Here is a 143,787-nt window from a genome sequence, read left to right as displayed (position 1 = left end):
AAATTCCAACAACTAAAGCTATTCTGTATAAATGTATAAGCAGAGCAATTGATTTTTATTTTCATATTTGAAAAGACATTGTGGTAAATGCAGTAGGCATTTGGGCATCTATTTACATTTCATATCAATGAAATTCAATTACTTATTATATGTAGTAGTAACACACATTGCTGACTACACTACAATATAACTGGAAGAGCTGTTCGTCGCTGCTGAACGGCTGTCACAATGCCACCACCTGGTGGCACTATACCTTCACTTTGGTTTTGCAACTGTTAATGAAGTGTACTTGATCATATCAGTTTGCGAATGCAAAGTAAACACAATGATCAATCAGCTCTAAAAGCAAGTGTTTGGGTTAAAACTAATGGTTTTATTGCGTGAAAGTCATTTTAAAAAAAGAAGCTAGTTTATGTGCGTAGCAAGCCCTAATTTTGAAATTTTCCAGTTATGGGTTGCCAGAGCGACTTATATTCCTCTAATTTCCTCTCTCTCCAGCAGCCTCCTTCCTAACATCAGTGGACTTCCTTTTCTTTTTTTGTATACCAGCTCCATCCTCAGCATCCTCCTCCCTTCATCATTTTCCTCTACATATGACTAAACCAGCTCAACCATTTTCTGTCACATTCCTAATTCTTTTTTTAATGCGAAAAATTATACATTTTATATAAACCTACACGCATCACATATACTGTATAGCCATCCATATTGTATCTTCTATGGGTGGCTGGAGTCAGTCCCATCTGATATGGTCAAAAGCACGGTACCCCCTAGACTGGTTGCCATTCACATATGTGACTAACTCTGAATAATTTAGAATAATAAATTAACCATAAAGTGTCAAACATATTGCCCAGGAGCCAAAACGAGCCCAAAGGAAAAACTTACAACCTATAAATTACAAAGAAACTGCTGTTCATAATGTGTTTCAGTTGTTTTGTTGCAGCTAAACAGCATATGGAGTCAAAATACATAGTAATAGCATAAAAAAAATATAAGTAATATAATAATGTAATAAAAATAGTAGTGAAAGCAAGCTACTCCAATGGGAGCAAAGCAAGAGACTCGTTTGACTGTGAAAACATTCCAAAAAATTGACATTTGGATAACAGGGTGGGTAAAATCAGGCTTTGGATTAAAGATGAATTCAAAAATTTTCAGAACGAAACATTGAGTTTCCATTCCTCCACTGACCAAAAATGTTAATGCAACACTTTTGTTTTTGCTCCCACTTCCCATGAGCTGAACTCAAACATCTTTGACTTTTACTAAATACACAAAAGGCCTATTTCTCTCGAATTGTTTTCACAAATATGTATATGTCTGTGTTGGTGAGCACTTCTCCTTCGCCAAGAGAATCCATCCACTGGGTGTGTCTTGGGCCAGCCACAATAAAAGGAAGAACACTTTAAAATGTGCAGTTTTACTGTACTTGAGGGTGTGGTATCTGATGTGACCACCATGTGCCCCGCGCAGTGAAACCCATTTCGTTTGCATAGAGCCTGTGGAATGTTGGTGCACACCTCTTTAATGGTGGTGCCAACTTGATGGATATTGGGCAGAATCGGAAGACACCGTCATGTACGCCCATTCAGAGCATCCCAAACATGTCCGGTGAGTATGCTGGCCATGCAAGGACTGGTTTGTTGTCAGCTTCCAGGAATTGTGTCCAGATCCTTGCAACATGGGGCCGTGCAATGTCACGCTGTAACATGAGGTGATGAGCGTGGATGAATGCCACAACAATGGGACTTAAGATCTCGTCACAGTATCTCCGTGCATTTAAAATGCCGTCAATAATATTCACCCGTGTTCATTGTCCATAATGCACAGTACACCTGCCCATACAATAACCCCACTGCCACCATGTGGTCTGTGGTTGTGATGCTGGTTGGATGTAGTCAGATTCTCTGAAACACAACTGGAGATGGCTTGTGGCAGAGAAATGATCATTCAATTGAAGGGATAACAGCTCTTGTGGACATTCCGGCAGTGAGCGCGCCTCAAAACCGGTCACATCTCTGGCATTGTGCTGTGTGGCAAAACTGCATATTTTCGAGTACCCTTTGATTGTGGCTTGCCAAAGACTCACCTGTGCAACAATCCTGCTGTCTTATCAGCATCTTGAATGACCACCTGTGAGGTGGATGTATTATGTCAACAAAGGTAGAAGTGCTGAGATTTAGATAGATTTGTGAACAATACTTGAGAGAAATGTGCATAGATAGAAGAAAGTCCACCCAGGAAGCTTCTCAACTGGAAACACTGATCACGCCACTCTGCAACCCATATAGAGATCATTGAACCAATGAAAGTTCGGAAAGATAATTTTAATGATTCAATAAATATCCCCCCCCCAAAAAAAACAAAAAAAACCAACCAGAATTTGATTAGATAGGACAGAAATCTGTGACTTGTAAACACTTAATATTGCAATAAATCACTGACCAGGAGAAAATAATACTGCCTTTTCAAATGTGAACAGAGAGTGACAGAATAATTAGCCAACATGTTGGATTGAGTAATAGAACAAAAAGAACACATCCAGTCAGACTTCACGTCTGGTTTCAGAAGAGGCATAAGGTTTAAATAATTTAGTCAAGAGAATCAATCAAACATTTAAAATCAGTTACATGGCAGACTTCAAGGAATTAAAAAGAAAGTTAGCAACATGATTTCTGATGGGAGGACAAACGAACGTTTTTAGGATTTGGGTTACATTTTGCCACGTTTCCAAGTCACCTACTGAGGTTACATGTTCTAGTATAACAGGTATACAATGCAGCCATCCTGTACAAAAGGGAAAAACTCGTAAAGCATCCTGCTAGAACATTCAGTATGTGGATGCTTCTGCTGTCTTTTTATGGGTTTGAGAAATTAGACAGTTAAGATATCAAAGCAAAAACAGGAAATTACACAATGCACAAGTAGCTTTAAATGTGCAATTTTAAGACTGTGGGTAAGTGTGTTGTACGACATGTGGACCTGCATGTACAGTCACTGCGTGAACGTTTCTGGCCACCAACCAACCAGAGGGTTTATAGCAGCGAATAGCAGCAACGAATTCTCAGTACACAGGCAAAATATTCAAGCGGAGAAAGAGACGGGAAGCCTTTAACATCACAGGACATAATTAATCAGGCCATTCAAAACAACTCGAAGATCACAAACTTGCAACATAAATCAGGCATCATAAGATTTTTTTTTTTTTCCTTCTTTCCCCCCCTGGAGAAGAATGGAAGCAGTAAAAGCAAAGTAAGGCTCAGGCGCCTTACAGTTTGTTGGCAGTCATTGAGGGTACTGGAGTATCGTCCTATATATATATATATATATATATATATATAGACTTGAACACCAGTTTTTATAAAGGCATAGCAAACATCATGGAGCAGAGATGAACACGCGATCACAGTACACACATAGGGGTGCTTTATTATAAATACACCTCATTCAAAACTTAGAAGCCCCATATCAAACTTTTTTTTTTTTTTTTTTTTAATTCACAGAGCAGTTTTACCAACTTCCCTGATAGTAGCACATCTTCAACCCCACACAGACAAGACACACAGTTCAGTGCGTTTAGGAAATCTATATTCACTTTTTACTGCAAAACTGCCATTGGAAATGAGCAGTGCCTGGAGTGTGACACCCTGCCACCTGGATGACCCGTGAGGGAAATAGAACATTGTCTTTGTCCGATTTCTACAACGACTCGTAGAAAGGCGCTGCTTCAAGTGGACAAAGGATAAAAGAAAAAGGGCCATTGTGAGGGAGTGAATAGATGCAACTTTTGAGGAACGAAATGGGAATAGGCCCGTGATACTACAAAAGCTGGTCTTGCCAAGATCAGCTGGAACATTTTCATTAGGTCTCCCTCGTTCTTCCTCCCTGTGTTGCAGGACCGTGCGGCGAGATATACCTTTGAAGAAGTACAATCTCCTTTTTACAGTAGTCTGAGTTATTGCTGTGGTTATGGCTGACATCAGGTTCAACATGAATGCTAAAAATAAATAGTAAAAAGAGTGCGAGAGGTAAAGGTGCTACCATCTGGACGTAGTAATCGATATGTTGCTGACAAAGTTAATGTAACTGTTATTCCAGTACTTTAAAAGACAAGACAGAGGTTCACTGCTAAGTACACTGTTCAGGTCCTATCAGCACTTTTAAAAATGTTTCCTAAAAGTAGCACCTTTAATCGTCTGGCAAGAATCAAAACAATGAAAAGAAGCTTGAGTAAAACCAAGACAGACTTAATCTCTCCTATTTACATGATGTGCCAAAATTGACAACATGAAAGAAAAGGAAAAAACAACAAAAACAATTGCAGGCAGTGGCCAGTTCTACCGAACATCAGGTACAACCCACCACTGCATGCATTTTGTGGCCAGTGAGTGTTCGCTGTGTCAGCGCTCAGATTCCTCCAGCAGCAGCACAACCGCTGCCGCATCCAAGACCGAGGCAGATCCGCGCGAGTGACAGCGGCGCTTTCCTGAGCGGAGGTGGGGTATGGTGTTGGTGGTGGTGGTGGTGGGGGGGGGGGGGTGCGTGTTTGCTGTTCTACTCTAGTTTTTGCTGCAGCTTTTTCTGGAAGCAGACGGGCAAGATGGACAGTACAGCGAGCACTCCGAGCACAGCCAGCGAGTTCCAGGACACGGCCTCACCGGCTGTGGTCAGTTTGTACAGCGTCGTACCAGCGTTGATCGCTACAAAGGATGGCGGTGCCACTCCTGTTGATGAGCCAGGTTAAAGAGAAGGCGAGTCAGTGACGTCAAGTAAAGAAACAAATCAAGTGATAGGGGCAGAGAGGCTTACCGAGGAAAGTGCCAATGAAGAAAACCCCCAAAGGCACATTGATAACAGGTGAGGTGATGTTGATGAACCAGTTTGGAAGAAACGGCGTTATCCTCAAGAAGATGATGTAATTGATTAAATGATCTCTATGTTTGTCAACCTGTCAACAAGAATGTTTATCAAGTTACAAAAGTGCACCAAATGCTCATCTGGAGCAACTCTTTGATAAAAAAAAACAACATTTGTGGAGTTTCTAGTGATCGGTTTGGTTGACTGCACCAGAAGACTGTTCTATTAATCCAAAGTACTAAAAGCACTGCAACTGCAGCTTTGACATGGTATCAGATAATGGAACACAAACAATGGAGTCGTTTATGACTATAATTATATCCATTTTCATTTCAAGGCAATAGTATTATTTGAAAACGAGTCTGTGGTTTTCCTCCTTTTTCCAGTATGACCTCACCTTTTTATTACCCGACAGGTTGTTTATATTATGGGGTGTTTTTTGTAAAACTATATTGCAAATTTGTGACCCCTCTCTGAGTTTTCTGTGATTGGAGGGTCAAGTAGTACAGGAGTACGAAGCTCAACTTCTCTGCTACTTTGTAGCTTCTGGATTTTCTTGACAACAAAAGGAATCAATGAGTTGTAGTCACATATGCAGAAACAATCCTGTCAGTGGAATGCAAGTATTATAGGACGGGCATTCTGCGCTGAGGCACCTCGCCTATGAAACACTTTCTCTGTCCATTTGTCCAGAGCTTCAAAGGAGGACTGAAAACATTAATTTTTATTAAAGCCCGAGTTGTAAATATATTTGGGCTGGATAATGCATTCAGCTCATTGCTATTATATCATTTGTTTGTCACTGCTTTTAAGCCCTTTACAGAGAACAAAGATTTATTTTTACAAACTGTCCAAAGCAGCGTCATTATTATAAGTATTAACAGCTTGAAACAGTTAATTGGTTAAGCAAAAATGTATTTGCATTAATTTCTATGTTTATAATATGTTCATATATAATATTCTCTTTTCTTCGATATCTATAGATTTTTGTTTTACATCACATGCTTTATCTCTCTTTTTTTAAATAATCATTCAAGACAGCATTCTTTTAATGGAATAGCTCACCTGCTGAGACCACTTGTGCGCTCTCTCTGTGAGATACTTGTAGACCATGGGTCTGCCCACGAGGTATGACAGCATGTAGCAGAAAGAAGCTCCCAGACCAGAGCACTGCCAACAAACAAATCACAGAATGACTGACTCCAACATATCACACAGCTGCTATTTTATACCAGTAGTTGAAGAAAAGTGGGCTATTGCATAGTCACAAAAAGTAGCAACCTATTCCTGCAGTATATAGACGGGCACACAAACTCATGAATACAATACATTACATTGTTTTCAACAATTAGCATAATGTGCCATGTCAACCACTAATTTCTAAGATATTGGCAGGTCGTGTGAATTCACTTTAATCACTGCTCTTCTTGTCAGTTGCAGCAAGAACCTGCGCAAACAGGAACTGCGTATGCATGCAACATATTGTCACAGACATTAAGGAACAATGCCATTGCAGAATAAGGGAAACCCAACCCAACGTGGCCTCAGTTGACCATTTACAGCATGATGGAACATTGCAGGAATCACATGATGCAAGTTCACTAACTCAGGTCAGTCTGTAATTCTCTACTGATTTATCTGCAGTATGCAATAACAAAAGCACCGAAGATTGGAAAACGTTAGCTTGTGAATAAAATTCAACCCGACAAATTATCTCTGCACACAATCATAATCAGTTTTTAACACAGAGGTGACCTGTGTGTTAGAAGACGCACAAATGAGTATGATGGGAAACATCATAACGACCAGCACAACATTTGGTTTTAATCATGTACCATTCTTACTCACCAAGCAGACGAGGAAAAGTGCCAAGGGGAAAGGGTAAAGGTATCCAGACAGGATGCTCAGGAAGATCGATCCAGGGATTGCAAATGTCTGGAGGCTTAAAGAAAAGTCAAAGGAAACAACTTTGCAAAGTCATAGTTATGGCACAGATGTGTTTGATAATATGAATAAACAAAAGTATAAAATACAACACCCTCTACAGTCTGGCCCGATTAACTTTTTTTTCCTTCTAATTGTTGATCTAATACCATCAAGAAAACTACGTAGAACAGATGAACAAGGTATGCTAAGTACTTCTTCGACTACACCACATTTGTTTCCATTCCTGCCATTACTGAAAGGTCAGCCACACACAACAGACGATCGTTTGTCTTTGGATTTGAACAGCTACAGATGTGTTTGACGGCACACAGGAAATTTATGACTTTGAGCAGGAGATTCATTGACCTGGGATGAGTCAGAAGATTCAAAGCCGACACCCTGGATACGAGCAAAGAGTAACTCAAAATCATATATCAGGTTAAGCTGGATAAAGTGGAGTCGAAGACGTGCGGATGAATATGCTACTGAACCAGTCTTTGTGCTGTGTGTCAGCACTCTGAACTCCAGAAGATTAGTTGAGAGCTTAACTGAGATAAGTGTGTACTAAGCTTAGTAGCCTCCCAGCAAATAAATTAACAGGATCAAACCAACACAAACAAACTGGTCTTCCAAGGTTTGGATTTTGACAAAGCGTTTCTAAAAACATTCACAATAAAAACAATATGTTCATCTAAAATAATACATAAATAGGTGCATGTTCACTTCAAGGATACAAAATATATGTCGCAAAGTAGGCCACCAACACCTGCGTATAGTATGTGTCTTTATATTTGGACAACACAGTTCCCAAAGCTTTGGCGTCATCCATGTCTTTAGGGACCTTGATTTTTTCCATTTCATCACTGAAAAAAAAAAAGAAAAAAGTATAAGATCATAAACCATTTCAATAGCAAATGTAAATGTTCAGAATTGTGATAAAGTCAGCAGTTCAGTTTGACCTTAACTTACAAATAAACACCAAAAGTTTTGATTAAAATTCCATCCAAAGACATTTTGTCAGGTTTGGTGACTTTACTGGCAGAAAGTCAGTCTGATTTTAAATAAAACACAATGTTCCTAAGAATAGAAAAACATTACGTGGATGTAAACCTGTCCCACTGCCAGCATTTTGTTTGCTCAGCTGATGAATGTAGGATTGACATTTTTAGTGTCAAGCGAATACAATGAATCACTGAAAGACCAAATACCCTGCACCTTCAAAGTCTTGAGTTATTGATTCTTCTATTTGTTTGAACTTTTCTCATAAATATCATAAAAAGTCGTGATCTTCATCAACAGGTTTGTGGAACAAAGGTTTTAAGAGGGGAACAGTGTGTATCCTTCAATACAATGTTTAATTTTACTTATTCCTATTTTGATACAATTTGAGGGACTTTCACAGATGTTGTATGTGAAGAAGCGTCATGACTACATCTTGAAACAGACGATGCTAAAAGAAAATGCAAACACAGGCGTCAAAATAACTTGAATGTTTTCTATAAATATAACAACTGTGCAGTGCTGCGCTCTGTAAATAAATACAATTTTCTGTCATTTATTTGACATGCAGATTCGATTTTTTGACTATGAAGCCATTAGAAACAAACAGCAGAACCAATCCGAAACCTATTTGCAAAAAACCTATTTGCAAAAAACATCTATGCAAAATACTTGCGTCATCTCAAAGAATTGTTTTTATTTTTATTGAAAACAAATGATTGCAACATGTATTCCTCCACTTCACACTGAACCGCATACAAGTTTCACATTATTCAAACATGGCTAGAAATGCGGCTTGAAAATTACACTTTATTCCCCTTAAACATTCCTAAGTTAACTTACTCTGGAAGCTCGGGGAAGTTCCTGTAGACCAGATACATGACGGAGGCGGAGCAGGCAAAGATGGACACCAGGATGAGTAGAGACATGCGTGCCGAGCCCTCTGCCTTAGGTTGAGCCTCTGTGAGAGAAAAAATATATGTTGTTTATCTAATACATTAAAACTTTCACATGAAAACTGCCAGGTCCACTTCTGGGAAGCCTTGTGTAATTTGCTTCTCTGGTTTGTATCCCTTGTTAGTAAGCCCTCAAAGAGTTTAGGACACATCAAAAATTAGCTGAAAAGATTATAGTAAAATGGCATCCTTCTCTTATTTATATTTGACACATAGTCCCACAGGTTTTGGACTTTGTGTTGTAATCAAATCAAATGATTACTTGCTAGTGATTATTTACGTACTGAGGTAGAGATTTCTATCATATCTGATAGGACAATTTTCATTTACAGGAACAAGCAGTCAAAAGGTTTCGTAATGTTTATCAGTGCCAATAAATGGTTATGTTCTTCTTCTTAAGATCTATGTAAATTAATGTTCTTAAAATAGGTCTAAACTTTAAAAAGAGATTTTAAAAAATGGACTAAACCAACCAAATTACTCATTAAGCTTATATGTGTACGTACTAAAAGTTATCACATCTACGACTTTCAACAAATGCAATCAAATGAAAAAGGTTTATACTGATTCCTCAATTTAAAATCCCAGATATTTATCAGAACTTATATTTGGTCTGTTTCAGGGAAAAGAAGTGATGAGTGTTGTGAACTTATAATTGAATGCATCACTTTGTGTGCTTGTTTGACAAATTGGCAGCAGAGTGTTTCATCTTGTTACAGCAACAAAGAGTAGAGAAAAAGAGGAGACACATTTCAACACAAGGACAGTCTGAGCTGAGACTTTGGGCTGTGGATGAGCTATGGATGTGTAAAAACAATCTAAAGAGGAATTTGTGTGTAGATCCACAGGCGTGTTCTGTTTTTTGTTAATCATTTAGCCACAGAGTGAACTGGTGAATTCAAGTTGACTGTTGGACTTTTCACTGAAGTTACTCATCTTCAAGGTATCTTAGAATAAAAAAAGAAATGCCACTATTATCTGCTTTACTCACTTTAACAAGTCAGAGAAAGTAATGAAATGTCACTACTTTCAAGTTTTTTTCATGCCCCCAACATAAGTAAATTGTCACATTTTTACCATGTTTTCACAATGTACATATTTTATCAACTAGACATTGATATGTGATTACAATGCATGTATATGTATTAAAATCATGTGAACAGTTTATTGGATCCCAAATTTTTCTTGCCGAGTTTACACTCAGAAAATCATATTTACAAGAAAAATGAGAGGATACTTATAGACTTCATTGTATTGTTATAGATATCAAATTATAGACCAACAACCAAGCAATGGAAACATACTTAGAGCTACCAGATGAAAAGATTTGTCTTTTTATCGAATTGTACAGGATCTTTTATTTGCCTATTGATTGCTATTTCTGTTTTGTTTTGGAGTTGTGGTAATCCACTTTGTAGCTGAGCTTTGTTCTCTTCAGGAATGTATGCTTACTATCAATCAAAGCAATTTATTATTGATTGCGATTTGTTATAAGGAGCAAGTTTGTTGCTTATTTGTTAAGCATCAAGCAGAAACACTATATTGCGATTGAGATCCTATAGGCTGCAGCTGTATAAGAGTTTAAATGGAAACATTTTGGCAAAAGAAAATCATGTAAATTGTCTCCACATCGGCCAACAGAAGGGTTTAAGATGTAAATGTGTGACCATCATTTGGTTGTGATCATTTACAAGTGACAGAAATCAATCAAAATCAAATCTTAATGGGTGTTTTGTGGAGTTATGTTCAGTACTTCTATTGTTGGTCATTGCAAAACGATATGTCGCGTCTTTGTGAAATGCATCCTTATATAGCTGTTGGGACTATAAGAACATTGGATTCAGAGAACTTCAGTTAGATAAGCCCACTTTGATTTATGAAGTTTCAGGTGATTTATATCGTATTTTAGTTTATTTTCGCGTTGTTTATCTTTGGCTTTGTCGTCCGTTATCGGGCTAACTGTAGTTAGCTGATGGCTAACATTAGCGTCCGCTCCGCAAATCCCGACCGGCCTCAAATCACAAAGTGCACTAAAGTCCACCGTTTCACCGCTCAATGTCTCCGTATCGCTTCCAGGTGTGTTCCCCTCTCCGCTCGGGCTAACAGTTAACCATTAGCCCCCTCCGGTAGACTCACCTTTCACGACTGGAGGGTCGCTTGCGGTTGATTTCAGCTCGTCCTGAGCCGACGACAGACCGTCCGTCTCCCGTTGTTCTCTCCGCTTTTTGGCCATTCTGTCTGCGGTGCGGCGGAGGTCAGCTCGGGTACCGGGGCGTGTGAGCAGGAGCAGCCGGGTGGAGTGACACCGGTGCGGCGGGGACAGTCTGGTGACACGTTACGTTACAGAGGGTGAACTTTTACCTCCAGCAAAGCCCGCATAGTCCACAGCAGCGCCCCCAGCAGCTCCAGAGGACCCGCACTCTCCGCAGTTTCAACTCAAGAACGCGCACTGGGCCATATGCTGAGGCCGGTCGATGAGCTCTGACTTCCGGTAGTGGCATACAACATGCCGAGCTTGACAAGAAAGTGAGGTTTGATTGCACAAATCGCTTTAAAAAAATAAATAAATAAAGGCTTCATCCATCACATTTCCAGCGGAAGTACATGAAAATAATCAGTAAAACTTTCCTGCATGATAGCATTAGTTCATTTAGCCTAACCATTTTATATTGCAGTATATTGAGGCTACTGTCCGCACTATTGTCAGATCGTTGGCAAAATAAATACATGGGCTTTTGCATAAACTCTTCATTTAAGTTTTCCATATTTCCATGTTATTTATGTAAATTGTCTTTGATTGCCTCTGGTATTCTGTGTCTCATATCCCTACCAATCCCAAGGACAATATCACAAAGTCTGGGTCCATGGGTATTTGAAAATATAATTCCTTAAACTTCCTCTTACCAATAAGTGGCGCTATGGCTATGAATGGACATTTGCCTATGGATGTGTTCAAGGCAGTACTTGACACACAGACGGCAGCAAGTAGTGCAGAGTTACACATCACTTCCTGTTTCACAGCGAACCATCAGATACTGTTGAAACTATCGCTACAATTTAATAGTTTTCATGTAAAACGAGAAATGGCATACTTGCTGTTGGGTTTAGAGTATGAGTAGAGTAGAGTAACATTTTTGTGTGGCTTGATGTGCTGCATATGCCTAGCAAATTTCATTGACAGGTGAAATGTGTTAAACACGTTGCCCGTTTTAGATGTTACAAACATGAAAACAATGTAGGGGGGCACTATGAATCCATTTTGCCAGACACATGCGCAATGACCATAAAATGTATAATGGTTCACCACTTCTGATGTGTGTAAATTGTCACGACTGGCTCAAGGAAGTGACAGGTAAGCAGGGTGCTTGCAGTGAAGACGGTTTTATTTACAATTTATACAGTGTTTCAGGGAAAAGAAAGGCTTTGGTTGTAGAGGAGCCAGAACATAGGCAAGCAGGAAACAGTCAGCAGCAGCTCTCTATTGTTCTCTGGCCTTCATCAGCTTTACACAGCTGAATCCACTTGACCTTTAATCAGCCAGCCTGAGAGAGGCATGATGCGGGTCCCAACCACAGGTGTGACCTGCGCACAGGAGGAGAGGGAGGAGCAAACTAGAGGTACACACAAATCCCACCTAACCAGCCATGCACACAGGCCTGGTGAGCCAGGGCCATGACAACATTTTGACACATGAGCATGAGCGTGAGCATGTTTAGCCCATCCAAAATGCAGCAGTTCACACAGTAGCAGAAAGTAAAAAAAAAAAAAAACTATAATAATGATAATCTCTTGTCTTCCAATAGAATCTCACCCAGCTCTGCTGGACTTGGACCCACAGAAATCATTAATTATCCTGAACAGATGTAATTTAATGAGCATATATATATATATATATATATATGTGTGTGTGTGTGTGTGTGTGTATAAAACACCAAAATGAATCTGATTGGTATTCATATAGAGACTGCATCATATGAGAATGCTTACTTGATCTGTCACCTAGATGACACCTACAGTCGATGAACTAATTCAGTTCAATTATGTGTGGTTCAATTATCTTAGCCAATTTGATTATAATATAATTAATCATCAAAAATTTTAAAGAAGAAACCAAATAGCTGTTCCTTTCCACACTCCATATTCTATGATAGTTTATTATTTAGAGACTCCTGGAATTATACTTATTCGAATCAGTGTAAATGCCTGACGCTTACGTTTAGTGAACTACAACTCCCACGTGCCCGCGGTCGCAGCCGGATGTTCGTGTAGCACAAATTTGGCGCTGATCTATCCGGGTACTTCATTCACTGCTTCCTTTCGCGCCGGGTAACCGGAGAGCCGTGCGTCCATGTGCGCAGTGACTGGGAACTGATAGACCTCTGAAATATTAAAAAAATCCGAGCCGCAAACTGTTTTCGCGATGGATCCAGAGTCTTTGATCGAGGCCCTTCGGGGTACTATGGACCCCAACCTGCGGGAGGCCGCAGAGCGACAGCTGAATGAGGTAAAAGTTGCGATTAACCATCAATGGTGATGGGAGTTGTGGCGCGGTTTCAGCTCGGGCCTCGGCCCGTTCACAACATCAAGATGGTGCGATCACGCAGCCGTGGCTCCGCTGTTCTCACCGGGACGCGTTCGGAGCTCAATCCCGCTCCGCTCGTACCCTCTCTCATTGCCCTCATCCTCGTCGCCACTTTTTCCGAAATCTTCAATGTCATCTTTGCCGTTTCGATGACACACTCGCGTGCCAGTAACCAACGTCAACGTGAGCTTCACAAGCCAGCTGTGCGGCTAATGCTAAATAAGCTAACCGGATAATTGTTAGCTGGTCACACACTGATTCGGAACAATTGTGGACTCTTTACAGAGCTGACACGACACCCGAGTAACACGAACAGTGTGTTAATCCACAAATGTAGCGGCGTGAATGGGCGCCATGTGCTAATTTAGGTATTTTGAGGCGGTTCGTCGCTGTCTCGATGTCAGGCTAGCGTTAGCCAGAGGTACTTGTTGGAGCTATTGCTACATAGCTGCTGGTGCTCACGTGTCACCATGACAAGCCCCGAACTGCGTACAGTGCACAACAACAACCAAAGAAAAACGCACAATTTCCAATCCTTTCCCATTATCTCGTCTGCGCTGCGAATCACTTCACGGTATTTTCTTGGATGTGTTTTTTTCAAATAAAGGTTCACTTCATCCGGGAAGTCCATGAGCGCTATGGTTAACCGAGTTAGCTGCTCTGTTTCACGTGAAGTTAAAGCCAGCCGTGTCCTCATCCGCCATTTGTTTCTTCTGTGTGCATATATTTTTATGTATTTAATGTAATCGAAGCTAACGCACAATTATGATATATATTCTACACACCAACGGTTGTGTAGAGTTTAATAGCGATAACCGTTACTTACATAACCGTCGTCCATCATCTGATAACAGACCCTTTAAACTCAAAACAGTTCGGGTTTGGTGCTAATTTTATTTTCCATGTTTTGTTTTATTTCTATACATGTATTGACTTTAATTCTCCTAACATAAACGATAGCAATATATTGCATGTTTTTGTGATGTAAAGTTATTTATTGAAGAGTAAAACAAATCTAGCACTGCACGTAAGAATACACTATGCGCTCATATACAAGTGCACATATATGATATTGCTCGGGCATGTACATTAAATTGGAATCGACCTAGAGTTGTCATTTGGCTGATCAATACTGAAACTCTTAACCACTCAATAGAGTTGCTCCCTTTGGGTATTTCCTTTGTTCCGCCTGGAAAGAAAAGTCTCCAGCAAACTTAGAAGTATGTCTCTCACTGATGTTCACCACCAATCATATGATCAATCCCTGCAGCTCTGCCTTCAGTGGTTTGTTGTTCAAAATTATTATACATTATTATAATATTTTTTAACATGGCTCAACATTTGAATGAATCCCCTTAGAAGTGTTTGGGCTTCGTTTAGTTTAAGCTCCATTTGTCATGAAGAACAAAAGCCTTTATTTGATTTTAAAGTCAGGTTTCTGCATGAGGAAGAATACTGCTTTTGTTATGTACATGTGTCATGGACACCCCCACCCAAAAAAAAAAACAAAGGCTTGTTTATGTTCCATATAGAGATGATATTCGTCATTTTACCAATGTTTTAACATGTAATGTTCTAGTCAAGTTATTTTTAGTAATCCAAAGGGCTTAATATTTTTAACACCCACACATGCACTGAGAGTGACGGTTCACTTGAATGGCAAACCTCAGAGTATTCTCTCAGTGCTGGCCGAGGTCGAGTTTGGTGTGCATCATCGGAAAGCTGACTGCTGGAGGAGGATCGAGTAAATCTGTTCCCAAATGCAGTTCTTTACTACAGATTTTCTTTAGTTTGTTTTAAAGGGCAACTTTTACTATTTATGCTACCACTTGGTTATACTTTGAAAACAACAAGCGATGGACCATTATTTGGATGACTGCTGCTTGGCGTCTCTTAATAGGGCACATTTCAGGTTTTGAAACTTGTGCTTTAGGTTTTGTTTCCCTTACTCAGTTTTTCATGTGATTGATGCAACTCATGATTGCTTTAAGCATTTTGTATAAAAAAAATAAAGAAATCTTATAAAGCTCAACATTGTTCATCAACCTTGTATGGCATTGTCCATTTTTGTTGTCCGATGCGTAGCAACTGTCTTGATGTGCAGGTGACTTAAACCATCCAAATAGTGTTTATTGGAGGAACCATGTCAAAAAATCTGTTGTCCAAAGTATTAAATGGACCTTCAAATTGGATCTATGGAGAAATGGCATTTAATTGCTTGCACACCAATATTAAAAAAAGAAAAAAAAAAAATCCAAATGTTTGTGTTTGACATTCAGCTGTTCTCATTTACAGGGTCACGCCCAGGTAAACTTTGTGTCCGTTCTGCTGCGTGTTACCATGTCTGATCAGCTGGATTTGCCAGTCAGGCAAGCAGGTGAGCGAAACCTCGACATGTAAATAGTTCTACAGTCAGTTAGAATAGACTGCAGATGGAGCAACGGTTAAAAAGATTGAATGCAGTGTTTTCTTTTTACACTTTTAATGTATGATTGGGTTAAACTTTTGATCAGATTACAACTCAGAACATCAAATCAAGTCAAGTTTTCAGGAATCATCGTTTGTGGTGAGCCGTAGCTACGTTTATGTGTAAATGCGTGGCCAAAACGCAGAGAAATATCAGTTTTTTCAGATACCCAGGGACGTGTAAATGTGGCCTCAGATACTGAAGGGCCACAGCCCTGCATGTTTTTCATGTCTCCCTGCCAGCACACAGCTGATTGCAATAAGCGACTCGTTATCTGGCTTTGTGCTGAATGTGGTGATGGACCATGAGGACATTCGGGTGTGTTAAAGAAGGGAGAACATGGAAAACATGCAGGGATGTAGCCCTCCAGGATCTGAGTTTGACGCCTCTGCTCGAGGCTGTTAAAACACACAGCACTTTACCACAGTGTTTCAGCTGACTCTGCATTAGCTGAAAACAATGGTCGATATGCTTCATGAGCCAGAGTTAAGCATGTTGCTTACATAAGTTTTTAAAAGGTAGATTTTAGCAAAAGGGCATGATTCACACTGGTGTTTTTGTGAACCTCGAAGGCCATGCTGAAGTGCAGTGTACACGTGGAGTTGGTTAAATATAGCTTGTTTTGCTCCGGTCATGCTGCTCTGGGAGGAAGCCGTTCATGGGGGGGGTCTTGGTTCAAAGTTGGAATCTCAATCAAACTTGTTGGTGAGCATGCACAGACTGTATGCGAGTCATTGCGTGTTCATCTCTACAGTACTGCGCTGCACTTCAGTGCAATAAATTACTTTTGCAGCTGTCAAAAAATGTCTGACAGTGTTTAAGGCCGAGTGAAGCAGCAGAAGCTTTGTCGGATGCCACAGAAGCTGTTTAAATTGTATTACAAGTAAAAGTGATTATGGTCCTAATTTACCGTGCTGGCACCGGCTCACTCGGTCCAGCCAAATGATTTATGAGCTTGCCCAGCTTCATGATGGTCAGCAGTCAGAAACAGTCATTCTGCGTCTTTCTGGCTTGTTTTAGGTGATTGACAGCAGTTGCATAATTTTGCTCAATAGATCAATCAAATGCTTTCAAAGCAGTTGTTTCACAGCTGAACGTCTCTAGAAAGAATGACTGTGTGGGTTTGAGTTGTAGCTGAATTCATGTTGGCAGGATATGAAGTGATCGCCGTCTCCGAGATCCATTTTTTTGTCAAATTAATACAAAGGAAATAAATGTCTCATCGAGGGAGGTCACAGTGCTTTAAAATTGTTGCTGTCAAGTTAAAGCTGGATTATTCTTTTTTTAAAACCTTGCTTTAAATATGTGTACTTGTCATTACTAAGGTTAATTACATATGTTGGCACTTTAACATTACCTTTTTTGCATTGCTTCACTGTGGCAGCTCACTACTTCTAGTATGTGTAGTTACAATTAATTATGGAAAGGACAGGTTAATGCAGAGAAGTATCTTGAAAATCTCTTAGAAATTGGCCAATATTTAAAAGAAAGTTAAGATGAACTTTGTCATGGTATCTCACAACGAGTTCTCATTTTGTTGCAGTGCTTGTTTAATCCTGCCGTCAAAAAGTAATTCATCATCCTAATCTATTTTAAAGATCCGCAGCGATTTCACAGTGTCGAGCAGCATTGTCATAGATGACGAGGACGGCATTTATACGCTCCGTCAGCACTGATAGGCTGGATTATGATTGCCTCGCTGGTTGTGTAGACATTTGTGTCAGCAGTCTGCCTGCAAGCTCTCGCTCCTCCACGGCCTCAGATGCCTCTCCCTGCGCGCTGTGCCGCTCAGAGTGGGGCCTCGCGCTGCAGACGTGAACCCAGCTGACACCCCGGTGCAACATTCAAAACTACTGAACTCCAGATGGAAGAATTTATTTCAGTAGCTTGGGCTTAATGAGGTTCTGAATTTAAACTACTCTGTTGTGCAGAACAGTAAAACGGTATACATCATGCGAGTGAGTTTTGGAGTTGCGTCAGTTGTACATAAAAACCTACACGGAGAGTAAAATGTCTCTAATGGGCAAGCAGTGCCCATCACTCAGATTTGTTTTTAAATTGGGTGCCATTTTAAAATGCCTTCAGTGGCTCCTCCAATACCTGGAACAGCTGGACCACGTCATTAAGAAGTAATTTAAACAAGAGTCGTCAACAACAAAGCAATTAAACGTCATAGCATTTTTGTGTCATTTATCACCGTTCACACAACATGTAGTGTGTTGCGAGTTTGTTTTTTGGGTTGTAATTATCTAACATTTGTATTCTTTGTGTGTCAAGGTGTGATTTACCTTAAGAACATGATAACCCAGCACTGGAGTGCTGGAGACGGTTCAGGCACAGAAACGCCTGTTAACAACATCCCTGAGGCGGACAGGCATTTCATTCGAGACAACATAGTGGAGGCCATCATCCACTCCCCCGAGCGCATCAGGTAACCGCAGAATGTACTGGCTGTGAGCGGCTCTGTTCCTGCTAACACCCTTTATCAAGTATTTCGTCACTTGATAACTGGTTGATCACCCGGTGTAACACGGGCTCTTTCAAATTTCTCAGGGTCCAGCTTACAACATGTATCCACCACATGATCAAGCACGACTACCCTGGCAAGTGGACGACCATCGTGGACAAGATCGGCTTCTATCTGCAGTCAGACAACAGTGCGGGATGGCTGGGGATTCTGCTCTGTCTTTACCAGCTTGTCAAAAACTACGAGTAAGTTGGAGCTCTCAAAGCAGACTTTTAGTTTTGTATCAACGTGTAACTGGTATTGTGGAGTGGACAGTGTGATGCTGATGCAACTTGTTTTCCTACAGATACAAAAAACCAGATGAGCGTCAACCTCTCGTGGCCGCCATGCACATCTTCATGCCTATGCTGAAAGAGCGCTTCATCCAGCTCTTGCCGGACCACTCCAGCGACTCTGTCCTCATACAAAAGCAGATATTCAAAATCCTCTATGCCCTCTTCCAGGTATTACACCCTTAGAATTGCTCAACTAGGAAGAAGAAATAGTTGTTTGAAACCACATTTAAATATAGGCTTCCGATGGATACACGTTTATTGAAGAAAACCATCTTGTGTTCACAGTACAACCTTCCTCTGGAGCTCATCAACAGACAGAACCTGACGGAGTGGATGGAGATCCTGAAGACGGTTGTGGATAGAGATGTGCCTCCGGTAGAGACTGAATGAATTCACACCATTTTTTAACAGTGCAGATCCTAAAAGATGCTCTGTTTCCTAAATGAGCTCATTTGTCTTTCTTGTCTGTGCAGGAGACGATGCAGGTTGATGAAGACGAGCGGCCTGAGCTGCCATGGTGGAAATGTAAGAAGTGGGCCCTTCACATCTTGGCTCGGCTGTTTGAGAGGTAAAAAAAAAATAAAATCCATACCTTCATGGCTTAGAAGCTACTTTTATAAAATGATCTCTGTCCAAAACATTTTTTTTCTCTCAACGATTAACCTAATCAGCTCTAAACATTATAGCAACTTTGAGGACTTGCGTTTTTCTCATATTTAACATCTTTAACCAGTCACCATGGAAACCAGTAAAGCAAAAAAAAAAAACTTCAAATGCTTAGCCACACAGCTCATTTCACAATAACCTGTGTGTTGGAGATCTCACACACCTACTCTCTACTTCAGGTGATGGACACATCTTTAACATGAACCTTCTGTCTCACTCTTATGTTGTTTTTTTGTTTTTGTTTTATTAGGTATGGAAGTCCTGGCAACACAACCAAAGAGTATACCGAGTTTGCTGAGCTTTTCCTAAAGGAATATGCAGTTCCAGCACAGCAGGTGCGAACATCAAAAAGTGAAATGTAGGCTGCGGCAGCTCTCCAGTGAGGCCGCACGTTGTCTTTAAAGTGAATGAAACAAATGAAGTGCGTTTGTTTTTCTGTAGGTTCTGCTGAAAGTCTTATATCAGTATAAGGAGAAACAATACGTGGCACCAAGAGTACTCCAACAGACACTCAACTATATCAACCAGGGCATAGCGCACGCCCTGACGTGGAAGAACCTCAAACCACACATTCAGGTACAAATACAAAATGTTGCTGTCAAGGCAACATTGAATTCTGTTGTACTACAATCTGTTTTGATAATGACATTGTGAAGTCCTTTGTTGTGATTAAGTGAACATTGTAAATTATGTCAAATATCCAAGAGCTCAAAGCGGGAGTCTATTATGAATAGTTTATCCGTAACATTACCAAATACAAAAGTTGCAGTATATTGCACATAAACGTGAGCAATTCATGTCTTGACCACGAGTGCATGGGAGCCGGGTTCAATTCCAGTTGCAAGCAGGAATGGTGTCTGACATGGAAAAACCAGACATTGTCACATTTCGACTTGCATTTTACTTGAGGTGACTCCAAGAGGGAGCGGCCAAATAGACTTTAATACTTGTTATTAAGATTATTCATAGGTTTAAGCATTGCTTTTGGTCGAGTGTTTTTTTTTTTTTTTTTTTTTTTTTTTTTTTTTTGGTAATGAAGGCAATTATCTGTCCAATGTCTGACGACTGCCATGTTAACGTTTCCTTATGCATTTTGTTTTTCAGGGCATCATTCAGGATGTGGTGTTTCCCCTCATGTGCTACACAGACAGTGATGAGGAGTTGTGGCAGGAGGATCCATACGAGTACATCCGCATGAAGTTTGGTAAGCAGGGGGAATGTGCTATAATCCAAAAGGAATCCAGTCTGGAGCAGATGACTAACGTTGACTCAAATCTGCTCCGTCTCCACTAGATGTGTTTGAGGACTTCATCTCGCCAACAACCGCAGCGCAAACGCTTCTTTTCACCGCTTGCAACAAGAGGAAAGAGGTGAGCTGTTCTTACTTTGTCCTTCATCAATTTGATCCTTAATTTATATTTTATTTGTCACTAGTATTCCCACGATAATGGAAATAAAACTGTTTAATTGCCAAAATTCTTTATATAGAAGGTCTAAAAGGACAAATGAAATGTATTTGTACTCTTTAGGTGCTGCAAAAGTCGATGGGCTTCTGCTACCAGATTCTTACTGATCTCGGCTCTGACCCAAGGAAAAAAGATGGCGCCCTGCACATGATCGGTTCTCTGGCTGAAATCCTGCTGAAGGTATACTGATAATCGCTGATTCGTTTGGATTATGTTTTAAATGTACCTTTAGCTCCAGTTAGATTGAAAAGACTTGCAATCCCCCTGTCAGCTTTTCATCAGATACTTATTAATCATTTGTAGCGAAGGAGGCACAACTGTCCCGCAACCCATCTTCTGTCATGATCAAGTAATGATAAATGGTCACCTTACTGGGGATGGGCAATTAAAGATGTTAAAATCTGGCCAGTTATGTTTGGTTGTAATTCTTTTTAATATCTCATACTCGCAATATTTAAGAGGAGATTGTGGGTTCTTTATTGTCCATTTCAATGTTAAATGTACCAAATTTTCTGAATATGTCAATATGTAAACTATATACTGAATTTTAACTCCTGTAAAATCTAATGCTTTTATTCACAGAAAAAGATATACAAGGACCAGATGGAGTTCATGCTGCAGAATCACGTCTTCCCCCTGTTCCGCAGTGAACTCGGCTACATGAGAGCAAGAGTAAGTTCAAATCACCCTGCGACATGCAATATTTGGATGTAGTTTGAAAGTGGGTTATTTAATCTCCCTCATCGCCATCTTTTCACAGGCTTGCTGGGTGTTGCATTACTTCTGTGAGGTGAAGTTCAAAAGCGACCAGAACCTGCAGACGGCTCTTGAGCTAACCCGCCTCTGTCTCATCAATGACAACGAGATGCCAGTCAAGGTGGAGGCTGCTATTGCCCTGCAGGTCCTCATCAGCAACCAGGAGAAAGGTGAGTGCCTTGTTCAGCTCGTGTATTTATTAGATAATAGATAAAGGTGAATTCAGAGGGCGTTTTGAGGCTAAAGTCTGCTATTGTTTTCCAGCCAAAGAATACATCACTCCCTTCATCCGGCCAGTGATGCAGGCGCTCCTGCACATTGTCAGGGAGACGGAGAACGATGACCTCACCAATGTCATACAGAAGATGATCTGCGAATACAGTGAAGAGGTCACTCCAATCGCAGTGGAGATGACGCAGCATCTAGTGAGTTTGATGTGGCTGCATGTTGAAACCAAACGAACTAACAAAACTCAGTCAAGGCTTCAGCCTGGTGGCAATTTCTATTACCATTTTAACGTTAAACATTCAGCCGATGGACACAATCTTCAAAGCCCCTCTATTCAATCCCTTTCAGGCGATGACGTTCAACCAGGTGATTCAGACGGGGCCTGATGAAGAAGGAGGCGATGACAAAGCTGTGACTGCTATGGGCATCCTCAACACCATTGACACACTGCTAAGTGTGGTGGAGGACCACAAAGAGGTCAGCGGCATAAGCACTAAGTGCACTGCCCACACAAAACGATGTCATAAACACACACTCGCTCTTACTCTCTCCTGACTGATCGCTCATCTTGATGCCACTTCCTCTGGTGCAGCAGCTCTGGTCGACTGCAGTGTTCTTGCCAACACATTTGAGCCACCCACCAACTCCCGAGAACACACTCTGTTCTCGCCGTGTTTGAAATGACTCAGAGGCTGAGGCAGACGCTAGAAATAGTGCCGGGGCATGCTGCCACCATATCTGCTGAAACGTGGAGCTAATGTTGCTCGAAGCCATTAGCTTTGACCAAACATTGAGGAGCTTTAGATTGCTTAACACCTCAGTAGTATGGATTCGGTAGTTGCCAACCCACAATTAGCTGCTTGAAAATAAGATTTTTATTTTTTTTAATTGGACCATCAAATTTGGGTAACGATTAACTTGCTGAGTGTGTAGAAAGATGAGCGAACAGGAAGTCTGTTCTCACCAGCTGAATAGTAGATGACATATATGGAAGACTGCCAGTCTTTATTGGTCTTGTCGTGAAGACGAATCACTGACTTGGTTGATTTAATTCTTCTAAATGACCCTAAATGCCATTTTCATGTTGCAATATCTGGGATCAAATTTGCTTTGTCTGATTTATTTTGTTTATGTTCTACTAATAACGACTGTGGAGGAATTGGAACTTGAAATATATACTAAATTACCAGTGTTTGTATTTATTGAAACATTACTGCAGTTCTCTCCAAAGATGTTGAGACTAAATCATACACATTCCATTTTGACTTTTCATCATTTTTAAATTGATCGCATGTTGATTAAACTGCCGTTGTGCTGTTTTGCAGATCACACAGCAGCTGGAGGGCATCTGTCTCCAGGTCATTGGTACCGTGCTGCAGCAGCATGTGCTGGGTAAACGAAACCAGTTTCTTGTGCTTCCAGAATTCAGTAAAATATTCCACTGAAGTGGTTTCAGGCACCTACTTTGATAAATGGACCTCATTTACCCTTCATGACTCACTTGTGTCATTCTGTTCTCCCAGAATTCTACGAGGAGATCTTGTCCTTGGCTCACAGCCTGACCTGCCAGCAAGTGTCACCACAGATGTGGCAACTTCTTCCACTTGTCTATGAAGTCTTCCAGCAAGATGGGTTTGACTACTTTACAGGTGCGTATTTGCATTTGACGTTAGAAATCAATATATGAAATATAATGGTCTGGCAGGACCTTCAGTTATGTGTATTTATTGGTTCCCTTTCAGACATGATGCCTCTCCTTCACAACTACGTCACAGTTGACACAGACACCCTCCTATCTGACACCAAATACCTTGAGATTATTTATAGCATGTGCAAGAAGGTAAAGTCATGCAGTTGCGTATTCTGGGGCTTTATTGAAGTAAAATATGTTGTCGAGTGTGCATTTACTCTTGCTGGTCCTTTCACACAGGTCCTAACGGGGGATCCAGGCGAGGACCCAGAATGCCATGCAGCTAAGCTGTTAGAGGTTATCATCCTGCAGTGCAAAGGCAGAGGCATTGATCAGGTCCGTCTGGAGTGGAAAATTATATTTGTGTCCCCACATGTCAATGATGCATTCAGAAAACCTTAAACTTGCCACTTATAAGAATTTATTTGGCTTCTTATGACGTGTGTTTGACTGGCTCTTGTTTCAGGTTGTCCCCTTGTTTGTGGCTGCTGCATTGGAGCGTTTGACACGGGAGGTAAAGACCAGTGAGCTGAGGACTATGTGCCTGCAGGTGGCCATTGCTGCACTTTACTACAGCCCCCCTCTTCTCCTCAACACCCTGGAGAACCTCCGCTTTCCCAACAACACTGAGCCAATCACAAACCACTTCATTTCTCAGTGGCTGAAAGATGTGGACTGCTTCCTCGGGTAAGTTGTTGGTTCATTTAGCAGTTGGTGTAATTACTGAGATGTAAAGACGATTTTTAACCTGCATATCTTCTATGTTCCATCAGCTAATTCGATGTTTGTCCCCCTCGCTTTCTTCAGTCTCCACGATAGGAAGATGTGCGTTTTGGGCCTCTGCGCTCTTATCGATCTCGATCACAGGCCTCAGGCTGTCAACCAGGTAGCCGGCCAGCTCGTCCCAGCAGCCATCCTGCTGTTCAGTGGCCTCAAAAGGGCGTACGCCTGCCGAGCAGAGCACGAGAATGACGACGACGACGACGATGACAATGGAGAGGATGACGACGACAATGGTATGGCCAAGCTATGTTTTCTGTATTGCAACAATTGGATGCGCCGTTCCAACAATTTTAAAGCACAAGTAAATACTTGCCCGGTACAGAGTAACATTACTTTTGTCATTATTAATATTAAACTCCCCAAACTGCAGACATTGCTCATTCGCTCTTGTCTACCTGTTGCTGACGCATGTCGTCACGCAATTCTTTTTTATAAGGGTATTTTATGAGTAACAATGCTTGTACAGTAGCAGACCCGATACTTGCATTGGTGAATGCCTAGCAACCATCAAATTCATGCACTGTGATGCTAAATGATCCTCTGAATCTGAACTTAGCTGAGCTGGGCAGCGATGAGGATGACATCGATGAGGAAGGTCAGGAGTACTTGGAGATGCTGGCCAAGCATGCAGGAGAGGACGGAGATGATGAAGACTGGGAGGAGGACGACGCCGAGGAGACGGCATTGGAGGGCTACACTACAGCTGTAGATGATGAAGATAACCTGGTGGATGAGTATCAGATCTTCAAAGCCATACTACAGAGTAAGAGGAGGCTCCTGTGTTTATTACCGTCTTCGGGTGTGAACAGCTTCACTGACGTCACTCCACTGTCATGCAGACATCCAGAACCGTGACCCAGCATGGTACCAGGCACTAACACAAGCCCTCGACGAGGAACAGGGCAAACAGCTTCAGGACATTGCCACACTTGCAGACCAGAGACGGGCAGCACATGGTAAGCTGGAGCTCAGGATTAGAATGGCTGTGTAATGCTGATGCAGCATCTTGGTCTGACAATAAACCAGTTTTCTTTCTATATTTCATTCTCTCTTGTGATTAATACTTTGTACTGGAATAAAAATGTTCTAAAGCGTTCATAAATGTAATTTTAAAATGCGCACACACAGCAGTTGGGAAAATGTTTCAGGTTTGACTCGGGAGGGACTCTTAATGATAAAACTGGCCACATTTCAGTTGGTGGCATGTACTGTGTAGTGACACAATTATTCTCTTCACTTTTGGGGAATTTGTATTAAGCGCGGTTTCTCATTGTCCAATTACAGAATCAAAGATGATCGAGAAACACGGCGGCTACAAATTCACAGCGCCAGTGGTGCCATCTACTTTCAACTTTGGAGGCACTGCTCCTGGAATGAATTGAGTCATCTTGTTCTACTTTTTATTACTCTGTGACTGATTGTAGTGAAGTGAAAAAAAAGCTTGTGTTCTTCCCTTAAGTAGTGGTTCCAGAACTGGTTCTTCTCAGTCATTCTTCAATCTATCAAATGGGGAAACAGTACCAGAAGATGTGGGAAAGCAACCAAAATGTAACCAATGGCTGGGGAAAACAAACCAAGAACTTGAGCACGATGCGGGAGAAGAAGCTCTGAAACACGCTGTCTTCTGGAGTCCAGCGTGGAAGAGATACCATGACAGCAACTCTTTTTGTTTTTTTTCCCACTTACACAAAATTGGGGGATAAACAGAATTGATAATGGGACTAAATATTTCATTATCACTGTTGTGGCCAAACGGCCGTAATATCATACCTCTGGTAGTGATGAAATGTAATTTTCTGCATAAACAAACACTCCTGTTTATGTACATACAAGCCAGGGTTATTGATTTTTTCAAGTAGCCTTGACAAATAACCGGAGGCATTTGTAAGGTATCAACAGCTGTATTCATATGTAGCATATTGGATAATACATAGCACTATGTGATGCCTGATATCTGTAAATTAATGACTAGCACTTTCATATTGTTCAGGTCTCCTAAGCCTTCTGTATCAGACTGCAAATTTTTTAAATTGAAAACTATTTAAACTGAAAACAGCTGTAACTTTGTTACTTTGCAAGTGACTTCCGTCAACGGCTGGTAATGATGCATCTGTTACAGAGTGGATCAGTGGGCAACTGGGAAACATCGATTTCAGGAAGAGACTGCTCTTGGTGTTCAGTATGGCTGCAGGACAAGTGTTTGTGAGCACTGGAAGTGCAATTGGATACATCATTGAAGCATGTACAATTGGACTTGAATCGTGAAGGTCTCAAGCTTTTGGTTGGTGTATGGATGAACCATCTATATATACAACATATTAAAACAAAAAAACAAAAAAAAGCGAAGGGAGTTCATGGCCATGGGTGTTTTTATTTAACAGACACATGCATTTCCCAGCTTTTTGCTTGAATTTTTGTTTAAGAAACTGGTAAATGACTGAGCGCTCATCTTTTTAGAGAGCAGTGGGGGTTTTCACATGGATGTTCCTGTCTTTGGTTTGGGTGTAACTCCATCTCTGCAACATAACCTCGGAATTGGAAGAAAAGTAACTTCATTAACCCCGCAAAGAGGTCAACCGGCTTGTACTAATGAAATTGTGTGGGAATGAACACAGCAGTTGCCTTTTGAGGTGTCGGATCATTTTTTTGGGGGGTCATTTTTTCCTCCCGACAAAATGCAATTTCTGCATCATGAACTCATTCCTGTAAATCTGTAAAGGTTTATGTGTAATTAAACTAGAAAACAAAGTCTGGGTCCAGGTAATTTCTCCCAACGCACCTGATTGGAATAAATGCATTCACCAATTCATTCGGAGGAGGAAACGTAAGACATCAGCAAGTCGACTCTGCCAAACCTCGTCCGAGATCACTTGGTTTTGAAGGTATGTTTGTGGAACATTACTGAAATCCTTTGTTACATTTTGGTTGAAAACCTTAAGTGTGGGGGTCTCTGGTTCAAGGGCATAAGAACTGATATAACAACCTTTATCGATACGGACTATAATGCTGCACAGTAACTGAAAAGTGTTTTGTTTTTTTTGTTTTTTTTTACCGGATGGACGTGCGTAAAAAGCGCACCAATGTGTCTGGGCAAAACCGGACAAAGTGATAAAGATGGATGGATTTCATCTATTACGTTCATCATTACTTGGGACTCTATGTGGCGCCATCAGCGCATTAATATCTGCTGAGCCCTCAGCGTTGTTCCTGCTCGAGAGGCGAAAAGACGCAGCTTAACGCACAGACCGTTAAGACGCAGCAGTGAAACAAGATGTGGCTTCGGGAGGAGCTTTTAAAGTCTATATGGCACGCATTCACAGCCCTGGACCTGGACCATCAAGGAAAAGTTTCCAAGTCTCAGTTAAAGGTGTGTTTCACTTGGTTTTTTATTACAACTTCAGAGTTACTGGAAGTTGAACAGCTCGAGGTATCTCTTTCCTTTCCCTCCACAGATGTTTTACAGGAACACCAGCAAACTGCAAAATTTGGAGAGAGAAAAAAAAAAAAACTTTCCACCTGAAGTGTAAAATTGAATTGTGCTCGTGAGGGTGTTGTTATAAGAATTAGTTTTATTTGCATGCAAATTGATCTTACCCTCATGATATATCTAGACGTCCGTAAATTATTGTATAGCATTGGTTTGGACACAGCTGTTGATGCAAACCAGGAATTGTTTCACTAAAAAATAAACTTGGTGGTTACAAAAATACAAAATTAAATGTTTATTCAAAATATGTGTATTTCATAGTGACTTTGAGGTGTGTAGGGATTTCTTACCGCATTAGGATCACGTGGTACCATTTATGTTGGGTTGTGCGAGTTTGGCGAAATGAGTAATAGTATCGAAGATAGTTATTAATTATTTTATTGAAAATTTTATCTGATCTGTATCAGATGCCTCTGGAGCACCACTCGTTTAATAGGAAATGATAGCCAATTCAGTTATATCAGTATCATAAGACATACTAAATAATTTAGAATTTGAAATTGTAGTTAAATTAGTTACAATTACCAGAATTAACAGTACAATTTGAAGGATTTTGGAGTTCTTGACACAGAAGAGGTCGACATCTCATTCATCTGTGCACATTAACAAAACGGCAAGTATGATTCCAAAACAAATTCTATGAATTTTTTTTTTCATCTTGAACTTATTCAACATAATGTCACTGTTCATTTATGACATATATATATATATATATATTTTTTTTTAACTTTATTTGTAATATAGCTGTATTCTTCACATCTCTCTTCAACCAAGATCTGTTGTTGTCAGCACTTTGGAAAACTTGTGAGAGGCCATCTAAAGGTGTATGAGAGAGATGTGGTGCTTTATTGTGGGGCGATCTGGACCCAAGTTTGTTGGCATACGGACTCTGATGTCCCTGTGCCCAGATTTAAAAAAATAAAAGGTCTGATGTCAGACTCCTGTGAGGGTTTTTATCTCTCACATATGCTCACTGGTCACTGCTGCAAAAGTCACTATTTCTGGGGATTTATTTATATCATGGTCATGTCACTGTTGTTCAATCTACCCTTGATCCACGTTGGAGAGAAGCATCACTTTGAAAACAAATTTTTTTTTGATTAGCATCTTACTGAATCGTTCCTTTCACCTGGACTAACCAAGAAGGTCTAAATACGGAAACATGTTTTTCCCTGTGATGAAACTTAAAAAAACCAAACATGATTTACCCTTTAACTTTTATTTCACAAAATGTGCATATTGTGTGTAGGATGAATCAATTTCCACTCTATTTCCTCACTTGTCGTGTGTTTTGTTGTCACTGTGGTGATTCAGGTGCTGTCTTACAACTTGTGCACATTGATGAAGATCCCTCATGACCCTGTGGCCCTTGAAGCACATTTCAAAGATGGCAGTGAGGGGCCCCTCTCCAACCACGGCTACATGCCGTATCTCAACAAGTTCATTCTTGACAAAGTGAGGATTCAACTCAAACATAAAAAAAGGCTCATTCTCTTTCATCACATCCTTTAAATTCTCTATTGGCAATGCACCTGTCAGAAGAGTTACTTCCAATTTGGTTTGAAAACATGTTACACTGAAAAGAGCATTGAATAACAAATTCAATGTTACTCTGTACAACAATAATAATGAAAATAATGGTATAAATTGTATTTGTAGGTCATGTTACATTATGAAATCCTTAAGTGCTACAACCATAAACCAACCAGTATTCATAAAAACAATGATTACATTTTTAAAATTAACATCACAGAAACTATAAAATAGAAATGTTTAGAGTTTTTAGTTTTTTTTTTAAGTGTCAATAATCATTACTGTATCATAATATACTCCACTCATTCGAGTGAGTATTTCAAAGTGCCATTATGATTCAAGGCGCATGTCATAGTTCACATGGAAAGACTTCTAAAGCTTTTTCCTAATTTGGATCAATGTCAGTTATACAAACAATAATAATAGACTATGACTAATCATGATCTGCACTTTGTAGAAGAGGAAGTGTCCACAAGCACTTCTTGTACCCACACGAATGTGTGTTTTTGGCTTTGTGATCAAAGTTATTTAATTGTTTTGATAGCAATGGGATTCATCTTTGTAGACATTATGCTGGATTTGAGTCATGGTCCTGCTTCTAACTGAGTAGAATAAAATATAGCAAATGCAAATGTGGAGTTTCCTAAATGCGACGCTCATGTCAGTGGGTAAACTGCTGGAGTTTCACTCTTTGTTCTCAGAAGCTGTTTGCTCGGTCTGCTCTAGTGAGCTCTGACTTGAATGAAAATGAGGCGTTTAATTGCGACATGTTTGTACCCCACATCCTGCAGACTTGAAGTTTTTGAAAGGAGACAAACTTTGCTCTCCTGTTTAGCATTTGTAAACACATTGCTGCCTGGTGCTGAGCAGCCTGACTGTAACTGAGTGTTTCACTTTCCCTTCACAGGCACACCAGGATTTTGATGTACTGGAGTTCAATAAAATGTGCTGGACTGTGTCTTACAAGAAAAATATATACACTAAACATCTACTCATCTCAGACGAGGATGCTTTTAAAGTCTGGTGCATTTTCAACTTTCTATCGGAAGACACATACCCACTTATAATCGTCATTGAAGAGGTATCTGACAGGAAGCTTTGACCGTCCCCTTTACTGTTGGAATCACTTCAGAGCAAAAGTATTTAATATGTCCTGACCTCTTTAGATTGAGTACTTCTTGCGAAAGCTGACAGAGGCCATGGACAGTGGATGGAGCGAGCATCGGTTTGCAGAATACAAGCTGAAGCTGAGGACAAAGACGTGCCTGACTGCCTGGGAGCTCATCGAACTTGTGGGGATCGGATACTTCAGCCAGGGCATGAACCGCCAGACTCTGTCAATGGGCATCAACCAAGTTTTCGCCGAGCTCATACTGGATGTGTTCAAGCAGGTCAGATGCTGGGTCGATGTTTCTCACTGTTGTAATATTTTTCCCTCAAACGTTTTGCAGGTTCATTGAGCCTGTGAATTCTCTGAACATCGTGTATCCTTAAACATATTACCACAACCAACTGAAGGAAGAAGTAACACTTAATGCTAACACTTAGTCACACTGTTGTTAACTTCTGTAAACACAGTCACACAACACTGTTTACTTAAACAGGATAGTACTGTGAGCGGTAATGTAATCATGTTATTTATTGTGTTGGCTGTAAATCCCAATTGCAGTTTTCCAATGAACATAAAGGCTTCATGCTTTTTGTAAAGTTCAGTTTCTAATTCTCTCATGTTGACGAACTGTACGTTTAACAAGCACATACTTGTTATGTGAATCCTAATGGATAAGCTGTTGGCATGAATGCAGTTCAAATGGTAGAGTGGGTTGTGATTCGATCACAATATTGTTGGTTTGATCTCTCACATCACTCTATCCATGTGTCAGTGTCTATAAACACTAATAATTCTGGTGGAGCAATGGGAAGCGCTCAAGTGTTTGGATTTACCTCCATGCTGTGTTGTTAAAGGGATACATGATGAAAAAAGGCCACAAAAGGAAGAACTGGACAGAGAGATGGTTTGTCCTTCGAACCTCTTCGCTGTCGTACTACGTCTGTGAGGATCTGGTGGAGAAGAAGGGAGACATTATTTTGGATCAAGGCTGCTGTGTGGAGGTGAAACATCCAGCTGTTTTTTTTTTTAATACAATATTGAATCTGTGAGCATGCACAACATACATTGAACTTGGCATTTCTCAAAGGTTTTTTTTCTATGTATAGTTTTAGTTTGATACAAGTAAGATTGTTTTTTTTTTTCTCCTGCAGTCTCTCCCAGAGAAAGAAGGGAAGAAATATCTTTTTATCATCAAGTGTGCTGATAAAAGCTTTGAGATCAGTGTGTCTGACAGAAAGAAGAGGCAGGACTGGATTCAAAGTACTGGATATGTTACGTTACACTCCCTTGTCGCCCGGTCTCGTCATTACCTCACCAATATTGATTCTTTTGAATCAACAGCATGTTAACAGCCACTGTTTCTGTCCATGTCGTTTACTCTGGTGGCAGCCATTCAAACGTGCATCCAGCTGCTGAGTTTAGGGATGATGTCTCCTCGCCGGGAGGCTCGGCTGAGGCGCCGGGAGTTGAGGCGGCGGCAGCAGGTGGACGACCACGACCTGGCTGAGAGGATGAGGCGGCTGCAGGCCGCTAATGAGAGCAAACAGAGGCAGCTGGAAGACTTGAGGATGGTCTGTGCTTCACGCCACCAAAACATCAGCTCAGATATCTACACAAATAACACAAAACAGATGTCAAGCTATCTCAGGAATATAATATTGAGCAATGTTTATATTGAAAAGATTATTTTCGATGTGTGTAGTCCCGCCCCGCAGAAGAACTTCAGGGGAGCATAGCAAAGACATGTTCATCTGCGAGAAGAAATCAAAATGTAAATTATAACATAGACAGTAGAACCTGTATTTACTTCTACATTTATTGCATTTATTGGGATGGATGGATTTATTTTCATGGAGGTGAGTGATTCTCCAACACTCGAAGAAAATAGAAACACATTTTTTGTGTTGACAAGACTTTAGCATTGAAAGCAGCGCAGTGGCCCATCAGAATAAAAGGATGAGATGTGAAAAAGGACATCACAGGTTTTGAAAATGACAGTTTTCTAATTATGTTTGAAGAGCAAGGAGGGGGAAGTGATAAAAAAAAAAAGTTTCTCATTCATTTACTGGGGATTACGGTGTTTCAGTAAGTGCAGTGGACATGACACAACATTAAGACGTAAGCCGATTGATCAGAGCCGAAAGCGAACTCACTGAAAAAGTAGCATTCAGCATTAAGCCACACAGGGAGGGTGAACTTGTAACAATGTGGAGGCTAAATGCTTTAAACTAGTGCAAATAGAGAACATTTCAATGTATTTTATACAAGGAGGCTTTCTTTATGCTCTTTCGTTAAAACTGCAATTATTTTCTTTGAAATGTTCAGTTGGTTAATGTTCTATAAAACTATATGTAATTCAATTCAAACTATTAAGTTGCAATTTAATAACCAAAACAGATTTCGAGTTTTCTAAAGATTTGAATTTAAAGAGTGGTGAAAATGTGCTAATGTCTCAGCTCACATTCATCCTGGAGTGGGAACCTCCGGACACAGTGCAGTGTAACTCTGTTCTAATCTGCTGCTATTGTGGGAAAGAACAAGAAAGAGTGGCTTTCTGCTCACAATAAAAAAAGGGAAGCAAAAGTTTCCATGCAAATGACAGGCAAGTATCAGTAGGGGACACCTGCATCTAATCTACGAGAGTTGTTAAACATTATCTCTTACACCACACTTCTGCTTTCATTTGACCATTTTTCAAACGTGTAAAAATATTCTCTGTCGAAATGCATCATTACTAATTCCATGAAGGCACTTTACTTTGAGAAAACTCCGCCCTCTAAATGTGTCAAACAGTCGAAAAAGTTTGTTTCTTCTTTCACCACTCAGAAATGTACGTATGCAAAGAAATACTTTGCTGAAGTGACGTGAGATTACACTAAACGAGATCCTCTTTATCTTTAATTGTTGGTTGATGAATCTTCTTGCATGGTTATGTGTACTCACGCCTGGTCGACAATTAATAAGAATTTCCTCTTTTGTGCTTCACAGAAAATGGAAGAAGCTGCAGCCAAAGCAACACTGGAGGAGCTCAGGAGGAAAAAAACCCAGGAAGACCTGCAGGATCATTACAGAAAGGATCTGGAGAGAGAGAAAATGGTACCCTGACTCCCACAGCTCAGTTCCTTTTGTCCCTAAACATGTGTTGAGGCATGATGTTGTCATACTTACAGGAACAAAACTGAAGTGTTTCATTAGATCACCATCCCTTGTTGTCTGCAGGCCAGTGCGCTCAGAGGGAATTCCCCTCATGTCGAGTCGTCTGTTCTGTCAGATGAGCCAGCTTGTTACTGTTTAACATAATTCAATGATAATTTTCCTTCTGAAAGGAGATTGTGTCATTTCAGCCGTTATTTGCAGAAGTAGATGAAACTGCACGGAAACAAATGTCACAATACCAACACAAAATGCTGATTTATAGTTTATTGGTTGATAAATAAACCGTGTTGGCTCATCCAGGTCCGTCAGCAGATGGAGGAGCAGGTGGCCCAGAAGTCCAGTGAGCTGGAGCAGTACCTGCAGCGAGTCCGTGAGCTGGAGGACATGTACCACCGACTGGAGGAGGCCTTAGAGGACGAGCGGCAGGCCAAACGGGATGAGGAGGCCATGAGAAAGCTGCAGGCCAGGTCTCAGATACACGCCCACACACACACACACACACACACACACACACGCACACACACACACACACACACACACACACACACACACACACACACACACACACACACACACACACACACACACACACACACACACACACACACACACAGCATGCAAATGAATACATGCAGGAACTGCTTACCGAAATATCACCCACTGTTAGATAAGGAAGCCAGACGAGCAAACATATAAATAGCTATAGTCACATACTTTCAGCTGTTGATTTATTCCTCTTTTTTTCTTAAAAAAAAAAAAAAAAAAGCCTGGAGGGTTAATTTTGTTAGTCTTCCATCATTGTTATGCATGTATAAGTGCCCAACTTTGAGCAAAGCACACATTCCTTCAGAGGGGGAGCTAATGTGGTGCAAATACTATTGTATTTATGTAGTTTCCAGGTATCTGTAATTAACTTGAATAATGAAAAAAAAGAAAAACCCAGAGGACTGAGTGAGTGTCGGGGTCACTGAAGGGGTGGGTGAGGTGTATTTTGAAGTTCAAATTGATTAAAACACCAATATTTAGAACTGAATATACTGTAAATGTCATAAAGAAAATGGAAAATGATTCAGTGATTGGCAATAAATGTAACGGGTATGAGAGTTGCTGGCCTTTAGAGTAAGCCTGAAAAAGGAGATTGAAGACTTATGATTGTTGGCAGAAAGATGATAAACAGCATGTTTTTAGCTTAACTACTTTGAGCTGAATCAGTACTTCTAGTCAGAAATTGTCAAAATATTTTGACAAAAGAATCTGTGCCGAACTACTACTAAACCAATGTGTGTATTTATTTTACTTCTGCCTTTACGACTGAGGTTCTCTTTTTTTTTTTTTTTTTTTTTAACTGTGAGAACATGAAAATAGTGTAGAATAACAGAAAACATGCAAAAAATATGCCATTCACCTATTTTTGTGTTTCCTGACAGGCTGCTGGAGGAGGAAGCGGCAAAGAGAGCCGAGCTGGAGCAGCTCCACCTGCAGCAGCAGAGGGCGCTGTCTCAGACCGAGGCAGAGAAGCAGGAGCTGCTGGCCGAGCAGCTGACCAAGGAGAGAGACCTGCAGGCAGCCATGCAGCAGCTGGAGAGGCTGGAGAGCGAGCGTAGGGGGGCACTGGAGCAGTACCAGGTCGGAGCTGCCTCTGCATCAAATCCTTCATTGATCGGCCTCATGTTGTTTTTCTGCTTTTGATTAAGTTCATTTTGGGGAAAGCTTGTATTTAATTCACAGGAAAACAACACATTTTACCTCTCAAACTAGTAAACACATCAAGCATTACTGATCCAACCATACATGAGTATAAAATCTGGTTTATTGTAAATGTTATATGAAAATATTATGAACCTTAGCAGCTATTAACCCATCTCCATGTTCAGTGTTCACATCTGAAAGTTCACATGATCTGACCATATTTGTACCGCTGCTTCATATATTTCATTCACATATTCATTTAAAGAAATTCCCTCTTGGATCAATAATTTATTTGTACTGTATGTATGGTAGACGGTATCGAAAAAGCTTGAACGAGCGGCGAACAAGACGAAGACTTGGAAAGACAAAGTGGCCAAGCAAGAGGGGCTGCTGCGTCTCATCCAGCCAGGTACAACGACTCACTGATCAGCTCTTGATTCAAGAATTTACTGCCATTAACTGCAATTAACTGCAAATAATTTGGTGCAGGTATTTAACCATATGTAGGCACATTTATTCTCATAACAGATTTCTCATTATCTTCGTTATTAAAGTCAATTTCAAGTCACCAAATTCAACATTCTAATCTTTTATAAGATTAAAATGTTTTATTCTAGTTTCCACATAAGCAAGTAAAGGATATTTCACACTCTGGTTTTCACCTTTTACAGCCTTATTGACACTACATATGCATCCAATCAAGAAGCTGTTTAAAAGAATAACACCTCTAAACTCATGCGTACATGCAGTTTAAACCTTCAACATTATAGTCCTTCTCATTCACTCTGCAATATATTTCTCATTATTACTATGCATATTTCTCCTATCTTGTATGCTGTATTGTATAAAGGCAACAGAGGAATTCTGTTCTATTCTATTCGGTCACATGTGAGATGCACATGAAGCTCATCAGACTATGTTTCAAGTCAAACTTATGTCATGATGTGGCTGTGTTGATGCACACCAGAGTGTGAGCGTGGTGTTCACACACACTCCACCAAACTGTACACAGACCCAAGCTGCTCAGGTGCTCTTAGCTAAAAACAGCATGTGTTAACATAGTCTTAGCTTAACTGTCAGACTTATTTTGCACAAAACAAGATCTTGTTTTAAAAGCATCTTTCAAAAAAGAAAAACTCAATGAAACTGACAATAAAAAACAAAAAAACAAACTAGTTCATGTCAAAGTTCATGCTGCTGAAATACTTTCATCTATTTTCTTTTAGGAGACAAAGCACCACAGTTGATCACAAACTGGGGCCCTGCATCATTTACCAACTCTGAGCTGGAGCTGAGGAAGAAGACGTGGCAGGACAGTAAGATCCAGGGAGCTGAGGCCCAGTGAACGTCTGACCAGAGGACTCTGGATGCGTCAGAATCACTGGATCCTTCCTCTGTCAAAGAGACTATCGTATAGACCGGCTATAAAATAGATGACAAACAGCTTAATCTTCAAACTCTTACTCCTTTTTTCACCGATAACAACCCATAATAGCTTTGAAATTGATAGCAGCAACAACCTTTATTGGGCACCTCTTTGAATGTCACAGGCCAGTAAAACACCTTCGTTTTAATGCTCCATTAAATGTTTCTGATGGAAAGGTGCACTTGGACTTGTCATGTCTTTATGGAAGTATTATGTCTCCTACATTAAGCAAGAAAGAGGGTACAACATTATGTGAATGTATATATTGCTATACTTTTGCATCATCATTGACACATGTCATTTAAAAAGAATCTATTAAATGTTGTGTTGTGTCATTTCAATGTGGAATTATTTAACATGCAGTGTATGGAGTGAAAAGACTTGCATGGAACAGAACTCGAAGTATACAACATGAAGCACAAAGAATTAAGCCATTTCTGAAAACATACAAGAAATAAAGAACTAAATTCTCATTATGTACACTGTAAATCAAATGCAGTAAATAAACATTCACTGTAACATCCAATAATGTCCATATCAACACTTAATTATAAATACTGTTTAACTTGGCATTACAAAGCATTAAAATGTACATTGAGAGCATAGTTTTAGGCAGAAATTGGTGTTTTGGGAAGCAAAAAATGAGATAGATCATAGGTCCACATAATTAAGTGCATTCTGCAGATATAATTCCTCACCAATGTGGAAAGGAAAATCCTCCTCTCTGCTCTAGTATTTGAACCAGGGGTCTCCCACCTCAGTCCTCGAGGGCACCTGTCCTGCATGTTTTAGCTCTCTCCCAGTTGCAACACACCTGATTGCAATGAGGGGCTCGTTATTGGGCTTTTCCATAACCTACTTTACAGCTACTTTATCAACTTTGACCTTGAAGTTGACCTGCTGGTTGGGAGGAAATAGGGGGTCTCGATAGATTGTTGCTGGTTTATCTGGGCTCTGGTCCTAACAGACTGCAGTCATTCTGTGCATGTGAACAGTGTCCACCAGGTGTCACTATGTGAACAGGATGCTGCAGCAGATGGTAAATCCAAACTTCAGACCTCTTTTTCTGGTCTCCTTTATTTAAATCGTTCCAATGCTTTTTGTTTGAAACCACACAAGATTTCTTTTTGGAAAAGATATGGACCCCTCCTCTAAATTCTGATTGGAGGATTGATTCTTATTATAGTGAAGCCATCAACGCATTTACTTTCCTTGTTTGTCCACAAGGTCATCATCGCGGTGTGGAGACAGAGGAACTTCATAAACCCATATCATCTCCTCCAACGTCTTCCAGCTCCTCAAGTCGGATCCCAGTCCACTATTAGACCAACCAGGAATATAAAATCTTCTCATCCCACATGGACCTGTCTGGTTGATCTCAAATAAGAGACTATGAGGGGGCATCAAAATCAGACACCCGAACCACCTTACCCTACCCTTACATCTGTTGTCAATACCCCTTCATCCAGTTCAGGGTTGTGCAGCACTTGTGCCGCTGCCTACCCAAGCTAAGGAAGGCAGGATACACCCCAAGAGGTCACCAGGGCAATACAGAGACATGCTCACACTATCACCTACGAGCAATTTTAAAATCTGCTGAAGGAAACTGGAGTACCCAGAAAAAAAAAAAATCATGAAACGCACAAAACGACGCTTAGCTCTGAAAGGACAGGCTCAGACTTGAACCATGACCTTCTCTTTGTGAGCGCTATCCACTACACCACTGTGCAGTCCTCCACACCTCCTCAACGAGATCCTCTCAAAGACCGTAAAATAAACATTTCAAAGGCCTGCATGTTTATTGGCGAAAGTATGTTATTACAATTTTCAAATGTAATTTTGATCATTTTATTGCAAGTAAATACTCGTTCCCCTCCCTTCATCTCAAACGAAGGTCCTGGACTTCACCTGGAGGTCTGTGATTGTAAAGTCTTGTTACCTGTGATGTCGGTGATACAAAACCATTAATCTCATCCAACTCATTAAAACAGGTTGCATACACAAACATTATGATTTATCTAAACAGTCTGAAAAGCTGCAATAAATAATGATTTAGTCTTTGGAGAGAGTGGAAACACAGACTTCCCCATAGTGCCATGCAAACACCTTAGATTGCAGAAAACTGAGCCGGTTCTCCACTCTTCAGTGCAGACAGTGTTGGGCCAGTGCATGCTTCAGTTATCTGTCTGATTGTATGACAAGTCTGTCGGTGTTTTACAATATGACCTTATTGTTCCAGTCACCAGAAAGCAGGCTGAATCACACTTGATGCAGTCGATACGCAGCAGTGAGGTCTCCATTTTATTTGATGTGGGTGTCAAAACAAACAGTCCCGTGCAACAATGAAGGACTGTTCTCACACGTACACCTCACCTCCCTCTATCTCCCCTTCATGCTACAGGGAGAAAGAGGGACGGCGTTCCAGGAACATCCTCAGTGGGTGAAACTGTCAGCCGTGGGTTCATGTTTGTCTCGTACCTGCACAATAAGAGTCTCCATTTCAAAAACTATCAATGCACTTTTATTCATGTCTCTTAGAGAGACACGATTGCGGGACAGGAGTTCATGTTAGGTTCAGAGTTGTCAGAGAAGAAAATAAGACAAGAGCTTGCATTTACAGTCAGCATCTCTTGACACCAGCAGGTCCCCGAAGAAGGTTGGAGCCAGATTGCTGAAATCCCTGAGATAAGATTGCAGATAGAAAGAGGTTTTTATCTCTCAAAAGATAACACAAACCTCATTGGTTCTTTTTTTTTTTTTTTTTACAAAATTGTTTGGACTAATTAGAAAATATTATTGAAAATAAGAACACACCATTTGTTTTTGTTGCGTCAGGAATTGTGGTCCACTGCTCGATAAACAGATTTGCTGTTCACATTTCTTCTTGAGGAGGTATTTATATCTCAGAATCTGAGAAAAATGTGGTGCCTTTTTTTTATTATACGGACTATTCTCAGAATTGGGAGTTGGTGATCTCCGTAGCTAAATTGCACAAGCCTCGACATTCCACGTATAAGGATATCTCTAGCTGTCTCACCCTCCACCCAAGGGTCTGAAAAGCAGCATAATGCCCATAACCAATTCATCTGATTCCTGTCCAAAACATCCTCTTCGAAACTGATTTGAAACTGGAACATTTTATGGGATTGTCTACTGGTGGAAAAAATGCCTGGCAGATGCTTGGTTTCTGGTGTAGATGGCTTCCCACAGTGGCCTCACTGAGCAACTCACATCGCCTCCACTGTGCAACAAACAACGCTCGGATAAATCGCTGAAAGTGGGCTAAGAGAGCATACTTCAGAAACCCTCACATGTATCCTTTCAAACCACAAATCACATTAAATGAACCTTTTCTATTCATAGACGAGTGGGCTGTGTCTGGATAACATCATGTTGATTCATGCGTTTGATAATCCCACCAACAGACCCCCATGTTGCCGCCGGCATCTGACATCACCCTGATATCTCGGGCGGGACTCAATGGTGCGTGTCGAGCCGTTGAGGTCAGCGCTTGGGAGAGGTTAACGCTGAATTTCAAAGCAGGTGCCCGCCAAGAGCCAAATAGGTTGCAAGTCGGGAGAGCAGGGGCCCCCAGCAGCCCGTCACAGAGGCACCCAGGAAATGGAAACTGCTGCGTGCCTCATTCCCTGCACTCGGGGAATGAGGGCCGCAGGGATAATAGGATTTGTAGGACCAGTGAAATAAATCAGAATCATCTGTCACTGGAGTATTTTTGGGGCCTCCAGATGGGCCAATCAACATTTACTACAACTATGACTCCATTTGAAGATTAAGGATCCAAAAGCAACAGATACATGCAATCTTGAATTTATAGACTGATTTTGATTTGTCTTCTTTTGTGACAGCGTTATGTTTCAGGCCAGCTGAGACCAATCACACTGAACTCAGAAGAAATGCCGCCAAGTTATACAAGGTCATGATTACACAGCAGTGTATTTAAAACACTGTCCTTCTTAAGGATAATAAATGCTTTCATCAGTAATGTGCTCCAACTTTGCAGAAGAAATCAATGAGGGACACACTAATGTTTTCTAACTCACGTCATGGTTACACAACAAGTCTTTCATCTCCTTTAAACATTTACACTACAATAATTTGCCTGAATGTGGCTTCATGCAGTCAGGAGAAAACAGATACGTGAATCAGTAATTGAATAAAATGGCTCTCATGTAAAACAGCCGTTCCCCCCCCCCACCTCTTCATGAGAAAACGATTCCTGTCATGCCATTCCACGCAATCCTGCTGGATTACTTCCGCTGTGTCAGTCTGTTTGTAGGCAGACACCCAAATCTCCGTACCTAAAGCAACGGGCTAAATATGGAGGGAAGGTGCCAGGGTCTCGGCCCAGATGTTGGCCTGCTTCAGCTCTGCACCTGCTTGCTTGTGCGAGCCAGCTGCAGGACCGCGGAAGGGTCACGAACACCTCCAACACCCGCTCTTCCTCTGACCTCTGGTTCCTCTCTGACACCACGTTTTCGAAGGATTGCAGGAGTCCCGTCCTTCACCGCCAACCAGGCGCCACTCAGCCTGGGCTGGGGATCCTGCCCGGTAACATATTCATTGCTGTCAGGAGAGACGTCCTCTCCAGGCCCTGCTGGCGGCTCCAGACCCAAAAACAAAATGCGAGTTACGAAGGTGTCTGTTTACCTTCCGCTGAGATAAAATCCATGTTAAAGACAAGATGTTTGTGAGAGGCCAGAAAAGCGGGGCGATTACCAACGTTTTGAGTTTCTCTGTGATGCAAGTCTGCGGCTCTTCTTGAAATCTATCTATCCATCTATCCATGCATCCAATAGTATGATCAGAGTGTTAAGATCAGTTCACGTCATTTGGATAAATAACTTTCATCCTTGAATAACACAAGGAACTAAGACTGATTGATTTCACTAAATAAAAGCAAATAAACTACACAACCTTGGACAAACAATCCTCTTTTAAAAAATGTACTGGTGTTTAAATCAACATCTGGAGATATTCCTCTAAACTGGACCGTGAAGCTCGGTGTGATCTGCTTCGCTTTCAGTCATCTGACTTTGTTCCTCATTTCACCTCTTCATATTCAGTATCTGCTCTCAGTGTCTTCCTCTTCCACCCCAGTTTCCATTGCTGCTTGCTGGGACGTTGCAAATGCCTTAATTCTTCAGAAAAAAAGTATTTTTTTTTCTGATTAATGCATTTGCAGCATTTTAGTCAGTGATGGGCGTAACACAGCACTGTGACGTGCGTTTCTTTGTGATACTTGGTTTTACTAAGTAGTTTAGCTTCCAAACAGTTGATCTCTGCAATAAAACGATTGGACACAAGAAACTAGTTTCAAGTATGTTTGATTTATTTCCAAAAATTAGTGTCACCACAAAACAAGATACAAAGATACAGTAAACAAAGAAAAAAAAAAAGCCTCCGACATCTTTGAATAGTTTAATTTGTAATTTTGTTCCTCTATTAATCAAGCTGTGTAAACTGCACAAACAGGAAAACAGGAGAAGTGGATGATTTTTTTTTTTTAAAAAGCCCTTAAAAACACACAGAGCTTGCTGGACCTTACAAATGACAACAAGACAAATCTCCATTTCATTTTCTGGACAAAGTTTCACCACAAACAGAGAACAGGCCACTAAGGTTTTTGCACCAGTAACAACATATTTAAAAAAAGAAAAAAAAGAAGACTCATTGGTCACATTGAAGTTAGAAAAGTATACTTATGTTCAGTACATACAGTTTATAAAATGAAATGTCACGCAGGTATTTACAGAACAACATGACACCACCACACTGACAGTTACACTTTTAATAAAAAATAATAATTTACACGAGACAAACGTGTTAACCACAAGTCAATAGACATTCGACAAAATAGAGAGCACATCACTTATTTAAATAGAAAAATGTCAGGTAACTCTTTTGAACTCACTGTGCAAATTCTTTTCATTTCACCTGGAATGAGGAAAGGTCACATGTACGGCGTAACGCAACGCCGTTTGAGAAGGAGTGCATACTTTAGAGCTAAGTGCAAACAAATTGCTTTTTCATGTTGTGCATTAAAATCTCTGAGTATTTGGCAGTTCATATGTCTCTGTAAGCAGCAATCACCTTTCCTCGTAGTAAAATATCTAATAGAAACTTTTTGACAAAGTATTTCTATACTTTTTTTTTTTTTTAAGTCTAAAATTGAACCCACAGTTTTATTGGCCAGTGATATTGCTTTGAACTATCTACAGTTTAAGTGGGATGAGATCCCCCTAGGTAGTGCACAGTCCCCTCAGATGTCAGTCCTTCTTCACCTCCCCGTCGGAGGAGGCTGACAGCAGAGACCAGAATGTTCGATGGCGTGACGAGCAGCAGGGAGAGGAAGCGGACGGACGGAGGGACGGCATCCCTCCTTCCACTACCAGGCACTTGATTCACGGTGGTCCCTGAAGTTTTAAGACGTCAGTGCAGCGGTCACGTTTCTGCTCTCAGCCTCCTCATGGTGGCGTTAACCATAGATGTGAGCGTTCAGGCATCGGAGATGCAGTTCTGGATCTTGTCCATCCACACCTGAGCGCTTGGGGCATCTGAGGCGCAGAAGTTATAAACTCTCTTGCTGGTCTTCAGCTGGAGGGGGGCAGCAGATAGAGAGAGAAAAAAAAGAAGACATGAAGGCACCAGGGATAGAATATTTCAAGCTGATTTAAAAAACAAAACAAAATTGTATTTGAAAGTGTTGTGAATATTTGGAGCTGACTCGTGGGATCAACATTCCAGTAAGCATCAGCAAAAACTGCAGACAAACAATTACTGCATGTTAAATCAGAAAAAGCTCAAATCTAATGACAAACATGGAATAAATTCCATATTTCTGTTTTTGCAAGAACATCTTGTGAATGTCCTTTGAAATTAATCAGATGCTTTGATGTCTCTTTGGAGGAGTAATTCCAATACACCAGTAAACCATGTGACATTTCCTCCTTAAATTAGATGTTAGAAGCAAGTCAAATGGACATTTTTAAGGAGGGCAGAATTTTGACAGCTGAACAATTTGATCAGCGCATTTCTAAAACTGCAGCGATCAGCATCCTTTAAGGCAGGTCTCAGAGGAGGGTAAGACTGTGAATGCGACTTAAAAAAAAAGTACAAAAAAATTAATTCCCAGATGTGTAATGCTTTGTCTTGTTGTGTAAATCAAGTTGAAAATAAACATAAAAGACTGTTGCACGCATGCACATACACACATTTCCATGGTTTTGCAAGTCCAAAATAATTGAGTGTAATTAAATTATATTGATAAATGGGAGTAAACAATATCACAGTCAGATGTTCTGCAGCCAACCATGACTTTTCAGTTCAATTTATAACACTAAGACATGAAGGATTTTAACAGGACATGCCAGCATATCATTACTTTATTAATGTTGCTGGATTGGCTGGATTTACGGCTTGCATTGTGGTGAACTCTTTAGTTTAATCCACTCATATCCACGGTATTCAAACAAGTCATTGCGCAAGTATTTGATAAAAAAGAAACAAGAGTCAGCCCCACAGTTCTGTTGTAATACTACTGGGGTATTCGATTCAGACATTTAGTTTTGATTCTGTCGATCCTCCACCCCTGAGGAGAGGTATGCATTTCCTCAATCATGTTACAGTGACACGTGCGTGTCATGTTCTTAGCGCAAAGAAAAGAATCAAACCATGAAAAGAGTTTGGTTTCTTCAACTTTCACAGGAGGACAGAAAACTGCCTTAAAATATGACAATTTGAATGGAAACTTATTGCTTATTGGAGGAAAGAAACTCAAGGAAACTGTAGATTGAAGTAGAAGAATGAAATGTTTTTATAGTTGCTTGGCACAGAGAAAGGATGCTCGCAGGGCGAGACCCTGCAGCACTTACATCGAAAAAGGCCTTTTCGCTGATGTGTTTCGGGGCTCCTATTGTGGGCGCAGCGATCATCACGGACTCCACCTCGGCCAGGTCGATGTGGCCTCTGCAGTTCGTGTCCTCTCCGGTGTCGTAGTACCTCATCTGTGAAGACACCGGCGTTAACCCTGCAGACAGGATGAGGATGAAGCGTGAAGGCGCCACAGACTCACTCACCTGGTGCTTTGTGATGTCCAGTACAAACCAGCGAGGCTTCCAGCCTTTCAGCAACGCTCCACGTTTATACAGGATCCCCTCATAGGACCTGAGAAACACCAGAGTCTGAGTCCAAAAGCTACGTTTGTTCGACAGGCTTGTTGGCTGTAACGTGGTACAATTTTCCTCGCACACTCAAAAACATGACACTTTTAATGTTTTGGAGGAAATGATGCTGATCTGAGCTGAACTCGAGGTGAAAAATGATAAGCGTTACTTTCTTGCTTTTCGCCCTTGTGGAGTTTATGCTTTGATTTTTAAGTCAAAAATGGATCCAGAAGTCCAGGAATGCTTGAGTCCTCCATATGATCAGAGCACGGTGTGAATAAAAAAGGGAAAACCATCGTTTTTTTTGAATATGCCAAATAAAATAGACACGGTGAATAGACATTCAATCAAATACGTCCAGTACTGAACACCCCAACCTGGACTTTACGAACCTTTCAAAATAATTACCCGGGATTTTTGTCAGGAGTAAAAAAAAAACCAAACACAATAAAACACCTCCCCATACCGAGGTACGAGATTAAGCTTCGATTAACCCTGTCCATAAAAGAGCTGCTGCAGTAGGAGAGAGAAAAGTTAAAAATCAACCACATTAAAGTGAGCTCCAAGAGCATGATGACGAGATAATAAATGCTGAAGCAGCACAAGTCACCTGTTTCCTGAATCATGAGTAAGATGAATCGAGTTAGTTGCGGAGCGATGATCAAATTTCTCCATCTTTGAAACCAATCCTATCTCCTCTTTTAGACACGTTCCTTCAGAAGCAAAACTTGATACTTAGTTTGTAATTTTTGTGTATCAACAACATTTATTTGCCAGGAAAATCAGTTGAACGTGTTTAATGTAATGGTGATTCTTGGCAATCAATGTTAATGTTCATCAAATGTAATTACAAAAGGTGTTTATTTCCCTTCTGAACAGTGCCACGTTTATAAGGAAGAAGCATTTGAGGGATGACCATCCAGAGCTGAATACGTGTGTCCATGTAAAGAATTTGCCGATGTCAAACAGACATTTCCTCACTTTTTGTTCATAGTTTATTAATCAAAATCAATAAGTAATGATAATAATGAGTTCCGCATTACATTGTTGTCTCAGGCGACATTACAATGGCACCACCTGGAGAAAAACATGTGCTTAACATACAGGATTGATCAAAACTGCCAAATGAATGTGTTTATAATATCAGTTGACGTATATCTGGAGAAACGCGTCTTTATAGCCAGGGGTCTTTTTAACTTTGGGAAATCTCTGGACTCTGGGGTTGTACTTTTCTCCATATGTACAAATTCAACCTCAACACCGACTGTACATTGTGTTCTCATTGTGCAAGCTTGCTGGTTAAATGCACTTTAACCTCCCATACAGCTGCGTGACCCATTTATGTGTAAAAATGTTAAATTGATCTGGTCAACCCATTAATACTCAGATTTTACGTCTTCAAATGAGTGAAGCCTTGAAATAGATTATTAAGTATTTCAGAATGTACCTTACTAACTCATAGCACCACATGTGTTTAATGTGGATTTATCACTCAAATACATTAAAAGTACTTAGAAACTGTTAATTATTGTTAGATTTCTAACATATTTCATATGTTAACACTTTAGTGTGTCAGAACACTATTTGGCTGTTGAAATATGAGGAGCGCAAACAGCATAAGTACGTTTTTTTTTTTTTTAGATAAAGTAGTTTTTAATGACTGTTTGTCCATCTTGGAGAGAGATCTCCAGGAATAGGAGCCAAGAGAATGTACTTTGACCCCACAATAATTGTAAAATTACACACCCAGAATTTAACAGAGTACAGACAATCCTCACAAACATGACACATGGCATACCACAGGCCTGACTCAGCTTCCAAAACTGGACTGGCCCCTTGCTGAACGAACTGAGACGTGGACTTCCTATTTGTTCCGGCGCTCAGGAAGTTCACGACCCACCTGTTCTCCTCGCTCTTGGGGGTGAACTGGTTGTAAAGCGTTGCAGCGCGTCTGTTGATGCCGTTGGCTGTGGCGGTGCTGCGGTCCTCGCCCAGAGTGCTGTCTGGCAGGTGCAGCATGGAGCGCCGCTGGAAGGCCTGCAGGCTGGACGTGGGAATGAGGCCCGAGATGGACACCGACTGCTTACGGAGCTGCAATTGTATTTAAAAAAAAACAAAACAAAAAAAATACAAGTAAGATAACACACGACTGGTAAATGAAGCTCAAGACTGTCTCAGGCTTTTTCTTTTTTTTTTAATCAACATAACGTGTCCTCTTTACTCCTTTCATACGCACATTTCCTTCCTGGTTGAGGTCTTCCTGAATGCTGATCCGGACTCTCTCTAGAGTGGTGTGCCATTTTTCCGGGGCCTGGTTCAGCTGCCCCTCCAACTTCTCGATATCCTACAGCAAAAAGGACAACCAAGAAAATTGTCAAAACTGACACAAAGCAAAGATCAGGACGAAGCTCTTGACGAAAACTTTTGCCGAGTGAGCCTCACAGCGAGGAGTTTGGTGATGGCGTCCGGCTGGGCGCGGCTCACGCTGCTGTAACACGGCCAGACAATCCTCCTCTTGCTGTTGGAGAGATTGTCCGTCTCCTCAGAGCTATCCAGCCTCACCGCCATCATCCTCCAGTCGTAACACGGCCCGGTGGACAGAGTCTCGTCTGTGAAGAAGTCCCATTTGATCAGGCTGGGGATGCTGATCGAGGGCTTCAGGATCAACTGTGACACCAAAGCAGAGGAGTAGGATTAAAAATAAAAAGTATACCATCACTTCAAAAAAACCCCAGAAAAGATGTTTGAAGATGAACAAAGATCCCGTCCAGAAAGAAAACGTCCTTAATAATAAAATAAATATTGAATATTATGTATCTAATGTATGAAAACTTCAGTCATAGAGGTGCATTAAAAAAATTAATTATAACTGAAAAGTGAACTACTTCTACAGTCGGCACAAACCAAAAAGACAACTTTTTTAGTTTGTGTGTAACAAATCTAAATATAAGGTAATATAGCCTGTAAACCTGTAATGAGGCACAATACAAGATTATTTCTCCTTTTCCATATGTATCAATATAATTAATTATAATACATTAACTAAAATATCTATGATGTGTTGTTTCACTGAGATTATCAATAAGTCTCACAGAGAGTATCCGGTTGTGCATTGCCTCACAAAAAAGACAAAGAAGTGATAAACGTGTGACTGGAAAAGCATCTGCCGCCATTAAAGCCATCTGAGGTTTGAGTTGTTGCTCCAAAGAGAATCGAGTCAATAAATGAAAGAATCAGGGAGGGAAAAACATCAGAAAACAAATCAACTCAACTCGTGTGACAAAAACATGAACGCCAGAGAAGAGGCCTGATTTTTTTTTTTTTACGATATCAAATCATGGAGTTTATTTTTCATTAAAAATATGTTGAAGACTTCAGAAATCTGATTAGGTTTTTTTTCCATAACACTGAAAACCGCCAAATATACTAATATGTTTCATTGTGCTAGTTTAGAGTACACGATTGATGCCTCCTCCAGCTTCGACAGTAATCTGGACCCGACGCTTCACTCTGGTTGCCTTTTGACGTCAAAACCAGTTGTGCTCACATAGATACGCGTGTGCCTTGAACTCAGATTTTATGTGAGCACCAGGGAAATTTCCACTTTCAGTAAAAACCATTTCAAAATGGTTTTCTGGCGTCAGCCTCTGAACAAACATCATCGCTCTGAAAAGTGAAGCTCAAACATCCAAGAAAAGCATTTGTGAGTGCAAGGGGTGCAATAATAGAAAATACTTGAACAAATCATTCTAAACAGTAGTGATATTTATTCAGTACTCGGAGTACAAACTGCTGCACAACTGTTTCTTTCTTTTTTTTTTTTTTTGGACAAAATGCTCAGGACCTCAAATGCTCCTTTTAGTGTGCTCTATTTTTTTTTTTTTTGCTTTGTTTTGTTCTGAGGTTGTTGAATGTAGATATGCACATACCAAATAGCACGTTCAATTATTTCAGCTTAATCTGGTGTCAACCGATGAGTGACGTTACATAATCCCGCCCGCTTGTACACATCTAGAACCAGTACCATTAGTTATCCTGAACATTAACATTCAGACACGGTTGGCAGGTAATCTGTTTTGTAGTAGTTGAAGTACAGGAAATGATGTGGAGTGGAAAAACACAAGCTGGAAATATAATGCGAGTTGCTTGAATCCACATAAATGTCAAATATCAGATGTTGTGCAGCTCCTCGTGTCCAACAGCAGTTTTAACCTGTCGGTTGTAGCACACTATGACTGCATGTGTATTGACAAAGAGCTAACAATTTCATACATATTGTAATACTATGAGCAAGGCAAAAAAATGGTGATTTAAAAAATACTTACTAATAATACCACCATCGACGCATGTTTGTTTCTATATCCAAGCTATGCACATTTTGGGCAACTCACTCGAAATAAATAATTATTAGGATTAGCAAAACATCTTCATAAGCAGATAGAATTCTTTTGGTCAGATTTGGTTATGAAGATTAATCAAATACACATCATTTCTGTTTTTAGGTCATTCATAAATTATAGCCAGATGTAACACTGCAAGATATAAGCGTAATTTTAATAGACGTCTGCTGAAGGTGGACATCAACACTCACCTCACTCTCTGAAGGGTTGTACAGATAGTTGAAGAAGATGGGACTCCTCCGGTGCATGCGGTTGATGCACTCCCAGATACAGATGCCTCTCCGGGTCTGCTTATCACCTTTATCCTCGAACAACAAGCCTGTGGAAGCCCACAGAGGAGAAATTGTTGCACAGCATCATGAAAAGAAAAAGGGTCTCAATAGGACAAATAAGAAAAGGGTCGACTGGTGGTTTCAGCAACTATTGGATACAGGCACTCATTTTACAGTAGTTAAACGACAGGCAGAGTCTCACTGTAATAATGAACAATAAAAGACAAAAACAGTCCAATTCGTAAGCAAACAAATGTGCGACTAATTTATCTTCGGGGAGGCGCAGTGAATGACACTGATCATACTGCAGCAACACCACAGTGGTAGTACTCAGTCTGGACACAATTTATTTATGAAAGTGGGCTATTTCTTCATAATAAGGTAATTATTAGAAAGCTGTATACACGTGAGGGAGCATCAAACTAAAATGAGATCATATAATTCAACCCAGTTTACTCGGACTCAGTTGTCTTGTGCAACTCACGTGTATTTGTAGAAACCACGTGTTGTTTGTCTGATAAAACCTCACATTTCAGTAATACTGACATGACAAAGAGCAGTAAGAACAATACTCCTAATTCTTGTTGGTTGGTATCATAACCATCAGTTCTAATAACTAATCACCCCCTTGTGAGATGTAATGAAATTAGGAAAGCAATAAAGTGATCAAATGCTAATAAAGGAGAAAAGATAAAAAACATGTTGCCTATGACTACCAATGTAGGTGAGTGTATTAATGAATGGGACGAAGTAAGGTCATTGTTTTATCTTTTTCTTTTTTTTAAAGTAAAATTCTTTTGCATACTTTGGCGCAATGAAGCATTTGTGCAGCATCAAAAAGACGACGGAAACAAACAACCCCCCCATGCTTTAATCTGTGAAAGACACTGACCATGTTCCAGGCGCTCATAGTCCGAGTCCAACAGGAAGTTCTTGAAGCGATTAGAGATGTGATGATAGGCCAGGAATCTCAGATAATACTGATTAAACTCAAACTCCAGAGGATGTTGCTCCAATATCTGCGAGGATATGAAAAAGATGAATAAAGACTATTAGGAAGGGGAGAGGGAGGTCAGTGTGTGTGTGTGTGTGTGTGTGTGTGTGTGTGTGTGTGTGTGTGTGTGTGTGTGTGTGTGTGTGTTGCATAGCATCCTCGTGTTGGGGCTTCATGTCTCTCTGGCGTATACAACAACCAATTAGAGACAGGAAAGAACATCTCCTGTGCTGGTGGGGGTCAAGGGTCAGTGATATCGTCACCGGCAGACACAATCCAGACTGATCAGTCGTGCCATTGTTCCCATCCAGCGGTGTGAGGTGTCTAAGTGAAGAGCTAAATATTTGCGGCCACCTGGGTCCACTGGCAAAAACAACAGCTGTTTCGGAGATGAGGCACTTCTATTTTGAGCTCTTGTCCGAAACCCCCCCCCCCCCCCCCCCCCCCCCCCCCACCCCTTTATAGCTCTCCAGACCCAAGGACCCTCGCCAAACGTGTCTAAGCTGCCAAGCCTACAGTTTCAAAAGACAAATGCAAAAACTATGTGTTGATGTAAGTGTATGGGAGTGGGTCTGTGTGACCCCAGGAGACACACACACACACACACACACACACAGGAAAAATTTTTTTAAATCCCACAGCATTCTCTAAAGTTAGCACTTTGGAGACAGCACAGCACTCTAGACTTCAGCTGTGTCAGTTTCATTCTTAACTCGACTCACCCCGCCTCCATCTGAAACCCTGAAGCACACCCAAAGCCTTCCCAGAGACCCTCAATCCCCAAAACTGCAATTTTCCACATGTAACTCTAAACACGCACAGAAATGTGAAGAGATGCTGAAACACGCGAGCGCAGACAGCCCCAGCGCTGATCACTGGGTTCACGGACCATCTGTGCAGCAGCCTCCGCGCACACTCCCTTGTGCAATGTGCTGTTGTGATTACATATCCAGCGTTGGGGAAGCGAAAAAAACCCAAACCAATGTATAGTTCATGACAGCTGAATTTCTCGCATTCTTCACTGACCCCTCTGCTCGCTTTATGGGGAATGTGGTGAGATCATGACGAAGCTATGAATGATGGAGCGGCGAGGAGGAGGCCCAGCGTGCTGGAGCGTTCAGAGCGTCTGCGTCGCCAGCGGCGTGTGAAGCTCACCTGGTGCACGCAGTCCAGGAACTGCAGGAAAATGGGCGTGAAGCCGCTGCCCTGACTGCTGGGACTCAGGTTGCTCCGCTGGCTGAACTTGTAGCCGAAGGACAGCCACTCTTTCTCCAGCAGCACCTGAAAACCCTCCAGGGTCCGGTAGAACGGATCGCTGAGCAGCTGCACCAAAGACACCACCTGAAAACACCAGAGGAAGCAAGAAACTTACAGTCCTTCCTTTGGAATGTTGTGCTGAGTTGTATTTGTTCTTTCACATCTCTCATCCTGGTATCCATGTTTGTTTCTTAAAATATTTACTTTATTTTTTTTCTTTTTTGGTGGGGGTAGTGACGTCTTAAAAAAAGCAGCTGGTAACGACTTTGCTGCATCATCAGTTCATGGAACTACTTCGCCTTTTAAGCTTTAATGTGTTCCAGTCACCACGGTATTCGGAACTGCTTTTGGAGCAGAAGTAACAAAAGAGCAGGTTGAACTTGGGGCAGCTGGGAGGATCCTGAACCTTTGTTTTCGAGATGTTTTTACAGCCTGCAGAACTCTTGAAAACGCACACATAAACCGTTGCTTCATCAGTGCTGTCTGAGCGTAGTGAGTTATGCTGTTCAATGTTCATGTGAATGAAATTTGGCATAATGTAGCATCAAGAACTCACGCAAGACCAGCTTTACTGGAGGCGTCCTGCTTTTCTGACTTAGGATGCTAGAATAAACGGGAACACGACAACACGAGTTTTCCGAGAATATTGTAAGTTTGGAATTTCCAAGCAATGACGAAACTTGAAAGCAACAATACCGAATTCACTCATGCTTTTGCAACTTATTTGTTTGGACACTCGCTTTCAACCTGTAAATCCATCTGCTGGCAGTATTATCTGGGGGAGTTTGGGAGCTAAAAAAAAAACCCAAAGAAACTCAGCAGTGTGAGGTGGTTTTTAGTCTTCTGTTGACAGTCTGCATCATAAAAAGGAAAAAAAAAAACGACAATTGTTTGTCAGATGATGCAACTCCTGACTTCAACCATGCATCTTCTAAACCACGTTGTCCAGCGTTGTTGTTCATCTCAACTGGTTATGGCTGAAGGCAAGGTACAAGGTGGACCGATCACCAGTCCGTCACTGAGCAAACGCAGACAGACAGAAACCCACAACCTCAAACAAACGTTGAGCTGAACATGGAAACAACACAATGACAGGACCCCCAACATGATTCGAACTGAGGATTCTCACACCGAGGTGAGATCACTTCACCATGCAGCCCTAACTTCTGAGTTTCCCCTCAAAAATGCAAAGTACAGTCAAGGACTATGTGAAGTCAAACTTAAAATAAAACACACACTCTTCTGCCGCTGTAGGATATGTCAATACTGCAGTCCCAACTTTAAAGCATATACCTAAACTGATACATTTACTGACAAGTCACAAGTAATTAGCACACACACGCATGCACGCACACACGCACAGATAAGGTAGAACTTCAAAAATACTGTGTAAGAAATGGAGGGGGCAGAATATTTCCACATGAATAACTTGAACGTTAACATATGGAAAAGAATGCAGCATGTGTACTTCAATCTGGATGACGTATAAAAGTTATGTGTTTGTGTCACGTTGTCAGATTGACAGCTCATTAATATAATAAAGAATCAAAAAAGCACAACAGAGTGCACACGTTCTGACTGAGATGAATTACAGATTTCTTTGAGACAAAGACCAAATCTGATATTTTATAAACATTTTTTGGGACACAATTTAATTGAACCAACGTGTGTATTAGAAACAAGAAGTCAACTGTCTTCATTTATAGGGAAAACAACAGTAATACTGTTTCTAAATCGCTGTAAACAAACAATCCCCTCAAGAGCTAAACACCTTAAAAAGGACCCATGTTCTGATGACAAAATGTCAAATCCATCATCTGCGATTAATAACATTTATACAACAATGTAGAAGAGTCTTGAGGTGCACTTGAGCTCAGTCCACAAAACACCAGTGCAGAGCCACTTGTCTACACATGCAAAAAGGTTGGCCTGCTTCCCTGTCCGCATCTTTTTCAACATAACTAATGAGCCCTGACGCATGTGGAACACAGTGAGAAAAACAGATCCCGAACTCTCTTTGGGGTTTACAAGAACTCAGAGGTCTGACTGGTGGGGAGAAGCCTCCTGCACCTCGCAATGAAGTGTGCCACCCTGCAGCAGACTGGAGCGTGATTAGGAGCATGAAACGGGCCACGGGAGGTGACTGTGGATACCAGAGAAGTAAAGGACAGGAAGGAGGAACGGTAAATTGCAATGGCATTCAGACACAAAGCAAAGACAGCTCTGCTTCCTGTCTGCTGGGGGTCGATGGATTGTGGGCTGAGGCAGTAGAGTCGGAGCATATGGAGCCCATTTGCCTGTTTGCGGGTTGATCAGGACCTGACTGGATGGAGCCGGTGGCCCGTGGAGAAAGATGCTCAGGGCTGAACACGTGCCCTGCATAAGGAATCCACAAACTGTGCTTTTAAACAGCAGCCCAGGGCCCTACAAACCCACATAAACACAGTTGCAAGGACACACTTTATGCAGTTTAGCAGGTCAGGGTGGAAAATATGAGCTCAGTGTGCAAACATGCGATGAAATGCTGAGTTTTGCAGCAATTGGATACTGACAACTGATTAGGATTGATGCTGGGCTGTTGTTTACACGACTACAACCACAAACGTACACTTTCATGATTGAAATCGGGTCATACGCCTTCACCACTACAGATCTTTTCAATATATTTGCACATCTGGCTCAATGGCGACAAGGCTGTTGAGAAGATGAGCGGGAAAAGCAGGTGTGGCAGATTTATGATTCACACATGGTCCATTCACAAGTGCAGGCTGAATGGATGCCAATGGGTTTCTGTGGAAATCTCTAAAAATGTTGTCAACAGTTGAGAAAATAGGATTATACTTAAGTAGACACTTGTTTCTACTTTCGGTCTCAATGTGTTGCAGAGGGATAAAACGAGTCACAGCCTAACACTGTTTCACACAGCCTGATAATTCATGTTTGGAATGGCGAGTGTCAAACTCATTTCAGTGCAGGAAAAACATACCATTCAACTTGATCTCAAGTGGAGGAAAAGGAAAACTATATAACAACTGCCAAGTTTCCATTTATTTGAATGAAAAGTGGTACAGATACCTTCTGGCAAAAGTCTACATTGAATAAAAAGTGGCATTGTCTTTTTTGTTAATGTGATGCCTCCTGGTGAGTGAAATGTCTTGTAATTTTCAAAAAGGAATCATGGTGAATAAGTTTTGATCTTGTTTTGATTATTTTAACCCATCTAATTGAAGGTCATCTTTCATACTGGATTGGAATCACTGGCAGACCTGTTCCGGCGAGCAGGCCGCATGTTTGAAATGAAGTGAAGCGCTATTTATTGCTTGAGCTTTCCACTCAGCAGTCGCTGCTTGGTTGAGTAGTGACACCGGCTGGTAGACCGCAGGATTAGAGTGCACCGCGTTGATGGGATTCTCTGAGTTGTGAGCCTTTTAGTGGGACAATTTACAAAAAGTTGCTCATTAGGAGGCAAGTGGTGAAGTGTTGTACTCATTCTCATGAATTTACAGAGTGGAAAATTACAAAATAGTTTCTTCACTTGAAAATAATAACAAAAACTTTATTGTGGTAACGCAGATGAAAGGAAAAGTAAAAATGTGTGTGGTCATCTGCCTTGAAATGTTTTACACTCTGCGGATTAAAAGACTTCATATTTTGAACCAAAGAGAAGTAGTGTAATTTCACAATTCCTTGACAATGCTGTAACAATGTTAACTCAAGTTTATTTTGCAAAACTCAAAAACCCAGACAACGTGGACTTGGACGATGTGACATTCTTTCTATGAGGTGTCAGTGCTAACCACTTGGCCACTGTGCTCCTGGTACCCTGCAAAGGCTTCAAACTAGACTATTACCAACAGGTTGCAGCAAGTAACCAGTAATTGACGCCAGAACCATCTGCAGTCTGGCTCTCGATGCTCGTGTTCACGCTAGACACAGAAGCATAAAACACGAATTTGGATCTTCTATCGGCAAAAATATGTGAGAGGTTTCAGGACGCTGTGAAGGACTTTCATGACAGAGTTCCAGTAAACTCTTACACACTGCAGCTTCTAATCGCTGCTTCCCACATGCAACCATGCCCATTATTGGACCGGTTCCAGAAAACTCCCCCTCTCCTGTCTGCTGAATGGACACTCAGGTACACGAGAAGCTGGATGATATCAATGATTTGTCTCCACAGTTCTTAGAGAAGCAATGCTTCTTTTTTACAACACCAGTTTTCCCATCTGTTTAAGTTCATTTAGTCTGTAACTTCTCTTCATTATGAACTCATGTATCCCTCTTGCAAAGTTTTGTTCAATACATAAAACCAACATTAGTCAAAAAAAAAAAGGGTGGCCCACGCACATGTTCACATCTGTCTCCACTGCATGTGTTTTTTTTTTTTTTTTTATACCCGACGGTATTTGAGCAGTTCTCTCACCTGTGTGGTGATGTCCCAGCCATCCTCCAGGCTGAGAAGCACAGATGAGCCGCTGTCCAGAAGCTCGACCAAAAACAACGCCAGCTGCAGGATCTTGTGAAGCTATGAGAGGTCAACATATGTGCATGTGAATAAATATAAATACACACACACACACACACAGACACACACTTAATCCGGTAAATTACTGCTCTTTTCCCACAGATAGTATTTTTCGACAGTGCATGATATGCTCAATGTAAGGCTGCAGGGGGTCAATCAGATAACCAGCATGATAAGTGCTCCTCGACGTGGTTCCCTTGGGAAAACGGCTTCAGAGTGGATTTATTCACATAATTTATCCATGATGTGAATCTCATGCGCTTGACTGCCGGGTCGTTCTCAGACAAATTTTATTGTCAGACTCTGCTTGGCTTCAGCAATGAAAAACTGTTGTTTGTGTGTTTTTGCCACCTGCAGGATCCATTCAGAGTCCTCCAGGGCTTTGAGGAAGGAGTCCTCGGAGTCGGAAGAAGTGGCGCTGGGGGCGCAGGCCCTCAGCAGCTTTTTGAAGGCGGCCTTCACCTGCCGCGTGTCGGCAAAGTCCACCGGCACCAGTTCACAGTTCAGGGACGAGTCCACCCTGAGACCCTGTCAGACATATTGGAATATAATTACTCATAGTCCAATGCAGAAAAGCACAACAGAGATCAAATTACCCACATTCATATTATATTACATCGTTGATAATCATCTCAGTTAGACTTTAAATATACAATTGATGTGGTAATTGCAATATTAGATTTTTGGCATTATTCATGAAATGCTTCATAAAAAGTTTGTATACATTTTGTACAAGCTTTCACAATGTCACCTTAACAATCGGTTATCCTTCAGTATTCAATTAAAATGTTATAGTTTGAATTTGCTCATGTATGCCTTTCTAGAGATTCAATTTAACTTGAAAAGGAGCATCTGTTTTACTCAGAACATCTTTTATTGCTTTTCTCCTCTATGCATACATTTGCCACCTGCAGTAACACTATTATTTAACTAGTTAAAAAAAACAAGTTAAAAAATATATGCAAACTGGTGTAATTATTGAAAGGATTTCATAGAGCACACAATTAGTTGCTTTCATGATTAAAATAGAAATTCACAATTTTTCTGCTATAGCACACAAAATAACTTTGAACAAATCTTCAGCAAGGGTTAACAAGAAACAACACAGCAGACAAAAACAAAAGGAATCCATCATCTCGGGGCTCAGAGAGCCTCTTTCTTCCCAGCCTCACCCTGAGATGGGATTTTTCTCCAAAGACGTAAAGAGCAGCTTGCTGTTTGAGGAGTTGCGCCTGCAGACTGTTGCTTCCTGCAGGAGGCGCCAGATCTTTCCCTGCCAGTCTGGCGCCCACATCGCCTCCTGATGAATGTTGACTGAGTCTGCTGCTGGAGCGCAAACTGGCCCACATGCCTGCAACCGCACAGATACACACACTCAAATACTCGGGAGCAGGCCTGTTTGAAAGCTGTCGAACAATACGAGGCTAAATGATGAACAAACACACGGGATGCAGACTTTGTTCACATGCACGGCGGCGCGACAAGGATTACGTAAACGCCTCATTCTTTCAGTTCACAAACAATGCAGATGCCTTTGAGAATCGGGTGTGTTGACAATTCAGAAAGCAGAGGTTGCTGAAATTATGTTTTTTTAGCCATTCTCTAGAAAAATATGCATGCAATACCTTCTATACAGTGTGAATCACTAGCAGGAAGAACATGATTTTTCACATTTTTTTCACATTTTTGGGCCATTTCGAATGCATCTAAATGACTATTGAAGAGTCACTCCGATGCAACTGATCAGTTAATGAGCAACATTCAAGCTCAAGCTAATGAAACTATTGCGCATTGACATTTTGATCTATACAGGAAGCAAAAAGGCCTTATTTAGATAAATGGTTCGATATAAAAAAAAAAAAACAACAACTTTGAGCTATAAAGGTTTTTTTCCCCCATATTAGCAAATGAGAACAATAACTTGGAAAGTTATATAATTTATTTTTATTGACATTGTGTGCTGTAGATCAGAATAAAACAAGAAACTTTAGGCTTGCCAAATAGTAAAATAATCAAGTGGTCAACCTCTCTTAACTGACTCCAATCCATTTTGTGTTGCATTTAAAGTTTATTATGAACGACTTTGTTATGCTGCATGATCATAGCAGCCTCATTTAGGATGATTCATGACTGGAGTGCCATGACTAACAGCCCCCCCCCCACAGTCTGGACCCGGCTCTGAACTGACCACAGCCTCGCTGAGCCAACACATTAACAATAGAGAAGACCACATTAGAGCAGCAACTTTGGTTTGTGAAAAACCACAGCTCCCAGAGGAGCGCCCGCAAAGTCAGCAGAGATTAGTACGGTGTCTCACAAGGTCTTTGTGAGGAGGTTCGCAGCAAGTTTTGCTGTCACTTTGACCTGGTTAGTAAATGCGTGTGTGTGTTTGTTAGAGGAAGCAGGGAGGATGAGGCTTGGCTGATGTGTCAGAAAAAGACGACGTGCTGAAGGAGGGCCAGCAGCGAACGTGACCGTTTCACTATACCTTGACTGTGGACTCTCTCCTTAATGGCACGTTTTGGGTTTGAGTGAGTAAAAAGTTTATCTCTGTACTCAAGCACTGGGTGGTGGTTTTGTTGAGCAAAGAGGATGGGGGTAGAGAGAGGGGCATGAAAAAAAAATAATGAATCACGTCAACGTCAACTCTACTATGGAATAAAATAGAGTTTTATGACAGAAACCGTCATGCAAATGACAAATAACAGCTGATGGTAAAAGTTGGGACTCTTCATTGTAAATGATGATGATTATGAACGCATGCATGAGTAGGACTGAACTTGGTTATGAGTGATGTTGGAATGAAAGATTAATGCTTCTTATGCAGCGTTCTGAAGTTACAGTCTGCATTTCATCTCGCAGCATCGGGAGATGGGCTGTGTGCAGTTAATGCACTTTATGTAAAGCTTTCCTTTCACTGAGTTGTGACAACTTGTGATGAGATAGAGACTCGGAATTAAAAAAAAAAAAAAAAAGCCAAATTAGTGGCAATTTTTGAAATCACATTGAATTGGTACCTGGTGGATGCTCTAAGAATGTTGCATAAAACTTAAGATTCACTTTATTCACCATAGAAATTCACACTTTTTGCAACTGTCTTGCAACAGACTTACAAAAGTCATGCAGCAGGAGTGCAGTCGCTATCAAAGAAAATTAAGAAATCTTGACCTCATTTTACGATGATTTTGTTTATTTCAGTTAAACGTTTGCAAAACCCTGTAAAAGGTTTTGAGACATTATGGAATCTCCATTGTGAATTCTCTTTCTGATTTGTAGCAGCTCGATGCGGTAGAGATTTTACAGGAGGCACAAATATGTAAAGTCCATAATGGGGAAGACGGGATATTTTCTCTGTATTTGACAAAAGTGACATATTTTGATAATGACAATCTGACTTCTTACATCTATGATAGTTTTATGCACTATTAACAGCATCTCAGCTTCCACCCGATGTCTTCTGTTTCTATGAAACATGCTTCCGATGCATCTCCTCATTTTTAACGGAGTACTGGTAATATCTTTGACTGTAACATTATTAAATTAACATATTATATTAGCAGCAGGATTTCCACATTACAAAACATTTAGTGACCTTAGTAATCTTAGATGAGTAATGACTGCTTCACTTTGTGGCATTTCTATTATAAATCTGTATGAAATTGGAACTCCAAGCTCCATAGTAGCAAAAATGTGTCAATAATCCCAATAATGTGCAGTGTCACCCTCTAGTGTACTTGAAATATGCTGAGTCAGTAGAGAAACATTCTGACCAGTCATCTTCATGACGCCGTGACTAAGGCTTCAGTCATGCAAACATCTGGCTGAATTAAAATGTTTCTTTTCAAGACTTCCCATTCCAACTTACACGATCATTGTGCCGAGTTAAATAACCAGCATGATAAATTCTAATCCGGAATACTGCCATGACCATCATAAATATACAGAAGAGTACTAGGGACATTGAAGAAAAAACTATTTCAGAGGTTAAAAAAACAACACAAAAAAACAACAAATTTCACTTCATAAAAAGTCAAAAATCAAAGTCGAGAAATGTATTTATTTTTTTTAAAACAAAGTGGAAACGTCTGTCCATCCACATGCCAGCACATGTGACTGGAAGGTGGAACGATGCTTCAGCACAGGCTTTAGCTCATAAAAAGTGCAGACATCCTCAGTATTTGGACTTTGCAGACAGTGCAGCCTGCAGCTCTCCATCGCGTACATTTGCCAAGTGCTAAGGACAAAGGCACGGATCCCGGTGGTGCTTATAAGATGTATTATTATTAAACAAGGAAATCCTGTGTCAAATCAGATGTCTATCAGCAGTAAGCAATCCTATATAGTCAGAATTAGGGGATTTAATGTGATTTCACATCCATGGGCAAATCATGAGGGATGGACAGACATCGCCACTTTGTACTAAAAAAAACAAAAAATCACGAACATAACTATATTCTTACATATGATACTATTGCAGTTTATCATAATTCCCAATGCAGAAATAAACTAAACAAATGACATGTTGAGTCAAAAACACTCACCTCCTCTGGTAAAGCTGTTTGAAAAAGGGAGGTCTAAATGGACAGGAGCCATCTTTGGTATTCTGGACGTTCTCCTTTCACTGCCTGTGATCAAAACAGTTGTACAGCAACCGAAGGACGTTAAAACAAGTGTGGGCAAAACAAGCTGACAAATTTGTACTTTACACACAAGAAACAAAACCACAACAATGAGATGAGAGCTTTGGCTCAGCTCTGCAGCAGAATTGGGCTAAATGATATTTTCCTATTCAGATAGTTTGATCTGATATTAGTGCTTTAAAGAGAAGACAAATTGAACGAGAACATGAATGGCCAGGACTTGTTTGCATGTGTGTATGAGAATCAGTGAGTACCCTTGTCACAGTTTTAGGATCCAGGTAACAGACGAAGAGGACTGAAAAGATGGACGGGCTGAGCTGTGACCCTTGAGATGAATTGTTGTGTTGCATAACTTTTGGTTGTACAGATTTCCTTTTAAATGTCAACAAATATTTGTGATACTCGGATGCACGGATGCACGCACGCACACACGCACACACACACACACACAGGATGAAAGAAAAAATACTGCTAAGAAGAGCAAACACAAAAAGGAAGAGAATGATTACCTGATGCCAGAGAGAAAACAAAGCTGTAATGGACAAAAATAACTCTTGGAGTGCAGCGCTGCAGTTTTTCGCTTTATCTGAACAAATGAACTTTAAAGTGGCCTTGTGTCCCTTTGCAAACAAGCTCAGATTTTTTTTCCCACGGCACGGCCAAGGCCATCGCCGCAGCCAATTCAGGTCAGGTAGAAGCATGGAAGTCAGGTGACATAGATTTGTTTTAAGGGAAATGAGACCCAGATTTTCACAGGCACCGACCTCTGTCCGTCTGCCAGTTACGTTGAAATTACAGTTTGTGTTATGCTGCTTCCTATGTGAACTTATTGTATTCAATAGCTGCTTTAATCTGAAAGCAAACTGAGGTCAGATGATTTATTGGGAGTTTAACTCAAGGCAAACTTTCAAATGACATGGACACACACAGTCTCCTGGTCTGTTTGGATTGAACAGCCCTTTCTCATGCCCCACACTTTAACAAACAGACATCAATGTTAGCTGATAACACCGACAGCAGTATTTCAATTAGGTATCACAGTTCGAGTGGCTCTAGACGCGAGTTCAGCGGCAAGAGCGGGGCAACTATTGCTATGCTCACATCTTAGATTTAAAAATACAGCAGAACTTATAATCTCTTGCTTGGCTGGCAGAACTATAGCATTTTCTTATATAAGAGACCTCTGGTTTCAGGAATATATAACAAGTATGCTCACTGTTTTGGCCTTTTTCATTAATCATGAAAACAGAACTATGGAAATTTTTATTTGAGTTATTATTATGCAATTGATGGTAAACTATTTTGAATCCAAACCTCATTCATAGATGCTTCATATACAACACCTAGCCTCTGAATCATTGCTCTCAAAAGATGACAAAGTCTCTGCATGTGTCAATATGAATCAGTGTTGGTGTTAATCAAGTATGAAAGTTAATCTTTATCTGTCGCGTTGTACCTGGGGAGAGGCCTATGAGAGAGCGGTTTGACAGAGTGTTGTTTCCATTCATTTTGAAGTAGATGGGGATGGAGTCGAGGATCGCTTGCAGGTACTTCTCCTGCTCGAGACTACTGGACGAGTCCGAGGACGAGGCAGGCACTAGGGAAACAGAATAATTACCATGAAGCAGCACAGGGAAGTTTAGCCAGACAGCAGAGATGAGAAAATGTATTGGAACCTGTTATTCATAAACAATTTTCAACTTGTTTATTCCGTGTGCTTCGCGATCACCAGCCACTTTCACGAACTCACCAAACACACAAACTCAAGTGTAAGCACACCTGCTGAGGATGGGTTCTGCGACTTGAATAGTCCCACCACGCTCTTGCCGTGAAAACCTCCTGAGCGGAGCAATACAGCTTTGGTGCGGGGATGTTTCCAACACACAGCAGGCAGACGGTTGTGTCTGTAGCAGCGAGCTACTTTGTGTAAACTGCTGTCCTGCACAGACTGAGGGACCACCAACAGGCCTGGGTAGCTGACGGGGAGAGACAGCACAGACATGTTTGTCATCAATAGTGCACTAGTTACATTTCTTGCATGACTAAGGGACGCATATGAATAAATAGTGGTTTCTCAAGGTTTTGACATTACGCGAGGTAACAAACAATGTATTCGTCAATGATTTGAAAGACCTTCCACACGGTTACAAATTCTTGCAAACAACATCAATTCAGGCCGCCCGTGCTTCATGACAACAACACAGATCAGCTGTTTGCTGTCGTGATTCACGAGGCACATAAAGCCGTGCCACAGCAGAAAAAGAGGTTTAACTGGCAGCAGGTGGTGTACCTGCGGCAGAGCGAGTAGAGTCTGTTCACAGCTGTGATCCTGAACTGCTCGCCTGACTTGGAGCGCGACGAGCTGGCGGTGATGGTGCCAAGGCCCAAGCGCTGGTAGTCACGGAAGCAGGACTGCTCCACCAGCTGCTCCATGGTGGACTTCTCTGACGCTCGCAAAGTGCTGCTGGGGGGTGGATCGCCATCATCTGAGACTGAAGCACGCATGAGAAGCTAAGTTATACAAAAGCCTTGCCTCTAGCTGTTTTTCTTCCTCTTGACACACATTTGTGCGTGATTAACTGTGATTTATCTCACTTGAAATGTCATCGTCCTCATTCCAGGTCAGTCTGCTGCTTCTTTCGCTCTTCTTCAATGAGCTCTGGCTGCCACGGCCCATTGTGATCTTTCCAGCCCTCTTTGCTCCTTTGACGATGGTTTTCGAGAGTGTTCTGTGAAGAGCACAAAGGAGACAAGATTTATTGTCTGCAGGTTGTGCATAAAAACTGCTAAAGCATGTGTTCACAGTGGTATTTCACACACAACGACCTCAGTTAGTGAGGCTTGTATGACTGATTTTACAAGATTAAATCAGTTCAGAAACCATTCCTATGGGGCTGTATGACGAACCTGAAGCCAGTGTTTCGTTCTTTTTGCTTTGGAAGGATTAGCTGAGGTGTCGTCTGTCCTGCAGCGAAGGCAAAGGAACTGTAGATGGACTGTGGATAGCGGATTCTCTGGAGGTGTTTTCTGAAGATCTCCACCATCTCTGAGCTCACCTCCTCATCGAAAGCCACTTTTATCAACTGCAAAGGAACAATCATCCAGCTCTTGTTTCAACCCCAGAAGCAACATTTCAGACGGACTGTGGAACACAACTGGAAGTAAACATTGCACTACACTTGCATCATCTCATTGTTTGGGTATCACTGCTAAGATCCCCTGTTGTAATTATACAAGCCATCATACATGTTACCACAACACAAACGCGGCGGTCGCACAGTAACAACTGACCTATACTCACTTTGAACATCCCCGTTAGTAAAAAGATAGGAATGAACTATAAAAGGTTTTACAGCAGAACATCAACAGAGTGAAAACACATGCCTGACTGAAAATTGTTTTTCTCTTTGATACTGTGAGCCTCAAATTATGACAACAGCAGGGTGCTTGAAAAATGTGCCAAACTGAATATCAATTATAATTTTACTGCTTGTATGTCATTTTGATTGCTTGTAGTTCTCTGGCTGTTCAGAGAATTAAATAATTACACAATGCTATGAAGCTCAAATAATATTACAACACTTGTCATTTCTCGGTCGTCCTCCCATCAGCTAAGATCAATAGCAAGAAACATCTTGTGGTCAAATTTAGCAAAGAGGCACGTGTGTTTCAGTTTTTACCTGAAACGATGCAGAGCGCAGCTGCAGGCCTTCCTGCATGTTCTGCTGCAGCTGGTTCTGGATGCTGATCTTCTTCTCTTTGGTCAGAGTTGACACGGGAAAAGCTCTGATCACAGCCTGCTCCCCCACTAAGACACAGACAGGAGCCAAGAGCAACATCACATCACTGACAGGAGAAGCTACAGCATCTTAGTGATAGAACAGAGCGGACTCTTGTTTTTTGTGAGCGCTGGAGAGGTGGCAGGAAAAGTAATTAAAGACGGACGGGTGGGATTGTGATCATCACAAATTTGACTGGGAAGGAAAATATTTAAAAACTTTCACATTTATTAAAACAAAAGATGACCTGAATCATCAGTTAAAAGTCTACTTCTTTTTCCTTTTCTACACAATTGTTAAAATACTAATAGAAAAAAATTTAGAGTGTAGATACAGTAGAACTAGGCCAGTATGGTATCTGGCCACTTTAGACCAAACTGCATAAAGGGAAACTGTTGATTAGATAACCTGACCAACAAGTGCAACTCTGAAAACCCTGAAAGACATTGCAAAATCAGCTAACAAACAACAAAAGCATTGTTTCTCTTTTGCTGCGATGCAAAGTATTTACCGAGCGGATCGTGAGGGATGCCTTTGAAGATGATGCGGTATGTGGTGAGGAAAAGGGCTCCCTCTGCTGGGAGGATGTGCGGGCCCCCCAGCAGCCCCCCAGTGGCCTCCTCCCGGCCGTCGGGATCCAGAAGCACACGCAGCCCTTCCGACACCAACTCTTCTCCGGGAAGCATTGCTGGACGCAGAATCTTAGGCTGAGGGGAGAAACATAAAACCACAGATATTACAAGAGGGAGAGAGGAGAATGCACAAACTGTACCTTTCAGTGACAAGCATGGGATATTAATAAGATATTTTTCATCTCAGATGGGAGCCTTAAAATGAGAGACTGCCAAAAAAACAAAGAAAAAAATACCAGCTTGCGTCAGGGACTCAGACTTAAAACGGTCAGGAAATTAATTCATCACTATAATGTCAAATCAGAGCGGTGCATGGCCTGGTTGGACAAATTTCAGGCTTAACGTGCACGTCATCATCAAAATAAACACACTAACTTATAGTTACCCAACAATCTGAACATTGAACTTTCCAGCAAAAACAAATTCCTGCTCACTATAGAGAAAAATTCCCCACCTGAAAAAGCACAACCTGCTTTTCAACTAAACATCATTCTGTTTATCCAGTTGATTGTACTTAATAATTACTTGTTTTTATTTCATTTCGAATTGTAAAAGAGATAATATGTTCTGTAACACTTCTGTAATATTATTTAAAGGTTGTGGACTTGCAACCTATATTCTTCTCACTCAGGGTATCATTACACTGCAGAGTGGTGGCGAACAATACTCAATTGTTCGGTTTCTTGTGCTTTTTAATTTGTTAAGCCGATGAAAGTTTATATGCATGTTTGAGTTTGAATCCATTCTCTAAGAAGGAAATAATAGAAGGAAGGAAAACAAAAGAACATGTATGTGCACATTATACAGTTGACTGAACCTGTGTGATTTTGAAAATACAATTGTTTATTAACCCACAGACCAAAAGCTGAAACTTCCTGCAGTTCAGTCTGCATCTGATGTCACTTCAGCTCCTTCTGGCCTTCAGCAAGTATATCAAGGCTCAGTTATTCCACTGTCACAAATATAAAATGAAGAGGGACATCACTACAGTCACAGTATTTCTCATTAAGGACATAGTTGACCAGAGGGAGATGAGATCTGGCCAGGAAATAATATTAGCTGCTTGACGTCTTTCCTGACTGAGCACTGAGAGCAAAAAGAGAATCCCTCTACACATCAGTGCTACTGCAAGGTCGGCTACCTAATGAGCTGTATCTTAAAACCACATTCTTCTTTTTTTTTTGTCTTATTGCTTTCATTATTTCAACTATTCAGGCTTGTCATGAATCCAGAGGTGGTGTAGTTTGCACAATTTGTTGGCAGGGTGTTCCCAGCTATTTGTCCAGGATGGAAGATTATCACTGAGTAGAGAAGGCAGTCAAGCTCACTGAGCTTTCCAGGTTGCTCCCAAGGCAGTACTGGCATGATATTTGTCTGCGTGCATGACTAGCTGGCAGATACACAGCACAGCGGGGTCCAAAAGACCAACTGGAAAAATATGAAAATGCCAGAATGGCTGGATAACACTGGATGATTCTGGCTCTCTTGACCGAACTGAGATTTAGGAATCATAATGTCAGTGACAACCTTTAATAATTGAAGGAAAAATTATTCATTGATTTGTGCTGTATTTGACTGTGTGAAAAGCGCTCTACAATTGATTACATGAATATTCAGATAACATGTTAAAGTGAGATTTAATTTTCATGGTTTCCAAGAAGCAAATATAAGCAGAGTACTTATATTGTATCAAATTCCCCAAAAAATTGTTTTCACTCAGATGCACAATAACCAGTCCTCTCATCTATTGGTGCTAATTGGTACTAATTGGTGCTATGAAAGAATCAATACATTCAATACATTTTATGATGCAGAGGTTTGGGTTAAAAAAAATAATGGCGCAGACTCGACTTAAGGTATTCTGATCTCCAAGAGCATTTAAAAAAAAGTTTACCATTTAAAGGTATGTAGTTTTTTCAGGTATTGACACAACCATAACATATAAATAAAGGTCCCAAGCATTAAAACTCAAGGGTATGAAAAAAGAAAAACAAACCATTTGACCTTTTGAAATAATCTCTTTTATATCTTTTATCTATTTTACAGAGTTTTCAAAGCAGATAATAACTAAATTTGCCCTTGAAACAGAAAATGTTACTTCTTGCAGTCACCGTCTTTACAAATAACACCAAATCTTTGTAATCTGCTGAGGTGCATTTTCAACTTCTGAAGTAATTGACCCTGGTACACAATTTCATAAATGCTGAACGGACAGCATAACAACACTCACCTTCTGGATGGGAGGTAACCTCCTGCTCTCTCTGTGAACAGCCTCCAGTGCCTCCATCTGCATCGCTACGATACCTGTGGGTCAGATGCTGGGGTCACTTACCATATGCACACAGACACTCATGCACATGTGCAGATTTTACCAGTGTATTAGCATGCTACATGCACACCTCTGAGGGTGGCTGCGTATAAAGCTGAGGGGCTCGGCTACGAGCGCTGTACCTGGGATCATGCTGTGTAGGCTCTTGATGTGCTCCTGGGTCACTCCGCTCTCAGTGCACACCTTGTCGATGAAGCGAGCAACAAACCTGACCACAGAGTTGGCCAAATCGCTGTTCTCAGAGTCTTCGAAGCCGCTTTCTGTGTCAAAGCTCTCTGCCACACTGCCGGCAATGCTGTGACATACACACAGTAGTAACAGACACAGTGAAGAAGAAGTAGAGGGTCAACATGCTTCATTGAGAGCTCTCTGAGAGCTGCATGCTGACAGACATGGATTCAAAAATGCTTTTGATACAAAGTAGTGACAGTGATTTGCAGTCTGGCACCAGTCGGATGTCTGAATCGATCGTTCCAACAATTAAGCAAATAGTACATTTCACGTCATGCAAACATCACGTGATGAAAACCAAATGTCCTCTCCAGGAATCAAGTCTGGGATAATATTCAAAGTCCAACGCACAAGAAAATTTCCACATAAATAACTTAGTGGCTGCAGTATTTTTGTGACGTGAGGGGATTAGAAAAAAAAAAAAAGTATACAGAAATAACAAAATGTTCTAATGAAAAAATTAGAAAAAAGGAACAAAATGTCCAAAACTACAATGACAATATGTTGCTGTTATTATTGACAACAAGAGAAATTGGGTTGAATGTCATCCTATTTTAAGGAAAGACAATGTGGGGGGTCTCTGTGTTTTCATGCTACAGTAAGAGCAGAACATGGTCAATCATTTGCAACTGCAATTGTGTTTAGTTTGGGTGAGTGCAGTAAAGCCCCATTAAAGACACCTTGAAGGCTTTAAATTCCCCAGCAGAAGTAAATGAGCCACACTCTGTTTTGTTCAGTAGCAATGTCAGCCCACGGGATGGATGTGGGTCGGAAAAAGAAGAGGAGCTGCGGCCCATTTGGCTGAATAAGGGGGGGTATCATGTAGACTGTGGGGTACGCCACATCCACCCGTGTCCTGGTCATCACCTTATTAACAGAGGTACAAGTACTCCCAAATCATGAAACCATACCTTGAGGTTTTCCTGTGGATAAAACTGATTACTCTACCTTAAACACTCTAAACAAGCCAAAAATATGTTTTACTTGGTCCATAAAAAAAAAAAAAAAAGATAGATAAAAACAGAGGAGAGAGAGGATGTGTAAACGTCATTTATAGCGTGCCGTTGGCCTTCTGACCTGTTGGTGACGATACTGTTGCTGCCACTCTCCCAGTCCGTAGCGGGGGTGCTGCGCAGCAACTTGTTCTTGCTGGTGTCCAAAGGCACCAGCAGGTAAACCATGAGGCTGGCGTAGTGGATTGCCTGGCTGAACACTGTGCTCTCCTCGTTCTTCACCAGTTCCTGCTGCTTCTCCTTGTCCAGGCCGGGCCACGAACGCAGCTGCTCTGCTGCCAAGTCCATGGCTGTCTGGTCCTCGTCTCTGATCACCACTGGGACCCCGCTGTCCTGGAGTCGTCAATGCAAGCAGGCAGAGGGTCTACTATTTAAACTCAAAAATGTTGTGATGATGATCATCAATGCTTGACTAATTTCCACAAATTTAGATTAAAAACAACAACCTGTGGTTAGGCTGATCTCGATAAATCTATATCTATCACTCAATTAGCAATAATCATAGGTAGAGTTTCGTGATTCAAACCGCGTCCTTAAAACAGCTGCTTCATATTTTTTTCAATTATTTGCAACATTAGCCTATAACAAATCAAGTTTTATAGGGTGTGCAGCAGAATGTTGTTTGTGTATCTATTGACATTGGAATATATGTGATTCATCATTTCCATCCACCCATGCGTCCTTTACCTTTAGCTTGGCTGTGACACTGCTCTTATCCCCCGGGGTGTTTAGATAAAGGGCTCGGATTTGACCCTGCACTTCACTGTAGAAAGTGGCTTCCCAGAACTGCTGGTTGGTCCAGATGGGATGGTCCTGTATGCAGCTGTAGGCAAATTGGTTGACCCCTGCAGCCAGTTTCTGTAAGAACACGCGTTACATCACAGAGTCATGTTAAAAGAAGTGAATCTTTGCTGTGGTTTGATGACGGATTTCTCACAGTCACAGGATGTCTGACAGAAAATGTATGCAAAGCACACAATGTGAACACTGTTTTCAGGAGAAAATGCAGCTCGAATAACTCTTAACCCTGCAGAAACTGACTGTCAAGTTAAGATAATCAAGTGACAAGCGGGCTTGTTGAGGATTAAAGAGGAAAAAAGTGAGGAGCTCCTGCAGCAAAAAATTCAAACTACATTTGATTGTCAGGTTTATACGGCAATGATGTTTTTTACTGTTTAGAATTAGATTAGAATGACAATTATCTGTAGTGATATCAATGTGATTGTAAGTTGTCACGTATTTAAAAACACAAAATGAGATCTTTATTAGAACGCAATAATGACTCTCAGTCAGTACAAACCCATGCTGCTCAGCTGACCTTTATCGGAAATCCATTGACATTCATTTTGAAAAGACATGAAAGCCACAGAGTGTCCTATCGCACAAAATATCTCAAAGATTTAATTTGGATTAGAGGGTGAAACAGTCAGGCTGTGTTTTCAAACCGTGTCCAGGCGTCACAATGTGACCAAGAATATTTGCAGCTGTGAGTCAAAAAGAACTAAACATAACACATAAGATAAAACATAATCATCTTACATGTATTATTATACTTAAAAGAATGAAAAACAACACACAAAGTAAGTAATCCTTTAAAGAACAAATCATTTGTTTAATTATATTTTTAGATTTGGGGTCAAAGAGTAAGCGCCTACATCTCACTGCAATCATATTTGTGGGGTGATTCTGTGTGCTTGTGACTTTGACAAGATACTTTGGCATGAATTTAGACAAACTATCTTTTTCCATTCAACTATTCTATATTTTCCCCACGTAGACGGTGCAGGCAGCTGCTCCCACCCAGACTTAGAATCGACTCAGTGGATGGACCGGATCCCGAATGTGCTGAATGTGAACACCACTGTGTCGGTGTACATGTGGGCTGTAAGTGTTAGTGCAGGTTTATTTCTCAATGTGTTTTTGCATCAGGGGAATTCAGTAAGTGTGCCTTGAAAATGAGTTTGCCAAAATGTTATTGAGAAGGAAAAACAAAACAAAAAGAAGAAAAAAAACAAAACATGCCCGTCATGGAGGTTTACAGTGAAATCCATCATTTGGTGCGAGTTGTAACTTTTTAAACAGATAACAAACCCTATTGGATACCGAGAAGCCCCCCCCCCCCCTCTAGTGTTTTCAGTCAGGATGTCTTTGGGAACAGAGCTGCTGTTTTGTGATAGCGTGGACAGAAGAGTAAATCTCATGCTGCTTGCAAAAACAGCATCTCTCTGGAACATACAGTCCTCAGCTGAAGGCATTATAACTCTCCCCATACATTGAACAACATGGGCAGATAAACTCAGGCCAAAGAAAAAAACCCCCAAAAAACCCCCAACACGATCTCTGAACAAGCACCGTGCGCCGACAGACCGCGAATTAAACGCTCACCAAATGTCTATCTGAAGTCTGAAGGCTGCATGTAGAAGCTCAAACCTGTTATTAGATTAGCTTCTGATTTCTCTTCGCTGGGCCTGACACAGCACCACGGCTTCTATTATCACTTCATGTTTTGCCTTCGATGGATGTGAACTGGGGGGGGGGGGGGGGGGCTTACTGTAATTATAATGGACAGAACCAAAACAGCTCTATTCCCAGCTTAATGGGCCAAATGCCAAAAAGAAACGAGCTAATGCCCATACAGCAGCAAAAGCACAGCACTGCGAACATGAGAGTCACATTCCCAGCTTGTGGGTGTTAATATGTCAACCATTTTTCCTTACGATACAGATGTATTTTGTTTTCCACATTTGCCACAGAATTACTTCACGCTGTCAAACGGCAGGTCAAGAATGGGAAAGCATTCCCTTATATAGTAAAAAAAAAAAAAAAAAAAAAAAAAGTAAAAAGAAAAATGTGGGTGAAACATCACGAAAAACTGAAACAGGTTCTGACATGTTACACAACTGAAGCAGGGTCTCCTGCTGCTCTTCTGCTCATATTAGATTACCAACGTGAAACCTCTACTTTGTGGAAATATGACACTGCGCAGTTCAGCAGCTTTTTTTTTTTTTTTTTAAAGGTTTTTAAAAGAAAGAGCTGAAGATACAACAAGAAACAGACTCCAGTGATCTCTCTTAAAGACAGGAATGTGGAGCTGTTGTTTGAGGCATTTTGAGATATAAACACAAAGAGAGCTCACTTTTTTCACTTTCCACTTCAAATTTCATTTTATGTCATCAGAAGATAATTCTTCCTGGAAATAAAATAAAAATGAACTCTGCTGTGTGGTTTCCATACAACTTATATTTGCATGGGGCTGAATGTGATCAGGTCTGACTTTAGGTGAAGGTAGGGCACACCAGGGACAATAGCCACTCCACCACAGTGCAACAATCAAGACAGGCAATTTTAGAGTCACCAATTAACTATTAAACCGGAGCACCCAGAGAACACCCATACACTCATGGGGAGAACATGCAACCTCAACATAGAGCTCCCCCCCCAGGCAATCAGACTTGAACTTGAGACCTTGGTGCTGTGAGGCCAGAGCACAGCTCCACCACTGTGCATCGATCACACAGTCATTCTCATTGACATACTTTTTGAAGATATTTTCGCTGTTCTATTCATAATGATGAGTCAACACATTTTCATTGGCTATTCAGTGGGTAATTGAATTCCTTTAGTTTTCTAGATGACAGAACTCTTGCTCCGATGACCGATAACACAATTTTTAGGGTCATTATTATTCCGGTGGTATGCTGCCTTAATCCTTTTATGATTAGATTGACTGGATTGATTTTCATTTTATGGGTGTAAAAATGTCAACGAGTGTCCAATCAACGAGCACTTCTGTACTAGTGAAAGATAACTTTCACTATCTGGCTTCAATGTTACTGTTTTTTGAAGAACTGAGAGGTTCACGTTAAGAATGTGTCATGTGAATGAACTGCTGGGCGCCACAATATCGATTACTATATGGTCACAAATCTCACCTTTTCTCCGTTCAATTAAATCTGGAGTTTTCCAGTGACAAAACCTTTCAGCGAATAAAACAGTAGCTTTGTGAAATACAAGTGACAAGATATGAAACAAGCGGTTAAAATGCACATGAGACATAGTCCAGAGAAGGACTGCATAAAATGATGAGGACTAATATGAAGTATCCGGAAATGAATTGAAGAGAAGTTGTAACGCAACCAAACCTGCCACTGCTCAAAGTAACAGATATGCTAACTATGGCATATTCGGCACAAGGAGGTTGGATGTGTAGGAGAGGGCTAATGAAGAAGTTGAAATGCAGCTAAAAATAAACTCTTACAAATATGATAACAAGTAAAGTTATCTGGAAAGCATTAAATCACCTTTCTGTCCAATGAATGTTGTGGGTCTTGCAACAGATGCTGCGTGGGTGTGTGTGTTTGTATGGGGGGGGGTCCGTCTGTGGGATCTGTCAGTGTTGTCTATACTCAGCTTGGCTGTACTTTTCTGGCTTGTCAGATATGTGCGGGTCATTTTGACCGAGGTCGGCTCTTCCTAAAATTATAATACACAAAGCTTACTGAGACAGATGTTGGAGGAAGAGGAGGAGGATAGGGAAGGAGAGTAGAAAGGAGAGGAAAAGGAGGAGGAAAGGAAAGAAGGAAGTGAAGATGAAGGGGAAGGAGGGAGTGCACAACTATCAGACCCATCTGGCGGTGTGACCATTGAAGAGGAGGAATGCAGGGTTGAGGGAGAAAGGGTGAAAAACAAGCCGGAAAAACCACGAGGGGAGACAGAAAAGGGGGAAAATGCTTCGAACAGGTCAGAGGAATGAGGCTATCAGGATTTAGGATCTTGTTTTGAACTCTGTGACTTGATCCAGAGGTTCACAGCATGATTGACTCCAGCCTCCAAACATCAGCTGAACAGACACCAACATCACACATGCCCACTGCGTGTCTCGGAGACACAGAGACGGTGCCGGTGTGTAGACTCGCATGCAGACACTACGCAAGGACTGCTGTATCTGATATGTCACCAGCCTTGGGGCAGCCACATTATTTACGTGTTTTGGAAGAAGTCGCAGCATTCCTGAAGAAAAAACAGTCATTATTTCTGGACAAATCCTCGGCAAGAGTACACGCCTGACCCGAAAACAATCCATCTCCTCAGTTTGCAAACCGACATGAGCCAGAGTATTGTGTGGAAAACTACTGAAACCCTGACAAGCTTAGAAAAGCTTGCATCTATGCAATGTGTTTATCCTATTCAGTCAGGTGAAACAAACAGTCTGACATGTTGAAAGTCACACTAGTAAACAAACAGATCATAGCATCCATAGGCCATAACTGTGGAAAAACACAATGTACGAGTAACGTAAATGTTCTGAAACAAAGTAAACAGGGATATTGTAAGTCAAGAGCGGGACATAGAGATACTCGGGGGTCACCCGGAGCATAATTTATCCCCTGTGAGGACATGGTGAAGAGCAGGTTGACAGAGCGAGCTGCCAAAGCCTGCTGTGCATAAACTCTGACAGGAAAGAATGCTAACAGTGAAATGCTTTCACTGTGTAACTCATGCAAAATTGTGTTTGGGTTATCCAGTCGCTGCCATATTCCCTGTGCTTCACCACCAGCAGAGGGATTTGGGAAACATGCAAATGCAAGAGAACACATGACGTGCGACTGCAAAGAACAGAATAACAAAAGATCTTGACATTGGTGACATGTATTCATATCCCGATAAACCCGCCTGCACTGGATAACAAATTCCACAGAAACTGCTTATCAGACGATCTCTGCAATATCTAAAACGTCAACTCAAACAAAGGGGACCTGTGCAAAGGTTGTGACATTTAGATAAACATTATCTACACGAGTCAAATGAAGCAATTGATGCACGATATCGAGTCAAAGATGCTTTGCTAATAGTGCCTGTCAATCTCAAATGTTGCTCCAGAGCTGTCAGTTGTACTTCACCAAATGCTTCTGTTTCAGCAAAACATGCTGTGCAAGTCAGGCTCAAGGAAAACCCAAGAAATGGGAAAGGAAAACAACGGAACGTAAAATTTGGGTCAATAACATAATCTGTTCAATGTCAACATGGCGAGCAATAATACTAAACACGGTCTCCAGCCAGCAAGTTCTGGAAGCAGACATTTATAAAGCAAAGGCGCTTCCAATATCTCCTGACCTGCAGACCTCAGGACCGTGGGGACAGGGGCCATGAGCAAAGTGCAAGTCTGCTGAAGTCTGGCCAAGAAAGCAAGAAAAGAGGAACGCGACCAGTGTCTGACTCCTGGATCTAAATTATGGGTAAAAATACACAGCGCTTGAGCAAAAGAGGAGCATTTATTGAAAAATGAAATCTGTATTTCCTGAACAAGCAAACGATTATAAATAATGTAAAGTGTGTATGAGCTTTTTAAATGGCAACAGCTCTGATGAAAAGACATCCTCCACTCTCAAAACTTGTTCAAGAGTGAGGACAGAGTTAAATGGGTCAGGTCAATGATCCACGTCACCAACAGCCTTGGAAAAACACAAAACTAATATCTCTCCGAATACTTCCAGGGAAAGAGACTTCACATTATACTTGCTCCAACAAAACTAATTTAAAGAAATGAGTCATAACGAGACTTATAACAAAAATGCCCAGGATTGTATCACCTCATCATTTTTATTCCAGTATGAAAGACGGAGACATTTAAACCAAGCACAGTAAAAACAGATATCAGCTACGTGATGTATTGTAACAACTAAAACAAACTAAGACATATATGATGGAAATCCTGAGTGTAACAGGTGCAATGATTAAGACTTGTATTTACGGACTCAAAAGTAATTTCATACTATAAACATACAAATAAAGTACTAGTGCCCTTCAGCAAATTATTCTGTCTGTTTTTTTTTTTAAAGCCACTAATATTTGTAATGTTTATTTTAAAACTTACGAAGATACATGTAAATATTATAATCCACCCATCCGTATTTAATCTTTCACTCAATTAATTACTAGTGGCATTGCAAATAAACTCATATCAATCAGAGCTGGGTAATAAAAACTGAATGATGCTCACTGGGATTTGCTGTGATTAGTGGTGGGAAAAAGAAGGGAATTACTCACTAGCCACTTCATTATGAACAGCTTGTACACACCATGTTCAATTCCTTTTTGCCTTCAGTACTGCCTTTACTTCTTTGGAGTATAAATTCAACAAGGTGTTGGAAGCATACCTCAGAGACATTGACCTACACTGTAAGATAGCACTTTCCATTTGCTGCAGATTTGTCAGATTCCGTTCCACCATATCTTAAAAGGTGCAGTATTGGCTTGAGATTCGGTGGTTGTGAGGCCCGTTGGAGTCGAGTAACCTCATTGTCATGTTGAAGAAAAAGGTTTGAGATGGCGTAAGCTAAAGAGAAGTTTATATATCCAGATTAAAAACAAAAAAAATCAACACTTTTCACGTGTCTTTGTTGCACGCTGTGCATTGTCCTTCCGAAAGTGGCCGTCAGTAAATCGAGACACTGTGGCGTTTAAACAATGCTCAATTGATACTAAGAGGTCCACTGTGTGCCAAGGAAATACCTCCCACCTACTTCATTAAATAGCATGGACCCATGCTTTCATAGTGTTTATGAAACATTACGACCTCACTATCTGAATGTCACAAAGGAAATCCAGACATATGAAAACATTCAATGCTTTTCCAACTTTCTATTGTCCAATTACTGCATGTTGAACCCGTGCAAACTGTAGCACAGGTTTCCTCTTCACTGACCTGAGTGGCACTCATGGTTATTGGAGCAACTGTTGCCTTTCTGTAATCTCAAACCAGCAATTTACTGGATATTCACTTTTTTCAAATCATCCCCTGTAAACCCTACAAATGGTTGTGTGTTAAAACTCCAGTAGACCAGCAGTTCCTGCGATACTCAAATCCCCCTGTTTGGCATTAACAACCATCCTATGTCATTTAAAGTCACCCTTGTTCTGCATTCTCATGCTCGGTTTGAACTACAGCAGGTGATCTTGACTATTTCTACGTGAATTCCTGCTGTGTGATTGGCTATTTGCTTGAACAAGTAATTCATCAGGCAGGATACCTTAAAGAACAAACATGAAAAGGAGCTGGAGACAGTACTTTAATTGTGATTCCCCCAAGCGCATATGTAAATGACGAGCAAGCAGTTCTGTTATTGTTGTTTGTCATCTCTTTGTCAACAATCTGGGACATTTTGACATTTTGTCATGCGTCTGTGAGAGGCTGCTACATTTTGCCTATCAGAATTTGCTTCGCTTTCTCAGTTACAGAGTCGCAAAGGTTTGCTAAATAAAGGCACGTCACAATTATGATACTAAAGTCCTACAAATCATGTGTCCAAGTTGTTAATCAAAAGTTAAAGCAGGTCAAGAAAACACATGAAACAGGATGATGCTATGACAGCAGTTGCGAGATGTCAGGACCATGCATGGCTCTTGGTCTCCACACAAGATGACAGCTGCAGTGACGCGTCATTACTAAGCGCCGTTTTTCTCACATTTCCACTGCATGGCTCCATTAAATCTGAGATTACAAATACTTTTGGCAGATTCTCTCCTGACCTCACTTTACTTTTTGCCCTGTGAGTGTGGGTGGGCTGCAGCTTGTCACTGCTTTCAATCATCTGTTCAACAAGAAAAAGCCTGTCTCTCGAACTTCTATCTTTCGATCTAAATTGCTGTCCCCTTCAGACGATCACTTCAAAATGTTATTCAAAAACAGGAATAAATCACTGCAGAGAACAGGAATTACTACTCATGAACAACATAAATGGTTATGAAACAGTGGTTTGTAATTGGTATAAGATATAGAAAGCACCAAGTTAAATAAGAGACCGACTGAATCAAAAACAATAAAACAACACATGTGGCTTATCTAACGGAGTAATGTCAGTGGCATGTGGCCTGGATGAGTCGTGTGGTGGTCTATGGCGGGCTGGATCCAAGTCCAGCTCAGCAGGACACTGGCAGCTAACAGCGATAGAAAAAAAATCGAGGGCTGGCGTCGTGTCTGTCACTAAGGCAAAAAGCAAGCATGAAGGAAATAGCTGTGTAGACCACATACTCCATGTTGGTGATGATTTAGAAACCAGAAACCACAGTTGTTATTTTACACTTCACTGTGGAGGTTTTGACATGCTGCACGGAGTACGTACATGCTCCGGGATCAGCAAAGGGCAAAGGTTGAGAAAGCTGTTCTTCCTCTGGCTATTCCCTGCTGAGAAGCCTCTCTACAGTACAGAGTGATGTTCAACCTGACGATAACTCAATTATCAAAACGGTAACTGTCATAGAACTTAACACCGTTTTTCAAACAAATCTAAATCCCTTTCTTTGACATAGAATGTTGTAATGCTGAAAAAGATTTTGTAGGTTATTTCTAGTTCTTAAATAGCTGCAGTAAAAGGGGGGGGGGGGGGGGTGAAATAGCAGTAAACTTGATGCTTGGTATGAATCTAAATGAGCTGCTGACAGATTGCACACTTTGCACATCTTTGTAGGAAAATCACACAACCACATGTTCTCACAGAGGACGCAACCTTGTCGGCGAAGCCGTTTCAAAGTTTTCTATTTTTCTTCAGCAGATGTTAAAGAAAAATATGAAGTTTGACATATGAGCATGCAAATGTTTGTCTTTCTCCACGAGAACACCTTTGCTTGCTGACAAATTTCAATGGGTTTGTAACTCTTTTGAGCCATTGAAATGGAAATAACTCACCTAATATCTATTGTAGTGGTACATGGTCTAGAACAGAATATGTAAATAAGAAATAATGACGGCCTTTTACCAGTCATTTCTTGATAGATGTTTATTTACATCTTTTTCACCATTTGCTTTCCATCATTGTGGTAAACAAATAAAAGCTCTGCAGCTGCTATTTCAATGTTTTGTTCATTGTGTTTGACTGGATTGAAATATTTGACACCGTCAGATCAAGGCAATTTTCCCTCGCTGTAACACTATGTCTAACTGAGACCTGTGTGAAGTTATCAAAGCCTTTAGCCTTACCCAACCAATAAGAGCAAGTGTTATTGTGGGGCTGTTTTTCCCGTAAAGTTTAAATATATGATATGATCTGCTATTAAATATAAAATGTGCAAACCAATTCTACTCCTAAAGGAGCAAAACCATTAATTTCCAGAGGCTTTAGGAAAAAGATGGTGGAAGTCATTTTGATTCACTTTATTCTCTTACCCTGTAAAAGGCTGTGGAGAGGGGCAGCAGTGCAGCAGCTACCGTGTACTCTTCCGAACTGGAGCAGTCCTGTGGGTCAAACAACAGGAGAGAAGTGAGCACAGAGCAGGGCACTTGTTATGAAGCGGCCCGAAGAGCTTCTTTTTAGCAGAACTGCCAAAATAACACAGCAAGCACATGCTTCAAGCAGAGAGGTCGTACACACTGGGGTCAGGGAGGAAAACGTTTGGTGACTTAAAGGAGAAGTATATTATTACTGCTGTGCAGATACAGGTGTACAATTGAGAAACTTTATCTTCAAGCAATGCATTGATGAACTGCGATGATCAAGAGTTGTGACTTAAGCCGAGAATCCACCATTAGCAAACAAAACCTCCATCTGCATGAAGACAGTATGTCCTGTTACAAACCAGAGCTATCGAAAAAAAAAAAAAAACCTTGTCAAAACCAATCGGTCTACTTTACTCCGCTATTAGGACATATGCTTTCAATAGCCTTATATAATCCCTGCCTTGACACAACTGTTTGAGGGCTCCAGTATTCAATCTATTGATAATATTTGGTTTTGCATTCTTCAGTTGGATTGCCTTGTAATTCTCATTGATAAAAATCTAAAGCTGTTGTGTATAAGCCAATCGATCTGGTCATGAAAATGCGGTGTCGTGGCAGCAATGACAAGCCAGGAAGCAAATGTATTTATTTATTTAAAAACTTTTTTTTTTTTTTTAAGTCAGGGAATGTTTGTATCTGGAATTGCTTGAGGTCAAAGAGGCGGCGCTTAATGCTACTTTCAAGAGAATGGCATTAAGATTAAGAATGCATTAAGAGGCTAAAACGAAGGAGGCTCAGGGGCCCAAAGTTAACTTTTTCTTCAAACATCACAGAACAAGGAGAATAGGATAATCAAAGAAAAAGACGTGAGTCGGACACTAAAAAGTACTGGTACTTTACCCAAAGGAAATTGGTACTTATCCCTGGTAAGCTGTGTTGGGATGTATTTGTTTAACTCTGTAAATGAGAGTGGCCAGAGGGAACTTGATTTAAGACCCAGCACAAACACAAACACATAATTTTGACTGAGCGTTTCACCTAATAACCGCAAACCCTTTATTTTTCTGAACTTAAATACAAAGTCACGAACATTGAAAAATCATGTGTGCAACATACTATCAGAGTCGTTTTGGCGGGAGACACACGCCAAGGAATGTTGTCTTTCTGATAGCAGTCTCTAATAGTGGGCCTCTGTTACGCATACATGGGCGCACATATAGACACACACACACACACACACACACACACACACACACACACACACACACACACACACACACACACACACACACACACACACACACACACACACACACACACACACACACACACACACACACACACACACACACACACACACACACACACACACACACACACACACACACACACACACACACACAAACACACAAGAATTTACTGAGGGCAGAAAATGCAAAACACATGAAAGTCTGGCCCCCCGTTGACTAAGCAACATAGTTTCTGTTTTATTTTTCGTGTCGCTGGAGTTTTTTTCCCCCCCGTTTTTTTTTTTGGCCGCTATTTGGGTTGCGGTAAATTGTTCCAGCTTATTGGAGCAGCACCAAAGCATTGTTTACCAGCATCCTTAACAATGTCACAGGTCACAGGAGTTCATGGACCCCCGGTGAAAATAGAACAACAAGTGGAAATGCACAGACGGAGAAGTGTTAATATTTTACAAACCAGAAGAAAGAAGGAAACTTAGCCACGCATATCATCAGTTCTGCGAAAGAGATACGTGGAACGACAGGCTCTGTCAGCACTTAGAGAGGCTGTAGGCCTGTTTCAGAGGTAACAAATGTCACAAGCTTAGTTCAAAGAGCCATTCAACACTTTGTGTCTTACATAAAGTGGACACTATCAGTAACACATGTCATCTACAAAGCTCCATGCTAATCTCCTGCCAGCAGACAGAGAGGCTAAGTGACAGCTCAAAAGCTTCGGGGGTCAACTAACAAAGTAAACAGATAGAGGTGAAGTCAACAGCAGGTCTCAGACTGGACTGAATGAAAAGTAAAAGCAGGGAGCTAATCTACCAAAAATCAGATATTAGTCAAGGGTCAGCCATTGGCAGAGTTGAATATGATGATTCACATGAATCACATGATGGAGGGTAAAATACCTTATTTAGGATTTCATTTTGTTTGTCACAACCTCCCAGAAGTTTCCATTTCCTTTAATTATTTACTGCACGTTTCAGAATTTTTCCTTCATTCTTGAAGCGGCCTGAGCTATAACGGCGAGGATGACTAACACAGGTACTCTTTCTCAGACACGTATACAGTGAACAAAAGCAAGAGGCATGCAGGATGTGAATAAACAAAGACTTCCTGTGTGTTCAAACAATTTTAGCACTTTCCAGGAAAGCCCAGAGATGAATTGACACTTATGACATGCATATATGGGACTACTGTGGCCCTGGACAAGGAGACGCGAACAAAAGGGAGATGCTCTCGTCATTATTGTACCTTGAATCAATGATGGTAAGAAGGGGGGGGCTACACAGCTGACCTCTGTGATGTCAAGATGACCAACAAATACAGAGTTAAAAAAAGAAGAAGAGAAAAAGCATGAGATCTGATTAAGGCAGATGTTTACCTGCCCATACTGTTGGACATCAGAGAGAAACAGTTATCGGAACATGGGAATGATACCCTGCACAGATTCCCAGTCGCCATGTTGCGTAAGACAGTACGTCAAGATCACTAAGGCAGACAGAGGGCATGTTCTCACAGCAGAAGTCTAATTTATGATCCAAGTAATGTATAAAATGCAGTGGAGTTGTCGAGTCAGAATTAAAAGAGACATTTAAAGTGATTAAGATGCAGACGGCAGCAACTCTGTTCCGAGGGGGTGGGGTGGGGGGGGTGTGGTGGTGGACATGTACAGCTTTGGTTGGTTGGCGCTCCGGCCGGTAAGCTCAGACAGGCAGACCAATTGGATACGTCGCTCGACTCTTTCCAGCAACATCTGCGTTTAGCATGCACTCTCGTGCTGTTCCACATCAGACCCGAGCACTCAGGATCACACAGAACTCATGGACTCCATGCTATTGCGCCCACTTCCTGCGGTCCACCCGCCTTAATCCTCTCTCACAGTAAACTGCCATTCAGACTGTGTTTTTGAGCACCATCACGAGGGCCTCGGCCATGAGAGAGCAGAGCGCAGAGGGCTCATAATCCTATCTGACAGGAAATGGTTGGGATGCCAGGACACATCCACAGCAGGACTCATTCCCCCACATGGCTTGCGCAACGTTCACTTCTAAAAGCCGGAGGAATGACCAGTGCATACACATACAAACAAACAAATGAATGAATACACAATTAAGTCAAATATCTTAATGGGGGGTCATTAGGAAAGCGTGATTCATGGCAGAGAAATGGCTCAGATAAGAATTGCAACAGATGTTTGAACGGGAAAAAATGCGTCACAGTACATTTTTTGAACAATTCATTGCAGATAATGTCTCAACTCTGTTTTGAGAATTACAAAACAGGTAAAGAAAGGAAAAAAATAATTACTCAAACAATAATGAATGCTGACAAGGTTCCATCCCACCTGATTCTAATGTCTTCACCTTTAACCTATTGTACACGGTGTGTATTGCACAGCGTTTCCTGCAGCTGTACGAAGCGTGTCGATTGTAACCAGACAAGAGTACTGTCACTCACCCTGAAGTGGACACGGCTAAATGATTAACAACGTAATTGCCCTCTTAATGATGATGTCACTGCAAATCAGCATGTCACATCAACACAGAGGCCAGGAATTCAAGCGAAACATTATGCTGTCATTACAAGGAGAGCGAGCAGCATTTTTTATAGAATAGGTCACTTCGGTTTTGTTAAACCCTGAAGGATCGTTTACTCCCACACGCACACCACACACCCACACCCACACTCTGTAATATCAGTTTTGGGGTTTTTATGTTGTTGGGTGTTGACAGAAAGAGCAGAATGGAGAATATGAAAATGATTAGTGACTCCAAAATTTGCTATTTATACTCCTTTCACAAAAGGTCTGATAGAAATCCTTTCTGAGAAAAAGAAATGGAAGCCAGGAACAAATGTCTCACATCAAGACAAACCTAATCATGAATAAGAAACAATAAAATGTTAGAAACCCCCCCCCCCCCCCCCAACAACAACTAAAAACACAAGAAGCCATCAGAGGAACATTGAAGAAAACTTCACGTGCAGCATCAAATCTCTTCTCCATGTGTGAATTTTTCCATGCGTGTCCATGGGTTTTTCAGCAAAATGCCAGTGTATATGAATGGGGGAAAATAGCTTTTATAAGCCCACTTGGAGACCATCATTTATAGAAATATGATTATGTTGTGAGAACAGAAAGATTTTTTATCTTCAAACTGGAGTCAGAGGGGTGCTTTTGTTTTGTTTGGTGCAAAGTCTGACACTTTTAAGAAAAAACTTTATTGAGAACAAATCAAATTGAAAGAGCAAATGTCAGCATTGTCCTCAGTGTGGGTTCACCATCTTGTGTTGTCAACAATCACATTTTTGAGAATTATCTATGAATGACAAAAGAAGGGCTGGATGATTATTAATAAAATTAAAGATTCATCTCCTTCTGCCGTAGTTAATGTCATGACCAACACTTTACCACTTATACACATAATGAAGCACATAAGGATGCCACTTCAATATGAAATAATGCAGTGACCGCCAAGCTCCATGACAGTAGTGCAATAATAAGATGACAAAACAGACATTTGCATTTGTTACCGACTAAAGACACTGTGTTCACAATGATGGACTGATTGTGGTATTGCCTAGACTTAAGTGTCATCTTTTGGCCTTTAAACAGACACATCAGTGATTGAAATATTGTGTAATAGTACATCTGTTTTTCCTGGAAATAAAGATGGCCAGACACGCTTCGCAGACACAAAGAAGCCATTGATTGCTTCTTGCTTTGCCTCCAACAGCAGCCTTTTCACAAAGACTATAAATGTGCTCGAGCCATCGAAAGATACTGCCACAAATTCTGTTATTATTCATGTCACAGAGTAAATAATGACATTTCAAATGGCCTTTGTGTCTTTTGGTGAAGATGAAAAGTACACAAATGCAAACCCAAAAATCTAATTGAAAGATGTTTGAAGACAAAGGTAGGTAACTCATAGAACATAATATGCAGGGAAGAGAGCCAAAAAGTTTATATATTCAACCAGTTATATAACGCGATTTGTAACTTTGGGATAAACTGGTAGCCAAACATTATTACTAATATTACTGTAAGAAAAACAGAGTTTGAACTAAAGAGCCCCATTCACAATTCATGCAACACAACGCTAAGGATCAGATTTCTGTTTGAGTTTAAAATATATACAATCTTTTCTTGAGCTGTTTTATCAGCATAGCAAAATCATTTAGTTCACTTTAGTATAAACAAACCCCAAACTAAAAAAAAAAGAATCATCTTACTCAAGAATTATGCAAGTTCACAGCCTCTAAGCATTGGGCTTGAAACTAATGTTTTGTATTAGTACAATGTATGTCATTACTTGAAAGTGAAGTCAGAGTTGAAAGAGTCTGTTCTGGTTGATACCATGTATGTGTTTAGGGAAATATAACTAAAGGTTTTTATTTAGAAAGAGTATAATATGATTCCCTAAATTTCTGTAATAATCAACGGTGATTTAATCAACATCTCAATAATAAATATTGACGAACGCAGAATGTTCAACTTACACAAACTATTCTAACGACTGGTTAAACTTTCTTTGGTTGCAATGACTTCAACCAAGTGCCTCCAGAAGCTATTTGTTCAGAAAAATAACATTTCCTATTCCCATTGCCAAGCAGAGTTAATAAATTATTTGAATTAATAAAAATAAGGCAATCCTCAATGGCTGTACTGGTGCTGTAGGGTGACTTGAGCTTGCATGTGTCCCTTTACATACCTGTAGTGCGCAGTTCATCATACGGATGACGTAGTCAAACTGCTGGTGGTCCAATATGGCACGATTCTGCTGAACATGTAGACTCAGTTCCTCCGTCAGACACTGACGAGCGGCCTTGCCTTTCATTGCGCGTAGTGCAGCTGGCAACGTCTGTTTTGACAAAAAAAGAATGAGGTAGAACAAGCGGTCAGACAAGATAATCTGAATTAAAAAATATGACATTCAGAACCAACCATTTAATGAACCAAAGTGTACATTTCTGGATCATTGATATGGAATTTTAATTTAATATCCATACACAGCTTTAGGCAACACTATGCACCAGAGCAGGACTTCCAGCTACATTGACCTGCTGCACACCTAATTGTGTTCAACTGACCATTTGGCAGTCTGGGATTTACAGGCTCCTGGTGGGGGTTCAGAATACACATGCAATGCATTCTTGCATTATACACATAGATGCACACTTGGGTTATATAACATCAATATGATGCCAGAAGGACACATAAAGAAACTGGCAGCCGTCCTATTTGCAACAGATTGAATGAATATTGTTCACCTACAACCTTATACAGATCACAGGAAAAAAAATATTTGAAGGGCTGCAACGATGTAGTGTGAATGCAAGCTGAGGTAAACATAAGAACTAATCGACCATCTTGTTATCGATCAGGTCTTGTAATTATGGCTTAACAAGTCGGCGTGAAAGTGCCTCCAGATAGAGTTTGATTAATGCCCCGTCTATTCCTGTGTGTGGATGTCGGTTTGCCATCTGGATGATATTAGGACGACGGAGGTGAGGAGAGATCTGTAGCTCTGCAAGAGCCTGCTGGAGTGTTGTGACCCCATGGAAGCCTCTGGTTAATGAGCTCATTTTAAGGTTGATTAGCTCCCCTGATGAAAGACAGTATGCATCACCTTTTCAGTCTCCAGGGTCTTGTTGTCAAAGATGAAGGAAATGCAGCTTCGCACCACCTCCAGCCTCCGAGCGCTGTTGAACACTGAGCAGCACTTACCCATAATGGCAGCTGGAATAAAACAAGACAGAACAGCAGCCGCACATGACTGGAGGTTCAAGTGACAGTCACTGCAAAAACATTACTTTACAGGTTTGAAATGCTAATTTCATCATTACCAGATATCCAAACAAAAGCCTGCAGGTATATAAATACCTTCTGTGAATGTTGACACTGTCATAAATGTGTACAATACTGTTTGAAGCGTTTCAAAATGGGTCATACCAACAGGTGGTCCCGCAGGTACAACACACTTCTTCTCAGGTCTTGCAGAGGAAGGTGCATTGCTGTATTTTCCCACACTCTCCTGCACTGTCGTCTCCACCTTTTCGTCATCCAGCAGGGGGAAAGGTACCTGGTGCACACGCAGGTGGGATCCCTCGGATGGCCGAGGCACTTTCTGGAATGCCATGTGCGGGTTTGGGTTTTCCTGCAATGCACATGCCAAGAAACAATAAGAGCCAATAAAAGCACATGCAAACAAACAACTAACTCTTTACTTTTTTTTTTTTTTTTAAGTTTTGCACATAGCCTTACATTTCTGTATAGCTGCTCAGACAGCTCCCGGATGTGCTTCTGCAGCTTGGCAGGGTTAAGCTCCTCTTCCTTAAAGCTGTCAAAGTCTAAGGCCACCAGCTAGAAAGCACAAAAGAAGCAAACAAAGAAAAGTCACAAAAAAACAGAATCATATGTACATGACAGCAGATGAAGAATTTTTTTTAATTATTCCTGAACAGTTTGTCAGAACTGATGTGGTTAAAATAAAAATAAAACAATAGAAATTGTTTCTTCGTCACACTCAGTTTGTCAATTCTCTTATTTAATTTTCAAAAAGAGGGGAGTGTTGAAGTACCTCATCAAAGAGATCGCAGGCTCTGTATGGAGGACCTCTTTCTGAGACAAAGCCAGCAAAGGCCATGCCATCCAAAACCTTGGTCAGGAAATCGTTCTCAATGAGGCCGCGCTGGCCGAGGAAGGCAGTCTGGACAACATCAGAAAGTAGAGCCGTTACGATCCAACACAGATGGGAACAATGTAAACTTGCTCATATGGATTTACTGCAGACTGAAAAACATGCACGGTGATCATAGCCATTTTTAGAATATGATCACGCAATCTTCAAAAGATATCACTGCACGAGGGCTCTTTTATTCTCCAAAAGGTGAATCAGTTCTTGGGCAAAATGGGAATAAATCTCGTTATAAATGACCACATGTAAATTAATTCACTTTAATTTGCACATAATCATGTGCTTGTAGGTCGACGAGAAAAAACACGGTTCACTCAAGCCTTTCTTGCTCAAGGATTCCAGGCGAAGAAGCAGAGCTTGTTGTTTATAATGTGATCCATGTGGGGTACTTTGAGGGTGATGAACTGATGGGTTGCCACGGAGACACCAACAGACACGAACAAACAAAATCCCCGGCATAAAACAAAAATGTAAACCTAATACGTTTCACATGGCTCGGTGTCGGCTTTGCCCAAGGTTACGGGCCTGTGTCCGAATCTTCCACCAACAAAAGGAAAGCATCACGGAAGAAATCATGAAGCTTGTGTGACACGTTTAATACTACATGAATCCTCGCTCATGCACACACAGTATACACCCGTGACAAGTTTATCTGAAGGGTCTTTATGTGCAATACCCCCACACGGCTGGCTACAACATTCTTGGCAGATTATGGGAACAATGTGTTCGCTGGGGAGCAAATGCTTTAGAGTTTAATCTCGGGTCAAATATTTTAGCTTTTAGAAATGTTAATTTTAGGAGTGGGATTTCCACTGCTGCTTTCTCACCTTGTGAAAGTGAATAACGGGTTCGGAATGGATGCGGATGAGCTGCAGGCAGGACCTGTAGCCCTGGAAGAGTTGTGCAAACAGCCTGAGGAAGACGGCGCGCACTTCCTTGTCCTGGAACAGACATGCGAGCATGAACACTCACACTGGAAAGAAACAGCTATGCTACTAATGCAGTCCGATAAGTTAATTATGCAACGGTCATGTTATTTGTTTTCTGGGTAATATGTTACCATCGGTTAGTGCCCTCACTCCAACAGTCATCTTTACTGATAAGAGGACGTTTTTCAGGCAAAAGCAGCTTTTCCTCCTCCTCATTTAAGAAAGCAGGAGGAACTCATTCCTTACAATGGTACATACCAAGATACTGACTGGTAATGAAGTAGTGACTTACCAAAAGCTTCAGGTTGGAGGGAGCAGTGCGAGGTGGCGGAAAGGCATTGTCTGCTATTTCTAAATCGGGATGCAAAACCTGGGGAAAAAAAACAAGTTATTTAATTGTATTTGTCATTAACACATCAATTCAATACAAAAACAGCCAATTACATGGTAGTCATTCATCTGTTATTTCTTGTCTTTTTTTCAAGAATAAGCATTTGCATCCAATGTATCACTTGTTATTCATCTAATGGACCATTTCCACATTTATTTAACGTTAATATACAGTAAATTAATTATTACCTGTGTAAAATACACTTTAACAAATGTACACCAATCAGACAAAATATTATGACAGCTGGAGTGAATAACACCGATTCTAGTTTCATCATGGCTCCTGTTAGAGTGTGGAGTGTATTAGCAAGTGAACAAATTGTCCTTAAAAGAGATGAGATAGGAGAAGGAATTTGAACATGGAACACATTTGAGACAACAAGGACCATATTGTGATGGCTGCATGACTGGGTCAGTGCATATCCAAAAGTGCTGCACTTAAGAGGCATTTCCAGGGTTCGGAATCTATCAAAAATAGTCCTCGGAAGAAAACGCAATGAGCTGATGACAGGGTTATGGGCAGCCAAGACTCAGTGATTCACATGAGGAGTGAAGGCTGGGCCATGTGGTGTGTTCCAACACACAAGCTTCTGTAGCTTCACAGGTTAATTCTGGTTTTGATAAAAAGCTGTCACAATACAATGCCTTATAGTTTGTTTGAGGCTAATGGGTGACAAACAGGACAATAAGCTGGTGGCCTCAATGTTACTGCAGATCTATATAATCATACAGAAAAATACAACATGTGTAACTTATAAAAAAAGAAGCAAAAAAAATTTATTTGGCCCACAGTTACTGATATGTTCAAGTTGGAGAATATTGGACTTCTCAAGGGTGAAATAAAAAGTGAACTAATAATTATATCAACAAAAACAACAACCATCATCATCCTAATCTAACATTACAATAAAAATACAACTTTTTGCTTCCTTTTCAACAGTCCGAGGTGGGCTACCATTCCTCATTAAAGTCATGCTCCACCTTGTGTCCTGGTTTTTTTCTGATTTTCTAAATTGAAATGAACTAATGAATGAGTATAATAATAATATTGGCCAATTTTGGTGTGCTCCATATACACTATTTGTCAAAGCATGGGTCAGGGCCTGTCTGTGTGTGCGTGGGTTTCCTCCGGGTACTCCGGCGTCCTCCCACGGCCCAAAAACAGGCATGCAAGGTCAATTGGCGACACTAAATTGCCCCCGTGTGCGTGTGTGTGTGTGTGTGTGTGTGTGTGTGTGTGTGTGTGTGTGTGTGTACGCGCGCATGCGCCCTCACCAGGGACAAGGTTGCCTGTGTTTGGCTTAGCAGAGGTTCAGGGAGAAAAGACAAGTGGATGCACTCAGGAACCTTTATTGTTCCTCCATCCAGGTCGGCAATGATCACATCCAACTGAGGAGAGCATAAAAAACACTGACAGGTAAGGTGGTTTTACTGCAGCTGCAAGATGCGACGTGTACTGTACATCACATGTAAAAACTTCCTGGAAACGGGGAGACAGTGAAAGAGTGAAAGAGAAAAAGTCAAAACAATGTCACGAGAGCTTCAAAAGTAATAAAATAAACTCTAAAAGACCAGTTGTTGTTAATGATTCACAGGTGTCTGCACACATTCAACAAGTTTACGATCTTCAGGCTTCTGCATGCAAGTTGAGCCACTGGTGGATCTCTGTGATGCATCTGCACTCACCAGATCTTGAGTTTCACTCTGAAACATGGAGTGGACTCCGATAATGAAGGGCGTGGGGGAACTCAACACCTCCAGCAGTCGAGAAGGCAGAATGGGGATGTACGGGTAACTAAAAACAAGAGAGAGTATAACATTTAAAAAAAAAACATGTACACATTTCAGTAAGAGCAAAAATGAGGAAGAACTAAAGCAACCGAGAGCTTAAAATAAAACTTGCTGGTAGAAAAGTTTTTTCCCCCCTTTCATTTTTAAAAAGCACACTATTAGGAAATTGAATGGCACATGAGCAAACTTTATGTCGTTAACACAGGAGTATAATATAGATGACACTCATTGACAGGTTGTACAATCATGACACATTTGGGAAATTAGTTCAAATTGCCACACTGGGATATGTCTCATGAACAATACCATAAAAAGTCACATGCTTACACATTTCAACTCTTGGTGAATTGCAGTGCATCACATTTCGACATGCGACCAAAAATTGCTTGAAATCAAATTGTTGCTTCTGTCACAGTTTGCAGCCACTGAAAAGGCACATTTTGAGATATGAAATCTTTACAGGACTTATTTAATAATTATGTTCAATTTATTCATGTTTTTGTTACACAAGACCTTTTGGGAAAAAGCACCAACAGTGGTAATTAACCTACTAATATTTGCCTGTTTCTGAGGGCAAAATGGAAGAATCATTGCAAAAATGCGATCGCCAGGTTTTTACACAAAGACCAACTACTAAAGGCACTGGGCAGCCCGAAGGTATTTGTCAAGCTCCTATACAACAATTAGTTGCTGTGACGTACTTTATCTTGTTTATGCAACAAGGAAGTCTGGTGGAACAAGGAGCATCGCCATCATATTTCATCTCTCTAAGTAAAGCTCTTTCTTAAATGTTGTTTTGTTTAAGATGCAATTACATCTCCCACACACAAACTAATACACTGATATGGGTTAACAAGTTGTCCCAATCACAAGCCGTTCTACCGCTGTTTTACCCTCAGCGCTCGTCGCTCGCTTGTATCCTTGAATTTCAAATACCAGGGGCTCCAGCTGAACTCTGGCGCAAACATCAACTGGTCTAGGAATTCACAGATTGCTTCGTGCATTCATAACTTTAAATCGGTAATTCTCTGCTTGTCCAATGAGCTATACTTTGTGTGTTCGGTGAACGTATTTCATATGATCAAACAAGGAAAAAGAATTCAATGAATTGCATAAAGTAGGCAGAGAGTAGCCACTGACGTCAAAGGAACAGCATGAACTAAATAAAGTCACTTGGATGAGGACGAACCATCTTCCAGACCATATGACCAAGCCCAGTTGACATCATTCAGATGCTTGATAAGACTAAAGGGAACGTGGATAGGCAAATCTACCCATGTAAACTCTAGTTTGAAGATGATGCTTCCATTGTTCCTCTAGTTTGTGTGTTCTTTAGAAACCAGGGCAAAAGAAAAGCAGATAAATAAATAACCTATCAGTTTAGATTTTTATCTGCACTAAATATCCGTTTTAACGGGTGTGTAATACACTAATACTGTACTTTAGCACAATATAAACAGTAAATATATGAGCATTAGGCCTTCAAAAAATTACAATTATCTTGAGGACCATCAGAGCAACTGTGACAAACAACAAATATATGTTTTTATTAGATTTCTCACAGTGTTTTATTTTGTTATGTTTTCAATTGATCAACATTTGATTGATTTATTTGAAGGAGGAATGATTTCAAATTAAATGCTGCCAAGTTGTGATTTACAATTATTTGCAACACAAGAAACACTACAGAGAGAAAAAAAAAATGCTTCCCCTTCACTTCCCTGTCAAGTTTATTTCAAAAGCAAGAATGTGATGTGTTCAACTGGTGCTAAAAAGGAAGGAAGTCAATTACTCCACAAGTGAAAAGCATTTCCAGTTAGGATGATTTCAGAAAAGAGTTTACAGTTACAACATATATATTAATAGAATTGCTATGGTTTGCATTCTGGACGGTGACTTTCAGCTGTTGTTTCAAATTAATGCTTTGCCACCTTTTGGACCTTCAGGAATCCTGTCATGAAAAAGTAAATTATCTGTGTAATCATGAGTAAAGAAAACCACTACTTCAGTAAGTGTTAAGAGTTTTTTTTTTTCCTTTTTAAATTCGGTGGGTGCGGCTTATATTCCAGTGCGCTCAATAGTCCGGAAATCACGGTACTCACCTGTACTTTAGGGGAAACATTAGGGCTTCTAATGCTCGACATGCCTCTCCAAGCCTCTGGTAGCTTGTAGAGTGGAACAAGACCTTATGCTCCGTCAGAACTGCGCAAAACAGGCTCAGAACGTTTTGGATTCCTGAAAGGAGGAAAACAACAGAGAGGAATTGATGATGTGTTTGTTGAAATTTGACAGACACATCATTGCAGATCGTTCATCAACCTTTTATAGCTGTTTACGGCAGACTTTAAACTGCAAGCACAGATGACAACAAACAATATCCGCTTGTGAATGGTCATTAAAAACACTGTGAGGAATTAAAGTATGTATTTAGACTACGTCGAGCAATTGTTTTCACTCTGCAAGCCGACACAGCAACGTTGATATGGAAGATTGTGATGTGGCATATCAACCAGTTGAAAGCGATGATCTTACTAGGTCTGCAAGAGCTGAAGAACGAGCCACATTGCTGCACAATGCAAACATTTGATTTAATCTAATTGTAACTGTGAAACATAAATGAACAGTTTTCTGCCGAGGTAGCCCTGAACATGTACATTTCTGCCAGTTCCTAGATGAAAAAAGGAAATCTACATGAAATAAACTGACTTAACTTTTACAAGTGAGCATGATTTTAACGGCCCACTAAACACATTTATTGGTTGAGTTTGTGATGTTGATGAAATCATCATAGTGAACATGTGTTGTACTGTGGTTACTGCACTGCTGACACAAAAACATATTTCACTGCATGTTTTTTGTACCAAATATGACTATATGTGACCAAATTGCATGGTGGCTTTATTGAGCAAACTGACAAGGGTTCGTTAGCGATTTAACTAAAAGAACACACATAAGCACGCATGTCTTTTAAAAATTCATTCCATAATGCAAGAACTATAAATGAATCACATGACTATCTTCCAAGAAGCTAATCAGTTATAGTTTTTTTTTCATTTTTTATTTGACCCAACATGAAGAAAGAAAAGAGGCGCTGTGTGTGGCCCACAGACCGCCAGTTGTCAATGTTTGCACTATGATAAGCAACAACACAACATTTTTTTGTCCCAATTTCTCCGGTGCAATTGCACTTACCCCCCACCCCAATACAATATATTCAGCATTACTTGTCACCATTCAACATAATAAACATGCAAATGTATGTGTCATGGTTAAATAGCTGCTCTGAGTTATTAACACAACAAAACACACACATTAGAATATGTGTTGAACACCTTAATAAAAATTTTTCCCCCCAACAATTATTATTGTGATAATAATTGTTAATAATAAGTGGTTCATATTTATCAATCAATGACATTTGCAATAGTTTTCCAAAAACAGAAGTTATACAACCATCCCATATTATTTAATTTCTGAGGTGTCCTGTGCTATTTTAGGAAATGTAAGCTGCTGGTTCATGATGACAAAAACAATAAAATTCCACAACCAAACAGGCCAGTGTATGTTAAACACTGAAGATAGAGGACACGTAGGGGAAAACTCATCTCTAAAAAACAAAGGAAATTACACACAGTCGGTATAAATAATATTTCAAATACCGATGTGACAATCAGGAAGAATTCTAAGTTTACAGTTCCTGTTATTGTTTCCTATCAAGCCGCAGACGGCCCGATTCATCACACATTGGAGTGATAAGGAGAGAGGAACACTGGCAGACAAGTTCGCACCACTGGGGGCGCTGAGTCTGGATGTTTGGCAGCCAGAGTGGAGCGCTACACTGATAAACAGGAAACCCAAGCTTCAACAAATTCGGAATTTTTGAAAATGATTATCTGACTGGACATAGCTGGTCCTTTTCTACTTTTCTGGTTTGTTTCTCCCAAAACAAACCTAAATGATGGTCAGGTAAACCACCCTGGTTGTGGCTGAATTATCACACCTCGTCTTCAGGTGTGTACTTATCTTATGGAAACAGCGACGCATTTCCGAGCCCTAAATAAAAGGCAACAGTGCCGGACGACAGAACAGACAAAGGCAACAAACAACAACAGCAGTGCTGCTGGTGGCTGGTTTTATCTCGCCCCTGGGGGGTGTACTTCCTGTGCAGTGTGACATGCTTCACGCACATTCCTCTGTGGTGACTCGCTGCCCCGTGACCATGGAGTGATGTGCCGACCTGTCTGTCTGCACAGCTACTAACCTTTCCTTATAAAGACCTAAGGATAAGCTAATGAGTAGAAACAAAGCACTTTTTCTCTGCTTACGAGGAACTCATCAGCTGACTTATAACAGTCGGCACTTATCAGAATCCGTTTTTGCGGGCACAATAATGATTAGCCAATGGTAAAGCATCAGTCACTTTCGATTTGAATGCTGCAAGAGCTTGTTTCTCAATCATGGCTTCATGCATACATCTGTATTGCTCCATATTGTCAGACGAGTGCAGTCGTATCATTTGTCATTTGTCATCATTTAAACTGACAAACATGAATATTAGCGTCCTATGTCCAGCATATTGGTGATGTGTTTTTTTTCATGAGGTAGAAGAAAGTTTGATAGACCAAGTCAGTTTTGCATTTTTTTGCTATTATTTTAGGAAAGCAGAATCGTTTGACTATACCTCTGCAAGGTTAGGTTGTGTTTGATTGTCTGCTACCATCCGTAGGAGCATTTCTTCTGAAATCTGCTTCTATCAACAGCACAATCGACATGTGCACTGCAAAAACCAGACCAGTTGCGCACATTTACACGCTAATTATTATCACAGCAGCTGTGATAAAAAGAAACAAACAAACATTCACTTTTCTTCTGGAGCAGATGTTTTTTCCCACCTTAAAGGTACATGGTCACAAATATTGAAAGACTACCTGCTTTATCAACTGCACCACTGTCTTTTTCAGTCCTGCGCTCAATCATAGCTTTCACACTGTCCATAAGACCAATTTCTTCTGCAGAGAAGCATTCATTTATTGCATTTGTAAATTTGAGCTTCTCACCTCTAATAAACTCAGAGCTAAGTACAACCTCTTTTACTCATATGTTGTATTCTAAGCATACAATATAATAAAACTGCAAACATGGACTTAGGATCAATTGAAGTTACTTTCTTCTTTGGATTGAGTGCTTTAAAATATAATTTGATTAGTCTGTGACATGCTTTAACAGTCTGACTAAAAGAACGCAGAATCACTAAAAATAAACATTAGCGAAAGAGTCAGTGAGAAGGTCCGGGGTCAAATACAGCCTGGGGCCTTTTCTGTGTGGATTTGACATGTTCTCCTGGTGTGTGTGCAGGCTTCCTCCCACAGTTCAAAAACATGCACGTGAGGTTAATTGGTGACCCTGAATTGCCCCGAGGTGAGAATGCGAGTGTGTGAGTGTGTGTGGTTGTCTGTCTCTGGGTGTTTGACCTGTGATGGACTGGCGACCTGTCCAGGGTGTACCATAGTATCTAGGATTGGCTCCAGCGCCCTGTGACCCTGACCAGGATTAAACAGTATAGAAAATTGATTGGTGGATGGATAGACAAGATAAAAGCCAGATTCAAAGAGCACAGACATACTGAATACATTGCCCACACAAGTATTGAAGCCGCTTCAAATTCTAATGAACAAACAACATTCCATAATGTGCTGTGACGATTCCTGGAATCAGCTTCATTAGGACTGACCGGCCACCCGCTGGAACATATGTTGACTTTGTTTTATTTTGTGTATCCAGATTGGCCGCAAATGCATGACTTCCACATGACCTCCATTGCATGTATCAAGTAAGCACCCCCCATGTGTATGTTCTGTACTCTGTCCAAACAGAGAGAGGGTGGTGTTAATACACTCAGGAAATTGAGTTGATTCAGATCTGAAGCACATTCTTCTAATCAAATGAGGCTAAATGAGAGCCAACTTTCCATTACAAATCAAATTTCAGGTGAATTATATTTAATTTGTCACTCAGCTCACAGATGCATGCCGCAGAAAGTGAAGGCATGCTGGATTTTCAGGAATGACCTTAAAGACCACAAACATAATGTGCTGTTCATGACATCTTCCCCAAATCTTTTCAAGTGCCGGAGAATGTGACAGAGACGCTGTCTGAAACACCACAAATGAGTCACGGTGAATCAAGGATTCTGTACTCGACTCACTGTACAAAAGTATAACTATAATATTTTGCAAGAGGAGCCACAATGTGAAACCGGCAAACTGCATCAAATCTTCATCACGTGCTTGTTTTAACCCAGACAAAATTACAACAACTCGAACAGGACAGGGCAAAAAACAACATAATCTTGTCTCAGACACATTTAGCGTAGAATTAATCTCAGCTTATAATAGCTCGTTGTGAAAGTCTCCTGACTGCATAAGTTCAACTGTACTGTAGTTTATCAATACATGATTAACCAAGGGGCACTAATCCACTAAAAACCTGATAAATGTAAACTATGTCACAAGCATGATTAAACTCCTTTAGAGGTCCTTTAGTTATATTTTAGGACAAATGTTCTTAGATTCAGATTATAACAACCAGTAGAAACAAAACAACGGTATAATCTAATTGGGCAATGGGTACATGTGGCAACCTGCAGGAGGAAATGATTAAAAGGGTTGTAATTTCAATTAATTACACAGTGGGAGCCGTGACAGTACCAAATAAATGACAAGACATTTAGTCATTTCACTTTGTTGGTTGCAAAAGTACAGATACAGTAAATTACCCGTGATCAGACTCATAATTAATTGTTTGTGTAGCACAGTGGACCCACCCAGCTGCTGGAAGAGCAGAGCCACACTCTTACAAGTGACGGGCAGAGTGTCGTTCAGAGGCGTCTGGATGAGCTGCCGGTCTCCTGCTCCCAGGCTAAACAGTTTCTGTTGGGAAAAACAAAATCAGCAGAGGTCGGAAAAGAGTCATGGAAAATTTTGACAATCATCTAAGGTCATGATGGTCTGGAACCGTCAGTCAATTATTCAGATTTATAGCTGCGTGTACTGCGGCTGTATCGAATAAAGAGGACACGTGCCACTTGATGCTTCACAGATTCTACAACTGCAGGACCAAATTAACCAGATGAATGAGTTTGCTCGTCATTGACTGATGACAAAAAACTAAAAAACAACTAATGCAGCACACAGCTGCAGCAAAATCTCAGAAAGATCAAAAAATTCCTTTAAAAAAATATTAAAAGATCCAGTGTGTCACATTCTGCTGAAGGAAAATCAGTGACAAGTCGGGTTGAGTTGGTTAGGCATATGCTTTATTTACAATGAATGAAAAAAAAAAAAAAAAAAATCTTCAGTCAGCATAATATTTTAAAAAAATAAATAAAAAATTATAGATGGAGGGGGGGATCTGGAGAGGAAAGGTTGGGAGTCACTGGTTTTAAGGACCCTTCAGGCGATATATATATATATATCACCTATAGGTGATATAGATATAGGTTACCCTTTCTTTTGTCAGTTTATTGTCACCATTACTTTATCTTTTGTATTTGTTGATTTTCAGTTGTTATTTTGAAAAACAGTTTTCATCCATCTACTTCAAAACTAAAAAAACCTTTTTTTAAATTACTGTATTGCTTTTCTTTACTTTTTACTCATGTTTGGTTTCACTTTCATTATGTAAATCTAAAAAACACTTTTAATTGTTCAAACCTGCATAGAAGATCAGATATAGATGAAGTTGGACAGATCAATAGCGACAGCAATGTTGTGTCAGTTTAGATTAGATAAACCTTTATTAGTCCCACAAGTGAGAAATTGCAGGGTTAATTGTTGAGTTGATGCCAACTGTTAGAGGTTTCAGGTCAGCTCTGACCAGTTGCCAACAGTGAGAAATGATCCGTTAACATAATGTTGAGGAGTGAACGCTGCATGCAGACTCACCTGAGAACCCCCAGCAACAGGAACCAGGAATGTGAAGAGATTGGCCACCAGGCCCTCTAAAGGGAAATTCAGGCTATCGATGTACACAGTGTAGATCAGACCCAAGCACCCCTGTTAACACAAAACATCAAATGATATGGGAACACAGAAAAAAAGTATTCTATAGACCAGGGATGTGCTCAGAGGGCCTGCTGTCCAATAACTAATTATTGGTTTCACAGGTAATTTGAGAACTTCGGACACAGTTATTGACTGAAATGACTCCAAATAACTGCGTCACAGAGTCTTCTTCAATTTAAAAACATCAAATGCATGCATGTTGAGTCCTTTTCTTAAATTAGCTGCCATCACTTCCTTCATTTGGAAATTCTCGCGGTAATTAAAATAAGCAATGTTGCCCTTCCCCGTCATATGCAGTAGACATTTATAGGGTTAATCATTGCACTTTTTATTACCCGTGTCTCAAGATAAAAAAAAAAATGATATGTTTTCACCAGCTCACGTTTTCTTGCACTGTTTATTACAGCCGAGTAGGTATAAACTTTGACTTTATTGAAAAGATTATGCTTCTTTGGCTGACTTACTTTGCTAAATTCACACTCACACCTAAGCAAACTTGGCCTCTTTTGCAGACAGTACAAAGTGGATTAGCGTCACCTCAGGACTGCGAGATGAAAGAATGAAAAGACAAACATTCAAAGAATTTCTTCTTAACAGACAGAAAAATATTTTTTTAATTTAGACATATGATATCATATCTTATTACCCGGAATATTTCAGGATGATCCAGCCTGGACACAAGAATGAGACTTTTTGGTGCAAACACTTGAGCTGGCTGGATCAGGCCATCCTCTTCTCCCTCCTCGTCTTCATCTCCGTCCGCCTCGATACTCTTTGATCCCTGAAACATTACAAAAAGAAGCTATTTTAGAATAAGAGCTCAACACTATGATATGTAATCTTCACACAGAACACCAACTGTAGACGACACAAACACCAGTGAACAGTGAAAACATTCATCACGCTGGCCATATCTGGCATGTGTGAGCTGCAAACCCCAGAAAAAATGGTTATGTTCCTTAAAATAAGAATGGAAGAATTTTTATTTAGAAACTCTAAACCAACCTTTTTCCATTTTATTTTGAAAGATGTATCATACAATAGGCTTGAAAGACAAAAGTGGAACATTTGTTGGGCCATGTGAGATCGAAACTATTATTGCATCAGATATGAAGGATACCAGAAAATTTTGAAATTCAACTTTGTCCCCAGAGTGGAGACAAAGGCAAAGACATGTTTAGGAAAGTGTGGATGAATAATTTTCCAACATGCTATGGTTCAACGGTGTCTCATTCCCCTGGAGCCATTTAATAAATTGTGCACGTTTTTGTAAAACTACACAAAGCTCACACAAACAAATCTGATTAGAAAGGTTCAGTCTGGTTCTGATCGTCTCTGCTGCAGATCTATAAACTTCATTACACCACTGATACAGCAGCCTATCTGTGCTCATTCCAAACTAAATCCCTTTTCACAATCTGGTTTATTTCTCCAGATAGCGAAAACATGCCACACGTGCTTAAATATCTCAGAAACAGGCAGTGCTGGATCAAATATAACACAATCAGATCAGGGTCACGTTTCTCAATTATTTTTAGGATTTTGTTCAATTATGAAACAAAACACATTCCTGTGCCGCCTGCCTGGGCGCTCCCTGGATTCTATCAGCGCAGACAGGAAAGTCAGTTTCGAGAGTGCAGATTATTAAAACACCGTCACAATTCAAGATCTTCACTTCTAAAAAGGTAAAACGGGAATGTGCGTTTGTTTGTTGTAATGCGATATCTGGCTGAAGCCAAATATAGCCTGATCCCATGATTAATGTGGGCCCCGACTAAAAAAAGTGAGGCAGTGACGGGGAGCCAGATTCAAAGGTTTATTGATTCAGTCTTCACATTACAGTATGTAATCTTCGCGAAGTATCCACGTTTCCAGGTCAGGTGTCTTTCTTTCTCGTATGCACAAACATGTGGGGCTTTTTTTTTAAAATGTTTTAGACATGAGATTAATTTAAAGTGCTAAATATAATAACACAAAAATGATAATAATTTCTTGATGTGCATATATGTACAAAATTGTCATACACAACCAAACTTCCAACAGCTTTAACATTGACCAACTATTTTGCAAACCAGTTCAGATATTCTCTTTAAAAACTTGTTGGATAGCAGTAGATGAAACTTTTTGACAGCCTGACATTAGATCATTTTGTATACAACCTTTAAAAATGATTGCAGTGTGACAGTCATGTGAACAACTGAGGTTACTGGAGCAAGGTTCAAATTCTGAGGTGAGCAAACTATCTGCTTCACTTATAGCATCAAAGAACGAATGGCAGGAAATAAAGGTTACCACATAAATCAGGTGAAATTGGTCCATGCAGAAGACTAAGCTTTATTTCAGAGGGGAGAGCCGACATTATATGTTGATTCACTAATTACACTACATCTTTATCTCAGTCTTTCCCTCTCTTGACACATTCATTAATATAAGGTTCCATGTGAAAGTGTCGATAGTCTAAATCTTCTGTGAAAGACACTTTATAATCCTTTTATTATAATGTGTGATGACTACCAATACATCATTCATGGCTCTCAGGAACAGCACAGTAATTAAAATTTTCTCAAAACAGAGTAATACCATTGTGGCTGTTTTTTAAAGATGAAGATAAAGATTGCAGCAAACAGATACAAACAATTCAATTGTGTGAATGTTCAACAAGATTCATCTTTAATGGCTATGGAAGGCGTTGGTCTCAGTCATTTCGGGAAATGACTTAATGCATAGCTGGTGACGGGCTTGGCACAGATTCACCTGACATAGTTGTCCTGATGCAAATAAACATTCAGCGTGTTGGTCTGAATGACAGAGGAGCTCCAGTTTGATTCAGACGCCATCAAGGTAAAGGTGGTGTTCTGGTATGAGCAGCTATTATTAAAGAACTACTAAGCTTCTACATTTGCTTCAAGCAGTGGAACAGAAAAACCTTGCATCTTTAAAGAAGATCATGCAGGACAATGCTTCATCACATGCATTTGAAGAGCCATCACAAAGTCCTCCACATGGTTAACTTTTCATGTGCACACCTGATATTTGACTGTTTCACATGCAACATGCAAACCAAATTCAGCACTGGAAGCTGAAAACTGGAGCCGTAATACAAAAATATGTCACTTTTTCTGACCTAGTTCGGGTGTGTGTGTGTGGGGGGGGGGTTGTCTTCTGTTAGGATCAGTACAGTGATTAAAGAAGTAAATCAAAAAAAAGATGTTCCAAGAAAAGCAAAATCATAAAGTCAAAATGAAATCTGTTTGTCGACGAGTCCAGCCTAGTTTGACCTTTGCCTTTGTTCTTGCTGACCTGAATAAGATCCAAACTGCACATCTTGTGATCTGTTACACTTGAATACACTTCTCTCCGTACCAGGTGCGTTGTTAGGGGCTGGCAGGAGCTCGTGTTCTCCAACTTGGCCAGATCACTTTCGTGGTTTGTTTTTCAAGAGATTAAAAAAAAAAAATAAAATAAAATAATCTGGTCAGGATGCAGGTTTGATAGGCCTGTTTATTGGTTTTGTTTGTTCGTTTCCAAGGCATCTTTCTTTCATTTAGAGGGGATAGCTGTGACGTAAAGGCCACTAATTCTTAGGCAAAGCATTTGCCTCACGTTTCTTTGTCACTGGATAAGTCTAAAAGAATTCTGAAGCCTGCAATAAACACAGATTGGGAACGAAAGCAAGAAAACTCAGGAGTATTGAATTTCAGTAGTGAATGAGGGCAATTCAAAAATATTGTACTTGTTGTATACAGCTGAAGCACTTCAACCAGAGAAGAGACTCACTCAAAGAGATCTTGGCGAGTTTTGGTGATTTTTATTCATTATATGATGATGTGAATTAAATATGTCTACCTCACTGGTAGACAAGCTTCTGCATGACTCTCATAAGGACTGTAACAGTCCAGTACTGAGGAAGCAATGCTTTACTAGAGTATTGATTTAAACATAAAAAAAAAAAAAATCAAAAATCCAGCAAAGTGACTCCGTCCACTGCTCAAAAGCTGACACATTTCCTGGATGAGACCACATTTCACGTGTAACTCAACAACATTTTGCTGACCTCACAAGAATGTGATTGAAAACCGCTCTCCAGCTGTGAAGTCACATCGGGCAGAGCGACAGGAGTCATCTCAGGCCTCCAACAAAGTCTGACACAGTGAAACAATTAGCTTGGTATTGTGTGGGCTTTTGGCAGAGGCAGAACTCAACAAGGTCATCCATATAAAAAGTATAAAACTGATCCCATCCAAACAAATCTGTTGTAATCAATAATTTATGGGGAATTTGAACAGTTCTGCCATGACCACGAATCTGCAATCAAAGGCAAGCTTGCAAGAGTAAATCAAATAAAAGCTGTTTGGGCGCACAGGTCCATCCTTTCTTTTATAGAAGAATGTCTCAGCCAATTCTTGATTCAATAGGCGAGAACCTTTGTTTCCTAGTAACGCCGGAGATTCTGGAAGACATCACACATGCGACAGGCATTCCTAAAACTCAAACTGCCAAAAAGTAAGAACCCCCCCCACAAAAACCCCCCAAAAAACCAAAAACCAAAAACCCAATAGGCTTGAAATGGAAAACAGAAAATAAGAATCATCGCATTACCCTGCTATGACATCTCTGAGGATTTCTCAGAGTCATGAGCTGCTCGTCAGAGTCAACGAAGCCCTCTATTATCACTGTGATAATCGAACAGAGGAGCCCAAGGAGTCTGTTGCAAACCAATTGACAAAAGGGAATAAATAGTTTTGAAGGTTATGGCCCCTCCTCTGGGTACATGCTACAACAGAGGTAGCCAACAAAATGCCCCTGGGCAGTGGGCGCCCGGCTTGCGGGGACCTCGGGATTAGCACAGAGGGCATGTCCTAAAAATAGTGGTCTGCACAGGCGACACGATTTAAATGTGAGATAATTAACAGCTTTAAAATGTCACCACAATATGAGTCAAACTATAATTTGCACAAAAATATCCACTAATTCAAACCTATAAACATCTACTCAAAATAATCAAAGACAAATGTTGAAATGTTGAGAATTAAGATAAATAAATAATGTTGCAAGTATATGTGTTCCCTATCATGGTTAATAACGTCCTAAGCCTTTTCACGTGTATGAATATTAATGTGTCATTAAGGAAAAAAATTGCAGTTACTTCGGGATTATATTTATGAGTTGGCACTGTTGCAAGAATTCCAGAATTTAACAGGACAATAACCCGTCTCATGAGAAATTGTGCTTGACGATTGTAACGACTGAATCACACGAACTCAACCAGGGGTGTAGCATGAGAGTTTAAGTGTTGTGGTCTTACCTGCAGATTGACCTCGGCCTCATGGAAAGTGAGGCATGAGCAGTAGTGTCGGTCTGAATCGATGTCCGTCAGCACCACGGTAAAGAAGGTGGGTGTTTTCCTGTCCCTGGAAAGCCTCCAACCTCCAGGCTGGCAGAACTGCAAAGAGAAGCAGCAAACCATTGTTGACCAACTCTGCTCAGTGACTTTTGGACATTTTAGATTTGAACACTTCAATATTTTTATTGTTGCTTTGAAAAACTGAGCTGAACGACGGCTCAGAGGTTATCACGTCCTCTGAGACTCTGTGCCGGTAAACCAGCCAGACCATAAATGGACGGGGCATCGGCATACTACCGGGGCAAGTCCAGCCCAACCCTAATGCCACCACAGAGACGGGATGTCCTGTTCCAGTGTAGCAATGAGTTCTAGTGATTTGCCGCACAACAAGTGGGAAGTGGCATGTTTATAAATCATTTTCCTTGAAAGTTATGAGTGATGGGGCTAAATCTAATTGCACTGAGCAAAACATCTGAAATAAAAGCTGTGGAAAAGTACTACGAATTACACAACATAGCAAGTGATTGTAGTCTGGCACAGTACAAATGAACAGACATTTGTTCATCTTGCTGTCAGAATTGGAATTTATTCATAAGAGAACAGGCTACGCAAACTCCTAGCTATTCTGACGGTCTACCGTCTATGTGAAGATTAAACTGGACAAGTTCTGCCTACAAGCCAGTGAAACTGACCTCGATGACGATTCTGCACAAGCAGGTCACGTTTTGAAAACCGTTTTGGAGTAACGTGTTATTTTTCTCAAACACTCTGTTTATCGATGATTTCAGAAGGACACAAATCAGTCTTTTGCAATGCATGATGAAATGGAGCCATTTCAATCTCACACAGGTTTTAGGACACGGAGCAAAAACATGAGTCATTGCAACCATGACTGAAAACATCTGGAAACTGTGCAACCTACAAATCAAAAAAATATTCAAAACACAAAATTACAATTTTTTTTTTTTTTTTAGCTAACACCCCCCTCACTGACACTCCTCTTCCACATTGACATGGATAATTATTTGAGGGTTTTATCAAGCATCCAAAGCACAGGTAAATCACTGCATTATTAGTTCAAAGTTCAGCTTTGTAATTGAGAATGTCACGGAAGGGGACAGGAGACCACCATTCAGGAGGTAGGCAGGCAACAGATGTTTGTGTCTGGACTTTCTCTGTTTTTACTGGAAGCCCAACTGGCCCTGGCTCTTAAAAAAAAAAAAAAATGTTTAGACTGCTCCACATGAGCTACACGGAGGATCACTGGACACATGAAGGACGAAAGGAATGAGTGAAGGAGGGGGGGGGGGGAAGAGAGAGAGAGAGAGAGAGAGAGAGAGAGAGAGAGAGAGAGAGAGAGACTGATGGGTAGATAATCTATGTACAGCCAACGACGAATGCACTGGTAATGTAGTGTCCCGAGAGGGAAATTATCAGAGGACAGGACACAAACAAACGTGAGCTCAATACGTGATGGAGAGCAGGAAAATGGAGAAGAACAGAGGAAGGGAAAGAGGGAAGAGGGGGTTGGCTCGTTCAAGTTAGGATCAGGATGCCACCATCTTCCAGCAGATACAATAGTCCACAGGAAATGTGTTAACCCTTCAGTGTGTGTGTGTGTGTGTGTGTGTGTGTGTGTGTGTGTGTGTGTGTGTGTGCGCACTCTCAGGCCAGACAGGATCTAAGGACAAGTGTGGATAACTGTGATCCCGTGTTAAACTATTCCAACTATGCCATTCATTGTTGTCAAAAACAGAGATAAACACATTTGGGAGCACATAGCTCTGAAGATCACAGGCGATACAACATCCTGTGTGTGTGTGTGAGAGAGAGAGAGAGAGAGAGAGAGAAAGAGAGACAGAGAGAGACAGAGAGAGAGAGATGATGTGATAATATATATTAAACAAGTGTTTCCTTCATGCCGTTATCTTGCCTGTAGGTTTGCAGACAAACCCTTCAGGGCTGGCGTCGGTTCAAAGACTTCATGGAGGTCAGCATTAATTTCACTGAATTCAGGTGTCTGACATCATTTTGGATACAACTACTGTCGCACTAACAATGTTACATTCCCAAAAAGATGCATTAGACCATGCAGTTCAATGGAATTGAAAAAAAAAACCTGACTCGCATCCCACCATGTTGCCTTTGAAGATGTGGCAGGTTAGCAGGAGCACGCAGGTCACTTAATAATTGAGGCTTCATATATGGCAATTCATAGCTCTGGAGTCTGCCCCGCTTAAAAACATCATTTGCAAATACAGAGAGAAAAATGCAAATGTAATAATTTTATATTTAACTCTGTAATGATGTAATGAGCAAACATTCAGCTTGAGGAATTGCATTTCCATGTCAGTTAGACAAAATGCAGCGTGAATGTAAACACACAAGGGAGACATTCTGAAGCCGGCCCTCTCAGGCAGGATGAAGAAATAAGTTTCAGACTATATTCACACTTTCCAGGTTTAATGAAACAAACCAGTGTAATTGCAAGTGTTGATGCGGTTTATTTGTTGATGTATAAATACTGTGCCCTCAAATGCACTGCTGTTTTAAATTAAATTCATTTGTTGGATCTTTTATTGTAGAGACGGCACAGAACCAAGAAATGTTGTCGGCATTCTTAGGCCAACAAGGCAGATGGTTAGCATGTTTTAGTTATATACTGGATTACTAGAAAAATATTGATCAGACACTAGTAAAAGTCTTCATCTATCTCCATTAGATTGGATGATTGTGGCAGTGGAAATGCCTCTTCTTGACACAGAGCGTCTTATGTGTATGTTTAATTTTCTCATACAATTTACAAACACTTGTTGAACTTCCACACTGCAGAGAACAACCCAAGTATATCCAACCCAAAATCTAACCCAAGTATATCAATCAAGCTACCAAGTATATAAATCTACTTTGACGTGAGACGCACTGTCACATCCTATCCAACGTGAGTCACAGCAATATAAAACGTAACATTTCAATTAGATACAGTGTTTGTGTTGGACTTTTCATTTCATGTTCAACCAGCAACTTGTTTTTAATGTACAACAAGGACGTTGGGTAATAAGTTAAAGAAAAACTATCAGACAGCTGACAAAGCAAAAATGGTGTGAATTTAAAGATGCAAAGTCTGGGGGAAAAAAATCCCTATACTTTATTGAAATTTGTATGATAATTTAACGACAAATACCTTGTCTCGTCGAAAACTTCATGAGATGCTCTGAAAATGTTTTTATTTTAACCTCACATTAACTCAATGAGTGCATTTGACCCAGCAGAGTGAGAATGTGAACAAATCTCGCCATATAAAATTCTTCAAAACTGTTTTTATTTGGCTATTTATTAACATCTGTTTTGCTTTCGTAGTTAAATTAATGAGTAAGTGTGTGCAAGAAGACAGACACAAGATATGACAAACTGAGAAAAAAACTTCTTTTTTTTTGCCAACTTTATGTATGAAGTGTGAAATGATCAAATTCTGTAATCAAAAATGTTTCAGATTTACCAAAAGCAGTATAGACAGTGGACAAATCACCAAGACCACAGAGGGAAGTGAAATACAAAGTGCTGTCTGACAGCATCAGACACAAGCTGAACTGTATATCCACCTATAGCATAACAAAGACATCCACTGCAGAGCACCAGGTACAAAGGTCAACACGGAGGAAGCGTAACCTTCATCAAGCTCACGCACATGCAAAAGACTTCTCATGTTCCCGAATTAGATCCGAGTCAAGTGACAAAGGAACTCTGGGACAGACTTGCTGTATTTATGCCAAAGCTGAGTAAACTGCTGCCCTCCAGCTAAACCCTCCGCGCCGCATCATGTGCTGCAGCCCAGCATGACTGACTCTCGACCGCACTATTCACCCGCTCAGCCAGTGACACTGGATACGCAGTCTGACCTGTTAAACATCGCTACAGCAGAGCACTTGAGGCGCAGCAGCAATCAAAAGGCCTGAGCAAGACCGGCCTGCATTCTTATACAGTGACAAGAAGTTAATGTCTGCTCAGGCCGGCAGTGGCCAGATATAACTGGGACAAGAGCCATTACTAAAGATGACTCAGGACAGGCCATTGAGGCAGCATCTCCTTTTAATGTGGGCTGTTTTTCTGTGTGGTGTCACACAATTAAGACAAAAGAAGTCCTCAATGTTTTTATTATGACCACAACATTTTAGTGTCCTGTACTAACAGAAATGCAAACAGACTTTGAAGGATCATAAAACATTTAAAAAGTTCCCGTTACCACAAATGAGCTCAGTCCCACAAATCTTTTCAGTGAGGGACTCGTTTCAAAATTTGGTTCAGTTACAAATCTAAATAAAATCAGGCACCAAAGTTCCGACGTGTTTTCCCTACACAGCAATAAAATGTGCATAGACCGAACTGTCTAAGTTGATCAAAGCATTACCAAAAATGACCCAGAATGCCCTGAACATTAAACACCAATTTCTGTTAGACAAAAAGGAAAATAGCAGAGTCAAAAGGAGGATTCTGTTTAACAAATAACAAAATATGCACCGAAGCATCTTTAGAAGCTAGCAGGCGTTATTGGAGGGAAATAACTTCGAACGAAGAAGAGTCAACTTCCCAAGGTGTCGGAGAGCTGTTTAAGGAGACTCAAGCGACTGCCAAGACAATGTGGCCAGAAAAACTGTGGCGCAACAGATGTGCACTACATCATGTACTTCCACCATCCTCTTCCCTCTACCTTGTTCTTTTCCCATTCATGTCTGATGGTCGCATGCCAGGAAGGCAACACAATGACGGAAAGTGAGGTGTGAGGTGTCAGGGGCCAGAGAGGAGGGACAGGCCAAGGGAGGGGTGAGGAGGTCAATGGCGTGCTGCCTCCAGCGTTATCGCGTCTGCAGGATGAGTTGCGGACAAAACAACCAGAGGATGGCTGCTGCTGCAGAGTCTTTAGACACAAACATGCTTGTGTTTACGCCAGCCGTCCCTGACTCGGCCCCTGCGCTCAAGGACGGCTCCGATTAAACTCGACTAAAATATCAACGAAATGATCACAACAGCCTCACCTCAGTCACTTCCAGCACCAGAACCATCCTGTCACAAACACTTTCAAAGCAACATCTTCTCTGCTCTCGTTCATTCCATTGTCACCAATAACCCCCGCTTCATTTGCCGTTATGCAATTCAAGACACACATGGTTCATTTTAAGAGCCAGATATTTTTAGACGACCATCATGAACCACACTAAATTGAAAAAAAATGTCGAGTCAGGCAGGGAACGAAGAGTCATCGAGCAAATATTACAAACAGCACTGCACACAACATTTCAAGCCTCATAAATGCCATATGTGTAAGAAACACAACACCAGAATAAGAACAGACATGTATTTTTAGTAAAGAAGAAGGAAAAGACCCCCCCCTTTCTCTGTCATACCTTAGGGAGATTTATTCACTTTGGGGCAAATACTTCATTTGACAAACACAGAATAAATGAAAAACATGCATCCAGCTCACCACATGTAACTTAAAAACAGAAAAGAAGGAAATATAAAAAGACCCTTTCAAAAATTGGATGTTTTTGGACATTAATCAATACAAAGTCAGATAAAGTCATGGCATCACAAGCCATACTTCTTTTGCTAAACCACAAGCAACTAAGTTTTTATTGCAATTGGCATGAGGGGGTGAAAATTGACTTCATTACATGTTGGTTTTGTTGAAAGTAGGTTAATACATACCATACCTTCCCAGCATAAACCAGTTAAATTATAGCTCTTCCGAAGAACCTGTTGTGAAATATAGAGTCATGGGCTTTCCCAGCACTGTTAAGCTTTAGCGGTAAAACAAAAGAAGCAAGGAATTAAAATTCTCCCACTATTATGACAGATGCTGTTAAAATTAAAGCATCAGTCATTGTAAGATTAAAGGAAATGTTCGAGGAAAAAAAAACGACGACACCTGGTGCATCGCATACACACGTGCCTGTTAAGACTCAGTCAATCATCATCAGCAGCTTTTATCAAAATGGACAAGATTAAATCTTTATCCAAATGTTAGAATAACTCCAGAGTTGTGCTATTGATGTGAGGTGCAATGAGATTGAAGTGATAGACATTCGCCTAGTTGTAAAAAGGAGATTTAGAAAAGAAATTCTGAAGATCAAAGACTGATGATGCACATCAGTGAGATACATTTGTTTAATATTGAAAACTAAAAAGTGAAGAATTAAAAATGTATGGTTGCAGCCAGTGGATATAAAGAAGTTACAGATGGTCACAGACTGGTAACTTTCAGGTGACAAAGCAGACACCGTCAGAGCAAACAACTGCTGCAGACTCTGAAAAAGACAGTTGGTCTGATTTGAGTTTAACCTGGTATTATGCCAATATGGAAAGACAGAGACATGGATTGTGACTTTCGTGTATCTAAAACAAGTTGAAGTGAATGCTGTTATCAAAACAAATCAAACTTTATTTATAGAGCACTTTTCAAACATACATACATGCAACACAAAGTGCTTCACATAAAAAGTTAGTATTAGAATCCATCAGGAATAACAAAATATATATTATTGTAAATACAACCCAATCACTCAACATACAGTAAGAAAAATTGTTAAAGTGCTCTTATACTGAAACATTTCAGTAATGAATTCATCAATCACATCTAAGCAGAGAAAAGATGAACATCTGACCAAAAGAAGTTTTGATGGATCAAAAATGTTCAACACCTGAAATAGCTTTAAAATTTGAAAAATGTATAAAATCTTGAAACACAAATTCATTATGAAAACCATTTTTTCCCCCACTGTTACCCTCCTCGGTTGTCTGATCAACCTCATATTACTGCAGCTTTATTTTTAAATCTCTGTCAGCTGATGGCAGGTAAACACGGCTGTTGCTACATCGTGTGAAAAGTAAACACGAGACATCAAAACATATCTGAACACATGGAGTGATGCATGAAAGAGCAAGGTAAACAGCTTTGTCTTGAGGTCGGTGATCAGCACAATGGCTGTCCTGCGTCAGGCAGGCCAAGCACTTTGGAGCACGATAAAGATAATGACACTAGAACAGGTGCTTCCTCTGCGGCCTTGTGGGGGCCCCGTCTCACTTCTGCCTCAACAACGTTCTGCTCAAAACTTTTTTTGAATTTTTTTCCCTCTGGTGAACGATCACTAATATGCTGTGAAGAGTGGCATATAATGAGCTTCCCCGTTGAATTACTAGAGTACACGCCATCAAAGGCCTTTTCCCTCATTAAATTTCACAGAACTTTCTTGTAAAGACAACCTGCAAAAAAGAAACATAGTTAATCAGTAATTATTGTCACCGTAGAATTTTCCAGCCACTAACTTTACAACCAGACTACGACGAGTTAAGCAAGTGTGATTGTTAAGATTTGCGTCTCAAAAAAAGGTTCTCGCGCCTAAACTGGATGAGCCGTCTGCATGAATAAAAATAATGTGCACACAAGGAAGGAAAAACTTGGCATCCGGCCACAGGCGCTCTACATATGGCGTTGTTCTAAAACAACAGGGGTTAGGGTTATCAGTGACGTACCTTAAATGTGATGTCCGACCTAACATCCGCTGTCAGAAGTCATTATATCACATGTAAGTGCATTCCAGGCATTTCTATGGATGACGAGAGTGACAGACGTGCGCCATAAAAACTAAAGGATAGCGGCTTTGGAAAATTCTTCATTTAAGAATTATTATCTGTTCAATAAGGATTGGACAGTTGAAATGTTCCACTATACTGGGAAACTTGCAGAATATATCTGACAAGAATATATTTGCTTGGACGCTGACAGAATAAAACAGACTTTAGGAGCAGAATGGGCACATTGTATAGTTTTGCTGGCCAAATAGAACAAAATGTGGTACGCTTCTGATATTCCTACAACCATTGTCCACACTACAGGACATGCTGCACCTCAAATCCAAAGAGGCTAACAAAGTGTGACAAGCACCCAGCACTTATAACAGCATGGCTTAAAATGTCAATGGAAAACAGCAATGTTGAGTATTACAGAAACAGGTTGTTAATATGTCAAGGAGGAAAACCGCTCCAAAGAATCCAAAGCACTTTTCTGTGAAAATGTCCAGCATCAAAACCTTTTTCTTCCCTGAGCTTAACAGACTTTGAGCAAAAGTTGTCTTTATGCAAGACATTTTAAATGACGGGGTCAAAAAGAATAAAATGCAGTGATAATAATCAGCATTATTGTTTTTTTTTGGCACATTTCTGCCAAAGCACACGACCAAAGAAAGTAGATCGATGTCACATTTTAGTGTGCTAATATTGCCCTACATTAAACTGTCACATTGATGTCGGGATATTGTTACACTACAAAGAAATCATTATTCCTGTTACGTTTCATGTAGAAAAACGTAACGTAAGAAAAATTATCTCCGAAACATGAAATATGATAATATATTATAACATTCTGTGGTGTGACTTTTACCATGTCTTTGTATGACAGACAGCCTTCCATTTTTTTTCCATTACTGCAAAAGGAAAAAAATGTCACAGACAGAAAGTACATGATTAACCAGACCTCTGGCTCAGTACATTGCTTGTTGGGTTATATTCCTCCTATGCCGGAGCCAAAAGAAACTACTGCAGTAATACTTCACACTACTATCACATTTGAGTACCAGGAAGCATGAAAGTAAGTAGAGTCATTTGCAAACAGACAGTAGCTATATTTTGATGACTACTTAAAGCCTCGAAATGACAAAAGCAGCTGTCAAAATAAATAAAAATAAACATATTCAAGCAGAAGGACTGCATACACGAAGGCATTGACTGTGTGGTTACAAATGATGTCACCACCCACAGGCCCTGGTGTCAGCAGCACTCAGCACTTTTTTACTAGCCACTGTGGTATTCACCAGTGGCCAAGCTGAAGGAAGCCTGCTCAATAGAAATCAAGGGGGAAATGTACAGGATAAACGGGGTATCCCCAAACTTTACTCTTGGATCCAATCGGCTGGCACCATATCTTGAGTTGATGTTTTTGCTCAGTTCCCGGCAGCAACAGAGTTTGCAATCACTCATCACTTGTTTATTTGGGGATCGCCTTTTTATATTGTAATCCTCAGACTTGTGTATACTGGGGAAAAAAAACCCCCAACCCTTTTCTGCAAGTCTGAAAGCTTTTACTGTATTTCATCTATTTGGTTTTTGGATGTGGACTCTCCAGTGTGCTGTGGCGTAATTTCATCCTGTGTATTCCCATTTCCTGGTTAGCTCACAGTGCTTTTCAGGATGGAAAGTCCTGCTGGCTTGACAGCCCCAGCTTTGTTTCCCGATGTGTTTAGCTTCACTGGCACATAAAGCATTGATTACTCATCTGTGGATCTTCCTGACAAACACATGATCCCATTCTCCATCTACGTGGAATGGCTTCCTCTATCTGGAATGCACTGTTTAGCTTCACTCTTGGAGTTTTACAAACAAGAGCGACGTGCACAGCGACATGTCAACGGATGGTGACTTGAGTCAATCTATCAGGTGATACAATTTGGCTACATTCTTTCATCAGTCTGCGGTTTGGCGTGCAGCCGAAATCTGACTAACCAAACTGCCAAATGTGAGCAATGCAGTTAAGCTTTGTCATGAATTGCTTCCACAAATGCAGAATGAGGCCAAATATGACTCGTCATATAACTAAAAGGGTGGGTCCCCTTTTTAGTCAGTGGAACCCGACCCAGACCTAAACCCAAAGGCGTCGTTAAAACTGACACAATAGACAACATTTCTATGTAAATTCCTGTCAAAATGACTCAATTTGTTTTGAAGCATTGTGGGTTTATCAACACATGACACCCGCAGTTTACACATTTTTTGAATAACTTCGGTATCCTTTCCGGAAATGCAAGCCATGTTGCTCATTACAGCAGGGATTCGGGGGGGAAAGGGAGGAGTTCAAGAAGGCAGCGTTCTCGACAAGAGAAGTGACACAAATGTTTACAATTTAGTCAAGTCAGGTCACATTCCTCCATCAGAGAATGTGGGGCCGTGAAGCAGATTTTTATTTTTTTTTATTTTATGTTGGAACTTTTTTTATTATTGTCAGAAACAAAACAAGTGCATTTGATTCTTTTATTGAGGTCTTTTATCCTGAATTTAACATTAAAGTCTCTTCTGACTGGGGAGACTTTCCTTATTTTTTAAATTTAAATTATTTACAATTCAACGGAGCACATCTTAAACCCATGTATTCCTTCTATATGTGCATTGTCTGAATTTGTGTTGGGAATGTACGAGTTATGAAAGGCCAGGCTATGAAAATCAAATTGCCCGTTTGAGAATTAAAAAAAAAAAAAATTATAATTCTGATTCTGAAAAGATGATCCCTCCAAAGGCAACTTTTACATATTTCTTAGTATAGGACACACATTAACTACTTATTTTTATGTCTTATTTATAAATACCTATGTCATGTTCTTGTAAAGTGACAATACACCTCCAGGAAATGTCAGTCAATACACTCAAAAAAGTATGTGGGTGCATGCGTGTATGCAAGCATGTTTCCTGTTTATACCCAAAACAATGTCATCCAAGATTCTCTATTATCATTATAAATACAATCTACGCAGACTTGACTTCTAATGTTCACACAGGGGTTTGCAATTTCGATCATTTGCATGCAACTCTCAACCACTAACTGTGACTAAGCTGTCAAGCCATAATCCAAAATATGGGCTTCAAGCTTTATTGTACTGCAGACTTGCACGTATCACAATATAGAGTCATTCAACAGAAGGCCAGCTCCCCCACCTAAAGTGTAGATGATTCATGTATTGAACTTCAACTTCTCGAGCCTGACTCATGTACCAGCAATTAACACAACGCTCCCTAATTTGACCTCCTGACCCCACCGAGCACAAAATACGGTTGCAACTCTTCTCAGAATCAAAATGTATGAAAGAGCACGACATCCTACGGACTATCTACCCAGAGCAGTTTTTCCTCACCGTCAATGGGAAGAAGCAAAAACTAATCTGTTAAACAATCTAATCAAATATCTACCCAGCAACTAATTAAAGGACGTAACAGCAGTCATCCTGAGCAAAACATTACAAATAGAAAGCACACTTTTTATATTAACTCTGTAAAATGTTGTCATAGGTATCAGGTATATATTAAACTGCACAAAACTAGTTTTTATCCTCAACAAAGACAATGCAGTAGACATATAGCTCCCTTATAAACTGGTCAATGCTGAGGTCACATATGGCTCCAGAGCCTGTCTGCAGTGGATGTTTCTTGCCTTCTTAAAATTACAATATACACACACCAAACACTTCTTTAGGAGTACCTTGTTAAAACACGTTGAACTCAAGTCACACAGTTAATCTTGACAAAATGGCTTCAGTATTGACACACTTTAGGCCCTTAGCATTAACTGAGTTTAAATATCACCCATTACTTGTGTAATGTTGCCAACCATCTTCATCTCTTTACGACAACAGTGTACAATCCTCTATCAGGTACTCCCAGCAGGATAGCACACTATGTCTAAAAGCTGAATTTGAACGCAATTTCCTAAACATGTGTATATTGGCCACTGCAGGTGATTATTGTAGCGCTCATGACCCCTTGGAAAACTAACCATATTATATGGAATCAAAACTTGATTGAATGCTGACAAAAGTAATTTGCTTTCAATGCCATATATAATAGTTTTAGGTCTTCTTAATAGGCACCAAATATATCCTACAAAATTTTGGGTTTTTTTCCCTCACAAGCACAAAACTTTTCCATTTTTCCACTTTCAGATTGAGTTTCTTGGCGTCATTTTTAAGGTCATTTCAAACCCAAGTCAATAACATGCCTGTTTTAATTCCCCCATGACCTGGTTCACATGCTCAAACTGGTCGAACTGGCTTCTCTTCAAATGACACATTGACTTTAAAAATCCTGCTTCACACCTTCAAAACAGTTACCAACCTTGCACCTCCATACCTGTCAAGATGTCACCACTTGTACCTGCACGTCTGCTGTTACCATCCACCTTTTGTGCCTCAGACATGTTTGACCATGATGAGATCCATAGCTTTTCGTTGCCCCTTGCCTCGGGAAACCCTGTAGTGTGATCTATCTACCTATCCATCTATCTAGAAATTAGAATATGCTAAAAATGATTGGTATTGGTATTAATAATAATAATAATAATAATACATGGGTTTTATGTAAAGTTTTTCTTGACACCTCAAATATGCTTTACATTGCATTATTCATTCACTCCATACTGGATGGTGGTAAGCTACGCATGTAGCCACGGCTGCCCTGGGGCAGAATGACGGAAGTGAGGCTGAAGAACTGTGCCATCGGCACCTCCGACCACCATCAACCACTCACTCTCACATTGCATTCACTCAGGCAGTTTGGGGCTCAGAGTCTTGCCCAAGGACACTTCGGCATGTAGGAAGGCAGTATTAAGTATTGCTGAAAGAGCCAACAAAACCCGAGGGTGGACTGCAGACAGAAGTCAGTATCTAGAGAGAACCTGACACAAGCACAGAAAGAACATGTAAACTCCACTCATACACCACTGTTAACTAGCAGATTCAAACTCAAACACACTTGTCGTCAAGCAGAACAAATCACTGCATCGTCGTCAAATACTCAAGAGCAGATGGAGTCAAAAGCAGATATATTGAAATAACTCAAATATTTTTCATCCCACAAGAAAACAAAAACTATTTTTTTTCTGTTAAATTAATAAAATATGCTGCTTTCTTTGTTAAAATTATAGATCATAAAACTGCCCAGTTGTGTCTCTGCTCTCGTTTACAAGGATTGTTTTGGAGGCTGGATTTGGGTTTACCACGTACCACTTTCTTGGAAGTACGCAGGATAAAACTATTTAAATTTGGGCAAAGAGCAGATGTCTTGGTTGGGAGACGAAAACAGCCACCCGCCTATGACAGTGTTACAAAATGACATTGTTGTCAGTCAAATAAACCCACACTGCTTTCCGGAACCCACTAAGACATTCACCACAGATTAAATTAACTACGACAAAGTGTTTTGTGATTTTTCTTTCTAGTGACCATTAGTTCCATTGCATCTAAGAGCACTTTCATGAAAGCATTATTCATGGGTCGTTGTGGGGGCCATTTCTCTCAGCAACAAGTTTGATGACCATTATATGACTGAGTAAGCAGTGGGACCAAAAAGCAAATGACCGGCATGGTATGCGGTCAGGGAAACAGCTCTGCTTGCCTGGCTGAGTGAGTGGAACAGAAAACCTACAGTGTGTGCAGTGTGCGTTGGCTTGTTTCAGTACAGAATTACAATTGTTGAGTGGACCGCATCATCCCAGTGAAGCTGTTTTCATTGTCGACCACCTTGAACTAAACACTAAATCTTTTCAAGGTGAGGACAGGTCACCTCAAGACTTTGGAAACAAACTGAGAAATGCGTCAAGGAGGACCAAGACATTACAAGTCGAATGTCTCTGCGTCAACAGACCCTTTGAGGATGTTTCAGTTCCCGCCATCCCAGAAGATGGACTGAGGTGTTTTTCATATCCATCAAATTGGAGCTTTTCAACTCAGTCCACTTCGAAAGGACTCAACCCATATGCTGCAAATAGACCAAACTAGAGCTGTGTTTACTTGGGTTTAAATGCAAGTATGAACACAATGCATTTAATTACATTTAAAGTAAAATCAATTCTCTTTCTTTTTCACCGCAGTCTGAGAAAAATATCAGCATGTCCAGACTTGAAAATCAAAGTTAAGATTATGTTTTCGAATCGATAAGAATTACATATCAATACTTTGAAAAAGAAGCAAATATTTGTCTTTTTATGTCATAAATAACTTAAATTATTATGAGTTATGACAACTGCAGTCAAATATACCAACAAAGACATTGATGATTTATTCGTTTTAACCCCAAGTTAAATACTTCTAAACCGTCACTTTGACCTCCAGAGTCTTCTTGTTATACGTCATGCCTCAGTCTTTAGGACCTGATCAGAAGACACCGGTGCGGCTAAATCTTCAGAGAACATTTTGTTTTCCTGCCGGGAAGGATAACTGCAGAGGAGACAGCAGGAATGAGTCTGCTGACAGAACATTGTCTGCAGGCTACATGTAATGAATTGACCCTCATGTTCGACGCTGAACTTTGCTGTGCTGTGGAATGTGTTTGACCTCTCAGGGAAGAGTTGTCTGGGCACCCTGTAAATAGGGTGAAAACCACGGCGAGCACAAACACAGGGAATTTTCAGCATGTCGTGAGGTCGATTTCTGTTAAAGAACTGCATGCTGTTTAGTTTTAAAAAGTGGTTCAAATAGCACCGACATTCTCCGAGTACTATTGTATCATGTGTCGCAGGATCTTTGACTTTCCGAAATGAAGTGTAGCCATGGAACAAAAAGCTTCATATCTGGGTTTAAGATTTTGCTGCAAACATATTGGCGACTGGTAATTTGATGACTATATCACTGATTGTTTTGAAGAGTCTATGTAATGTATTTTAATAATTGCTCCTTGAATTTTGCAAAAAAGCTCTCCTTCCCACTTGGAGAACAACTACCGTTTCTCGGTCAACCTGCTCAAAAGGTCTGCTTTGTAAATAATTATCATGTGGAGCACTGGTGTGTTTGTGTTAACACAGGTAGTTTAGCAACATCACATCTGTTATTCTACACCCAACTCTGTGTTCACTTGAAGGCTGCAAGCCAAGAGGCAAGATCAGACCTCACCCTGTAAAATAGTGACCAACACCTTTTTTTCAGTCTCTTGTCAACTCTCAAGGTGAAATGTCTTAATTAAACAATGAAATAGTCTGCAGAAAGCATTACTTTATCTGCTTTTCAGTCACGTGTCGCCTTTATGGGTCTGTTTACGTCCAACTGGAAAAATGCAATATGTTGCATAATGTAGGTACATTTTAACTTTGTCATGTGGTGTTGGTAATATCTAACTTTCATAATCACCAATGACCGAGACGTATGCCTTTAGATTAAGTGGACAAAAATGACCTTTATTAAACTTCTCATTTTCAGTGTGAAACCAACTTTACAGTAATGGTGCAATGAATACCTTTAGGATGATACTTTCTTTCTTTTTATTTGTTTCAATCATGTTCTTTTCTTTTTTTTCACATTTCATGAAGCTCTATTTTAAAAAAACAAAAACGTGTCTGATTTTGAAAACACTGAGGAAGTATGGAGCCCTTTGTTCCTTTTACAGTACTTGTCGAGTGGTCTGAAGGGGGTATAATATTTTCAGGTTAAACATATTCCATCACCTTCCTGAAGCATTCACCTTGGACAGAGCTCAGTAGAGGTATATCAATATCAAGATTGCTTCCGTAATGAGCTGGGTTATCTTTTCAGACCAGCTAGGATCAGAGCAGGTAAACAATGTCAAACTGGCCCGAGAGCAGCGGCAGCCAATGTTCTGTACTAGTTAATATCCAAATGCTTAAGTAGAATGTGATTGCTCATTGCTCCAGTTGAGTACTCTTTTTTTTTTCCCCCTGACACAGCCTACATGCAACTTTGAATTACTTTTCAATTTTAAAAAAACTACCCTTCTTCTACCTTCCTGCTCTTTCGCCCTAATTGTGGCAAGTTATCAGCACCGTGCACATGATTAAACACAAAGTAACTAATATTTATGGTGACGACTAGTGAAGAGGTGGATGTTGGATCACTTAGCTGACTTTTCAAATGTATTCCACTAAACATAGAGAAAGAAATGTATGGCACAACTTTACAGTTTTTCAAATGAGCATAATCAAACTGAGCATAATGAACAAATTTTTGTTTTAGAGTAGAAAATATGTGTAGGGGTCAGACACAAGTTACAGATTTAGATCAATTCACTTTTAGACCACTGATACGTTCTTTCTCAATTCAGCCGTAGTTTATTAATAAGTATATTAATACTGAGCTTGTGAGCGTGCAGTTTGATTTATAATATCACACTGAAGTGTTTGTAAAATGAAAACAGAAGAAGTTCATGTTTGCCCTGCAGAGCAGTGGCTCCTTGATGTTTTTGATGAAGAATCTATAACTGAGTATTTATAATTACTTGGGCTCAAATCAAACTAAAATCATGTGATTGTATTCTTCCAGCAGGAGAAGATTCAAAAGAATAATCAAATATTTCTGGAAGATAGTGACTATAACACAAATATGACATTGATAGGCTATAAAGTGCTGGTTATTTAATAAAGATTTAGCAACATTGCTAGAAACATGAAATGAAATAATCACAGCAAGAATGACTAGAAACAAATGTAACTTTTTTTTTTCCAGTGAGGCAGTTTGCCACAGCAAAGCAAGACTGATCGGCCATCATCTGCAATGTGATGCAAGTAGTTCTTTCCTCCCTCAAACTCGAAATAACTTGCTGGTGATGGTCGAGTGACTATGTTTTTTTTCTGAAGGTTCCGCTAATGCACCAAAGCACAAAAAAAAAGTATATATATATATATATTAAAAAAAACGTGTTCCTCTTTAGTTGGAAGAGATGCCGTTGATTTCCGCGAGTTTCTCTTCGAAATGCATTGCAGTTAACCCTGCAGTGGTGCCACTTCTGAACCACCGCTGGATTTACAGTACGCCATGAGGACGGTGCCTCGATACTGGAATGCGTGGTGATGGAAATGTACTACGTGCACCAAGTATAGACCCCACTCATCCGTAACAGATGAGGATTTGAGCTGGTTCCTATCATCATCACTTGCCTGGAAAGATTAGAAACACATTTTTCCAAGCACAAGTTGTAAACGCTTTTTCTTGGTGCATTCCTCATCTGTGGTTATTTAGTTTGCTGGGGGCCTGTTGTGACCGCAAAATGCTTTTCGTGATCCGGTCCATCCACTGTTTTCTACAGATGTGCTCCTCGGTGTTTGTAAAAAGAGTCTCTCTTTTTTTTTTTTCATCGCGTGGAGAAAATCTGCAAATAATAATGGTTTACATACCAGTCCAAAACAGAGCCAAAATGCAAATTGCTCAGTGAGTCTGTTAAACACCATGGTGTATCTTCATTAAAGCTTCAAAGTTGGAATTTCAGTCATTTGGCTTCTGACCAGACTTTGTCACACACCACATAGTAGGAAAGAAAATTTCTGGAACAACCCTTTCTTTCGTGTTGTTGCTTATTTCTCTCTTTCATGATGACCATTGCAAACTTAAACATATGAATCTTACCAAGCATGTTATTCAATAGTTCAAAATACAATTGTATCACAGGAAAACAAGATTCGTAAATGTTCTTAAAAAAAAAAAAAGTAGGTTTAAGCCAAGAAGAAATGGGGAAAAAAAAGGTCTTGCATTGAACATATCCCGCTTGATCTTGAAGGAAACCCATCATTCCTTATGCTTTCTTTACACACTGGGGAATGCACTGTCTGTATTTCAGGCTTCGCTGACACATAATGAAGAAACACCGGGGTGGTGGGGTGGTGGTGGAGGGATTCACTTCAGCAAGATGTAAAGCAACACGCACACACGCATGTTCGGAATGACATCTGGAAACACTAAACTGATAGATTTAGCTAAACTTGTTGCAGTGTTTCTATATTTAAACTCTGTGAAACCATGACAGGATACTTGAGGGATGATGATGAGAAAACGGAGCCACCCAGGTTCATGACATTGAGTCACTGAAACGAGAAAGGAATTTCAGCTTCATATGAAGAAAAAAAAAATCCCCCTTGAAAATGACTTGACACTTTAGCCAGACAAAGTCATTCTTTCATGTACATTTTTTTGATTTTATTTTGCGTGATCACTTTGTGGAGTTTTATGTGTGAAACACAAGAGTCATGTAATTGTATTTTTTTTGGCAGCCCTCCGGACAGAGCCAAAGGTATCAGACGAATCTCATACGAATTTGACAATCTTTGATCTATTAAAGGACAAAGAAATTATGATGTTTTGAAATTCCTCAATCATATTCTTCCCCCAGAAAAGGATCCAGTCAGTTAAACCCATGAGTTTATGAAGAATGCCTGTTGTTCAGTTTTGCTCTCCACATTCATGTCATCTTAGATATCTGACTCATATTATGCAACTCGTTGCCTTCTACACCTGCTATTGTGCTCCGCAGTGTCACGTCTAACCGATATACGTATCCTGAACTGAGCTCTCTGACCCCTGAATTTTTCAATCAGGAGCCATACTTTATGGACTTGGGTGTTTTTTCCCAAAATCATTGCAGATATAAACTTTTATTTCTACTCTAACATCATAATTTACTCTTTAGAACACACTGCTACCAGCAAACAAGCCATCTTTGATGTAGATCATATGACCAACAGAGGAAGTGTTTATCTGACTGAATATCTCATTATATTCAATTGCACCAAAGCTCATGATTTCCCACAGATCTCCTGATAATATTGACTCGATTGCACACTGATTTCGTCACTGCAGCTCTGAGGAACCAATGCAGACTTTGTAAAAATAACAGGAAACAAAATATAATATTGTTTTCCAAAAACATCCAATGATGTATTTCCAATGATTAATAAATGATGCCAGTCAAATCGACCTCATAAAACTTTTTCAACATCAACTTAAAGCATGAAACTATGATGTGAGTTTGTTTTTTTGACCAGACTGGGAGAAGTTCAGAGTTCTCAGAGAAATAAAAACATATGAACAGGAAGAAAATAAGCTGGTTTTTCAGTAAATCGAACACAAGTTACAGTGAAGAAAACAGAAAAGATATGAACTCTCAGAGGTTTGAGCACCAAAGAAAGGATTGAATACAGTGGCGGGAGTCAGTTTTCCCTCCATGTCATGTGCCAAAACCATTCTGCTTCGTCATGAAAAGCTTATCTGTGGTACTGCTGTTTAAGATGAATGAATAAAAACAGATTCTGCACAGGCGCTAATGTCCTGTGCAGTGTCGACAATTAATGTTACCCTGGAGAGTGACAGTTTTTTTTGTTTTTCAAATCCTGATAAGCACATATTTCTCCATCTTTCACATTGTCCATATAAGGACAGCAGGCCATAAAGTCCTAAAAGTAACCCCACAGGGAGGGAGGAGATCAACAACAAAAAAAAGAAAATACAACTATTCCCCTCATGTTTCTTTGGAGGATGATAGAAACTGGCAGAAATTGGAACCAGGCTGCCGTGTTGACATGTTCTGAGTAATGATGAGGGAAGAGATTCCCCAATTAGTGAGTGTCAGCACAGTTTAAAACTAAGTCAAGTAAACAATCATTACCAATTTCACTGAAACAGGAAATGCCAATATCTGCTGCACAAGCTCGAGGGGGCAAATGAGCTTATAAAACATGTACATTCCCCAGGGTGATGTCTGTCAGTCTGTGACACAGAAAATGCCAGAGCTTCTTTTTAAAGACAAATCTATCTTCTGTTGTGGCATCTTTACACAGAAGAACCAGTTTTTTGTTTTTTTTTATCATCAAATCAGCATGAACTCGCACTAACTGGAAAACACATGGCTGTTTGATTGATAAAACTGAGATACGGTGAGGAATGCACTTAGCCAGGCTTACGATGATACACCAATCCTCACTGCAGTCTCAATTATACCCGTTTCCTGACTGAGCACTCAAAATAAAGCAAAGACTAAAATGGGGGTGGTAACAGCTGGAATAGGAGTCAATATGCCTCTTTTTGAAAATACTGCACACTATTTTGACAAAGCAGTAGAATTGAAATGTAATATCAAAGTAGTGAGACAAACAGAAGCCGCTTAAAAATTTAGATCAAGGTTAAAAAACGCAAGAAACAAAAAAAGAAACAGTTAGAAGGTCTAACTGGTTAAGGGTCAACTAGTTTATTCATCATCAGGTTCAGATCAAATGTTTTTGTATAAATATCGACATCTATACTGATAGGAGAAAGTTTTGCTAAGTGCAGGTACGGAAACGTTGAAGGTTACCACTTACCATCTCCACGCCCTGTGGAAAAGCTGTTCCTTCCCAGTCTTTCTTGGGGAATCGCTGAATGATCTTTCCACATCCTTCTCCTGAACCTACAGATTAAAAAAAAAAAGACACAGAAGACTGTTTAGCCATGTCACATAAATGTCAGAAAATGTTTGGTCTGGTTATTGATTTTTTTTTGTGCTAAATACAAGTGTCTCAGTCTCATAAACAAATTAACCCGCATGTTGGAGACTAAAAACTATATCCAACTGTAAATACATTGTTGTACCCTATCAACCTATTAATAATATTTACAGGATAAACTCGGAGTCATGAACTATAATTAACAGCGGGATCTCGATTAAACATCTGATTGTATGCCTGTACATTTTTCTTACATCATGATATATTTATTATTATTATTAAAATGGTAGAGTTTGTTCATTTATCAAATAACATTTTATGTGGTTTAACATATGTTCCAACTTTTCTGGATTACTCGTGACTCCCTCTGTGCGTATAGAAGCAATGTTGGACCACACAGTGGTACCAAACCCTGGTAAAGATCCGTTGAACCGAAGAAAGGATGTTGCATATTGGCATCAAAATGCAGACAAAGAGGCTACTAACGATGGAAGAGAGAGACCGTCCATCACAACACCTAAAAATGTAGATCTTTCCTTCAGAGACGTTACAAAGAAATTCAAGTCGTCAGTGAAGCAGCAGGTCTGGCAGACCCAAAGCCACAATGGCATGAGAAGACAAGTTACGAGTGTTAACAGCTTGCAACTCACAGGACAACAGCTTCAAGCAGTTAAATAGTGATCATAGTAAACAAGTCTCAGATCTCAAACCTGTCAAAGGAGGCTACTTTGATGAGTCAAATGTTCAGTTTTTACTTCAATTGTTTATTTTTCTTTCAGAGTGCAATGAGACATTAAACTGAATAAAAAAAAAGAAAAAAAAAGAAAATCAGTGTACATAAAACAAGTTTACTGATCACAGATCACTGGACAAGGGAAGAGCACACCATGGTCTTTCATTAAATGTGGACTTACGTTTTGTTGAACAATATTCTCTTTAAAATCTGTTTTTTTCATCTGTATAAATAAATACAAACTGCACCCCCACCCCCCTCAAAAATAAATCTGTGAAAGCTCAATCTTCATATCAGTCAAAACACCGCTGGTTTCCATTTGTTGGACAATGTTGGATTTGTTCTGAAAGATTCTGATGAGGCTGACTGAGTCATGATGTTTTAGAAGGAATGTGCATGAAATGCAAAAACAGAACATCTGCAAACAAAGTAAGAAAAATACGGGATTACAGTATAATCACAAAAATAAAATAAAACAAATAAAAATGTACTGCCAGGAATTAAGATTCCGATGATCTCTTTCACGAATGTCAAGACAAATGTTTTCACGTGTGTAAAGATGTCCAAATCCATTACTGAGGATAAGGCTGTGAATAGCAGGCTACAAGTTCCAGCCCTGCAACAGCTCCAACAAGATCTACAAATAATCACCAACTTCATTAAATAAATTACTAAAATGAAATACAAACAAAAATATCATACAGCATCAGACATTTTTATGAATACCTGAAAAAAAAAATGCTGGTCATGTTGTGGTGAACAATTTCATAGAAAGTTCCTTCTTACACAAGTGCACAATTTCAGTGAGCCTCGAGAAAGTGATCAATATAACAGGTGTAGTGAGCATCACTTTAAACCGCACAGCATTCTGAGGTTTACCATTGAAAGCTTTCCTAACGAAGTTACTCCTTCAAAGATTTGTCTCAGGACGCCATATGGCAGCAGTCTTGCAAAACCCTGAAGTCGAAATTAGACGCAATATTTCATGTCAACATGAACTATTGCTTCTAATTGTGTTGAATGCAAACACAATATGTATTTAGCAGTTGATATATGACGGCAACATTCCTATTTAGCAACGTTGAAAGCCAATACAACCTATAATATGAAGGGGAAAAAACCATTTACTTAACATGCCAGAAACAACATTCAAGAGCTGGTTTCACAATATGCACTTTGTCACAATGCATCGCCTGACCCCATGACTTCATCGTAACATTATTTTAAACTTTTAGTCGCACTTTGACAGTCGGGACGCACTAACGATTCATCTGCCAAGTGAAATGTTCCCCCATCAAGACATTGAAAGACAGAAACTGAATACATGTGGCCTAATTCTTAGAAATGAGTTCAGTAATATGAATTTATAGACATATATGAGCATTTTGTTTATGTGAATCAGTAAAGACTTACATTTCCCAAGCATTCTGGTTGAAGCAGTTAATTCTGCTGCCACATATGCTGCAGATGGTTTCAGTCTTGTAGGCTGCCAATCAACTGTTTATACAAAAATAATTCAGAGAGTTCTTCAATACAAAAAAAAAAATCCTGCGGTTCTGACTTGACTGAATTGCATTTGGTATTTACTTTCATTCAAAAGGATGAACAGCATCAAAATCAACTCACACTTGCCTTTCAATCATCACTTGAAATCAACTCAGAGAGCTTTTTGTGGATTAAATATCACTGTAGAAATGTGACAAGACTTGGATAACACTAAACTATTTGGCATAAATGGTAATATGTACAATATGATGGTAGCAAAAGATTGACTATTAGTCGCAAATGTCATCTCTATCAGTGTTTCCATACAAGATGGCAGAGAGTCCCTCACCAGATGTTGAAGGCCTTATGGTATCTATACTACAAAAGGTTCTCCGAAAGTGTTTGGTCGTTAAAATGCACCATTATAGGGTCATAATGCAGCAATTAATAATTGTAGACTATTACTCTTTGTCACCAGACAATTTCCATAACCCACATCAAGTATAAAACATTATACGCATTTTGTTTCACAGCCACAAAGGACTATATGGACTATATATCAGCAAATACAAGATGCACTCCATTGATGACATTTAAAGATTGGGAAAAACCTCTATGACTGGGAATTTGTTCAAAAAGTGACAAAAAAAAAATGTACCAGTGACAAATCTGGCTTGTGGCTGAGCATCAAAAGGCAGCTGCAATTTGATCCTTTGATTTCAGGTCCTATAATTATGAAGCAAATTACTGTGATAATACTGTCAATCATAGCGTAAATACACCTCTACCATTTAATTCTGTTCAGTTTTATTTATATAGTGCTAATCATACCCACAGCATAACCAGCTTGTGGCACTACTACAGACAAACCGAACAATCCTGTATGAGCAAGAGTAATCAAAAGGGAAAAACTACTTTGCCAATGAGGAACCTCTGCGGAGCCAGACTCGTGTGCAGGTTTTCTGCTGCTTTGGTATAATACATAGTAAAAATCTTTTTTTTTTTTTTTTTTAAAGACAGGAAGGAGACATATAGCAACAACCCAGGTGACACCAGACAGCAAGCTAATTCACTCTGAGATTTTATGCATGTCAGCTTTTTCAGCCTAACACTTCATAACTCAAACTACTGAACAAACTGCTTCAGGAGTGCCTAAGATGCCGTCTGGTCAGAGGTCAGATGCCAGCCACAGGGGAGACAGGCAAGTGGTCCGGTAGCACCAAGGCCCTTGAGATCATTGTGCACAACTCCTTAAAACCTAGACCACTATAGAAGAAACCATCTAAATCATCATGATAGGACTCCCGGGACAGTGTGGAGACATTTATTTGTTGAGGTCTGTAAGTACAGTGTGGAAAACAGCTTTAAGATACTTCACTTAAGATTTTTGTCATGCAGTTAAAGAAAAGCACCTGCTTTATTTAAAAAAAAGAACCATACTAAACAAAAAGAACAATGACTATAACTGCAAGAGAGGAGGTGCTGAGAGAGCCGGTGGCCTGGCCTCAACATTATGGGATTATGTGAAGAGATTAATTAAAATACACAATTTAACAAAAAGATTAGCCCAGACTAAAGGAAAGAAGCTATGTGCTGCCTTGAAACACTGCAAGTATACCTGAAAGAGATTTCATTTTAAAGTTGACAGGAGCTTAGATAAAACACAGATAAATTCTGTATGGAAAGTTGGTCATTAGTTATCTCTCTCTCTCTCTTTCTTTCTTTCTTTCTTATCTCTCTCTTTATTCACCTGAAGAGCTGAGCAAAACGTCTTCCTATAGATCAGAGAGAGAGGCGTTAGCAGAACACCAGTCCGTCTGACCGCTACGTGTCTCCAGAACTTTACGGCTCCTCTAATTGAAATCATATGGCTGGAGTGCTCCAAGTTCTAATTTTCGACCTCGGATGAAAATAAATGACAGAATTCCTCACATTCCACAAGGCTGCCCTCTTGTATTAAAACAAGCCGCCTTTCGAATACTACCCCCCTGATAACTATAAAGAACCCCATAGGAGAGGATAATGGAACCCAGGCCTGAAAAGGAGCATGCTAATTTGAACATCCGCTAATGCAACACCAGGGAGATGACGTGCAAAAACCGACTCCTTCAAAGAGGGATACGTTTTCGTAGTTTTTTTTTTTTTGGCAGAAGCTGTTGCAATAACGAGAACCAAACGCGTCCAGGTTTAAGATACGCGTGTCCATGTAAAAAAGCATGGCCCATTTCCAGCTCAATAAAGCTCAACATAACGGTTTTACCATTCTGAAAAAATATATGTTGAGATTAAAGTTTTTGTTTTGTTTTTTTCTAAAATGCCCCAGAGGACACATTTCTTACAATCTTTTACTGTGGGCTAAACAGCTTTTGATAAGTGCTGTTAAAGAGTTTCAAAAACACTGGGCCTCTTTATTAAAACGTTTGAATGCATGATCCTATCTTATTTTTCACAAAGGCACACATTGCTATGGATTGTTGTCAGATTGAGCAAAGTTTTATTAATAAGAGGGAAAAAAAATTAGGGGCACTCAAGCCTACTTGTTAAGCGTTACCATTCTTCCTACAAGATCACTGCCACAGCTTTTTTGTAATGACTCAGTCAATGAAACACCTTATAAAGTACACCTTGAGGAAATCCCAGCCGGATATAAAATATATAACTGCATTACTAGTTAGAAACACCCTTTATAATAATGGGTGGTTCGTTATGTAAAAAGAAATGGCCAAGTTAAACCCAATAAAGATCTATGAAATCAAAAAAATATCTCACAATGATGTTATCAGTGAGCTCATCTTAATCCATGGATCATGTGGATATCAAGACGTCCTTCGATCTATTTGCACACACATGTAGCAAACTCTCGAAAACAAAACAGACATTAAATCAAACATTTCCGAGTCAGTCAGTTATGCACACAAAGTCGCACTTTTCTTAGGTCACGCAAGATGTGGTGTTTTTTTCTTTATAGAATGATTGGGCGGAGTGTGTAAAGCTTTTCAATAATGCGCAAAACTAGCAGATACAAATTGTCTTGCTTCACCGTGATAGCTGAGTGGCACTTTGTGTACAAAGCCATCACACTGCGAAGGACGGAGCACCCGAAGCAAAACGACAACGTGGTAGTTAATACCAAAGTTTAAAAGATAGATCTGAATCACAAAGTCTTCAACTGCTCTTTTTTCACTCAATTATTCTCTGTCAAATTGCTTTTATTCAACAGACTTTTATTCTGAAGAAGTGTTGGAGCAGCATTGAGGTAAAGTTCCTTCCTTGTGAAAAATCTTAACCAGTTAAACTGAGTCAAGTCAAATCCATTTCATTTATGATCGCGCCAATAACGTAGCCAGCTCGTCACACTTTCACAGAGGAAAAACCCAACACATGAGCAAACATAGGCAACAATGGAAAGGAAAAACCCTTTTCTCCCAGGAAGAAACGGCAGAGGGAAAGGCTTTCTGCTGTTGGGGGGGCAGAAAGTGAGAAAAAGGATACGGAGCAACAAGCACATAAAGAATCAACATCAGACAAATTGATCCACTCACCGCAGACATTCTGGGTTCTGAACAAGTTATTGTTTATGTTTTTTTGGGGCCTCACAACAATCACAAGGCAATGGTCTGAGGTGTGTTTGCCTTGTGAAGAGTCATGTGGAGGAGGGTCAAGCACATCCAGAGAAGTCTGACATTCATGGAGTTTTTTTTTTTTACCGATAGGGGAATACAGTATACACACTATCTTCAGTTGTGCCAACCTCTGGCGCTCCTATTAGTAGTACAACATACCAAATACTGTAATTTGTGTGCATGTGTATAATAATAGTTCAAGGCATATTTTTAATCGGCTGTTATTTGTTAGTTGCTGTCTTTTAGGAAGTAACAGTTTCACTTTCAGTTTTGAGTTCCATCTTCGGTGGAAAAACCTCACTGTCGCAAAGAGAAGAGCAGAAACGTCCATCTGAGGATTTCAAAACTTAATTCTGTTCACTTTCTGATTACTTCAATGCTGTTAAATTCAATGCCTAGACCAACTAACTTAAGCCCTGATTATAATTTACATAACACAATACGAACTTATGAGCGGATGCTTATGGAAACAATTGACTAAATTAGGCATTTATATGAACTTTGTTTGTTCAAAGTAAAAAAGGTTATGAGGTTTTTGCACTGGCCTTCGGCACGAGCTGAGCTGAGCATTTTTCTCATGTTGATTTTATTTTTTCTATTTGTATTAAATGTTGATTGTTTTATTTTATGGATCTGTACAGCACTTTGGGGCAGTGGCTGCTGTTTGTAAATGTGCTCTATAAATAAATTTGACCTTGACCTTGACCTTTAAAGAAACAAATAAAACCATTTTAAAAGAAAGAAACAAGTTTAACTTGTTTTAGAAAACTTTGGTAGAATTGAATCATTACTGCACATTGGCACACCACACCTGAGCGCAGAGCCCACTACTCATCCACAAAAAAAATCTGATTTAGTGCAATTAAACCTGGTACTTTATTACCGTGTTGCGTGATTCAGTTGAGTTTCTCTGAAAAACCACAGAGGAGAAGTTGTTAGTCTTTCTCAATTAGAGCAGATGTTTCCCCTCTTGAAAAAAACCCGCATCTAAATCAATCTTCCTGATTTATCTTCCTGCTGTTTCTGTTGATTAAATCAGCCAAATGCTTATTTCACCATTTATAGACAGTCCACGAGTGGTCTCTGCCAGTTTACGTAATATCCACGTCAGCGTGTAACCTGATTTTGGCCAAGTCCTACATGCAGGTTGTCTGATTTGAAACAAATTCAAATGCGTCTCTTATTGACTTTCATGCACTCGAGTATAAAGACCAACACATAAAGAAGAAAATCCTCCCCATCGCATTGTGCTATTTTAGTGATTAGGAGATCAAGCATGTCGTCACATCAGGACAGACTGGATTAGTGGCTGGCTCTTAGTGACTTTTGGGGTTTTGTTGGACTTTATGCATCTAAAAGAAGGTAAACCCTCCAGACGTGCATCACAATATAGCAACATCACATAGAAACTACCCCACTGGTCATAGAGCAGATCCGGATCTCTGAAGAGTGTCATTAAAATAGCATTTTGCTCAATGTGTAACTTAAACACTCTAAAAGTGAGCTCCATTAAAGAAAATGTATGTTTTGGTAAGATCCAGCTACAAGGGTGAAAATCTACAAATAAACTGGTTGTTGTTTCGTGGGGATTATATGTGTAGATGCTCACGTTTGTTGTTGGCAGAAATGTTTGTTAAGGAAGTCTTGAAGCCACCAACATTTTTGAATGACATTTTAAAAGTCAGCAAATGCAACTGCAACTGAACAAATCTCTGAAAATAAAGACACAGCACTGAGGTCATGCCACCCTTAAAATGTGGGGAGAAAGGGCAAAAACAGATTACAGCTGCACTATGATAATTTCCACATACACAGCACACTCCACTTCACTAATGACCATAGATACGCAGCTCGGTTCCATAGAAAACACTCGGGGAGATTAACTTTACCTTTCCACCCACTTGCGGCACTCATGTGGGTTTCCACTATTCTAAGTTTTCACATAAACAAATCAATCTTCTTTTCAGCACCTGTGCTTTTACTCAGCTCGTGAAATAACGAGCCACTGGTGCGACCTAAAATCATTGTAATTTCACAATCAATCATGACTCCACTAGTCGGCGGTTTGAAACTTTCTTCCACATTCCAATCAGCACCAGTTCATCAAAAACAAAAAATTACAGGCTAAAAAACAATTAATCTGATGTACTTTGGGAGACGGCCACTTGTTACATCTATTCCATGCTTCCATATTCCACTTCTTATGTGAAATCATTTCAGACAGATCTGAGTTGAGAACATCACCACAGAGTTCATGCAAGTTGAACCTATCAGTTCCAAAAGTATAGTAGTCATAGAGCCTTTGTGTGTCGTCAGATTAAAGAACATGTTATCTAGTTGTGGATGAGATGACCTAATGTTGCTCCAGCTGTATCATACAAACCTTTTCAATCTGCCATGATGTATTTACATGATGGCTAAAATGATTCCTCCCATGAACTTTAGTGTAATTTGCATGTCCACACTACTTGTATAACACCTTATCAACAGACTGTGACCAGGCAAACAGTAGCCAGTGGAGTTTCCCTGCATATCACTGGTGAACTCGAACAGAGAGGAAGGAACTCCTTCATTGTGGTCGGGCTGCCTCTCACCACAGAGTTTGAATCCAAGCGAAAAGCTGCCAAACGTGGCGCTCAAAAGAAAACAATCAATGCAGGAAAACTCGAGATGTAAAACAGAAGCAAAACATCTGCCATCTTACTGAAAGAAACTGTAACAATGTGAGCCCCTATGTTAAATACAAGCAGCCCGTTGGACCTGAAATAATATAAGGATTGATTTTCAGGATGTATGAAAGTCTCCTTTTTCTGACAAATTCCTGCAGCCATTTGAGGGCCATGGGACGAATATGAACAGGTCCAAGTGAAAGTGACTAAGGGTCTCATTAAACAGGAAAAAAAAATGAATGTGCACCGACAAAAACTGCTCATTTAAAATGGTTTCTTACATTACTTTATCAACTTCAAGTCAAACAAATTAGCAATGGAAAGAAAAACGAACACACCGAAATGTAAAACCAGTGATTCAGATATTTGCAAGCACATGATTACCATCTGACAGACAAAAACATTGGTGACACAATGCGATAGTGGTTAATATCATCTCCAATTAAGTTCTCTCTACTTGCTCCCCACAATCAAAAGACATTCATATATTCTGTTGTGGAAGATATAGGAAGACCAGCACATTCTGCCAAAAATGACGACTTCTCAAGAGGCCGAGTACGTACTGCTTGTCAGTTTACAGTTAATTGGGTGAGTTTCACAATAAATGAGCGAGAGTTGGGTGATGCATTCGCTATTATATGAAATTTTGCTGAAGAATATCCCGCGAGCGCAGAAGCATCAACCATGTCAAAATGTGCTTATGTAAAATAAAACAGACTTCACAACTTGACTGAACTTGAAGAGCTAATGATTTAGAAAATCAACAACAACACATGGCAACACTTCAAGTCCTGGCACCTTAAAACATGAAATCAATGTGTGCAGCTGCTCAAAACCAGAGCAAGTGTAACCAACAAGGTTTACTTTATGGTATTATTTAGCCGATTTAATTATTTTATTAACAAATGGCTTCCAGCCATCCCCTTAGCATTAATTAACGCTTTTATGATGTTGAAACCAATCAGAAGTCGATGATTTAATGGACTTTTGTTTATGCAACACTTTTTTGAGAAAGGCAGGGAGAATTTGTAAACATAAAAGGGTGTTTTGATGCAGTCTCAGAGCATAATCTTGAGCAACATGCTGATTTAATGAAAAATGTCTGGCCTGGGTTTCTGGTGTCTTTCCACTGAAAATGAATAAATTAAGAAAATGATCTCATTCTGTATATTGGCCATTAGAATATCCTGATCCAGTTGATGAAATTGGCACATGAAAAACCAAAATAGTTTGTAACATACATCCAACCTGTGCAGGAACAATGAAAACACTGTTTTCAATGTGAAGGGTTTGTCAAAATTCACCAGACGTGTGAATGCGAGTCAAACAGGACTTGAAACCAATAAAAAGGATCTGGTAAATGAAACAATGAAGCCCGACTGGTGCAGACCAACACAATCCTAAAAAACAATTTTATGGCCTAGAACAAAAGGCATCAAGTGGTCTAATGATAGAGTTCAGTAAACCAGTTAAGGAAGACAATCATTAAGACAAACTCCAGCAGCTTCATCATTGGCCGTTTCCACAGTGATTCAAACAGGTCCAAATAAATGCAAACAAAAACATGGAGCCCCAGAAGCACCCATGCTCATTTCTGTTTTGTTTTGTGTTTTGTTTTTTTAAACAGTCAAATATGAGGGGGTTCGCCAGTACACATTGTTGTAGACGTGCCAAAATATCCAGCAGAAAAACAAAGGCTCTCTGGGAAAGTTGAAACAGACAGTCTGTTTGTGAAAGTTCGAGCGGGTGAAAGTGAAATTGACTTGTTTTTGCAACTGAATAACGCTTCAAGGAGACGTATGACCAGACCGTCAATGTAGAAAATTAGACCACATACGAAGCTTTCACACGTGCATCTCCAATGGTGATGCACTGATTGAGTGACACGTTGCAGATTTATAGTCCAAAGATATCGGCAGATGGAACTATTTTGCTCTTCTGGAAGTTTTTTATTTTTTACTTTTTTATTTTGCAGGAACATGCTTTGTTACATAAGCCATTCCCAGAGTCCAGACTTCAGACCAGATAATCCAGACCATAAAGTTACTCAAGAGTAAAAAAAATTGGGCACGGCGTCTGTGAAATATGTTCCAAATGCATTTTGATTCAATAACGAGTGCTGATATTCATCCAATGAACTGCTTGGGAGATGCAGCTGGGCAAATTCCTTTTTTCTACTTGGCAAAGTGAAATTCATTGTGAGCGGCATGCCAGACCGTATACAAATGCTCGCCAGGGAAGAACAGCGATCATACTACAAAAGGCGTACACAGCCTACCTCCAACAGAAACTACATTTTGCACATTCCAGCATTATTCAGGAAAATAAATCCAACATTTGTGGCTCGTTACAATGTCCCCCTGGGAGGCCGGGCAGATTTCTAATAGAGGAATCGTACCATAAGGTCGCGTTCCTTTTTATCATATGGCCCCCCATTCACATGTGTGTAGCTACTAAACGATGAACAGTGCGCCAATATCATGTTTAACCATCAACTATAAACTATCAGAAGTTGCGTTATTTCCAGGCTGTTAATCATTTCAGTCTGGTGCACCTAGTGGAAGGGCTGACCCATTGGATGTGTCTTTCAATAAACTATTCTAAATAGGTCACAAAGAATATATAACAAACATTTGTGCCAAAGAAACACAATCTGGATGTATACTTATTCCCAAGGGACAAAGGAAGGAGTGGAGTAATGTTAACAGATCAATGAAAGTGGGTCATGGATTTTGAAGGAGACATTCCTGATTGAATCAAGTCAGAATCAACAATCTATCCACAATAGAAGTTCAGATACTTCAAACTTGATCGTATTACAAGTTCAATCCCACTTAATACTAGCTTTCATCACGAAAAACACCATAGCACAATAATTTATCACACTTAATCGAGAAAAGTCTTCTTTTTATTGCAAGGCTCTACATTCATATCCAACTACGGCATTACCGTTTCCAGATTTGAGATCAGTAATTCAGAATTTCCGGGGGTTAAATCAGCCGTTACGGTGCAATTGTAATTTTACTACAAACTGGAACCGAGCCTATTCCTAAACAGATTGTATGCTTAATGTTGTTTTCAACAGATCCATCCAGTAATCTAACGATGAGAAGTGGGTCAAGCCAAGGGAGCTAAAGCCAGTAGAGGACAGAAGGTATGCCCGGTGATGACCCATGAACAGATTCCTGGTTTGAATTAATGAGCAATGTGGAGTGGATAAATCTGTTGTCTAGACGACCTACTGTATATTTCTGTGCCTTCGGTGACCTGAGACAATGCTCCGCATGAGGACATAGAAATTATTTCACAATACATGTTTTAACATTTTTCAAAACTTAAAGTCAATTTTTCATTACATCAAAACCTACAACTGAGACGCTGCATTAAACTCAACAAAGCAAAATTAAATCTTACAATATAAGTTCCTCAGGATCTGAGCATACATTGTATACACCAGGTAGGCTTAAATGTAGACAAAATAGTCAGAACATCCAAATTTAACCATAATCTGGGATTGCAAGCTTTAATTTCTTGGGGGGGGGGGGGGGGGGGGGGGGGGGTTAAGCTTGTGGTTGTCCTGTTTTCTTGTGGTAAGACTTTCTGAATGTGAATCTATTTAGACGTTCCTGGTGACGCCAGGAACATTTTATCCCTGAAGCACAAAATATTCATTAGTTAGTTTGGTGGTGAGATGCACAGAGCTGATGGAGAACAATGTTCACCTATTGTACATCATACACTATGGCGACTAAGAGGATTCATCTGCTTTGGATCTTCATTAACACACATGGCGCTGGATGGATGCCATAATAAGAAGCTGGGGGGGACTTTTATTTGTCCCCTTGCAGCAGATAAGCCAAATGTCTTTTACTGCTTCCAGGCTTCTTATTCGGCCACATACACAAACGGATGCTGAAAACTGCAGACTTAAAGTGAACAGATGAGGACTGATTGCCCATGTGGAGTTGGAGTCCATGCAATGGCAAAAAAAACTTCAACTTATCTATAAATGCTTGGATATGTGTGCAAAGCGGTTTCCTGCCTTGGAAGAAAAGAATTTGAGGCTGGATCTGAAGCACAACATGTCAATGGAAGCATGAGCAGTTTCCTGTCCCCACACAGCCCAGCAGCAGAGAGGCGGAGGAGCCGAGACAGAGGTTCACAGCTGGATAACGTTACGCCCATCACGAAGAGGTCCAGCACTCTTCCGACACAAATAAATACAACTCTATAAAGTGTGCCTGCAAAGTGCAAAAATAGATCCAAAACATGAGCCCGTGGGACAGTGAATTACAAAACCCCAGCTGTCAACATTGAGCAACAAGAAAAGAAAAGAAAAAAAAAGAAAAGAAACGAAAACTGAGATGCGCCTCCTAAAAGCATTTTTTACCAGAGTTTTGAGTCAGCACGCAAATATGATAAAAGGAGGTGCCAGGATTGGCGATAATTGACTAAATGAGAGCAGTATTCAACAGGAGCTCCATCAAACAGGGACAGGATGTGACAGATTTTGAACCCATCAAAACTGTCAATTTAATTGAAGACGAAGCGCGTCGTCCGTAAACAACGCGTCCCGGCGAGCCGCGTGCTCCCTCTGGAAGATCGCGAGGAGATCGTCGGCATGTGGCCGGTTTATGGGGCAAAAAGAAAGTGTTTCCAGGCTCGCCAGCAGGTTAGCCGTGCGGCTAACGCGGCGCTAACGCTATCTCTTAGCACCAACATCATCACACAGACTGACGCAAACCTTTCAGCTCGATCTGGGAGCCGCCGTGCGCCCAACTTACCGGCTTTCTCCTGATCGTATCCCACGACAATAAAATAGTCAGCCAATCTAGCCATGTTTGCTGCTTTTCCCGAGATATACCAACACAATTCAGCATTTTTCCTCCTTCCAAAGCACAGCCATGTTTGACAGAAGGAGTGCCACTGCGCTTGCGTGCAGGAGCGGGCTACATCCATGGGCGTGGGCCCTCCAGTTTACAAATAAAGCACTGTGTCCGAACAAGAGCCTCTTTTTGGCCCAAAAGCACAGGACACTTTTTATATCGCGGGCAGCCACAGCACTAAAAAGAACACTATATATTAGTTTAACTGTAAGAAACCATGGGCAGCCTGTTATAAGAAGTGATTTCAGCCTTAAATTTCTCTGAACTTGAGCTGTTTGAAAACAACAAGGATCACAGAGAAACAACACATTCATGTCAGAAAAATAAACACAGAGTAAAGCAAGCGTATTTGTGATATGTGCCTATCTTACAATCAGCCAGTTAAGGATTTGAACATAGTTTTATTAAACTCATGCCTGCTGTTGCCTCTATGATAGGAAATGTGTATTTTCTTTTATCCTGAGTGTCAACATTACTTATCATTTTTAATTGGGTCCTTATAAGCACAATGGAACACTCTTGTGCTGTTGGTGTGTGGTAATTCCTACAAAGGGGTTCTGTCACTGAAATGATTTTCTTTGAAAATGTCTTAATGTACTTGTGGTTTCATGCGCACCATGGAAATATTCTGTCGTCAATGAAAATACTGAAAATATTCAACCGTAAAAGGCTGTCACAGGGTTATAGCACGTGGAGATCAGTCCTCAGGGTCACGTCTGGGAGACAGGCAAACAAGCTGTCGACAATAGCAGGAACACACTGAGGGATTTCCTCTGTACTTTCTCTCCCTCTTCATCAGGGTTTTCAATGTTTTTTCTAATTTCTCAAATATTAGGTTTGTTTGCTCGTAAAAGAAATACAAAGAGTTGAACCCATGCCAACATAGGAAGACACACACTATTCATTTGTATATTGTGTTTCTCACAAGGATGTTGGGAAAGTCATGAGACCTTAAATACCAGGCATTTATAAGTTCATCATGCTATGGTTATGAATCATCTCACAAATTTGTGCCTTTGGGGTCGGGAGCCTGTTTTTTCTGGCAGTTGTAATATGGTTTCCTGACATTTGTACCTGCCCATAACATAAATTATACAATAAAACTGTCTGTCATGTTGCTACAGCGACTTCACAGAGGACAAACAGAGGATTTCTATAAAAGGACTCAAACTGCAACAGCATAAATTTGTTGTCTTTATTGCACCATCTCTTGTTGTAAGCCCTGGTGCTTGGTTTACTTGTCCACTGGAGGCAATTATCATTACAAACTGCTTACAAAACGTTTGCTAGTTTACTGCACATGTGTTTACCATTTATATATATATAAATATTTTAGATTGAAATATGACTCCACAGCTGGAATTAGGTTGCATAATGTAGAAATAAATCGAATAATTATAGGTTATGGCTAAAAGGACACTAATATGCCACAGTGGACTGTAAACTGTAATGAATGACTAAAAAACTATCTTGTAACCACCCAAGGGACCCTGTTTCCTATTTTACTTGAAACTGAAACAAACATCAGCACTGAAAGCATAATTTATACCACCTTACAGGCTTTCACCAAACTGGAATTCCTTTGATGATAAGAGAATTGTGTTTTGTTTTCCCCAGTATTTACAGCATTGTGTTAATTTTCCAGAATCCACACACTCAGTGTTTATGAGCTATACGTTACAACAACAAAAAGACAGTTAAAGTCATTCTTAAGCTGTGTGTCAGTGACACGAAGACTGTAATAAATGAAAGCTGTATATTTCTAATGCTTTTCTTTTCTTTCTTTTTTTTTAAACACAGTTCCAGTCATTTGTTTTGTTTTGTTTTAAGTCCATGTGTTCATATAAAAAGTGGTGCATATGTGTCTTGATTGACATGGTTGAAACTGTTGTTTCCATGCGGAACATGTACTTAAAACATTTCACTGTACATTATACGATGTGTCATTGCTGTGTGTAATGAATAAAGGACTTGACTTGACTTGGTGTGATATATTGGGGAACACGTATAGGCAGACTTAATGGCTTTACCGACCATCCCTTTAAGACCTTTGTGAGTTCATTCCAAAGTTGAAAACGTGAAGTCAGTATACTTATACATTAAAAGAGCAACAAATCGACAGATTTATTTTTAAAATGTCTCAGTCAATATTGTATGTACGTCATAGATTGTTGCTCAAGTTCATTTTCTGACTGAGGATAATTGTAAAATTCCATTTCACATTCATTCCAATATGAAAATAAATGACATGGTAGGTCCAGGGTCAAATATTTGCTTTGTACAAACAAATACATTGAGCATATTGTGTTTACAGTTGGACATGCTTACTTATCAGTCAGATACTCAATGCTTGTCTCATTCCACATCTCCGATTCATCATCCAGTGGGTTTTCAAGTTGACATGGAACTTCACTGTGTCGGGGAGTGCCCTGGAAAGCCGACTGTGGAGACATTCTTCAAATATTACTTCATACAATTACCAAGGTTGACTAAAACAGGTATACGGCTAACTGCCACTGAAGATCAAATACTAAAAGGTTAATGGTGTCTTTTGTGATTATTTAGATTTCTTCCACTCCTACAGAAAGGACTCAGCTTAAATGAAGTTGTCATACTCTTAGTGAGAGTGTGTTTGACTTATTAAAGTGTTGACTGATGAACATGTGGATCTTTGGGAATAAATTCATATATATATATATATATATATATAATTTTAATTTTTTTTTAATATTTATATATATATATTAAGTTTATGGAATGGTAGTGATAGTACTACTAGCTTTAATGAAGAAATAATTTTCATTTTTAAACTTCACAATCATTTTTGAATTTCCTTTCTTGATCATTGACTTGTTGCATTGCATGAGCAATAGCGCAGCAGTGTTGCACTGGTTGGGGTGGGGGAAAAGGATGAGAGACTGTGTGTGTCAGTCAATGAGTCCCTCCCACCTCCAGTATAAAGGCTCCCTGTCCGATGTGTAGGAGCTATTACCAGAGTGACACAGCTGCCTTACAGAACCAGTGGCAATTTCAAGAAATCAGTGGAGTACTCTTTACAGCTGATTCGACAAGAAGAACACACGTTTTCTAAGGGATTGTGAGAGAACAATAGGTATGTGCAATTTCCTTTTAAAAGCACATGGCTGTGATTTGCTTTGCTCATGGCTGATGGATTTATCCTTGCTTTTTTGAGGTCAGGGCAGTCGTGTAGTGAGAAGGACAGGTTATCTGTGTGGTTATATAAGCAGTTCAGCTCTTACCTTGTGTGCCTGTGAAAGAATTGGTGTGATGCATCTAACAAAAGCAACACATGAAATACTGCTTGTTTGTTGCAGGTAGCATTGCTCAGTTGTATTCCATGAAATCACGGAACTGAAATGAGAAACATTTTAGTTTTTGTTTGACATGTGAGTGGAGCTTATTTTGGACCCCTCATTGGTAGACTCTGTCCTTCGCATTGCTGGCCAGGGGTCCAAAGCATGGTTGAAGGTTTACTTAACCGTGGAAAATCTGACCTTAGCTTAACTTTTTAAATAAATGAATAATATGTGCAAATGACTTGGCTTTTGGACTCTTGTGTAAAGCACAAGTGTGACACTTATAGGATTACTGTATGAACGAGTTTCACATGCAAAGAGAAAGTTCTTGTGGTTAAATATATATTTTCAAGCAACAATGACTAACTGTCAAATGTTTTCTCTGCTCTTCACAGGAGTCAAAATGAAGATGATGTTCCATTCTTTCCTCTATTGCTGCCTCCTGGCAACAGTAGCACATTGTGTGGAGCTTGAAGTAAATCCCCAGTTGAAAAAAAGGTGAGTTAAGTGGCTCCATTAATTTAATAATCATTTAACAGCCTGTTGAGTCTGTCTCAGCAGTTGCCTGTCTCTTGAATTATCTGCTCGAGATTAATGGACTTTTATTCTTCCTCCTAGGCTCAGCATATTGCTCGGGAGCAGATTGAGACGGGATCTTGACAGTGTATCAGTAGAGAAGACTGCAGAGTCTGAGCAGTTTGTCAGACCAGAGGACATCAGGGATACTTTGCTGCCACATTCCAGGTAAGACATTATTCATGTAACATTCTGATTTTGAGTCTCGAGAGTTATAATAGGGCTTTTATCATTTCACAAGAAGCACACATTTATCCTTTAGTAATTCAAAAATGAGCAGTCTGAATTAATGTCTCCTTTTGTTTGTCCTTCAGCACTGACATCAATGTCCGAACCAAGAGGTCAAAAAATTCAGGCAACCAGTCAAGACGGCAAGGCTGTTCACTGGGCACCTGCGCCGTGCATGACCTGGCACACCGTCTGCATCAGTTCAATAACAAGTTTAAGGAAGGGATCGCCCCTCCGATCAAGATCAGCCCGCAGGGATACGGACGGAGGCGTCGGTCTCTCCCAGAGCGCAGAGTCACACTGAGGTTAGAGCAGGGCAGGCTGAGGCCCACGTGGAGCATGACGGACTCGCAGGTTCACAAGCTTGAGGCTCTCTTCAGACGGACATGAGCGCGACGTTGCGAGAAGAGCTGGGAACAAAAGCAAGGGGAGTCGCTCAGAGTTAGTGTCTTCTCTGCTCTGTTCTGAAATTCTCAAAATGCCTCAGACTCCTGCCAAGTATTCTCCACCTCATTTGTTCCAGGACTGGGGACTGTCAGAGCAAGTCTCGGAAACTGGTGGAGCCTGGGCAAGGTGGAGGCTGCAAACAACTGCAGCGGGCTTACAGACACTGGATGGCACGGCGTGGCGCAAAACTGCAGGTGCTGCTCTCTGCTTGGGCAGAGAGAAAAGATGAGTGCTAATTCTTGGCAATGTGGAAACATCCTCTGGTGTGAAGAGGGAACTTTCTTCTAACATTCTTGGACTTTACACAATTACTCCTCAAGACCGGGACTTTGATAAGTGCTATCTTCTGAGGATTATACACCACGTTCCATTAAACTGTCAGTACTTGTCTGCACTTTTCCATTTGGACGTTATGTCAAATGAATCATCAGGAAAACACATCTTCATCACAATGCCAAACAGGAAGATAGGCTACAGAGCTCCGAAGCTCTCCGTTTGTATTAAGTTTTGGACACTGTATAAGGGAAAATGCCTTTAATTCTGTGAGAAATGTGCCAATCTGCAATGGATTGAATTATACTTGAAAATGTTATTGTTTGTACAAAAACATGTGCAATCTATATTTTTTTTATTGCCGGTATATGTATATATGAGTTCCTTTATTTAAATATTATATAGAAGTTACATAAAATACTTATTCAGATAGAGCTATTTTTGTACAGGAAGAAATATATATGGACATTGTAGCGATTTGTCATTATTCTTTTGCAAACTGTGGTCATAAGGTATCTGTTTTATAGTTATATATTATATATTTGTAAATGGTTCTATTTTATTTGTGTTGAAGCAATAACAATGTCATTCAATAAACATTTTTGCATACAAAATCAACTCCTTTTTCAGACCCTCTTTACTCTTGCAAAATGAAAGTGTCTCTGTTTTCTGGGACACATTGCTGCACGGAGACATCAAGCACCTGGTCTCTATTAAGTGCTTACAAGTTCTCATTAGAGCTCCTCTCACTAAATTTCGCATCTAAAGACCCCCCCAACCCTTTAGAAATACAGTGTAGACAGGGTGCCAGGCGCATTCCTGCTAGGTTCAGTTCATATTTGTTGGCTCACCCCACATCACAGAGCAGCCCTAAAGCCATCAGAGGAGGCTGAAGCATTAGCTCCATCTGTATTCAATGGTAGATGTTCGAGGACAAAATGAGGCTGATGCCAGGGGTTCCGGTTAAACAATCCTATGAGAGCATCCCAGCATCTGCTCCAAGAATGCACTCATCAAGACTTTCACATGCAAGCTCACTCAACAACACCAAGACAGTGCACTTCTCTTCACTTAACATTGTACTTCTTTTGAGACAGAATTCCCAATAGAACACTCACTTTATCAAATCACACATACTATCAAAGATTTTAAAAGAAGGTATTTCCTGAATGGCACAAAGCCAGATACATTAATTCAAAGTATTACATTAATAATCAGTTGTTGGCATCCACTTGGATCTTTATGAGCCTGAAAGAGTGTTTTAGCTGTGCGCAGTAGCTACATATTCACTTTTACAAAACTAAATAACAGATGAGTAAATGAGAAAAATTTACCTGAGTCTTTTTTTTTTTTTTAGAGCATCCAGAACATGTGGCCAATCAAGAGATAATTAGCAACAGTAGCTAGTATTACAAAAATGAGCCAGGGGCTATTTCTGCCTTTGCATTTGCTTAATTTCCCGGAAATTCCAATTACAGCTGTTAAATTTTCGAATTGTGAGCAGGTTTCACAGAACCAGGGGGTCAAATTATGTGTCCTCTATTGCCATCTAGAGAGGTGAGATGGGTAAAACCACTACATATTCAGTTTGACTTGCTCAAACTATGAATTTGTTTCATCAATAAACATAGATATATACTGTACATCTTTTTCTGCAGAGGCTGAAAATATGATGAACTGAATTCTGTCAATCTCTTTCTCAGCTGTTGTAAGACAATGTGCATCTACTGAACATATTGTAATGACTAATATTTGCTATGCATCCATACATTAGGTTGCAGAGGTCTATGTGAATAAAGACAGTTAACAAGACACTAACAGACAGACATTTCACTGGTGAGCTTGTATGTATCTGTCATTTATTTATTTATTCATCTATTTATTTACATTTGCTCTCAAAATGGAATCTTGGATAAAAAAATATGCTTATACTCTTACTTTTCTGTCACACAAGAGATGAACTTTGGTGGGGGCTTCATTATTTAATTTTACATTTATATAGATAGCCTTAAGGTACATTGATCTCTATAATATACAT

General features: G+C 40.2%; 5 protein-coding genes across 6 annotated transcripts; 3 read left to right on the top strand and 2 right to left on the bottom strand.

The window, feature by feature from the left end:
• Positions 1 to 2,321: 2,321 nt before the first annotated feature.
• tmem41b (transmembrane protein 41B) lies at positions 2,322 to 11,072 on the bottom strand. The gene is made up of 7 exons (XM_080500953.1): positions 10,878 to 11,072; positions 8,629 to 8,746; positions 7,521 to 7,649; positions 6,709 to 6,802; positions 5,926 to 6,030; positions 4,813 to 4,951; positions 2,322 to 4,727 (listed from the first exon to the last, which is right to left on the bottom strand). Exons 1-7 carry the CDS (start codon positions 10,972 to 10,974, stop codon positions 4,558 to 4,560), a joined length of 852 nt encoding a protein of 283 aa, XP_080357079.1. The 5' UTR covers positions 10,975 to 11,072; the 3' UTR covers positions 2,322 to 4,557.
• A 1,999-nt stretch (positions 11,073 to 13,071) lies between these two features.
• ipo7 (importin 7) lies at positions 13,072 to 27,014 on the top strand. Its single transcript, XM_080499586.1, has 25 exons — positions 13,072 to 13,245; positions 15,619 to 15,700; positions 18,068 to 18,221; positions 18,344 to 18,502; positions 18,604 to 18,760; positions 18,878 to 18,967; positions 19,066 to 19,160; positions 19,509 to 19,593; positions 19,700 to 19,834; positions 20,363 to 20,462; positions 20,552 to 20,628; positions 20,788 to 20,904; positions 21,307 to 21,396; positions 21,485 to 21,650; positions 21,745 to 21,905; positions 22,057 to 22,185; positions 23,034 to 23,100; positions 23,232 to 23,357; positions 23,451 to 23,548; positions 23,639 to 23,734; positions 23,865 to 24,085; positions 24,206 to 24,414; positions 24,738 to 24,944; positions 25,021 to 25,137; positions 25,466 to 27,014. The coding sequence occupies exons 1-25, from the start codon at positions 13,162 to 13,164 to the stop codon at positions 25,561 to 25,563; spliced, it is 3,120 nt and encodes a 1,039-aa protein (XP_080355712.1). The 5' UTR covers positions 13,072 to 13,161; the 3' UTR covers positions 25,564 to 27,014.
• A 394-nt stretch (positions 27,015 to 27,408) lies between these two features.
• Positions 27,409 to 36,817, top strand: LOC308131840 (switch-associated protein 70-like). The gene is made up of 12 exons (XM_080498708.1): positions 27,409 to 27,548; positions 28,983 to 29,123; positions 30,109 to 30,282; positions 30,368 to 30,592; positions 31,167 to 31,313; positions 31,464 to 31,572; positions 31,702 to 31,883; positions 33,301 to 33,408; positions 33,769 to 33,935; positions 34,896 to 35,094; positions 35,470 to 35,566; positions 36,384 to 36,817. The coding sequence occupies exons 1-12, from the start codon at positions 27,453 to 27,455 to the stop codon at positions 36,500 to 36,502; spliced, it is 1,764 nt and encodes a 587-aa protein (XP_080354834.1). The 5' UTR covers positions 27,409 to 27,452; the 3' UTR covers positions 36,503 to 36,817.
• Positions 36,818 to 41,920: 5,103 nt separating this feature from the next.
• sbf2 (SET binding factor 2) lies at positions 41,921 to 136,912 on the bottom strand. 2 transcript variants are annotated; one of them, XM_080500219.1, is made up of 42 exons: positions 136,807 to 136,912; positions 123,390 to 123,475; positions 103,466 to 103,603; positions 98,807 to 98,941; positions 98,041 to 98,151; positions 96,921 to 97,026; positions 92,200 to 92,332; positions 89,993 to 90,101; positions 89,582 to 89,695; positions 88,209 to 88,286; positions 87,815 to 87,928; positions 86,871 to 86,999; positions 86,555 to 86,653; positions 86,243 to 86,447; positions 85,920 to 86,029; positions 85,002 to 85,151; positions 79,001 to 79,069; positions 69,526 to 69,696; positions 68,903 to 69,171; positions 67,717 to 67,889; positions 67,496 to 67,569; positions 65,145 to 65,340; positions 64,535 to 64,662; positions 63,762 to 63,937; positions 63,450 to 63,583; positions 63,145 to 63,346; positions 62,634 to 62,830; positions 62,311 to 62,451; positions 60,756 to 60,839; positions 58,703 to 58,777; positions 57,387 to 57,565; positions 56,566 to 56,742; positions 56,113 to 56,214; positions 51,588 to 51,773; positions 50,331 to 50,457; positions 49,358 to 49,485; positions 47,209 to 47,433; positions 47,003 to 47,110; positions 46,667 to 46,857; positions 44,680 to 44,767; positions 44,476 to 44,607; positions 41,921 to 43,198 (listed from the first exon to the last, which is right to left on the bottom strand). In XM_080500219.1, exons 1-42 carry the CDS (start codon positions 136,859 to 136,861, stop codon positions 43,100 to 43,102), a joined length of 5,703 nt encoding a protein of 1,900 aa, XP_080356345.1. In that variant the 5' UTR covers positions 136,862 to 136,912; the 3' UTR covers positions 41,921 to 43,099. The 2 variants fall into 2 exon arrangements, with proteins under 2 accessions (XP_080356345.1, XP_080356346.1); XM_080500220.1 differs by lacking the exon at positions 58,703 to 58,777.
• A 2,996-nt stretch (positions 136,913 to 139,908) lies between these two features.
• adma (adrenomedullin a) lies at positions 139,909 to 142,360 on the top strand. The gene is made up of 4 exons (XM_080497543.1): positions 139,909 to 140,020; positions 140,621 to 140,723; positions 140,844 to 140,969; positions 141,116 to 142,360. The coding sequence occupies exons 2-4, from the start codon at positions 140,629 to 140,631 to the stop codon at positions 141,417 to 141,419; spliced, it is 525 nt and encodes a 174-aa protein (XP_080353669.1). The 5' UTR covers positions 139,909 to 140,020; positions 140,621 to 140,628; the 3' UTR covers positions 141,420 to 142,360.
• The last annotated feature ends 1,427 nt before the right edge of the window (positions 142,361 to 143,787 follow it).

Source organism: Blennius ocellaris (assembly GCF_963422515.1).
Source record: "Blennius ocellaris genome assembly, chromosome: 1".
In the NCBI taxonomy this organism is placed as follows: domain Eukaryota; kingdom Metazoa; phylum Chordata; class Actinopteri; order Blenniiformes; family Blenniidae; genus Blennius; species Blennius ocellaris.
Note: the sequence above shows the minus strand (reverse complement) of the source record. Positions and strands in the feature narration are given on the sequence as shown.

Bases quoted from the DNA above. Each gene is read 5' to 3' on its own strand.
- sbf2 (XM_080500219.1), bottom strand. From the start codon at position 136,861: ATGGCTAGATTGGCTGACTATTTTATTGTCGTGGGATACGATCAGGAG. The intron at 89,696-89,992 runs GTGAGTGCAGAT...TGCTCTCCTCAG, and splicing joins AGAGTGAAACTCAAGATCTG to TTGGATGTGATCATTGCCGA. The intron at 47,111-47,208 runs GTGAGGCTCACT...TTTTTGCTGTAG, and splicing joins CCATCACCAAACTCCTCGCT to GATATCGAGAAGTTGGAGGG.
- adma (XM_080497543.1), top strand. From the start codon at position 140,629: ATGAAGATGATGTTCCATTCTTTCCTCTATTGCTGCCTCCTGGCAACA. The intron at 140,724-140,843 runs GTGAGTTAAGTG...TCTTCCTCCTAG, and splicing joins AATCCCCAGTTGAAAAAAAG to GCTCAGCATATTGCTCGGGA. The intron at 140,970-141,115 runs GTAAGACATTAT...TTTGTCCTTCAG, and splicing joins ACTTTGCTGCCACATTCCAG to CACTGACATCAATGTCCGAA.
- ipo7 (XM_080499586.1), top strand. From the start codon at position 13,162: ATGGATCCAGAGTCTTTGATCGAGGCCCTTCGGGGTACTATGGACCCC. The intron at 22,186-23,033 runs GTCAGCGGCATA...GCTGTTTTGCAG, and splicing joins TGGTGGAGGACCACAAAGAG to ATCACACAGCAGCTGGAGGG. The intron at 24,945-25,020 runs GTAAGAGGAGGC...ACTGTCATGCAG, and splicing joins CTTCAAAGCCATACTACAGA to ACATCCAGAACCGTGACCCA.
- tmem41b (XM_080500953.1), bottom strand. From the start codon at position 10,974: ATGGCCAAAAAGCGGAGAGAACAACGGGAGACGGACGGTCTGTCGTCG. The intron at 7,650-8,628 runs GTAAGTTAACTT...TTTTTTTTTCAG, and splicing joins AACTTCCCCGAGCTTCCAGA to TGATGAAATGGAAAAAATCA. The intron at 6,031-6,708 runs GTGAGTAAGAAT...GTTTGTTGGCAG, and splicing joins CACTTTTCCTCGTCTGCTTG to TGCTCTGGTCTGGGAGCTTC.
- LOC308131840 (XM_080498708.1), top strand. From the start codon at position 27,453: ATGTGGCTTCGGGAGGAGCTTTTAAAGTCTATATGGCACGCATTCACA. The intron at 27,549-28,982 runs GTGTGTTTCACT...GTGGTGATTCAG, and splicing joins TTTCCAAGTCTCAGTTAAAG to GTGCTGTCTTACAACTTGTG. The intron at 31,573-31,701 runs GTACTGGATATG...CTCTGGTGGCAG, and splicing joins GAGGCAGGACTGGATTCAAA to CCATTCAAACGTGCATCCAG.